The sequence below is a fragment of the Ostrea edulis genome, chromosome 10, assembly GCF_947568905.1.
Source record: "Ostrea edulis chromosome 10, xbOstEdul1.1, whole genome shotgun sequence".
NCBI classification, from domain to species: domain Eukaryota; kingdom Metazoa; phylum Mollusca; class Bivalvia; order Ostreida; family Ostreidae; genus Ostrea; species Ostrea edulis.
In genome coordinates this window covers 14,920,719-15,031,226 of record NC_079173.1, presented here as the reverse complement: position 1 = coordinate 15,031,226, position 110,508 = coordinate 14,920,719, and the positions used below count along the sequence as shown (strand labels likewise).

General features: G+C 35.2%; 2 protein-coding genes across 2 annotated transcripts in view; both read left to right on the top strand.

The window, feature by feature from the left end:
- LOC125666897 (uncharacterized) overlaps positions 1-12,009 on the top strand; it is a 15,025-nt gene extending 3,016 nt beyond the window's left edge. Inside the window, exons 3-15 of the mRNA XM_056152473.1 lie at positions 876-892; positions 988-1,090; positions 2,393-2,531; positions 3,282-3,328; positions 5,410-5,445; positions 5,594-5,647; positions 7,235-7,285; positions 7,422-7,475; positions 7,658-7,690; positions 9,458-9,502; positions 9,828-9,935; positions 10,777-10,880; positions 11,507-12,009. Coding sequence (XP_056008448.1) covers positions 876-892; positions 988-1,090; positions 2,393-2,531; positions 3,282-3,328; positions 5,410-5,445; positions 5,594-5,647; positions 7,235-7,285; positions 7,422-7,475; positions 7,658-7,690; positions 9,458-9,502; positions 9,828-9,935; positions 10,777-10,880; positions 11,507-11,716 — 1,001 coding nt within the window. The 3' untranslated portion in view covers positions 11,717-12,009. The remainder of the gene's footprint in view (positions 1-875; positions 893-987; positions 1,091-2,392; positions 2,532-3,281; positions 3,329-5,409; positions 5,446-5,593; positions 5,648-7,234; positions 7,286-7,421; positions 7,476-7,657; positions 7,691-9,457; positions 9,503-9,827; positions 9,936-10,776; positions 10,881-11,506) is intronic.
- A 20,830-nt stretch (positions 12,010-32,839) lies between these two features.
- On the top strand, positions 32,840-109,779 carry LOC125666393 (atrial natriuretic peptide receptor 1-like). The gene is made up of 19 exons (XM_048899562.2): positions 32,840-33,203; positions 50,467-50,627; positions 55,703-55,840; positions 56,910-57,045; positions 57,531-57,622; positions 87,969-88,037; positions 88,995-89,072; positions 90,531-90,638; positions 92,398-92,469; positions 94,237-94,384; positions 101,169-101,330; positions 101,585-101,753; positions 102,177-102,326; positions 103,795-103,918; positions 105,352-105,420; positions 105,519-105,693; positions 106,896-106,994; positions 107,337-107,428; positions 109,705-109,779. The coding sequence occupies exons 1-19, from the start codon at positions 32,840-32,842 to the stop codon at positions 109,777-109,779; spliced, it is 2,481 nt and encodes an 826-aa protein (XP_048755519.2).
- The last annotated feature ends 729 nt before the right edge of the window (positions 109,780-110,508 follow it).

Here is a 110,508-nt window from a genome sequence, read left to right as displayed (position 1 = left end):
TATCATATTTCATCGTCTTTACAACCTGTAGAACTGTCTAATCGTAATATTATTTATACCGGATTTATAGGTTATTTTGATGACTAAGTCAGACGTAGAGGGAATATTGAATGTAAAGTTCGTACTTTGTTTGGTGTCATTTGTCTTTTAACATCTGTTAAATACATCATAGAAACTGTACTAAATGATCAAAGCCACGTGACTAATAAAAGCACACTTGAGCGTGGCCATGGTTGGGGCATACTGTCGCAAAAACACATAATTTTCGCATGTATTGATTGATGTTTTTCGCCACACTCAACAATTTTTCAGTTATCTGGTGGCGCCCAAATTTTTTCATTGATGGAAGAGGGAGCCCAGATACGAAGAGACCACCGACCTTCCGAAAGTAAACTGGCAAACTTTCTCACTTACCGTTTTTCGCATGTAATGAATACATTTATTTCAATGAAACATTTATCGCAGATTCCGTTCACGTTTGACACGAGACGATAGGGTACGCTACATAATCTTAAATGAAAAGCAAGAGACGTGAAATAAAACACGGTATTTCTGCATCCTTGTTGCCGTGTTGACTATATGAATGTTACACACTTCTAACTAAGGGGGCTGGGAGTGTTCCCTATCTCAAATCAACCTTGGAAAATCATCCTACGCAATTTTGAAATTGTAATACATATGCCTTTAGGTTTCAACAAATGTTGAAACAATGAATTGACATGTCACAACTAGAAATCCCCCAATAGCCCAAAACGCTTGTTGTATGTTTTGAATCTCTCTAACCTCATCAATCTATACCCTCATCAAAACTAATCGTGCAATTAATCATGATAGGATATATTCATATAAATGCCCTGTTGTTTTGTGATTTACAGAATACACTTTTAAACAGGTAAGTGAAACAGTTTTATATAATTATATATTATTATATGAGACTTTTAAGTGAACATTTTGCAAAAACATTGTGAATAGAACACTGTTTTCTAGAGGGTTCGGACCGCCACTTCAACTGTCGACATGAAGTTTCTGGTATTGGCAATATGTTGCGGAATATGTAGTGCTGAATTGATCGATAAAGACACTACCAAAAGTAATTGGTTTTTATTATTAATTCATTCATCTTTTCATATGGATGTGGAATTTTTGAATTAGCTGTTTTGAATTAAAGTAATTCCACCCTCCTGTGATGTCATCAGATTTTGCAAAATCAATGATTTATTTAGATTTATGCATGATAGGAACATAAATTTTGTTGGAGTCTTTTCTGATACATGTAGTTATTGTAAAAATTCTTGTCAAAAAATAAACCATTTTAAAAGTCTTAAGTTATAGATAAATAATCAAAGATACGTTTCAAAATATTGAATCCAAGGGCAATAACTCTGTTTCTATTGATTTCTTTATCAAGTCAAATTATGCGATAGATTTCCTTTATTTTTTATAGATATTTTATATATTTTGGTGAAGAAACAGTTTCATGAAATTGTTATGAATGCTACTATATGGTCATTACCAGTTTGTATGTAATTTTGATAACGCTGTTTAAGGAAAATTGCAATTTTCTGACGGTGATATATGAATCTTTTTATGTACGTCTCGTATCTTAAAAAGTGTGATGACCTATGTATTTTATTTGATAATTTGTTAGTTTTAACTGTAATGAATGGAAATAAATACATTTTTCAAACTTGTATCAGATAAAACTGCGAGTATGGAGTTACCTTAAGAAACACTCTGTACAGATTAAAACAGGTCTTTGTATGAAAAGGTGAAGATAACAAACAATGTTTATCTCATTACTCCTATGAAGACGACAAAAATTAGGACTATTGCAAACATGAACCCCTAGATACACTAGAGGGGAGATCAGGTGCCTAGGAGGAGTAATCATTCCTTGTCCATCGGTCTCAGTTTTTAAGTTGAGGCAAGCTACTGACAAATAAGTTGATGCTGCAGGGTTCCAACAGTCTCATTTAAAATCAGTATTTCGCAAATTCTATGGTCGGTACAACGATCTAATTCTCACATACAACCTCTCATTGGGTCAAATCCTGTCTAAACAAATTGTTGGGCCTTTCTTTACACAATAATTTTGACTACGAATTACTCCGTTTACCCTATCAAAATTTAAGGTCCTCGGTGGGTTTGACGGATCGAAAGGGATGCTTCTTCGAGGCACCTGACCCCACCTCTAGGGGTCCATGTATACCCTCTGCTCTTGGTTTTGTATTATTTATGGGTTCATTATCTTCACATTTTCATGTTCGATATATTTTGAATAAACCTCTCGAATAGTTGACATATCCTGCATATTTTCGCGAACTTTTTGTTATGTTCTTATTCCTTGACTGTCCTGTTTAAGTTTCATTTTACAATCCACTTTCCTTTTTAGGCGTAGACCTAACTGTGAGGACCGATCTCTCAGTTTTAATCAACAGTCAGTATGAAAATTACAGCGTTATTGCCCTGCAACTGCTTACAACGTGCAATGACTCCGTCAACGCTGCCGTGGCATTCTGTGACAGCAACTGGTATCTCTCTCTCTCTGTCTGCCTGTCTCTCTCTCTCTCTCTCTCTCTCTCTGTCTGTCTCTCTCTCTCTCTGTCTGTCTCTCTCTGTGTGTGTGTGTACGCGCACTGAAATTGTAATGAACTCACAACGAACAAAATCTCCTAGGAGCTTGTGACCAGCGCGCTAGACCTGCTAGGCAAATAATAAACTTTGCTTTCGATGACGATGAAATCTCGCGTCACACGCTACATGATCTAATGCGCTGGTTACACAAACTGCTAGGAGATTTGGTTCCGCAGGCCGTGAGTTCAACCCCGGATAGGGGCGGAAGAGGGTATCCATATGTAGTGAATTTCTGTGATATATATATATATATATATATATATATATATATATATATATATAACGGAACGGAATACAGTCATGTGACGTCAAGAGGATCGTTGCATATTTTACATAGTTCAAAGATTGCAATTTTAAACTGCCCCAAGTGACGAAATATATAATTATATTTCTCTGTGTGTTAGTGTGTGTATATAAGATAAAGAATAAATACAATACATATGTATAATAATAGTAAAAAAAATCACAACGATAATTCTGTGTATGTACTTTCTGTATCAATGCAGAGAATCGGAACTACTTTAGGTCATTACATGTAAGTTGGCGTAGCTCGTAATGGTATCAACAGAATCTGCAAAATGTTCTTCTCCTTTGGCATAATTTCAAAGTGAACTAACATTTGTTGTTATTTTTTCTTTTCCAAACAGTGAGAGCAGTGGAGGCGGCGGCGGTGGAAACCCGCTACAAGCATTGCGTAAGTTGTACATAGTAAATATTCATTTAGTAAGTAGTACATAGAATGAATATTCATTTAGTAAGTGGTACATAGAATGAATATTCATTTAGTAAGTAGTACATAGAATGAATATTCATTTAGTAAGTAGTACATAGAATGAATATTCATTTAGTAAGTAGTACATAGAATGAATATTCATTTAGTAAGTGATACATGGATTGAATATTCATTCAGTATGTGGTACAATGAATAAGCATTTTGTTTGTAAGTTGTATATAGAAATAATATTCATTCAGTAAGTGATACATAGAATTAATATTTATTGATTACATGAAATGCATATTCATTCAGTAAATGGTAAATTGATTATTCATTCAGTATGTAGTGCATAGAATGAATATTTATTCAATACATGTAAGTGGTACCTATAATTAATATCATTCAGTATGTGGTACGTAGAATGAATATCTATTCAATAAGTGATACATAGATTTAATATTATTCTGTATGTGGTACGTAGAATTAAAATCATTCAGTGTGTGGTAGAATTAATATCATTCAGTATGTGGTAAATAGAAAGAATAAATATAGGATGGATATCAATTGAGTAAGTGGTACAATAAACATTTACTGGTTTACAATAGTGCAGTCACATCCTTTAATTTAAATCGCCACAGTGGTCTAGAGGTAGAACGTTCGCCCCGCAGTCTTTAAAATAGGTAGTGACAGTTCCATCGCCAAACGTTCGGCATCAGGTGTGAATGTCACGGGTCCTCGGAGATGATCTTAAAAAAGGATGTCCCGTGTCACAGTAGGTGTGGCACGTTAAAGAGCCCTCTCTGCTAAAAGGCTGTAAGCGCCGAGCATAGACCTAAATTTGCAGCCCTTCGCTGGTATTGGTGACGTCTATATATGAGTGAAAAATTCCCGAGAGGGACGTTATACAAGAAACAATCAATCAAAAATCCTTAAAGTTAACGTGTTTATTTCACATGGTTTAATGATAGTAAAGAAAGATGATTACATTCAATATACGTAACGGTGTTTCAGATTTAAATCTCTGTTAATTCTTTAACTTTAAAAAATACTAGTTCATGTATTACTGAATTTTTTTGAGAAATATCTTTATATATTTCAAATTCATAACATTACGAAAGTAAATTGATGGACCACCGGAAAAAAACCTGGAAAAAAATAACTATCAGATTGTCAAAGCAACATTTTAAAAACCTATGTTTGTTTTGATAAAAGATCTTAAAATGCATTTTACTTATTCTTTTAAATAATCAATTTGCAATTAATTATAAAGTATAAACTGTAGTATTACGAACAATTCTTTCCCTTGCATCTATCTGTAATTAACATGATGAGAAAAGACAATCAGATCTTCTTTATTTCATGAAATAGTGATTTTTAAAGTTAATATTGAATTGAACAAGTAATTACAATTTCAATTTTTAAAAAAGTCGGAGAGGGGGTCTCTACATGTATGGTACATGTATATCAAATGGTTAATGAACAGCGATAAACTTCTTGGTGTATAATTATGGCGGTGATAGATTAAATGGTTTATCATTGTAACAGTGGTAAATTCTATTGAAGATTTCTGATTATCTGTAATGGTAGAAATGTACATATGTCTGTGACTGTCCAATGATTTTAAAATTTCTGTAAATCCTTTACTGGGTTATTTGATATTCAACAAACTGTTGCTGATTTATACGTTATAACCTATATTATACTGAATTCCAAATGCCGGAAACGCTGTTGAAAACCCTATCAGATGCCTACAGTTTCTTCTGAAATTGAATATTTTATCAAATAGAGTGGTGAAGATAGTAAGAAGTTAAACAAAAACATCGTCGACATCCCCCTTTTCCTGTAACAGTTTTGTTTTGCTCTATCTATTTACATCAATACTAAACGTGTGTTTGAATTTCCCATACATTTTAAAAGTTCTCAGTTACTAGACTGAATTTAATATTAAATGTCTTTTGTCATCAGAACATTCACTACTGATAAAGAGTATGCATGTTGGGTGGTACATTATGGAATACAATTCCAAAGCTTTTATTTTATATTTCATACAATATCTGTAGAAGCAGGAGTGGATTCACATTTCAACAAATTCAAAGGTACGTGTTTGTCTATATCTGCCATAACAAAATGAGTAAATATGATATACCGTTAAGATATGCGTATCTGTGCCGCTCGATAGTCATGATTTGATTGACTTTACACATGTATTGTGTGTTATTCACTCATTATATATCAATCTTTAAGGTGGAGTTAATGCGGCTGGATCAAAAATCAAGGATGGGATGAAGTCTTTCACAAGTAAGTTAAACCTTCACCAGTAAGTCTAGCCTTCACCAGTAACTCAAACCTTCACCAGTAAGTCTAACCTTCCCCAGTAAGTCAAACTTATACAGTAACTCATACCTTCCCCAGTAAGTCCAACCTTCACCAGTACCCCATACCTTCCCCAGTAAGTCTAACCTTCATCAGTAACTCATACCTTCACCAGTAAGTCTAACCTTCACCAGTAAGTCTAACCTTCAACAGTAACTCATACCTTCCCCAGTAAGTCTAACCTTCACCAGTAAGTCAAACTTATACAGTAACTCATACCTTCCCCAGTAAGTCCAACCTTCACCAGTACCTCATACCTTCCCCAGTAAGTCTAACCTTCATCAGTAACTCATACCTTCACCAGTAAGTCATACCTTCACCAGTAAGTCAAACCTTCACCAGGAAGTCAAACTTACACTAGTAACTCATACCTTCCCCAGTAAGTCCAACCTTCATCAGTAACTCATACCTTCACCAGTAACCCAAACCTTCCCCAGTAAGTCTAACCTTCACCAGTAAATCAAACCTTCACCAGTAAGTCTAACCTTCATCAGTAACTCATACCTTCACCAGTAACTCATACCTTCCCCAGTAAGTCTAACCTTCACCAGTAACTCAAACCTACACCAGTAACTCATACCTTCCCCAGTAAGTCTAACCTTCAACAGTAACTCATACCTTCACCAGTAAATCAAACCTTCAACAGTAAGTCAAACTTTCACCATTAACTCATACCTATACATTAACTCAAACCTTCACCAATGGGTCAAACCTTCACCAGTGGGTCAATACTTCACGAGTTAATCATACCTTCACCAGTAACTCATACCTTTATTAGTGTAACCCAAACCTTCATAAATAAGAAGAACCTTTGTCAGGAAGTTCTTTTCTGGTAAATTTCTCGAATTGATGCTTGGGAATCTTTGCATCGAATCATATCATATGGAAGCAGATCTCCTATATTTTACGTTTATGAATGAAAACGAGTTCCTGTATACCAGTTCACTGATCAGGATGATTGATTGATTGATGCTTTCCGCCACACTCAACACTTTTTCAGTTATATGGTGGCGCCCAGTGTTTATCAGGAAGGTCTATGACAAAATCCATGTGACATGATTAGGAGTGCTATCTTTTTGCAAATAGAAGAAATTCATTACTTTCCCTTCCATAAATTCTTTAAAAGGATTGTATAATTATTCAAAACATTTCTAAAAAAAATAAATAAAAAACATATATGGCACTCAAAAACTCTATCTATCTATCTCTCGGCTTCTTTCTAATTATCCCGTGGGGATCCGGGTTAGAATAGGTCCTCAGTACCCCTTGCTTGTCGTAAGAGGCGACTAAATGAGGCCACAAAAAACCAAGGACCCGTGTCACAGCAGGTGTGGCACGATAAAGATCCCCCCTGCTCAATGGCCATGAGCGCCAAGCATAGGCCAAAATTTTGCAGCCCTTCACCGGCAGTGGTGACGTCTCCATATGAGTGAAATATTCTCGAGAGGGACGTAAAACAATATTCAATCAATCAATCTTTTCCAATTACATATATTATCATTTTTATTTCAGATATGGTAAAGAAACTGTCCAAGCTGGAAAACGCAGGCGAAAAATTCAAACGTGAGTGTACAGCCACATGATACAAATGTTAATGTCTTGGATTAAAACCTTCAAAATTAAAGTTTCAAAGTAAGTGGTAGAATGTGCTGTAATTTAATGTTGTGTAACTGCTTCATGAATGCATTTGAAATTTCAGAGACGTTTTCAAACTTGGGCAATAAAATCAAAAACGGAGTCTCGGGCGTCTCTAGTAAGTCGTAAGCGAGAAAAATCTATACTTAATCAATTCTTTTTTCAACTTCTATATTGATAATTTTGGCAATCCTTCTTTTAAGAACCCACTTGATAGGTTCATTGGGAGAGCTTTATTGCCTCTTTGTACATTGTATGAGAAAGAAAATGTTTAATACGTGTATAATTTACCATTTTCAGGCAAAGCTTTGAACGAATTGAAAAAATTAACAGGTAACGACCACTCAAATTAATCCCTAATTATTAGATAACGTGGCTAGATAACTGATTTTACATCAAAATGTGTATGTTCTCCTATAAAAAAGACATGCTACTAAAATCTAAAGCTAAGTGATAGTCTTTGATATTCAAATTATGGCAAGCTATATTCATATCCTGTTTGATTTTTCTGATCAAGGTTTGTTTGCCCTATGTCTCTTTGTCTGTCGTCAAGCATTCATTTCGTAAATCTCGAACTTGGCACACAGCCTCATTAAGGGATAAGATTGTATATTGTGGAATTAGGGAAAACTAGCATGAAATGCATTTTTAAATCATCGCAACAACTGTTTGAGAAAAGCTGCAAAGGTCAAAGTTTTTATTTTTTGGTCCTGTTCAATTTGCACTAAGCAGGAGCCTTGAGTCTAAATTGATCCATGTGTATATAACTGCTTAGAAATTTATGGTGGGGAAATCTAAATATCATATTTCTCTCTAGAACAATTGCTATCATGTGTTAAAATAAATATGCAAATAATGCACGGATCCATAGAATGCCAGGTGTCCACAAACACCACGTTATATTTGTCAAAAATACATACCTAATTATTATGAATTTTTACTAACATATCATCTATAGCATCCTACTAATAAAAATTGTTCGGGTACATGTAGACGTAGATACCCATCCCATCTGCAATAGAAAAAAATACTGGAATGCAAGTATAGACATATCATATGTAATCATATGCATGTATAAATTCATTCCTTTTCCCATGGGACATGTTTTAGTGACCAGAATGATTTTCCAGAATCTGGAGAAACAAAGTCCAAGACCTGGAAAGGTATAGTTCAGGGCCCAAAATATATAGTTCTGGGCCCGGAAAGATATAGTCCAGGGCCCGGAAAGATGTCCAAGGTTCGGAAAGATATCGTCCAGAGCCCTGAAAGATATAGTTCAGGGCCCGGAAAGATATATTTCTGGGCCCGGAGTGATATAATCCAGGACCCGGAGAGATATAATCCAGGGTCTGGAAAGATATCGTCCAAGGCCCGGATATATTTAGTCCAAGGTTCGGAAAGATATAGTCCAGAGCCCTGAAAGATATAGTCCAGGGCCCGGAAAGATATAGTTCAGGGCCCGGAAAGATATAGTCCAGGGCCTGGAAAGATATAGTTCAGAGCCCGGAAAGATATAGTTCAAGAACTGGAGAGATATAGTCCAGGGCCCGGAAAGATATATTTCAGGGCCCGGAACGATATATTTCTGGGCCCAGAGAGATTTAGTCCAGGACCCGGAGTGATATTGTCCAGGGCCCGGAAACATATAGTTCAGGGCCTGGAGATATAGAATCCAGTGTCTGGAAAGATACCGTCCAAGGTCCCGAAAAATATATAGTCCAGGACCCGGAAATATATTGTCCAAGGTCTTGAACGATATGGTTTTGGGCTCGGAAAGATATGGTCTAGGTCAAGGGGGTTCTTATTTTTATACTAAAATATGGTAGCAGTAAGTAATTAACGATGAATGATATAGACTACATGTGCATTGTCTCAAGAGCAACATTTTCCAAGCGCAATCAACAAGCACTTTTATATACTATAAAATGTAGTTTCTTTTACAAGCACTTTTATATACTATAAAATGTAGTTTGTTTTAATCATGTTTTCTACCCCAATTAGGAGACGACATGCTTTGACATATGTAAGGCGATGAGGCTTTTTTAAATTACATATAAATGTCCATTTTTGTATGCTTCCATGTTGAGCACCTTTTTCCAGGTACAATTGGAGGGCATGTGAAGAAGTGGGCGGGAGGAGCGAAAAGTGAGTCATGGTTCTCTCTCTCTCTCTCTCTCTCTCTCTCTCTCTCCATGATTAATGAAAAGGTAAGGCAAACTCAGAACTGCGTACATGTAATAAAAATCTGTTTAATTTGCATGCACTTGTTATGGAGGATTTGAGAACCCAAAATACGCTTTGATATATATTTCTTGCCTCTAGAAGTTTGAAGTATGATTTCCTGCAAGAATAAACTTCTCGCCTTGAAATATCAGTATTTTAACTCGGTGCCACGGAACTCTGACCCAACAAGTATAGGAACTTTTAAACTACATTTACTAGTATTAATGGAGGTGTTTTTGTTTCCTAGAGTGGTTTGAGGATACATTTGGAAGAAGACGGAGGCGTGCCGCCGCTTTATCCTGCGAACTCTGTAACAGGATTTCTGCCGCCAAAGAAGACAAACTCTTGGAAACCGGTAAAGATATTTTAAATAATGAAAGTCAGATTACTAATGTTATAAGTTACACAGTTAGTAAGTGAATCTATCACGTTGAAGACCTCTAACTGTATATGTGGGGGTCTATACCATACAACTTATCGCTTCGCCAATTTTGTCACGGCTGTAAGTCGAACCCGAGAATAAATTTCTCGCTCAATACGGGTTTTTCTGGCATGATACGGTTTTTTTTCACGGCGTCATGTGACCAAGATCTGACCAATTAGATTTCAACAATTTTGTCTGAGGCGTGATAATACAAATACCTCGGGCCCGCATTCTTTCGTAACAAATATTAATAAGTATATATACCTGAGCAGTCATTTTGCTATAACCATAATTGCATTATAAGCCATCGATAAATCCTCTTATAATCAGTACTAAAGAACTTTAAATTCTGAAAATTAAATCTGACTGTCAATCACGTATATTTCGCCAGACTTTAATGTTGCATATTTAGGAGGGACTTACAGTCGCCAATATTGATCGTGAATTTGTTCATCATAACATTTACATATTTTTGCACAATCATTCACGGGAACCTTTTTTGTGCATGAAGACAACAACGAAAATTTGAGTCCTCGCGAATAAGAATGTATTCACGGTATGAATTGTGCTACTGTAGTGGCTTTAATTCGGATTTTCCGTCTCCCTGATTTACACCTAGAAAATAGTATTAAGTTGAGAAAGTTAACGGTTATCAAAAGTGAATCGACATTTTGGTGCTCCGATGAAATGGAGAACATTTAGAATTACCACGCATGCAGACACGACTGAAAATATACTTATCAGTCTATTCTATTATTACTATATTCTTTAGTTTGTGGAACTGAAGCTACAACCAAAATATATCTCTATACAACAATGCTGGATAAAATGGCTGCCATGATGTCATCCATGAGTGAATCTACTCTTGTCCTCGAAGTAAGTATCGTAAAACCATCTATTGATATTTTCGTCCTTTAATCATTATTTCATTAACGACAATTTCTGTTGCTTCTGTGGTCGGGCAAACTAATTCCTTGATGAAAAGTGCATAACTTTAACAGCACTTTGATTTTTAAAAAAAGTAATTTCTACCAATTTTTTTTTATCTTTCTAAGGTTCGGTTCAAGTCTAAAAAGTAGCATATTTCTGATATTTGGTAATTTTATTTCAATTTCTTTTTGAAATGTATTTGTCTAAAATATCTTTTTCCCCCAAATGACCTGTTTCATATAGGTTTTGGCTGCGGATTTAAAAAACATATGAACAATTTTATAATATTAAATCAGAGTATCTACACGAGTCATCTTGGTAGGTTAATTAAAAATGCATGATATGCGAAAAACAAATTTCATGCCCACTAGAGGGTACTAAGCTCCATGTCTTGGATACCAATAATCGAACAGCTTTGTTCATGGACCCCCATCCTAGGCCTTCGCTATGGGTCCATCGGGGCAACTAGCCCCTCTGTCACCGAAACTCCCCTAATTACGCCACTGTTGACAATAAGATCATATTAATAATATTTTCTTTAGCGAGATACTGATCGCTAATCTTTGTTGTAGGTTGATACCGACAACACTAAGTCGAAGGTTGTGTCCTTTAGTCCTCTGACTGTGGAGAGTCCGTTCGTCTATGTCAAGTACACGGTGAACGGCACAACGACAACTGTACGCTCCATCGTCAATCCGCCGGATATGGTCAATTTAGCGTCTACCACTTCCATAGCCAATGTCGCTACGTCTGAAATTTACAAGAGCTATCTCACACCTTAATGCATGAATAGCAGTCTCTGAGCTTATGTGGTATTGGGACAATGGAAATGGTAGTGATCTTTCTATAGAGTAATGATAATACCCCATAGCACAGATGTGTGTTAGTGGTAGAAAAAGATGGCCATGGAACTCGGTCTTTTACCAACGGACTGTGCAGATTTCAGGTCATTTATTACTATACAGTAAGACTTTCACAAGAAAATTTCTCGGCTCCTTTACATCCCGGAATACATAAAGCTCTGAGACTATCTGACAGTATCATATTAATGATTAATAAAACTATCTGCAGCTTACAACAGTGTTGTTTTGTGTATGGCTTTGTATGTAATACGACAATCGACGTGGTTAGAGCACAAACACTCTTGAAATCACTACTGGATTAAATGAGTTAGAAAAAGTTGATTATTATAAGTATCTGGGACTAATTTCTAATTATACTGGTAATTGCACTGTTCTTTGCATCAAATTATAGCGAAATATGTACTCTAAATGTCTTATTTGCAAACAAAACACCCTCTTCATCATTCCGAAAATGAAACATTTTTAAAAAAATATAAAACAAACATTCTCAGAGTATTGTATGGCAATACATAGTCCCCTACCGGTTCCAAAAATTACTGTACCATAACAATATTCAAAGTTCATTATGTAGGTTATGGTAAAAGGAAAAATTGGGGAACCAGGATAAGAATGGTTGGAAATCAACTACCATTCGAGTAGAGACTAGACCAGAAAAAAATGACAAATTTATAATTAGGTTTAGGTCTTTAACCAAAGCAATAAACTGTGACATGTAGGTGATCATGAATAATTTAGCTATATTGTTGTATTACTATGCTAGAAGTTTTAATGAGTGTAGTACTCTTATCTACAGAGATAAGAAACTTGGATGTAAACTAATAATTCATGCTATTTTTCAAAGTCCAAGGGTCATAACTTAATGAAAAATGAACGGACCAAGACGAAATTCGAACTTGATCTGTAACTTGTTATGGCAAAATAATGTACCAAATATCAAATGAATATCTGCAAGCGCAACCCAAAAAGTCAGGAAAACTGACAATTCATGTTATTTTTCTAAGTCCAAGGTCCATAACTTAATGAAAAATTAACGGACCAAGACGAAATTCGAACTTGATCTGTAACTTGTTATTGCAAAGCGATGTACCAAATATCAGATGAATATCCAGAATGGAATAACCAGTTGACAAATGCATATGATATAATGAATCAATTTGTTATTTATATTCTTAACTGTTCATGTCTGATATTTTTATTCAATTTGATTTTATTGTGTAGACAATGCAACATATGTGCTAGGACTAAATCGGGTTCAGGATTTGGGAGAACATCTCTTTGTCAATCTGTTACTGGTGTACATTTGGATAGGGTAGGAATTGACATAATAGGACCTCTTCCAGTTACAAGTGATAGTAATGAGTATATAATAAATCTGTGTGACTGTATTTTACGAAGTTGGTTGAAGCAGTTCCTGGTCATCAAGCTTTGACAGTAGGTGACAAGGTTTTCAATAAGTTCACATGCACATTTATCGTACTTAAGCAAAATACAATCAATCAATATTAGCATCCAGAGGAATCCCAAATATTCAAATAGAAAGTAGTTTCTGTATTTATAGGGCCTCGCATGAAATGCAGGAAGCCCTGTAGTAATCACATTGTCCGTCCGTCAACACTTTCTTTGTGACACGATAACTCAAACAGTTTTTATCGTACAGTTTTCAGATTTTGTACAGAAATAATGTACAATAAGAGGAAGACGCCTATATATTTTGGGATCATTTAACTTTGTCTGTCTGTATGGCATGATCTTTGTTATTATGAACACTTTCTTTGTGACACAATAACTCAAACAGTTTTCATTGTAAAGTTTTCAAATTTTGTACAGAAATATTTTACAATAAGAGGAAGATACCTATAGATTTTGGAGTCATGTCACTTTGTCTGTCTGTTTGAATGTCATCATCTTTCTTATTATGACCGTATTTATTTACCACTGTCTAAGGGAGATAAGTCAATTTGAATTATGATATGCATTATATTGATATATAGAAAATTTACAAGAAATAACTCTACAACATTGTATATATATATATATGTACGTGAAATGTTAGGACGCCTTTATGACGTCAAACCATTTCAAAACTATTTTAAAATGTAACGCCTGAGGATTATAAAATGAAAGCGCTTGCGTTAAATTTTTAACTTTGTGTACTGTTTATTCTATTTCTTTTAATATTTTATACCGGACACTGTGATTTTTTTTAAAAACACAATTTGGATATATTACACCAGTGACCGTGATGGCAGAACACAAAGGGACTCATAGGGAAAAGGATAATAATGAGTTACTTCACGATTTGTTGGATCGCATTGAATCCATTGAGAAAAAAGTGGACGAGATGAAAAATATCTTAATGGTGTGCGAGATTCCTGTAAGCAACAGCGATGAGGAAACCTACATAAAATCAGTGAATTCTAGTGTGGAAATTTCGAGGAATCACGCTGTATACCATACACCGACTGAATCAATTCAGCAGCAAGTGATGGCAATAACTTTGCTGAAAGAAGCTAACAAAATTAAACAGAAAATGAAGACCCAGTGGAATACAGCTTTAAATTTAAGAAAACAACTGTTCTGGAAACAGATAAACTGTGCAAAGGATGCTGATCAGTTTGAAAATTGGTTGAGTGAAGATACCCCTATCATACCAAGAAAATTCAGAATTCCAGAAATCCGAGGTGAACCAGAAAACCAAACGGATATAAGAGCTAACGTTGCCATCGAGAGAGTAAAAGGAGAAATACAACTTCTCCGAATGAGATCCTCCAACAACCAGCAGAAAGTCATGAACATCGACGAGAATATCAAAACAAAACTCGAGGATTTAACGTCAGGTAGAGTGTTAGAAATTCTGCAGGAAATGTGGAAATCCGACTGCGAAAAAGAAGAAAAGAAATCTATCGACAGGTGGCGATACAAAGAAATTTGGCAGTTAGATTACATAAGAAAGTATGGAAAAACCGTTATCAAGGAGAAAACAAACAAACGGAATACAAATAAAAGAAAACCCAACAGAAACAACGAACAAGTGGTCAATTATGCTGCAGCAACCAGGAAAAATGTCTCCTTCAAAACGGAGGGTAATAGGAAAAATCACAACACTAGTACAGAAAATACAAGGACAGGTCCTGTAACCAACCAACAACAAAAACAACCAGGACAATCAGGACGCAATCCGTATCAATCGAGGCCGACATCAGACTCAGATACCCAGAGAAAGACCAACAGAGGATTCAAAACGAAAAACCAAACTGTTTATAAAAACTATAAAAATTCGGGAACAACAAACGTGTTCAAACATAATGGCACCACGTATATTGGAAGAAAAAGCAGCCAGTATTTTTTAGGCGGAGGCAAACTGAACGGAAGCCAGAGATTCGAGAACATCAGACCAAAACCGTGGACCCAAAAGTAATCAACCTTTCTAGCAAACATTTGACAAAAGACGAAATAAATTTATTATCGAAAAGTTTAAAATTTACACCAACACCGAGAAATAATACCCAAGAATTAACTAAAGATATTAAAGAATACACCCGCAGATTGAGACTGGCCGAATTCTTTGGTGAGGAGGATGAACATGATGAAGAGAAAAATCTGGAAGAAAGCCTTCTCAGAAATAAATCAAAATTTAATCCAAGGAGAGGCCGAAATAATATGTTAGATACAGTTTGTGATGTTTTACTAAAAACTCCAACCATTGATGATAATTCAAACACCGGAAAAAACAATCTATCGAAAACTGAAATGAATGCTTTAAAATCATTGTCATTGGATGAAAACATTGTTATCAAAGAAGCTGACAAAGGGGGAGCAGTTGTAATAATGGACTCAGATTTCTACAAATCCAAAATATTAGATATGCTAAACAACGATGAGTTCTACTCGGAAATAAATGAAAGTCAAAATAAAAAGATTCTACAAAAAATTAGAAAAATTATACAAAAACATCCGTCATCACTTACTGAAAAAGAAGAGGATTTTATCACAAATTTTGATTTGAAAGAAAGCTGTTTCTATGGCTTACCCAAAGTCCACAAATCGGATGAAATAAAACACGCAATACAGCTTCAAAATTGTGAATACATCACTTGTCTTAGACCCAAGGATTTGAAATTCCGCCCAATTGTAGGGGGGCCATCCGCCCCAACACAAAGACTTAGTAACTTGCTGGACATTATATTAAAACCTCTGTGTAATGAAGTCAACAGTTTTGTCCGTGATGATTTAGATTTCTTACGACACTTACCTGATAAGGTAAACGAGAATGCAATATTAGTAACGTTTGATGTTGTTAATTTATATACTAATATTACTTGTCCACTAGGACTTCAAGCACTAGAATATTGGATAGATAAACACCCAGAACAAATAGATGAACGTTTTTCTAAAGACTTTATTTTAGAGGCAACAGCACTTGTACTACAAAACAATGTTTTCACATTCAACAACAAACACTATCTTCAAGATAAAGGTACCGCAATGGGAACCAAAATGGCTCCAACATATGCCACACTTACACTCGGCTATTTAGAGGAATTATTATACCAAAAAGTTAAAAAATCATTTGATGAACAATTCGGTCTATATATAAGACAAAACTGGAAAAGATACTTGGATGATTGCTTCATTATTTGGAACAAAGACATTACGGATTTGAATAAATTTAAGAACATTCTAAACGAATTGGATATCAATTTAAAATTCACAATGGATTACAGTACATCTTGTATACCATTCCTGGATGTTTCTGTTATCAAAAAGGAGGATAAAATAATTACAGATATTTTTTACAAACACACGGACACTCACCAGTATTTACACTTTTCGTCCTCGCATCCAAGACACACAAAACGTGCCATACCTTACAACCTCGCCAGAAGAATATGTACCATCGTTAGCGAAGAACCTACCAGAGAACAACGTTTAGGGGAATTAAATAGTTATTTACAAAAACAGAATTATCCAATCAAACTTATAAACGACGGAATCAAGAAAGCCAGAGAACTCAATAGAGAAAATCTTATCAATAAATCCAAAATCAATCCCACAACAAATTCACACATTTTACCGTTTGTTACAACATACAACCCAAGGAACTCTAATGTTACACCTATCGTTCGGCAACTCAACGACCTACTAAAAACAGATGAAAAAATGGGGAAAATTATGAAGAAATATACTTTTATCAACAGCAAGAGACAACCGAAAAATCTTAGGAGACTGTTATGTAAATCTAATTTTCAGGAAAAGTCCAACAAAAAAATTTTCACCGTTACCAAATGTGACGATCGGCGATGCGGAACGTGCCCATACTTAAGGGAAGGAAGTTCGTTCGAATTTAACAACAAGGAATTTACGGTAAATTCAGATATGACGTGCTCCACCAAAAATTTAATTTATGTTATAACATGTGCTGGCTGTGGAAAACATTATATCGGTGAAACTGGAACTACTCTGCGAACTCGTATACGAGTTCATAAACAACACATTTCAGCACCCGAATACAGAAAAATTAAAGTTAGTGAACATATAGATGTGTGTGGCCACGGACAATTCAATGTATTTCCGTTTTATAAACTGTATACAGAAAATACTATTTCCCGACGAGAAAAAGAAAGACACTTTATTAAGACTTTAAAACCGGCTCTCAATAGCTTACTGTAAAATATGTTTACTGTTATTATCTATGACGTCATAATATGCTTAACGTAAAATCCTTTTCCCTTCATTCGTTTATGACGTCGTTATGTACGTGAAATGTTAGGACGCCTTTATGACGTCAAACCATTTCAAAACTATTTTAAAATGTAACGCCTGAGGATTATAAAATGAAAGCGCTTGCGTTAAATTTTTAACTTTGTGTACTGTTTATTCTATTTCTTTTAATATATATATATATATATATATATATATATATATATATATATATATATATTGTTTTTAATGTGATATAAAAAATGCTTGATGGTACATGTATATTGAATTAAAACACGTCATTCCCAGTCAACAACTTTTGATTGGGATCGGAATACAAAATAAAATTTCTTATATCCGGTTGCAAATTGAAACTGCTTCAGGTATCACACCGGTAATTATTTTCATTATATATTACTATAGAGGGTAAAATATCATGAAAAATCAGTTTACAAAATTGGTGCCGAATAACGCAGTCAGACACGTTCTATGTTACCTATCTCGTCTGCCGATACCAGAAAAACAAAACCCTACGCGGCATTTTCGAAAAAAAAAAAATTGCCCGCAAACAGACTACCCTCAAATCCACGTGTTTTTCACATGTGTGTAAACAGCCGGAGTGCACCTCAGGAAGTAGCTTCAGCTACCAACAGCAAATAGTTCCTTTGTACACACTTGGTTATTTCTACAAATTACACAAAATGTCATAATCAGGGGTACAAAAATTAAGAGAAAAGAAGAAGAGGAAATGAGAAAAATTGCGCAAGGAAAAAATGTTTCTTTAAATATATAGAACTACAATTAACTAAGTTCATTTTGATTGGACAATAACCGGTGTGATACCTTCATGCTTCAAGTTATTGAATTATGTAGTAATTGCACGTTACACATTAGAGAACTGTCCCTTTTAAATAAATAAAGTCACAAAATAGATACAAAATGAGTGTACCTTATTCATTACTGTTACCGAGCTTTCGTCGGCGAAAATATGTTGAGGGTAAGGTCCACATTTTCTACGTGAGTATTTTGATATTTGGTTATGAATTTTTTGCGCATACATGGTATGTCTCGGCTAGGAATAATGAAAACTTTTTCACCTATGTATGTAAAGACATATTAATCTCTATTTTTAAAAATGTAGAACACTTTTATCAAATGACAATGTGTTTGAAAACGGTTAGAGCCCCGATGTCAGAATTTCCTTTTCCAAGATATCAATCTGTCAAATTCATAATCCTTTTCGAATAATATGTACCATGTTTTGTACCAGTTATCCATTTTGAATCCCCTATTACAATGGGATTTTGTTGCACTCTGTTGTGTTTGAGTGGATGAGTTTGTGTCAAACAGAAGTAATTTAAATTGCATAAGTCTCTCATAAATATGCTTTATGATTCCATTTTCACAAATTGGCATTCCAATGTATCTTTATATATTAATTCTAACTTATATACCAGCCACAAACATTGCTATATCAAATACAGATGTCACTTTCCTCTAATAACCCTCAGCGGGGCCCTTGCTGACCGTGTCAGTTTTCTAGTTTTCGTTGGATGAAAGGTGAAGATAACGAACAGTGATCAATCTCATAACTCCTATAAGCAATACAATATAGATAGCTGGGCAAACACGGACCCCTGGACACACCAGAGGTGGGATCAGGTGCCTAGGAGGAGTAAGCATCCCCTGTCGATCGCTTACACCTGCCGTGAGCCCTATATCCTGATCAGGTAAACGGAGTTATCCGTAGTCAAAATCAGTATGCCAAGAACAGCCTAACAATCGGTATGAAACATGATTATTTGAAGAATTTGCTGGAATAAGCGCCTAAAACCCCGAAAGAAGCCTACATTTACGTCAGATTCAATTACATCCATCCCAATACAATGGTTTAGTTTATTACATTCTATGCCGCACTGGATTCTGGGAGAGGAAGTGCCAACCATAGGGAATTCATACAAAGCACACGATTTAGAGGGTAGTTGACCAGTCTGTATTACGACGTATCCATTTTCCACACGTGACGTAACAACTAAAGGTAATATCATAAAAATGACCAGATTTTCGAGGGTTAATGGTCCCTCCATACCCATCACAAAGATAGGATTTAATTTTGTGCAACGCACAATTTTATTGCATAAGAATCAGTCGAGAGACGTAAATACCACATGCAAGTGATACTGGAATATTGCTACATAAATATGGGATATTAGTGATGAAGAAGCTGAAGTCATCCCGTTTGTCATAAAGCTGAGTTGTTAGTGTGTTATTAACATCTATATTCAACAAGATATATAAGTACGAAGCAGATGTGAAAGACTGGTTTCTTTTATTTCGACTTTACTGGGATATATCGAATCAACATATGAATGAAAATCAGATGAGACGCCGTCAATAAGATTAAATGTCGAGTTGAAGGCCACAACAAGAGATTATCTTTTGATGTTATGTTAAATGTTGAATTTCAAGTGCAAAAAGGTCAAATTTAACCTTAGTTGATTCTCACACGGATACGCATATTTTAGATCTTTGATTTTTAAGAAGAAAATGTCATGCCTAAAATTTCAGGAATGCACAACAATTGAAAATCTGTAGTAGCTCTTGCTTCGTTTAAGTTTTAATGGACTAACCACAACAACCTTTTCAATCATTAAAAGCATTCAAAACTATTAAAGGGAAATATTCTACAGGAATGCATGTTTTAAATTCTTTCCGTTTGTCTAAATTTGTCAATAAGAATACTGAGGCGCGCTTTGATTACTATATGTCAGCCATGTTTTAATCTGTATTTATCCGCCATGCTTTGATATCCATGATTCCACCATATTGTGATTTCTCGGCTTTAATATCTGTGTATGCTTTATTTCCTGTGATTCTGCAATGCTTCGATATCTATGAATCCCCCATGCTTTAATTTTTATGTGTCCGTCATGCTTTGATATCCATGAATCCGCCATGCTTTAATTTCTATATTTCCGTCATGCTTTGATATTCACGAGGCCGCCATGCTTTGATTTTTGTGTGTCCGCCATGCTTTGATCTCTATATGCCCGTCATGCTTTGATTTTTATGTGTCCGCCATGCTTTGATATGCATGAGGCCACCATGCTTTGATCTCTGCGTTTCTGCTTTGCAGGTGTTACATATTACCAGTATACGTAATTCTTCATGTTTTGACGAGAATCTCACTTCATGATAAGCATGGATGTCACTATGAAAATTTATATAACCCAATTAAGGGATCCCTCTCCAGCATATGGCAGCATGAAAAAGTGAAGAAAATGAACAGTGATTAATGTCAAAATTCCTAAATAGAATACAAAATAAAGAGTAGGACAAACACAGACCTCTGGACACACCGGAGGTGGGATCATGTGCCTGTCACACCCGGTATGAGCCCTATATTTTGATCAGGTAAATTAAGTGTGTAAGGAACGGCCAAACAGTTGGTATGAAAAACGTCAGAAAGCAAGTGACCCAATAACAGGTTGTATTGATAAATTAGATCGTTATAACTACCATATAATTTGCGAAATGCTGACTTTAAACGAGACTGCTGAAAGCCCTGTAGCATAACCTATTTGTCAGTAGCCTGTCTTGATTTAAAAATTGATAATACGCAGAACATATTCTTGTATATTAAATCAGTTGTGACATAAACACCACATGCAGTTGATAATAGAATATTACTACGTAAGTATGGGAAGTTGACGATGGGGAAGCTGATGTATGATTCTTGTGTTAAATGGCCTTGTCCAGGACTGGACTAGAGGGGCATTTCCTATGATAGGTGTTCAAGCCCGGGGCTGAACTACATTTAATAACCTTGTTTTAGGTGTTCTGGCCAAAGGCTGGAATACATGCATAATTCCCGTGTTAGGTGTTTAGGCTCAAGGCTGGAATACATGCACGACTCCCGTGTTAGGTGTTTAGGCTCAAGGCTGGACTACATGATTAATTATTATATTCAGCTCCAGGGCTAGACTAAGACTACATGTATAAACCTTGGGTTAAGTGTTCAGGCATAAGGCTAGACATCTCGTGGGAATCCAAGTTAGAATAGGTCCTCCATATCCCTTTCTTGTCGCAAAAGGCGACTAAATTGGTTAATCTTTCGGATTAGATCGCAAAAACCTAGGCTCTGTATCACAGTAGGTGTGACATGATGAAGATACCTCCCTACTCAAAGATCCTATGCGCCGAGCATAGGCCTAAATTTTGCAACATTTCACCGGCAATTGCGACGTCCCCATATGAGTGAAACATTTTTGAACGGGATTTTAAACAATATACAACCAACCAAGGCTAGACTACACATATAAACCTTTTGTTAGGTGTTAAGACGGCCCAGGGCTAGACTACATCTATGAACCTTTTCTTATGTTCAGGTCAGAACGGGGGTATGCACGTAGGTGATCCCATGTTAAGGGTTCAAACCAACGGGGCACTGTATGCATGATGAATATTTTAAGGATTCGATTGATTGATTGTATCTTGTTTAACGTACCTCTGAAGAATTAAGGATTCGAACCCAAGGTAGAGCTACATGTCCAGGGGTCCGTGTTTGCCCATCTCTCTATTTTGTATTGCTTATATGACTTATGAGATTGATCACTGTTCGTTATCTTCACCTTTCATGTATGATTACGGGTTCAAACCAAGGTCGTTGATACACTGTACAAGGTGGGTGCAAAAAGTCACACTGAGCCTCTGCCAACTTGAAATATGTCTGCATGCAACAACAAATTGCTCAACATGCAATTAGGTGAATGCTGTATCAATAGAGACTGTGAAACATTAAAAGTATCGTGTTTCTCCTCAACACACCAAACAACAGACATCAAATAATAGTGGTAAAAATATACATCATCCAAAATTTCAAAACAAGTCACAAAAACATAGCATTAACACTGGTTTCCACGATAATTCCTAAGTAGGTCGAACATTTAATAGTTTTTAATTCTAAAAATATATAAAATGCGGAAATTGCGCTGCTCAAAGTCAATCAATACGGTTTGGAATAACGCACTGTACACAAAGGATGAAAGTAAGTGTTCGGTTTCTATCGTCATACCTTACCGCAAGCCCTCCTCTAGTACATGTAAATAGCAGTCACAATATGCAAAGCATCCAAGGTTTTCAATTGTTTTGGTATTATGAATATGTTCTACATCGTCATTAAATGAGAAATTATGAAACAGAGTTAATCTTATATTCTTTGAATGCGTTGAGATGTGATATTTTTGCACGCAGTAATGCAAAACCTTATAAGGTACCAATTTTGATGCACCAGATGCTCATTTCGACTAATAATGTCTCTGCAGTGATGCTCAACCCGAAAACTGGTTGTTACGGTTCTTTGTTTTAAGGTCATTTCAAGGTAATGATTTTCTCATACCAGAGGACCATCAAAATCCATTAAAAATATTAACTATATATACTAATGGTTTATTTCAAATTTTGTCTTGATTTGCAACATCAGCATTGTTAACATTTTTTCTGCTTTTTGTAGAGTAAGACTTTTATATACTGGAAAATTAAATAAAATGATTTTAGAAATTTCAACATTTTGGTAATTATTTCAGTCATATTCTAGTGCTGAATGATATTTAAGACCTTTGAATATGATAACATTGGTGTAATAAGGTGCATCTAAAATTATCGAAGGGGGGGGGGGGGGGCAAGTTCAAAATAGTATGTGAGTTTTCTGTACTCTGTGACGTTTGCTAATTTAGACTTATTCCCGGATCCCATGGTTTTCAAACTCTTTCACTGTTGTGAGTTTTTAAAACTAAAGACAAAAGTCAGGGCGTTTATAAATTTTGATCGGGGGAATACTGAAAATGTAAACAGACTTTCTATATTAGAAATACGAACTGCAATGGTCATTCTTCACATAAGAGTTTTGTCAAACACCATCTAATGTCATATTTACACAACTTATCTGGTTGCTTCTATCAGATTGTTTTGTCTACAGAAAAGTCATTTCAAGATATATAGTTTTACATGGTTTAATGCCATATTATTTAAATGTTTTTAAATATATATCTGGAGATAGCTAGAGGCACACAAGAAATTCTAATTCAAATACATGGCATGTACCGTACCAAGGGTAAAGGAGGTGTATTATGAAAGATATATCAGTGTTCCAGGTAGCAATGCGTAAAATGCTTTGAGTTATGATATAAGAAACTCAAAAAGTGTAGTGTGGTTGAAGAGATAATTTATCTAGCCATACGAGTTGTATTGGACACCATGAATACACTGTGTATAGAAATAATAACCCATCCATTCCCCTTAAAGCCCATATTTGTCAATCTGTGACTTCTGGCTATTTCCAGTTTTCAAAGATAACCCGCGGGGAGAGAAAATGAGACCCGGGTATATCTTACTACAAATACTGCTGTGGACAGTACACTACGGAGCATGTCACGTGATGGTCGGGTCTTATGATTTGGGTACGGGCAGATCGATGACAGAAGTGGATCAAAGCTGGATGGGCCTACTATGAAGAAAAGGAATCTCAGAAACCCACTTTGATTTGTATTACGTACGCGAATGTTTTCATCACCCCCCGTAAAAAGCTTCAAACTCCTTCATTTTAAATCCCCTTCTGCAGAATTTATAAAGCTTTGTCGTTGAAATTGCAGAGATGGGGATCATTAATAAAATACCACTTTATGCGACGGACTAGTGTTTATTCAATTGAAGATTTCATAACTATTTGTCGATATTTGAGAGGTCATTGTTCAATTATTGATTAGGTATGCCACTTCTTATTGCAACTATGAGGTAAATGTAATGTAGAACCATATATGACCTTATTTTACATGCATGAATGACTTCAATCTCTATGTGTTGAAAAGGAAGTAATACAATTTTCTTTTGAAATTTTCTAAACCTTTGTAAGTGCTAATATCATTATTAACTGATGTTGTAACCAAGGTCACATAAAATCTATAGAATTGAAAAAACTTCCAATAAAACTGGACGCTAATAGAAATTATAGATTTTAATTACACGCATGAATCTTCATAGAATATATGAAGTAGTAAATTGTTTGATCTTAATTTGATAGAGTGTCATTAGATGAGGTACACTACAGCTTCATATCTATATAAAAAAGACACTTTATTGACGATGATGTTCGAATTCAGGAGGCTTTACCAGCATCAACAAAATTACTTTTTGAATTTAGTTTAAATCACACGTTATTGTAATTCGTCTATAGTGCTCAATAGCTTAAATGTTCATAATGATATTACACATATTAAACTATTTATCAAAGATAAAAGAAATGTATTTATTGTTTTTTTTTTGGTTATATCGCAGTTCAACACAAAATCACTTGAGATTGATATTGACCAATGAAGTTTTTATAGTGTAAATTGGTTTGTTCTTTCTTTAACAGATTGAATGCCGCTTTTTACAGAATGTTAACTATTTCAGATGTGGCATATCATCAGATCATCAGAAACAAGTATAGCTATTTTTATTATTATTGTACATTTATATAGCGCATTATCTTATTTGGACAATTACCATGAATCGCTTTACATGTAACACAATAAAAACAAGCTAAAACAAAGAACAATAAATACATGGAAAAAGGCATAAAATAATACTAAAACTGATTTTTTTTGACGTTTTTCGTTCATCCAACAGAATACATACTGAGTCCCATTTTTGCCGTAATGTTTCCTCTGTGATACATCTCAGCTACGACAATTGCGAAAACCCCAGTCATTTCCGAGTAACACTCAAAGTCAGCAATGTATCGAATGACTTCCACGTCGAATTCACCAACAGCAATTTCTTGCAGTTTCTGAAGTCCTAATTCAATCGCCGGTCCACTCAGATGCATTCCGAATGGCAATGACTGATATCCAATGAATGCGCCTACGGTTATCTTCGGGTTTCTCCGAATACACCAATGTGCTCTGCATTAGCACAATGGTGGAATGTGCTAGCATGCTTACAACGATATCATTGTATCTAATATAAGTACAGTAGAAGTTACACACTGTGGACAGTGCTCAAACATAACATATACTCACATTTTGATAGAGGATGTAGTGATTCCTTTGCCCATTCTTTAAAAACCTTTCTTATACTGTATGTTCTGAAGTATCAGTATCCATCGTCGCTCATTATGTAGTGAGAATATTCATTTTCTAAGTCCTGCGAACATCAAAGGTTACTTTTATTGAGACATTATATTAACGGTAACTAACAAATAAAAATGGGTCGTTATTCAATCTTTGATGGTTATGCGTCCAAGAAATTTATTAAACTGTTATTTTCCATTTGATGTTAATACTACTTTGGATATTAATCAAAAGATATTATTAATTGAAACATCAAGATATTTTATGATAGACACGCTCTTCAGAATCTAGGACTCGTTTAATTTGTTAAAAAACTTAAAAATGACTAGGTCAGTTGAGAATTTTTTAAAAGATGAAATCAAAAATAAATAAAATGAAACTAAATTAAATTAGATTGAAGGAAACATAGTTCTGTCTAGTTTAAAATGATCAATAATGAATATGAAACACAGATGATTTTAAATGTAAAATTGATATCACTTACAAATCTAAGTATTTAATTGGTATCAACAGGGGATGCTTACTCCTCCTAGGCACCTGATCCCACCTCTGGTGTGTCCAGGGGTCCGTGTTTGCCCAACTATCTATTTTGTATTGCTTATAGGAGTTATGAGATTGATCACTGTTCGTTATCTTCACCTTGCATGAATCAGTATCAATAATAAATCTGAGTACAATATTAGTATCGATTGTAAATCTGAAAAAAGAGTAAGTATAAATGTAAATGTGTATATAATTCGTACCAATTTAGATTTGGGTGCATGAAAGATGAAGATAACGAACAGTGATCGATCTCATAACTCCTATAGAGGTGAATATAACGAACAGTGATCAATTTCATAACTCATATAGAGGTGAAAATAACAAACAGTGATCAATCTCATAACTCCTATAAAGGTGAAAATAACGAACAGTGATCAATCTCATAACTCATATAAAGGTGAAAGTAACGAACAGTGATCAATCTCATAACTCCTATAAGCAATGCAAAATAGAGTGTTGGGCAAACACGAACCCATGGATATACCAGAAGTGGGATCAGGTGCGGAGGAGGAGTAAGCATCTCCTGTTGACCAGTCACACTGTCCGTGAGCCCTGTATCTTGAGGTAAATGGGGTATCAAATATAGTTTTCTCACATCGTTGAAACATTTAGACAGCTGCTTTTAACCGCTTTTACACTGGTGAGAAGAATACAAATATGTAGATCATACGAGCAATCATACAGACAGGTAAAGGAGTTATGCGAAGCCAACACTCTGAAAGTGAACAAGTTACACAAATCCAATGACAAGCACAGTAAACAGAAACTGGAGAAAAGGAGAGAAAGTTATAAGCCGAAACAAGCCCGAGTTAAGAAAAAGGACTATGATTACTCAGGGAAACAGAAATGTCCAGCTTGAGGTAAACCATGTGAAGGTCGTCGTGGTCGAAATCAGTTTAAAGCAAAATGCAAAAAGATACATTCAGTGAGTCAAGACCAAGATTTCGATGAGGATCATTTGCTGAAAGCTGTCAACACTGGTGGCAAGGGAGTGACCACAATCATGCAAGTCAATAACCGAGGACACTCGATTTCAGGAAGATAGTGCTGTAGATGTTAATACAATTTCTCAATATCACGTCATGTGGAACAATACAAACATGAAGCCACTGGGAGAAACCAGTCTGACTGCGACCAACCCATGTACAAATGAAGAACACCAACTTAGATTTATTGTTGTTCCAAATCAATTCACTTGCTTACTCGGACTCGATACTGTGCAGAGACTGAACATAAATACAATAAATGACGATAAATTTATTCAAAAACTTCTACGTGAGAAGAAAAAATCGCTCGCTGTGACCTTCAATTCGACTTTTAGATATATCGATGACGTCTTGTCTATTAACAATGATAGCTTTCATTCATATGTCGATTTGATATATCTCTGTGAGCTCGAAATAAAGGACACTACAAAGTCGTCCACTTCTGCTTCATACTTAGATATTTTATTGAAATTAGACATTAACGGCAAACTGACAACTCAACTGTATGACAAACGGGATGATTTCAGCTTCTCCATCGTCAACTTCCCACATTTATGTAGCAATATTCCATTATCACCTGCATATGGTATTTATATATCTCAACTAATTCGATATACAAGAGCTTGTTCTGGGTATAGTCAGTTTTTAAATTGAGGTAAGCTAGTGACAAACAAGTTGATGATACAGGGATTTCAACAGTCTCGATTGAAGTCAGCATTTCGCGAATTCTATGGTCGTTATAACGATCTAGTTCGTCAATACGACCTCGCATTGGGTCAAATGCTGTCTGACGTGTTTCATACCGATTGTTAAGCCGTTCTTGGCACACTGATTTTGACTGCGGATAAATCCGTTTACCTGATCAGGATATGGGGCTCACGGCGGTGTGACCGGTCAACAAGGGATGCTTATTCCTCCTAGGCATCTGATCCCACCTCTGGTGTGTCCAGGGGTCCGTGTTTGCCCAACTATCTATTTTGTATTGCTTGTAGGAGTTATGAGATTGATCACTGTTCGTTATTTTCACCTTGCATTCATAGCCAGTGTATCAAGCAGTGACCTTGGTGAATTGGAAACCGCACGTTTACATGTTGATCCAAATGTGCCGACCGAAGTTCTTCCTTGCAGGAAGATTCCCATCTGACTCCAAAATTCGGTGAAGGATGAACTAAAAAATCTAGAAGATAGAGGCATTCTAATTCCAATTACAGAACCAACACCTTGTGTCAGCCAAATGACCATTACCCGGAAAGTCAATGGGAAGCTAAGACTCTGTATTGACCCACATGCACTCAACATGGCATTGATGAGAGAGCATTATCGCTTACATGTTTTGGATGATGTTGTACCGCAGCTCAGCAAGGTGAGGACATTCACCAAACTGGATGTCAAAGAAACCTTTTGGCACGTCAAATTGAATGAAGAATTCAGAAAGCTGACAACAATGATAACCCATTTTGGAAGATACAGATGGACACGATTACCGTTTAGACTAAACGTGTCGAGTGAAATATTCCAAAGAAAGTTCGACTTAGTGTATGGAAACATGGATGGCGTTTTCAGCGTAGTGGATGACATTATCATAGCTGGTTTGGGGGGATCAACCAAGAAACCAAGCACGATCATGATCAGAAATTACAGAAAGTTTTTGAAAGACGTGAAGAGAGACACGTTATCTTGAACAAGGACAAACACGAAATTGGACTCAAGGATATATTATTTCATGGAAAAGTCATTACGAAGGATGGTGTGAAAATTGATGACACGAAAGTAAAAGCCATAAGTGACATGCAACTGCCGACTGACGTATCAGGAGTGAAAAGACTGTGGCATGGTTCAATACATGACAAAATTCCTTCCAGACCTTTCAATGACACTGGAACCACTCAGGGAACTGACCTGCAAGGATAAAGTATGGCAGTGGTCCAAAGACTGCGAATCAGTATTTCTGAAAATTAAGATGTTGAGAGAAACCCCTGTACTTGCTTACTTTGACCCAGAAAAGGAAGCAGTGATACAAATTGACAGTAGCAAAGATGGCATTTGTGCAGTTTTACTTCACGAGGGTAAACCTGTGGAGTATGCATCAATATCACTGACAGCGTCAGAGAGAAATTGGGCGCAGATCGATTAAGAATCTCTATCCGTGTTGCATGGTTTGGAACGTTTTGATCAGTATACTTACGGTCATAAAGTGACGATACAGAACGACCATAAACCGTGAGAAGCGATTCTCACGATCAGATGGAACCGTTATGATTTCGATTTCGTATAAGTCAAAGGAACTAACCTTACCATAGCGGATGCTCTGAGTCGTGCATACTTAAAGAGTGAAGAAGGCAATTTCAGTGAAAAACTGATAATCATATAATTGTCAACTGAGGAAATATATGACATTCCTGATGCTCGCCTTCTGGAAATCAAAGAAGCAATAGAGACGGATGAGGAATTGCAGACCTTCAAGGAAACGGTGATGAATGGGTGGGCAGAGCTAAAACAAGATGCCCCATTAGAAGTTCGCCAATATTTTGATTTCCGTGACACAATATCACATAGTAATGGGCTATTACTAAAAAGGGAAGCGGTGATAATTCCCAAGGCTTTGAGGAAAGAAATGAATACCAGACTTCATAAAGTCCATTTTGGACACGACAGCATGATGAGAATAGCTCGTGGTACCATATTTTGGCCTGGATTGAGGTCTAATGTTAAACAGATGGCTGATTGTTACGAAATTTGTCAAGAGAGAAAACCAATTAACTGCAAAGAACCTTTAATTCAGCATTGAACATGTGAATTCCCCTGGCAGAAGATTGGATTGGATCTATTTGAGATACATGAGAAACACTATTTGAATTCAGTGGACTATTTTTCCAATTTTATTGAGGTAGATTACCTATCAACAACGACAAGCGCACGAGTGATTACTAGGCTGAAGAAGCAATTCTCTAGATTTGGGATACCAAATGTTATAATTTCGGATGGTGGACACAGTTTAGATGTCAAGAATTTCAAAATGGTGTGGTGACCTGGAAGATTGACCATAAGTTTTCATCACCAATGCATCAGAAAGCAAAAGGAAAAGCTGAATCCGCGGTGAAGATCATCAAAATGTTGATGATAAAAACACAGGGGGATGGAACATACCGATATGAAGCATCACTTGAACAACGTTGTACCCCAAGGTAGGATACAGGTTTAAGTCCAGAACACATGATGTTCAACGGGGAAATACGTGCTACATTCCCTCAGTGATGTCGAATGAGCAATGGCAATACTTTTGAAATGGTGAAAGTCAAACGCAAATCCAAACAGATTTCCATAAAGAAATCGCACGACAGGAACGCACGGAATTTATCTGAAGTTGACGTTGGACAGTCTGTATATTTCCAATACCGAGAAGGATAGAATTGGAAACTCGGAAAAGTGACCCAAATACTTGGCCAGAGAACATACACGATATTAAACTGACGCACAAGGAGTTGAATATCGTAGGAACAGAATTCATATGCAACCTACCAAAGTAAACTTCCATAGTCGTGAACCCTCTCCAACGCGTTTAAGCTTGGATAATCCAGTTGACAGCCTACAGAGAAACTCTGTAACACTGTGACAAGTGTTAGTGAACCAAAAACATCAGTGGAAGTGACTCAACCGACGCCAAGAGAACCAATCCATGAAGGAAGACCCACTCATGAAAGCAAAAAAAAAAAAAAAAAAAACAAACAAAAAAAAAACCAAAAAAAAAACAAACAAAAACACAAAAAAAACAACAATAACGTACCTTAAAGACTGTGACTGGTTGAAATTGTGTACAGTGCATGCTACAAACAATGCAATGTACTGGAGATCTAGTCATTGATTTTTTCTAGTCGTAGTCAGCGTTATGTACAATGTAGATCTAGTTAATGGTGTCTGACGTGTTTCATACCGATTGTTCAGCCGTTCTTGGCACACTGATTTTGACTGCGGATAACTCCGTTTACCTGATCAGGATATGGGGCTCACGGCGGTGTGACCGGTCAACAGGGGATGCTTACTCCTCCTAGGCACCTGATCCCACCTCTGGTGTGTCCAGGGGTCCGTGTTTGCCCAACTATCTATTTTGTATTGCTTGTAGGAGTTATGAGATTGATCACTGTTCGTTATCTTCACCTTGCATTTGATTTTTGGTGACATTTTGTGCTGAATAGGTGCATTTATCATCTCATGTATGTTGATAAGTAAGTGAACTAGTTTGTGAAATACGCATGAACTTTAGGTCAAATTTTAACAAATTTTCTAAAGAAAAGGGGATGTTGATAAATGTGTATCTTACTCTATTGTAATGTTTGAATCGGTTTCGAAATGCTGTCGGGTTCGTTATTCAGTTGTATATACATATATGTATTGATTAGACGTGTGTGACGTAGTGCGTGTTATTATTAAATACAAATTTTGTCCTGATAACACGAATTAACAACATCATTCTACTCTTTCACCTTGCCTATCGTCCAAAGGCAGTCTTTTGGTTGCCCGCGAGAATGTGGCTGGGAGGCTCATTAGAGATTCCTCGGTTTGGACCTCCGTATGGGATGTTCTCACCAAGCAGAGAACTCCGGTGAGAGGAATGTTGGGCCCCCAGTCCACAGGAATCCTCTGTTTGAGGTTCCAATCTGATAAGAACATTGCCTCTGCAAAAGTTCCCTCTCCTCGAGATCTTGGCTTGGCTGGAGGAGAGGGAATTAGTGTATCGTCGTGGGAGGATAAGGATAATTTTCCTTGATCATTACCAGGACCGATAACTCTCAGTTTGATGATATCGGGTGGGTCTGACAGTCAACTGGGATTGGTAAATGCCATTCCTGGGAGACCCGGTTGGTTAACCCGTGGACAAAAGGGGTGCTTGGTCCCACCAGGATTGTGTTCGTAGGGTGTTGAAGCTGGCGAAAAATCTGGCTTCATAGGGAGAGGACTGGGAGTAATACCAATTAGATATTTTTTACTTGTCCCAGTCTCCACCCAGGGACCTGTTCCTGTGTCTCTGTACATTTTGGGTCTGGAACCGTGTTTGTGTGCTCTTCGATGAAAACGTGGGGTGTGGTAGTTGTGGAGTCTTCCCTGATACGATCTGTGCTGTACTACGGGATTGAAGTAAAACTTCCGGTGTGCTAAGAAATTTCTTGCGCATAGTGACAGTCCAGGCGCACTGTTAACGTCTGTAGACCGATTGCATTGTACAGGTAAGCTCGTGGAATTCATGCTATTCACTTAGTACCGTACATACATTAAAAAATTGTCAAATTTTCATCATCGCAAAAAGTTGCTATCTAAATCTTGGGTTATGTCCATTTTTCTTAAATTGGTATTTGTTTTGTTCTTATCCTGACATATAATGGGACACAAACTCTCTGAATCGTTCTTCTCTAACATTAAAAGATTTTCCATTTCATTGTAGATATTCTTGTCAACAAGAACCCAATTTATATGGACTTTAAAATGTCAAAGATGCCCTTTGAAATGTATGATAATGCTTGACTTCAGGTCATAAAAAGAAAAGAATCAAGTGTTTAATGGTAGGGTACCTTTAATCTTACGTCTTAGAAAATAGTTTTTGTCATAATATGCCATCAGTGACATAATTAGATGATGCAATTATATCAATAAGAAACCGTCTCTATAAAAGCCTTGATGACTGGTGGATCTTTCAGAAGTATCTCCGTTAAATGTTTGGAAACTCATCTGAATTTGTCATCATCACACACAATGTCTTAGTGACACGACAAAGCAGTATGTTGGCATTTTGTATCATTCCTTTATTGTTGACCACAGCAGTGTTATCCAAAACAAATAAACCGAAAATAATCATAGGCGTATTCATCGGCGACGAGTCATTACCATTCGGAATACATCAGAGTGGGTCAATCATTGAGTTAGGACTTCGGAAACTGAATGAACTGGTTGCAGATGAATTGGACGTGGAAATTATTCGATATATTTCTGGACTAGAATGCAGCAAAGAAGGACTTTATGCTACAGTTGTTTCTGAGATGCACCACAAAGGAAACATCACAGCAATAATTGGACCAAGTATGTATATCGTGGGTTGTATGGTAAATGATGCAATTAAGGACAATAAATACCATTATTCTTTCAGTGCTATGATTATAGATGTGTCTTCTGATTTTACCCAGGCTGTTTTCGTATTCTGTAAGAAATTCTACGCGGTCTAATATTCCTTATATCATTTTATATTGAAGGAGTACTTTAATTATACTTATAATTGTTTTACATATATATTTCTAATGAATTTGCAAAACAATATGAAAAGAAGCGAGAAAAAGAACGGAAGACGTTAGAAATAACTGTAATGATAGTTAGATAAATAAATAAACATGATTTAACTTCAGCTGTAACGCGAAATATAGTAGGGTTTTCTTTTGTTTTTCTGTAGCCTAGTTTAAACGATATAACAGGGCATTGTAATTTCAATCTTCAAAGGGAAACCTGAATAAAAATTAGATCACTGAAAAATTACATAAATGAGATTGATCACTGTTCGTTATCTTCACCTTGCATAAATAAAATTATTTAAAAAACATGCAATAGAAAGAAAGAATAAAAAGAAAGCATAACTAGATGTGATTTTTATAGAATCAAATTGTACGATTTTAGGTCAAACGATGTGATGGAAAATATATAATAGTTTAGGGCCAATATCTGCTTCTTCGTTTGAAGTTTATGAAATGCTTACTCCTACTAGACACCTGATCCCACCTCTCTATTTTGTGTTCCTTATAGGAGTTATGAGATTTATCACTGTTCGTCACGTAAATGACCATTAGCTATCACCAATATGAATTAATTTAAAGTATTTACTCACAGTAGTTCAATTCCATAATTATGTCATGTTCATTAAACATTCGTTACATCTAAATCATGCTCATTACACATTTAGTATATCATGTTCATTAAACATTCGTTACATCTAAATCATGCTCATTACACACTTAGTATGTCATGTTCATTAAACATTCGTTACATCTAAATCATACTCATTACACACTTAGTATGTCATGTTCATTAAACATTCGTTACATCTAAATCATGCTCATTACACGTTTAGTATATCATGTTCATTAAACATTCGTTACATCTAAATCATGCTCATTACACGTTTAGTATGTCATGTTCATTAAACATTCGTTACATCTAAATCATGCTCATTACACGTTTAGTATATCATGTTCATTAAACATTCGTTACATCTAAATCATACTCATTACACGTTTAGTATATCATGTTCATTAAACATTCGTTACATCTAAATCATACTCATTACACACTTAGTATGTCATGTTCATTAAACATTCGTTACATCTAAATCATGCTCATTACACGTTTAGTATATCATGTTCATTAAACATTCGTTACATTTAAATCATGCTCATTACACATTTAGTATGTCATGTTCATTAAACATTCGTTACATCTAAATCATGCTCATTACACGTTTAGTATATCATGTTCATTAAACATTCGTTACATCTAAATCATGCTCATTACACGTTTAGTATATCATGTTCATTAAACATTCGTTACATCTAAATCATACTCATTACACGTTTAGTATATCATGTTCATTAAACATTCGTTACATCTAAATCATACTCATTACACACTTAGTATGTCATGTTCATTAAACATTCGTTACATCTAAATCATGCTCATTACACGTTTAGTATATCATGTTCATTAAACATTCGTTACATTTAAATCATGCTCATTACACGTTTAGTATGTCATGTTCATTAAACATTCGTTACATCTAAATCATGCTCATTACACGTTTAGTATATCATGTTCATTAAACATTCGTTACATCTAAATCATGCTCATTACACATTTAGTATGTCATGTTCATTAAACATTCGTTACATCTAAATCATGCTCATTACACGTTTAGTATATCATGTTCATTAAACATTCGTTACATCTAAATCATACTCATTACACACTTAGTATGTCATGTTCATTAAACATTCGTTACATCTAAATCATGCTCATTACACGTTTAGTATATCATGTTCATTAAACATTCGTTACATCTAAATCATGCTCATTACACATTTAGTATGTCATGTTCATTAAACATTCGTTACATCTAAATCATGCTCATTACACGTTTAGTATATCATGTTCATTAAACATTCGTTACATCTAAATCATGCTCATTACACATTTAATATATCATGTTCATTACACTTTTGCTAAATTTATATCATGATCATTACATATTCGTTACATTTATATCATGTTCATTACATATTCGTTATATCAAAGGTGAAAATAACGAACGGTGATCAATCTTATAACTCCTACAAGCAATACAAAATAGAGAGTTGGGCAAACACAGACCCGTGGATATATCAGATGTGGGATCAAATGCCTAGGAGGAGTAAGCATCCCCTGTTGACCGGTCACACACGCCGTTAGCCCTGTATCTTTATCAGGTAAACCGAGTTATCCGCATATCGCGTTTATTACACAATCGTTATACTTATAATGTGTTTGTTACAGATTCGTTATAATAACTTCGGAATTGCCATTATACACCACGATTTGATTTTGGCGGGTATTGTGTTTCGATATACTGGTATTGTATATAGTGTCTGCAGTACATACGATTCTACAGAACAGTTACAGGGGTATTTTTGCGGTTTTGTGTTTCTGATCTAGTGATTTACAAACAATTCGTCGTTGAAATGTGGAGAACGTGTTTACCACGAAAATATGCCCCCGTGAAAAGAAATATTCTAATATGGTAACTGTTCCTGTACATTAATTTTCAGCACCTTTGTGGGTACTTTGGACTTGCAAAAATTCAAACATAAAAGTTTTAATAAATTCTCAGAAAATGCTTAGAAAATAAAATATTAGCAGTGGTAATAAAACGCAGACTAAATCTATAAAGCATTTCAACCCAACAAGTTTGCAAATGTAAATCAAAGCTTTACATGCAGAAATCATGTAAAAAGCACAATTAACTCGGACATTAATAGAATTATTTTGCTGTATTGTGTAATGAGTCACACGAACATTCATAAGTTAGTTTAGTGGGAGAAAAAATGCCACAAAAATCAACCTGTGTCTTCATATTTTATGTAAACCCAAAGATATTATTGCCCATCTAAGTTAATTACATAATTTGCAGCTTGCAGCATATCAGCAATGATTGTCGGAAAGATGGCGACAGAGTGGAACCACCCCATGTTTGGTACAGGAGGGCCTTACGTAGCATTACAAGATAAGGAGGTCTTCCAAACGTTAACGAGACTCTCCTATAGTTATTCTCAAGTCGGTGACTTTTACGTAAAGGTCCTTTCTTATTACAACTGGACGGATGTAAGTGTCATGTATCAAGGAGCTGGTACACGACTTCAAAGCTTTTATAATCTGAACAGATTTGTGTCCGAGAGTGTTCATGCAAAACTCTTAGAAGCGGGACTCAGATCTACAATGGTAATATATAACTCGGATTCCGAAAATGAATTGGTTGAGATCCTTCAGAAAGCAAGCAGAGTGTCAAGAGGTACGTAACAATAGTTAATGCCATAAACCTTCACATACCCAAATCAAGCACATCCATTTAATGCCATAAACCTTCACATACCCAAATCAAGGAGATCCATTTAATGCCATAAACCTTCACTAACTCAAATCAAGCACATCCATTTAATGCCATAAACCTTCACATACCCAAATCAAGGAGATCCATTTAATGCCATAAACCTTCACTAACTCAAATCAAGCACATCCATTTAATGCCATAAACCTACACTAACTCAAATCAAACATATTGTTTTCTAAAATTAATGTGGTCAAAAAGATACCGATTATAGTGGAAAAATTCAAGAGGAATTATCATATTTTATCTTGTTGATAATTCAACGTCTTTCACATTTCAACATGAGTAATGCTGAATACGTGCTGTGTTTTCCTAATACATGTGTGCATTTCAATTCTTTGAATCAAAACCCTATTCTAATTTCTACCTCAAATCTCTTGAAAATTGTTCTAAAATGTTGAATTGATAATTAGATATAGTTGTACACAAAATTCGCTAAATCTGTATCTTGAATCGTGTCTAAAGTATTATAATAAGAAATAGGAAATGTTGAATTGCAATGGTGAACTTTTGCGTTACCAATTCACAGTATAATTAATTACTGTAGCGTCAACATATGGGATCGCATTCTAAGTCATGAAAAATTTTCAATTTCAGCTTTTAATCAAATATAGAGTTAACCAAGGCGGCGATCTGTCTGAAGTATTTGATATTCAGAGAGGGTGCCGACAAGGAGACCCTTTATCACCTTATATATTTCTAATATCAATACAAATAAGAAAAAATTAAAACATTAAAGGCATTACTATTGGAAATGTCAAATATGGTATGGTGATTCTGTTATAAAATCGTCTTCAGCTTGCCCACTTTGAAGAGAAATGTACAAGTTGGAAAGAATTTTCATGATACGATTCTTTATGACATAATACTATCTTATTTGAAGTAGTATACAGAATGCTTACATTATATCTGGGTTTACAGATGTAAATGATGAAAATATCTGATTGATCTCGCGCAGGTCTTCTTGAACTGAATAATGAATGGTAATATATAAACATATATTTAAATTACAATGATGTAAAACTTATACGGTACAAATTTTGATGCACCAGATGCGCATTTCGACAAATAATGTCTCTTCAGTGATGCTCAACCGAAATGTTTGAAATTCGAAATAACAATGAAGTTTTAGAGCTATTATAGGGGAAAACAGTGTGCCAGAAAAGTGGAGTCAAACTCGTCTAAGGATAAGAGCTATGCGTGAGGGAGATAATCCTTAATTTTGAAATGAATTTTTAAATTTTATAACAGCAATTAATTATACATCCGTATTTTCAAGCTAGTAACGAAGTACTTAGCTACTGGGCTGTAGAGACCCTCGGGGAATAATACAATATGTAAAAATGGGTGTTTCGGTAGGTTAGGAGGTATTTCGATGTTCTCAGAGGGTATTTCGGTAAATCACGGGTTTTTCAGTAATTCTATTGATCACGCCTCAGACAATATTGTTGAAATCTAATTGGTCAGATCTTGGTCGCATGACGCCGTGAAAAAAACCCGTATCATGCGATAAAAATCTGTATTGAGCGAGTAATTTATTGTCGGGTTCGACTTGCAGCTGTGACAAAATTGACGAAGTGATACGATGTATGATATACACTGTAGACTCCCATATATACAGTTAGAGGTCTAAGACGTGATGAATTCGTTACACAGTTAGTTAGTGGCCTGATAGGGAGAAATACATCGTGTGAAAAGAAAATCCGTATCGGGCTCGGCGAATACGGGTTTTCTCTCCACGCCATGTATTTTTCCCTATCAGGTCACTAACTAACTGTGTAACGAATAGTACCGGTGCAGCGCGTAGTTAGCCTAAGTTATAAACGCCATGGTCTTACTTCCTAACAACGTGTACATTTAAGAAATAAGATATCATTGTTTAATGTTATTGGGATATGACATGAAGTTGGTCACGTGATCAAATCCTATAACACCCGAAGGGTGTTATAGTAGATTTGATTATGTACCAACTTTATTTCATATCCAAATAACACTCAAAAAATGGTATTTCATTTCTTATATTTATATTTTCTATTTTGATTTGTGTTCTTACCGAGCTTCCATGATTATGTAGCATATGACCGAAATAACGATCGTAGAACACAAAATATAGTTCGTTAGAGTTTTATCGAATAAAAAATTAGGAACAATATCAAAGAGAATATAAGACATTGATATTTAATTGAAAAGGTTAAAAAAAAAAGACGAAACGGGTGTAAAATAAAGGTTATTTAGAGCGTAAAGTTAACTGAAATAAAGACAAGAAGAGCGGAGTAAACTACGTCCGTGATGTGATTTGGTCGCGATCAGCGATGGAAAAACTGGCGTTGGTCTAGCCTACAAAGTTGAAAACGCAATTGTTGAACACAGATGTCGACAGAAATTCAAAGGATCTGAAAAAATTAATGGAGGATATGATGGGCCAAGTTAACGTTTAGCTCTTAGTCAGGTTTTTGGAAAGAAACAACGGCATGTTCATCGTTAGGACTCGCTGTGGTAGCCATGCAGGGGACGATTCGAGACAGTAGGACAGATTTAGACAAAGTGCAGGTAGGTTGCTTCTTTTATTTAAAACTTCATAGTTATTTCGGATTTCAAACATTTCGGTTGAGCATCACTGAAGAGACATTATTTGTCGAAATGTGCATCTGGTGCATCAAAATTAGTACCGTATAAGTTTTACATTATGACCCCTGGGTCGAGGCCTCTGCTGGTGGAATGTTAGTCCCCGAGGGTCTCTACAGTCCAGTAGCTAAGTACTTCGTTACTAGCTTGAAAATACGGATGTATATTTAATTGCTGTTATAAAGTTTAGAAATTCATTTCAAAATTAAGGATTATCTCCCTCATGCATAGCTCTTATCCATGAACGAATTTGGCTCCACTTTTTTGGCACGCTGTTTTTGGCTATATTTAGTTCTAAAACTTCATTGTTATTTCGGATTTCAAACATTTCGGTTGAGCATCACTGAAGAGACATTATTTGTCGAAATGCGCATCTGGTGCATCAAAATTGGTACCGTATAAGTTTTACATTAAGAGAAAATGAAAACGAACTGACGGAGTTTTTGTTCACTAGAGAGATTTCTGTTGTAGGATTTTAATGAAGACTTGCACCGATACCCTGACATGAACATAATTTTTCGAGCCTCGAAACCAGTCTCCCTTATGATCATGCCAATTTATAGCCGTGATGGCAGTTGCCAGGAAACAACAGGTTAACTTATCATCATAAAGTAAATAGGCTTATAACTCTACCTACATTTATTCGCTTCCAATATCATAGAACTTTATTTTATAAATTCGACATGCAGAAGTTGCAATTTAGGCATAAATGCAGACGGTATTTAAAACGTTTTAAAATGAAACAATAGAACGGTATCTTTAATGTTTCTGTTTTATAAAATGAAACAATAGAACGGAATGTTTAATGTTTCTGTTTTATAAATTGATGAAAATCTTGTTTGTTTACCAAATAAAGTCTGTATAAATATCCTGCTACGTTTGTTTCTGTATGATGTCATTGCAGTGACGGACCCAGGGTATACGAAAGGGTGTGTGTTAAAGTCAAGTATTAGCCAAAATACTCAGCCATTTTGGGTGCCAATCTGGAATTTTACTCACACTATTTCTATTATCTAAATTTGTGGCTAAAGGGGTTCTAAATCCCCCACTGCATTGCATAAGCAAGAAGCCAGGCGAAAGTACAAGAACTGACTTTTGAAGCGGTGATTGTATTCATATGCAAGAAAATATTGATCACGTGACCAACTTCATGTTACACGAAATTGAATCTCAATTTCATTAGTACTGCCATATAACTGCATTGGCAAATGTGAATATTGAAAAATAATGGTAAATAAAATTGCTTGATTGAAATTAAGTATTGTGATTTCCACTATAGATTTGATCCTTTTTTTTTTCTTTTTTTTCTTTTTGAATTAAGTTTTTTTTAAATGCACCCGTGAAAGTAGTTCTAGTAGTCACTTCAATTCATTATCACATCGCAATGATATATCGTATCATAATTCACATACTCCTAAGGGGCCTCCGTGGCCGAGTGGTAAGAGCATCGCACTCAAAATCTCACAGCCTCTCAACTTTGGATGGCGCGGGTTCGAATTCCGCTCGCACAGGTAAATGAGAACGTTTACCAGTTTACTTTTGGAAGGTCGGTGGTCTCTTCCCAGGTACTTTGTATCTGGGTTCTCTCTTCCACCAATAAACACTGTCGCCACCAGATAACTGAAAAAAATGTTTGAATGTGGCGGAAAACAGTAAAACAATCAAACCTAATCCAAAAATAAATCTAATTATAATCGCACTGTTTATTTTAAAAAAGCAATTAACGTTTATGACGGATATTCAAAATAATATTCAAAGTAATATTATTACCAAAGTAGTGTTTAAACAACGACCCCATGTAAACATTATTTACATTATTTACTCTGCAATTATTCGCTTTCCTCGCTTCATTTGGGTCGCTAGTGGTATGCACTGGTGGCTAAAACATATAAAACTAGGGGTCAAAATCGAAATAAATGTTGTCCATGATGAATAAATTAAGCCCCTAAAACCCAAGATTTTAAAAATATCTAACACTACTTTCACAATGAGTTGATGCGACATATGACGTCTAAGTATTAAGTGACTACCCAACTAATTAAATAAAGTTTTTGAAATCAGGGCTTAGATTTAGATCCGTATTGGGGTTAATTATCGCAATATTTCGGCGAACGATCTATTAGAATTAATTACTATAAGCATAAGGAAGACAAAATGCAAATAATTTTGTATACTTTTAAAAACATGAGATATGTCCTTTAATGAAACACATTGCTAGAAGTAACCAGTTGAATTTGATATTATCTACATCAGGGGAGCACTTAAAGGGGTTGACGAGAAATAGACAGAAATTTAGAAACCGAAAGGACTCATGGGGAAAGCATGGAAAAGTGCCAATTCATCCTGACAAGGGTTTAGCACCTTCCGGAGGACATGAAATTCATAAATTACTCAATCTGCATGCATTTTGCTACTAATTGTAGTTTGATTTGAAAGATATGGATTTTCATTTGCTTGCATTGATGTTTTTGATCATTAAAAGAGAAAGAACGAATGCTGTTCTTTCCCCGAAAGAAAATATGTAATGCTTATTTTCAATTCGATGGAAAATTTATGTTGTTATTTCAATTCTGATATTCATTATCTATTTCATTTGAAACACAGCATGGAATATTGCTACATAAATGAGGGATGTTGATGATAGAGAAGCTGAAATCGTCCCGTTTTCATGACCGCATGGAAGTTGACTGTTAGAACTGGTTTCTCGATAATAACTCTGAATTCGATTCAAACCAAATTGGACATATGGATACCTACAATGGGGAAGGCAACCCAAAACATTTTACATTATAAATAATAGGATTAATCATATGATAAAAATTCGGCATACTTTTCTGTTAATATACGGCCTAGATAAGCTTCAATACTAATTTGAAAACGCTAAAAATTTATCTTCCCGCTATCTATAGAGGCTGCCATGATGTGGAAGTCTTTTGTATTCAAGATCACAGAGATCAATAATTTTGACGTCACACAGTGAGTTCCGGTTTTGATGAGATTCTAAGATCATCAAAGATATGCATATGGTAGATTTTACACATAAATAGGTTGATGCCTTCCTGTCAAGTAGTTAATAACACTAATGATAAGGGGAGTTTTGTTTTCAAAATTCCTGACTCAACCATCTGAAAAGAAATGACTACATAAACTCTGGATCCATCATTTGCGTAATGACAAGTTGAGGTTCGAGATATTTGTATGAAGAAACACGTACTGTCTCTCTGGTTTGCGACTAGACTGAACGTCTTCTTTTTTTATTGCGAAAGATCAGTCTCAAATCTATACGGCTCCAGACTTAACTGACAAAAGACAACATTATTCTGTCATTGGTATTTGATTATTTATTGTGTTTCTTATGGAAATTGGTGATTTTCAAGAAAAAAAAAGTTTCAGCAAAGGGGTAACTTTGAGTGGCTGTAATACCTTAAATTCTGCACCAACACATTCCTTTCTAAGGTTTGCATTGTCTTTCCGATCGAGATAAAAAAAAGTTTGATACTTCTTAGGAGAGAATATCCTTCAATACTTCTAGAACTATTGAAAGTAGGGCTATCATATTCTATATTGATTTAAGACCTGTGATATAATTTGATCTTGTGACCTTGACGTACTCTCTTAAAGGTCTTACCTAATCAATATTTCCTAAAGTATTTAAGGTTAAGATTTTATATTTCGTATACAAATTCTTTGTGACAAGGCTTTGGTATGCTTCGTGATTTTGTGACCTTGAACAGTAAGTTTGACTTACTTAAAATTAAAAAAAACCTGACGTATTAAATATCCCCCGAACTATTTGAGTTAGAGCTTTCATATTTTGTGTATAAATTTCTGATGGCAAGGGTTTTCATATCATAACGTGACCTATATGCAAGGTGAAGATAACGAACAGTGATCAATCTCATAACTCCTACAAACAATACAAAATAGATAGTTGGGCAAACACAGACCCCTGGACACACCAGAGGTGGGATCAGGTGCCTAGGAGGAGTAAGCATTCCCTGTTGACCGGTCACACCCGCCATGCGCCCCATATCCTGATCAGGTAAACGGAGTTATACGCAGTCAAATCAGTGTGCCAAGAACGGCTTAACAATCTGTATGAAACACGTCAGACAGCATTTGACCCAATGATAGGTTGTATTGACGAACTAGATCGTTATAACGACCATTGAATTTGCGAAATGCTGACTTCAATCGAGACTGTTGAAATCCCTGTGCCATCAACTTGTTTGTCAGTAGCTTACCTCGATTTAAAAACTGACTATACCCAGAACAAGCTCTTGCATATCGAATCAGTTGAGATATATAAACACCATATGCAGGTGATAATGGAATATTGCTACATAAATGTGGGAAGTTGACGATGGAGAAGTTGAAATCATCCCGTTTGTCATACAGTTGAGTTGTCAGTTTGCCGTTAATGTCTACTTTCAATAAAATATCTAATTATGAAGCAGAAGTGGACGACTCTGTGGTGTCCTTTATTTCGAGCTCACAGGGATATATCAAATCGACATATGAATGAAAACTATCATTGTTAATATATATGTGTATGATCTTGTTACATTGGTTTTATCCAAAAACAATAAGATCATGTCAGTCATATTGGCATTGATGCTTCTTTGTGTTATGTGAATTCATTTCAGATATGTTTTGATACGTTGGTGCTAAGCTGAGACCACAAAACTGGGTCAACATTTTTCTTTAGGAAAAAGTGATAAAAATATTTCAAAAATCACAACAGCTGAACAATAACAAGGCCAAGGTGACTTAGGTCAGCGATGTGGCTCATGGGCCTCTTGTTTAAAGGGGAAAAATCCAGATACTTGAAAATATCTTTAACAACAGTACTTGATATGGGATTTATACATTATGTAAGGGGATCTTTCTGAGATGTTGGTACGAGGGTTCAGCTCAGTTGGCACAAAGGTTCAGTGTTTGTATACATACACGTACAAACAAAACCAAACAAAAACACTTTATTCTCAGAATGTATGGAACAAACAACTGACAATGCTGTGCTTCATTTATCACGTCGCATTACAAGAAGTGACACAAGGTGTGTTGTAAAATATCTTCATAATTTTGGCACACAAGAACTGAAATTTGAAAGAAAAATTATGTTTCAAATTCCGAAGATTTCTAAATTTTGTGGGACATATTGGACTTCTTTAGCTAGTTTTTGAATCTTTTAGTTCATCATTTTCTCTACTCATTCCGTTTAAACAGTCCATGAGAATTTATTCTCTTACGTAAATCTTATAATGGTCAATTGACACAATCATTTTATAGATCAAAACGGATGATATTGACGAGGAGATTCTATATTTAAACAAAATAACGGGTTGTTCTTCCAAATAATCAACATCTGGATTAGCGAGTCCGATGAAAATATCTAGCCAATATCTTGCGAACACCTTGTTGAGATACCCGGTAACTCTTCTGCCCACTCAGAACATTGTCTGAATATTCTATGTCCTTAGCGTTTAATTTATTTCTTTTACGTACATTGTAGGATAATATTTGATTTCCAATTCATCATCAACAATTTGAATTTAATGAACTGTTGTCTTTGATGCACACATTTTTCAAAAGCGAAACAATCATGTTGTTGGACATTCCTTACTTTAAACAGAATAGCCAATACACCCTTTGAACTTGACGACGCTCCGTGTTTTGTAGTGATTACGCGGACATGTGATACTAACAAAAACGGATCATACTAGTTTCTAACAAACATATATTCAATATCTATGATGAAAGGAACGCCATTTCTAAACGAAATATGAGAGAAAAGATTCAGTGAAAGTTATTCTAGGCTGTTGCATTTTATGGATAACCTTCCAATACCGATCACACAATTCTAGTTGAACCCTCTTCATCGTGTACATGTTTCCTCTTGGGTTTCTGTGTGTCCCTAAACAATTCAAAGGCTAAAATGAAGGATGTCTACATATCAGGTAGCCTCGTCTCAATGTATCCTAAGTGAAAGAAATTTTGTCGACAAATTAGCTTGTCTACGCCCCGTAAGTACAGTGTAAATTAAACATGATGAGTGTGGGTTTTATTGGCAGAAAAAAACCTTATCATAAATCTGCATTATGCCCCCTCTCTTACTGTCGTCTGCATCGATTATGAGATACAACTGCCCTTTGTGCTCTACTTGATTGACGTTAACAATAAATAATTTTCCAGAACATGAACTATGTATTGTTTGGACCTTATAAAGTCACCTGTGCGTTTATCCAAATGACCTATCATGCATTAACTATGTGCTTTTCATTAGATTCGATATCATGAAATAGTGACATTAGCAAAAGACAAATGTTTCTAATTCTGTTTCACAAAAAGCAATGCATTTTGGTGTATTTTAAGAATATTGGCCTTTTATAATTCTCCTTTGTTATGAAAACATTACACGTCTTTTTGAACGTCCGAATAATCGATGGTATTGTGCGATACAGTGATGAATCTGAAGAATTTATATCTTCCTATTTGCATGGGAAAAGTCGTTATAATTGGTCAGGGTTTGCAATACCCGCAGGAAATGTTTAAACTGCAGCTCCTCGTCATCTGTGAATATATTATAGGTCTCTGCTCTCATTTGAACTCGAATATTGCAATCAATGTGCAATCAATAAAATCAACGTGCTAAAAACGGCCTAACAATCGGTAACAATAGTAACAATAGGAGTATCAGACAACATTTGACCGAATGGTAGGTAATATTGGCAAACTAAATCATTATAACCACCATAGAAATGGCAAAATGCTGACTTTAAACGCTTCTGTTGAAACCGCTATAACATCAACTTATTTTTCAGTAGCCTGCCTCGGTATAAAAACTGATTATATGTAGAACAAGCTCTTGCGTATCAAATCAGTTGAGATATGTACACACCACATTTATATATAATGTAAATATGGAAGCAGTAACCAGTAGCGCTTTTACGATGCTCTTAATCAATACACGCAGCATAGCTGCCTTGATAAATGTAGACTAGGCTTCATCAAAAACATATACCGAAAATTCTGCAGGGTATTTGAAAATCTTCAACGATAGGGTAATTTTACTGTTGATATTTTTGTTAATATTTGAAAAATAATGAAATGTTAAAACAGACCGGTTCTAAGTATTGCTTTTATTGAACTAGGTAGTGTCATACTAGTTTTATTAATCAACATTATTCAATGGGATATTAAGAGTAAGTAATATAATCTGTTTACCTAACTAAAGTTCGATGCCCCATTTTATTAATTTCTAGAACTGGTGAAATAAGAAAGATACCTGTTAAACGACATATACTCTTATTCGCATTTAATTCTACTTTCATTTATGCTGATCAAAATATAGGGATCGCGGCGGGTGTGACCGGTCGTCAGGGATGCTTATTCCTTCTATGCACTTGATCTCACCTCTGGTATGTCCAGGGGTCCATGTTTGTCCAACTTTCTATTTTGTATTGCTTATAGGAGTTACGAGATTGATCATTGTTCGTTATCTTCACCTTTCATACTAATTCCATGCAAAAGTTTACAATTCATACCAATTGTATATTCAGATTTATAAGCCCAATTGACACTAATGTTATGCTCACATTAACAAATGGAGTCAATTTTATTCTCAGGTTTGTAAATGATATAAATTAGATACAGAAAAGCATCCGTAACATAAAAAGATGGCTGTGTTTCACATTTATCCTCAATCAAATCAAACAAAACAGAGGTCTTTGTTTTCTTCAGTCAGATGTAATGTAGACATGATATCGTTTTATGTGATTGCTTTCTGATTTCATCGAAAAGGTAAACTGACGTGGTAATTTATTATCATGTATTAAGACTTCTACATTATCTAGAGCTTTAGTACCGATCATAAAGTAACTTCATGTTTCAATCTTTTTTCATAAGTACGCAACGTATTATTAAGATCAAAATGTAAATTGAAAGCCTAATAGATTTCATCGACGCATAATTACTTGGGATATAAAGGGTGACATGGTTTTATTGGTGAGTCATCTTTAATCTATTGTTGTAGAGAAATATTTAGTGTTCGTAGGACATAAAAGAAAGATGAGCTCAGAATCATTATGATATAATGAGCAATGATGGATAAATGAGGGTTCATTCCTTATATCTTAAATGTCTTATAAGTCCTTTGTATAATCTCGTAATTTTCTACGTTCATAATATTAATGCATATTAAATCTCTAAAGCACTATAAATAGATAGAAAAAAGTGCGGTTTCAACCAACTTTAAAAGGAAATTTGTAAACATGTTGATAAAGCCTCGTAAAATCAAGCTTGATCGTCAATAAATGTTCTAATCGTCCATAATGTAAAACTTATACGGTATAAATATTACGTTGTAACCCACTACTTCATAAGAAACGGTATCCATCTAAGATCAAACGATTTTAATCACTAATTCATTTTTTCATGCGAAGATTCTTGCGTGTAAATAAGAACTTAAAGTTTCTATGAAAGGCGAAGATAACAAACTGCAATCAATCTTATAACTCCTTTAAGCAATACACTGTACAAAATAGAGATGTGGGCAAACACGGACCCCTGGACACACAAGAGGTGGGATCAGGTGCCTACAATGTAGTAAGAATACACAGCCCCTGTCGACCGGTCACATCCGCAGTTTTCGTGAATTTCATAAATTTTGCATGAGCTTGGATTTACAACATCAGTAAATATTGATTTTAAGACTTTCTAAAGGTTTAGAACATTTTAGAAAAAACTTTCATTGATTAATTTCTATTCTCACTACACATTGGGCTCACAGCGGGTGTGAGAACCCTCACTGCTATGGCCGTGAGCGCTAAATATAGGTCTAAATTTGTGGTACTTTATTTAAAGCAGGTGACGTCAAAATATGAGTGAAAATTCTTGACGATCCAAAAGCTGACCCATGTATCGCCATTGAGTTCGTATAATTTAGGTTTATTTAGTGTACCTCCACTAACCATGACACATGACTTCTATTGTGAAAGGTCAGAGATTGATCACTGTTTTGTGTCTTCATTTTTTCTAAAAAGACGCTAGACTTTAATTTTTAATGATGACCAATTGGCAGAGAAACATTATCACCTGCATATGAAATGCACCTTAACATTTCAGTTATACATGAGATTGGAAATTTCACGGAAAATATAATCGGTCGATAAATTTTGATAGCTCGCCACTACCGATAGAAACACAAAAGTCCATAATCGAAGAACTATTACGGGAAAATATTTTCTGTCTGTATATCAACTAGATTGACCCTTTGTCACAGAACACCATATTATGTAAAATGCTACGTGTTTTGTGTAGATTTTCATGTATTCTGTGAGATCCGTGACGGCCCATGCTTTGTTAACTGTGGAGTTTGAAATGTCATTTACGGCGTAGTGACACTTGCTGAACTAAACTGAAAAAAGACTTAAAGAATTAGAACAGATCACCAACACATAGTGAGAATGCAGGATACACTTTATTGGTTGACCGGTTTCGACCAGGGGGCGGTCGCCATCAGAACAAAATTATAAGAATTGTCTCTACTGAGGTAAAAATTGTGGATCACGTTACTATTAACAATAAATACAACAAAAAATGTGGAATGTTTACTTAGCAACGTAAACACATGTATATACAAATACGTTAAGAACTGAAAAAACTGAAAAAAGTTAAAATGTTGTGGAGAAAATAATATCCTTTATTATTACAGAAATGTATTATTTTCAAATGATGGAACAATTACTTAGTTAGAACTGACAATTGACAATGCATTTCTGAAAATATCTAAAGCCGTCTGCAAATTTTTCGTAATTGGTTATACTGCCATGCTAGAACTACTTTTAATTTTAACCCATAGGTATATTTGTGTACATTGATAATGACCGATGAAACTATATTGTGAATTCCAGTAAAGTTCCACACTGTTTATTCTTTACAAAAGCGAAAATAATCCATTCCAGTGCATGGCAGATGGCAATTAATATGAATCTGGTGGTGTTATTGCGGGAAGTCGATCAGGAAGATGACAGAATAATCAATTACTCACTTGTATTCCATTTTTGTAATCATGGGTAACATACAAATTACAACTACGAAATGCATTGGTGTTTCTTATCATTATCAATGCGGTATTGTGCCTCAAGCACCATTGCTTGTTTTCATTTTCTTGTCAGGATTACAATTAGGAACACTATCACGTGTTAAGGAACTGAAATTTTAATTAGAATACTTGCATATGAAATTCATCAACATAGTTATAGGTTTAAGGAGAAAGCTTATAAAAGATAGTAATGCATATATTTTGTTTTAATTTTGAACCAAATCAAGTTGTCTTCTAATTTAGGTGACGTACCAGTATATCTGTCGCAAACAGTAGTCACAGTAGTGATATGTTTTCATCGTACAGATGCCTGCATATTTATCATGGCAGGAAACTTCGGTCACCAAATATTGAATCCCTAATGCAATGTATAAGAAGGAACAGTTGTCACGTACATTGTACTATCTAATTTGATTAAACCAATGCTCAAACTCATATAAACAGCCTCCTCTAAAGTCAGTATTTCGCAATTTCTATGGTCGTTATGAAAAGATAGTTTGCCAATACGACCTGTCATTGCTTCAAATGCTGTCTGATGTCTTTAAGTCAATTGCTAGGCTGTTCATTACACGATGATTCTGACATCGGATTACCTCTTTAACTGATCGAGATATAGGGTTCACGGTAGGTGTAACCGGTCGACAGGGGAAGTGTTCGCCTACTAGGCATATTATCCCATGTCATTCATATTTCACTGTACACGATTCATTATTTGTATTCATTCCATGTGCTTTGGACTGTTAGTCATGCTAAAATGTTTGTAATTGCCAGATAAAATTAAAAATATATGTATATCTAAAGACGAAAATAATAGATATACTTGACAGTTTATCACATAAAACATTAATCGAGAGAGAGAGAGAGAGAGAGAGAGAGAGAGAGAGAGAATGTTAAATGTGTGAGTTTTCAGTAAAAATATCTTTTTCTATTTTCAGTGTTTCTCATTACGTGCGATAATTTTACCCTCAGGAAGTTGATGTTGATTGCGCACTCGATGGGTATGACAAATGGGGATTATGTGTTCCTGTATTTCTTTGCATTCAATGGATTCGCTAATGGCGAAGTAAACTGGAAAATGGGAGATGAAAATGACGAGGTTGTATAATATGCACGTGCTTATATTTTATGACTTTAGAATGGTGCACACATTTACTTGTATAAACAATGCAAATGAATTAACGTAAATGAACGGATGAAGAAAAGAAAATAAGGAGCAGTGATCAATTTCATAAATCTCAGAAAGTATGCAGAATAGAAGTATATCAAACATGAAACCCTATATACACTGGAGGTGGAATCATGTGTCCAGGAGGCGTACATATCCCTTGTTGTACATCCGTCGTGAGCCCTCTATCTTGATCAGGTAAACAGAGTAATCGGCAATCCAAATCAGTATCAAAAGAAAGGCTTAAAAAATGATATAAAACACGTCAGACAGCATTCGACTTAATGACAGATTATATTTGCAAATACGATCATTATGAAAACCATACAATTTGTGAAATGAAATTAAAAGAAAAAGAAGTGTTCAAAATCCCTAATACCAATTAATTTTGTCAGTAACATATTTTGACATACAAATTGATCATACGCAGAAAATATCCTCGTGTTTATGATAAGTTGAGATGCAAACAAACCATGTCCAGACATGGAGGTTATAAAACTTTTACCATATTCATACTCAAACTCAGCCATGTTTGTTTGGAGTACAACTCTGAACAAGCTCCAAGCATACTCGAAGCACCTAGATCATGTACTCCATTTGAGTAAGAGAATGATTTTATAAATGTTTAATAACCTTCACTTTTGAATATGACCACGAGTTAGAGCAAGGAGTTTGAGTTTGAGTATGAAAACGTGCTCAAAAAGTTTGATAACCCTCAGGTCTGGTGCCAATGAAAATTTTACATACATATTTGAAGTTGAGGATAAAAAAAAAACTGAAGTCATCTCGTTTATCATAAAGTTGAGCTGTCACTTCTCCATTAACATCTATGTTTAGTAAAATATTCAAGGATGAAGCGATGTGGAAGACTCTATATTCAACACCTTTGGATGAGTAAAAGAACTTTATACCCAAAGCATTTTAATCAATGCTTCACACTATCAGTAACATGATATATAAGACGTTGATTCCGTAGAGTAATAAATAGTTAATGACAATCAGAATAGCACATTCCGTAGGAAAACAATCTAACTGACGTCATAACAAATGATTTGCTAAATAACTTTTGTATATTTGAACTGCCTGATGAACCATGTAGACATAGAGAACGTGATAGCAGTAAACAATTGTTTTATGCAATGTGTCAATCTGATTTCAAGTTTTCAAGATGATGGAATATTCTCATAGAAATGAAAAGTAAATAAAAATGCAAACTAACACCAAGATTACACTACAAAATCCGACAACAAACAGAACGTGTATATTTTCAAATTAATGAGTGTAATAAGGAGCAATACAGAAGGTCGTTTTTATCGAGCGTCAAGACTGAACTGAAGTAATAAATCTTACGCTGGAGAAAGCCAAAACAAAGCCAATAAAAGTGCATATTCTGCTTATAATGATGGAAGAAATCATTGTAAATTTACTTTGACCGACATTAGTATTCTTAAATTAAGGAAATATTTTCGTTGGTCTAGGTAGAATAGAACTTAAATCTTTTGTTAATTGCTTTGGGAAGATTGATTTAATTTGGATCCGACTAGACCGTTGCTCTCTCAACAAATATGAGATCAAGGAATATTTGAAGAATATAATAATTTTAAGCAATTTAGGAACATATGCTTTAGAATAATTTTGTTCTATCAAAGATGCATGCATATACAAGTAACATGATACCATCAGATTTAGGACACACGGCAGATGTGACCAATCAACAAAGGATACGTATTATTCCTATGTACTTCATTTTACCTCTTGGATGTTTCCGGGAGTCCGCAGTTGTTCTAGTCAAAATATTCTTTATGAGATTTATGATATTGATCTACGTTTGGAATTTGTTCTTATTCATTCAAGAAAGTATCAATCATTTGCATTTTAAGGAATTTATTTGAATTGGAAATATAGGAAATACATTATAGCTCGGCTGTTTATTATTTTCTTTGCTATCATTTGTGATTTTAAGTGGATTAAAACACTTTGCTTTGGACTAGAATATCGCTCTCCCAATGAACGCTTTATGTCATTTGACTGCCGACAGTGTGAATGAAATTTATACATTGTGATATGGTAGATTTATGTTAAGTAGAAATAATAAATTTGTCTCATGTGGTATTGTCATAAATTGCGACATTTGAAAACATAAGATGCATTTGAATGGAAATTTATTTCACGGGTTTATATTGCAATTAAGACATGAGTTGAAAAAAAAAAGATTTATAGTTAATTGTTCGTGTTACCTGCTTAAACCGTATTTGCTCATAACTTGGTGATCTAGCCGTTACCTCGTAAAAAGCAACGTAGAACATGCTGCCCAAGAACAGTTTTGAGTCGAGTTTAAGGTACGAACACATTTAGGGGTTACGAAGTATGCTAAAATCACATGACATCATAGACATAGCTCCATAAGAAGCTCACTTATCGACGCTTTCTCGTACTGTGTACTGTCGTGATATAGGAAATTCAGGGTACGAATACATTTAGGGGTTACGAAGTATGCTAAAATCACATGACATCATAGACGTAGCTCCACAAGAAGCTCACTGATCGACGCTTTCTCGTATTGTGTACTGTGATGCTATAAGAAATTCACTTTGTGAATGTGAGCAAACTTCCCTCAATCTTTTTTTAAGAGAATGTGAAGTTTATTATATCTATCGACTGTCGCAGATATAAAAAGTTACCGAGAACAAAATATATGCTCATATGATTAATTTTAGAATCAGAGTTGAAGAGAAAAAAACCCCGAAAAAGCTATAAGCTGAAAAAAAGGCGAAGGTTGTAATTCGAAGAAATTATGATAAGCATATACTATTTTTGCGAATCCTGCTTATATAATCAGGGAATCACAGTAAAATGTGTTACAGTCCCTGAAACGGTCTACTTTCCCACTTGAACGGTGAAAGCACGGTGAGGGAACGGTGAACACACACTGAGGGAACGGTGAACGAACGGTGAGCGAACGGTGAACGACTGGTGAGCGAACGGTGAACGCACGCAGAGCGAACAGGGAACGTAATTTGGTGAACAATGAGCGCACGTTGAACACAAAGTGAACAGTGAGTGCACGGTGAACGCAACATGATATATTCATTCGGTTTATTTCGGATTTTCCCCTTGGATTGTACTTACTTTATAATCAGGTGGAGAATATATATATGAATACATGTTTCATCATTTTTGTGCAAATACTGAATGTATACTTCTCATGAAAATGATCGTAATTTTCACATCAATGCACGTAGCAATCATGCACAAACAAAGAAAATTTCATATGTAAAGTCCTTACAGTATTACATATACAGACACATGTATACATGAAAAATAGAAACATATATTTTATAATATTTAGAATTCTTGACTTTTTCATAGATCGTGAATATTAGTGCGTCATCTCGGTATACTATATGTAATTATATATTTTGACTTAAAATGCATATTATTATATTTCTTAATACAAGAGTATAATGATGCATGTGAATTAAAGATAGTTTAGTAATTAGAGACAAGAATTTACCAATTCACATGCATGACTTCAAAATTTACGAGCCCGGTCGTTTGGATTACACGCAATTAAAAAACAAATCCCCAAAAGGAGTCGAGATAAATGCATTGAACAACCAGCACGGGTAGAACAGGTACATCATGTACCTCGTGTTGACACCTGAACGCTTCTAAATAGTATAAAAGGTTTATTCCCACGTAGATTTAGCGTAATTCACTTTACTGTAAATACAGATATTATATATCGAACTGAGGAAATAATCTCCCAGAATTGATGTACGTACGTACAAAATAAATAGTGTGACCATGAATTTACATTTAGATTGTGCAATATTTGTATATTTTTGATGTGGATAAAACTGTCTATTGCACTGAACTATACGTATATCATATGTGGGGCAGAAACATACGAGAAATATTTCCTTTTTATATTAGAGACAAACGGTTCAAAACTTTTAGATTTGGGGAAAGGAGTAAACATATTTACTGACAATGTCTCTCATAGAGATAGGCGTAAATTTATCAGATATATTTGTCAAATCAATTTGACATTTGAACACGAATGTGCATTGAAACGTACAATGTAGCATATTTTTTTTTTAAGTAAGAGAGAGAGAGAGAGAGAGAGAGAGAGAGAGAGAGAGAGAGAGAGAGGGGGTAAGAAAAATGATCAACTTATATAGAATTCTTGTTGAGTGAGACAAAATAAAATACAATAAATTGTGCTTTTGTCCATTCTTGAAAATATTAAAATGATAATACGGGTGGGGGCGAGGTATTTATTAACTGAAACTGCCTCATTTTCGTACACGTACCAGCGCTCGTTGCTCGTTCTTCGCTATATTCACATGTATAAGGGTTAAATTCATAACTGAAGGCTCTTGCATCTTTCTCTCATTCAGAACTTCTCCAACTTTTTACCCAACCAACACTTGCGTTTTGTAATGATAATAACAATGATTTATTCTATTCTTTGATATTGATGAGTGATCCGCAGTTTTTCGTTAATATTCGCAGTTGATAATCCTGATATTTGTACTTTATAAATTAAATTTATGATATAATAAGAAGTTTACTTTTACTCTTATGCGCAAGTTCCTTTTTCCTTTTTGCCTTGTTATGAAAATCGATCATTTGACTTTGGTGTTCCGAAAGACAGTGAACGGTGAACGCAGGGTGAGCGCAAAACTGTAAACGGAGAGCGCACGGAAGGCGAACGGTGAACGCAGGGAGAACGCACGGTGAACGCACGGAGAGCGAACGGTGAATGCACGAAGAACGAACGGTGAGCGAACGGGAAAATGGTAAAGTAGAACGTTTCAGCGACTGTAATACTATTCATGTTTAATGTATGCTTTAATAATCTAATCTACTATGTTTCTTTAATTTATTTCATTGCATGTTTTTTTTTCTTTGCTGCGTAAAAGAAACACCAGAAAATCTTAATTAAGAATGCAAATATGAAATTGATAATTCCTACAAAAATACTGACTGTTTGATTTTAGATTGTGCGAAAAGTCTTCCAATCGCTGTTCCTCGTTGGTGTGTTTCAACCGGAAGCCGAAGAATATCAAGAATTCAAATCTCACAGTGCAAGACGATCTCTGGAAATGTACAACTACAGTTACGGCGTAGAGGAAGATGTAGGTGTTTTATCGTCACACACACACACACACACACACACACACACACACACACACACACACACACACACACTTTTTATATCTACATTTCGCTGTGTTTCAATATCATATCAATATGTGTACAGTTGTGAAAATCAAACTGTAAATTCATGTAAAAAACAAGAAACTGATCCAGTAATTAGATGAAAGGTGAAGATAACGAACGGTGATCAATCTCATAACTCCTATAAGCAATACAAAATAGATAGTTGGGCAAACACAGACCCTTAGACACACCAGAGTGGGACCAGGTGCATAGATGGAGTAAGCATCCCCTGTTGACCGGTCACACCTGCTGTGAGCCCTATATATTAATCAGGTAAACGGAGTTATCCGTAGTCAAAATCAGTGTGCCAGGAACGGTCTAACAATCGGTATGAAACACGTCAAACAGCATTTGACCCAATGATAGGCTGTATTGGCAAACTATATCGTTATAACGAACATAGAATTTGCAAAATACTGGCTTTAAACGAGACTGTTGAAAACTCTGCACCTTCAACTTGTTTGTCAGTAGCCTGACTCGATTTATAAACTGACCATACGCAGAAGAAGCTCTTGCGTATCGAATCAGTTAAGATAAAAAGCACAATGCTACATAAATATGGGAAGTTGACGATGGAGAAGTTGAAATCATCCCGTTTGTCATAAAGTTGAGTTGTTAGTTCGCCGTTAATATCTACTTTCAATAAAATATCTAAATATGAAGCAGACGTGGACCACTATGTGGCGTCTTTTATTTTGAGTTAACTGGGATATATCGGATCGACATATGAATGAAAGTCATTATTGTTAATAGATAAACGTAGTCAATATATCTGAATGTCGAATTGAAGGTCACAGCAAAGTATTTTTTCTTCTTACGTAGACGTTTTTGACTAAATTCTGCCTCATAGTATATATATGTTCTTTTTTCCATAAGGTTTATCTTTCTATAGAACAGGGAACATATTACATGTTTATTTTCTTCAACAGCTTAATGCGCAGCGGCATTAATTGTTATAAAGGAAATGCATGATTCATTACATAGATAAATCCATCCGCTTTCGCATTTTATACCGCCTTCACACTATATGGAGAGGTTTTAAAGGACATAATCCGTGATGGGAAAGACTTCAGAGACGGCAAAGAGATCACAAAAAGGCTATGGAACAAAACCTTTAATGGTAAGAACAAAACCTTTTGGTGGTAAATTCTCGTTTGTATTTAGTAGGACAAAAGATATCTATACAATGGGAAAATACATCAATTCTCATTAGGGCACAATGTACTGATGTTAGAGGGGTTTCAACAGTATCTTTTAAAGTCAGCATTTCTCAAATTCCATGGTAGTTACATATGTATATCGATCTAGGTTGTCAATACAATCTGTCATTGGGTCAGACCCTGTATGTGTTTCATACCAATTGTTAGGCCTTTCTATTTAGTGTTCATTGGGATATAATACTGAGAAAACAAGTATGTTTTAATTTGAAATCGGAGTCATTTTGACCTTCACCATGCATTTAACCAGTATAGGAAGATTAGTCTTCTATTTAATGTCAGTACGTAAAATTTCCATATCAATGACCCTTAACTTTCAGTTTCATTTTATGTTTTCAAAGTTATTTCAACGTTCAAAGTTATGCGCATACCTATTTTTTTATTGTAGGGGTATCCGGAAACATATTTATAAATGCCAATGGTGACGTTCACACTGACATGATGATTCTGGATATGAATCCAGAAACTGGCAAATTTGTTGTAGGTAGTATTCAAATGCGTTGAGATATGTAGTTTGATATCAATCTTGGAATTCCTAAACCCCCACATTATCATTTAAAGTAACTCGATCTTCGTGTGAAGTCAAACGACTTTGCAAAACCTTTGATTTATCTAAAATTATACATGATAGAAAATTATACCTTGTAAAAGAAAACAGTTTTATAAAATTGTTATGAATGTCGTTATATTGTTAAAACCCGTTTGTTGTGAAAGTGATGATTTATTCAAGAAAACACAGTTGCCCAACTTTGATATCTAGTTCTCATTATGTATGTCTCACATCTTAAAGAGTGTGATGACCTACATATCTATTTTGAAAATTTATTAGTTTTAAAAATAATGACTAGAAATAAATCCACTTTCTACCTTGTTTGATTATGTTACCAATGTATCATTTCTTGCGTTTAATACTGAAAAACAGGTAAATGCAAAATGATTGGAGTTACCAAAAAAGAAAGTAAACAAATTTAGTTAATCACGTACCTACGGGTTGATTCACGACAGGTCGACCGTTTTGATAAACATGACATTGACGTTTCCATTAATCCCCCCAAATCTAGTAATATTGGTTTTTTTTTCGTCGATCTTACTTTTCGTTACTGACTTAAATAATTATCAACAATAGATAAGAAAGAAGAGAAAAGTTTGAAAAATGTATGTCGATTATAGAGACGTTAGTTAATAGATGAAACAGAATCTAGTGATCAAGCGATCAATTATTTAAAAACAAATACATGTACACAATATCGCTTTACAGTTGAGATAAGATATAAAATCATTTATTAAACATGAAGTATTGCTAAATCAGGATTACACGAAATGGTACGTCAGCTCTAACTATACGGAATTTTGAATGCGCTATAATCAGTACACATGTGCAGTATTTCACTTGTACACTGTATGGATCGACATATTTTATATTTACAGCGTGTTGGATATGGAGCTTTTGGTGAATTTCATCTCAGTAATTCCAACACAATTCATTGGCCAAATAACAGAGGACCCCCTACAAACAGACCACCATGTGGATTTACTGGGGATGCACCAGAGTGTTTCAATATGGATGGTAAATCATAGATTCATAGTCCAAAATACAAAATAAAAGAGTGAAAAGGTTAAAAAAACAAAACAAACAGTGATCTAACTCCCATGCTAATACAAAATACAAATTCTCCCTTTGCCCGATCGAGACACAGGGCTCACGGCGAATATGACCGGTCAAAACTGAATGCTTACTTCCCCTAGTTATCTTATCCCACTTCTACTTTGTTAATGGGTCTGTGTTTGCCCTATTCGTAATTTTGAATTCTTTATAGGAGTTATGAAATTGAACAATGTTCGTTATCGTCACCTAAGATATAAAGGGGGGGGGGGGCATAAATATCTTGTTCGCATTAACACTATTCAAATACACATATGTTTGAACATGTTATAAATTAACCATATGAACATATGCATTATTAGATTATACATGTACATGTACATGCATAAACATCTTATACACTACAAGATAAATAAATTTATTTACAGCTTATGCGCTAGCCAAATATACATATTGAACGCTAGTCATGAGATTGGTCACTGCTTGTTAGCTGTACTTTTCATTTACATATTGCAAACGACATAGACACATGAAAAAGTGAAGATAAAGAACACTAATCAATCTCGTAATTCTGATAAGAAATACATTATAAAGCGTAATGCATAGAACTACCACTATATTCCATTATTACCAATATTTTGTTCATGAAAAGTGAAGATGACGAAGAGCTATCAATCTCACAACTTCTATGAGGAATACAAAATATAGAATTGGAGAAACATGAACCCATGGATATACAGAGGTGGGATTTCCCTCCCGATCGGTCTCAACCGTCGTGATGCCTACACTCTTTATATATCGATCAAGTAAACAGAGTAATCCGCAGTAAAAACCCGTGTTCCAAGAACAATAATCGGTGTGAAACACGTCAGACAGCATTGGACCTAATGATAGATTGTATTGGAAAACTAGATCGTTATAAAAACTGATCATACACAGAACAAGCTCTTGTGTATCGAATCAGATGAGAGATATAAACACCACACGCAGGTGATAATAAAATACTGCCACATAAATATGGAAGGAAGTTGATGATAAAGAAGCTTAAATCATCCTGTTTAACATAAAGTTGTGTCTTATTCCGAGTTCACAGGGATATATCAAATCGACGTATAAATGAAAATGATTCCTGTTAAACTGTCGTCGATATATGTAAATGTCAAATTGAAGACCATAACAATATATTCTTTGTTCTACTGTAAAAGGTTTTAATGAATTCTGCTTCATAGAAATATAAAATCAGGTCAGTTAGCATAATTCGTACCCATCGGAATACAACCAGAGTGTTGGAAAATCTGATCACCAAAGACTACGAAGATATTGTCAATGAGGAACTCCAGTATATTTTTTTCAACTTCAGAGTATTTGTGCGTGGAATCAGAGCGATGTTTAACAAAGTAATTTTGGATGACTGATAACTAGATATGTATGTTGGTTTTTTTCATTTTTGTTGACGAGAATCTGTATATTATGTCAAAATGTCTAGTCTTTGATTTATTGAATGATCGTGGAAAGTGGAAAGTGTTGAACTGTTACACGCTTTGATGTTCTTGAATTGGGAAAAGAATATGATTTCAAATGATTTAATTTGATATATGCCAGTGAACTAAAAAAAACAAAGTTCCATAGAGGTGTTCAGACTGCTTAGTTTCATTAAACATGGATGTCACAGGTAAATTAACAACTCAATTGTATGACATGCGGGATGACTTCAGCTTCTCCACCGTCAAATTCCTATATACATGTATCAACTTTCTATTATTACCTGCATATATTTCAATCGACTCTATATGAAAGCGTTTCAGTTTTTAAATTGACGTAGCCTACTAACAAATAAGCTTATGTTACAGGGATTTCAGGAGTCTGTTTTAAAATTGACATTGTGGAAGTGTTACAGTCCCTGAAACATACTACTTCACCATTTTCCCGTGCGTGCAACGTCCGCTCTCAGTTTACAGGTTTGCGTTCACCGTTCACAAAGCGTTCACCGTTTACTGACATTCGGAACACCAAAGTGAAAAAAATATATTATCACAACAAAAGTGAACTAGTTCTAATTGTAACGGGGACCGTTACAGATGTTCCCCAAACCTCCCCCAATTAAAAAGTGATGTCCTTGTGAATCTATAGCAAAAAATCATTTCATTTTAGCCTTTAATTACATGTAGTACGTTCAATATGGTCATTTCAGTACCAAGAAATAAAAGAAAGCGTTGCACGTGCATACACGCGCACGCGTGTATGATTCCCAATTTTTGTTGATGTCGTTCAACAGGCATTTGTATCATATACCCACAGTATGAATTTCATAACGTTTCCACCAAATATAAGGAAGTTATAGCGATTTTAAAATCGTCCAATCAGAAATCAGCACACGTACATGCACGTGCTGAGCAGTAATTCTAACCACAGCAATTTGTAAGGAGTACCAAGATACATCTAAACCCCTAATATGAATAGAATTTGATGAAAAACAAAAACGTTATCGTCCTTTAAAAATTGAATATTTAAAAAACGTTGCACGCGCATGCGCGTGTGCGTTGGCATTTTTTGTTCCACCCACATATAGATACACATATTGTCTACGTATGCTGTGAATATCATCTCATTCGCTTCATAAATAAGATAGTTACAAACGTTTTAGCATTATCCAATCAAAATGAAGCGCACGTGCATGCGCGTGCAAATTGGTAATTTTGACCATGTAAATCAGTTAAGGGTCTCAATATCTACCTATGATATGAATTTCAAGCCATTTCAATGAACAACAAAAAAGTTAGACTGATTCCAAAGTTAGCGTACAAATTTTGTAATGCGCGTGCACGCGCATGCGTGCGCGTGCTGGCAAAATAACTATTATTTTTCATATGTACAAATGATATACTATCATCCTATTTAGGTTTTATATCGCTTCCTTCAATATTCTGATTTTCCATTTTTTGTACCAAAATTGCAATGCACGTGCGCGCGCGTGCATGCACGTGCAAACAAAATGACTATCACTATGCACATCTACAAACGCTATAGTCTCATCCTGGAAAGTTTCATATCGATCCCTTTTGTAGTTCCTGAGAACACTACCGGACAAAAAAGTACCGGAGAAAAAGAATAATAATAATAATAACTAGATTCGATCTCGTTGCGAGCAACGAGTGGGTCTTCCGTCCAAATTTAGATGTGATTAGATAAGAATTTGACTGACATTTTCGTTCATAAATAATGATACAAATATATTGTCTAGACGTACAATTTAGCTTTGGTAATGTTTTACAAATATTGATCATTTAAATGTTATAAATTAAAGACTCTCTCTACCTCTCGGCAACTAATTAAAGGGGTCAGCTTTTTTTCGAGAAAAAAGTTAATAATGTTATTTACTGTGATACAGATTCGACTGATCAGGCGAGTCATGCCGCCCGGAGGCCTATTTTTTTTTTTATATCATTCTAGATATATCTCGCAAAACTGAACAAATTTTGTTCTACATGTCCTATGGAAATTTTCTTAAGAAAAAAGTTATTGATTGCGACATTTATCAGACTGTTAAGGCGAGTCATAAGGCCCATGGGCCTTTTTCTTGATATCGTTTGAAAGATCTTGCAAACCTGAACAACTTTTGGTCTACATGTTTTATCAAAAGTTTCTCCAGAAAAAAGCTATTGATTGTGACACTAATCAAACTCTTCAGGCGAGCCATGAGGCCCGTTCGCCTTTTTCATGATGTTGTTTGAAACATCTTGCAAAACTGAACAACTTTTGCTCTAGATGTCTCATTAAAAGTTTCTTGACTAAAATGTTATAGATTACAACAATAACCCAACTGTTCAGGTGAGCCATGAGACCCGCAGACCTTATTCTTAACATCGTTAGTAACGCTTGCGAATCTCAACAACTTTTGTTCTACATGTCTTATCAAAAGTTTCTCGAGAAAAAAGTTATTAATGTTATTAATTGTGATACAAATTCGACTGTTCAGGCGAGCCATGACGCCCGCAGGCCTATTTTTTGATATCATTAGATAGATCTTGCAAAACTGAACAACTTTTATTCTACATGTTTCATCAAAGTTTCGTGAGGAAAAAGTTAATCATTGTAACAGAAATTTAATGGTTCAGGCGAGCCATGAAGCCCATGGGCCCATTTCTTGATACGGCACGAAAGATCTCAATAAACTGTACAACTTTTGTTATATATGTCTAAAAAAAATATTTACGAGTATAACGTTATGCGACATTTATCACTGTTAAGGCGAGTCATAAGGCCCGTGGGCCTTTTTCTTGATATCGTTTGAAAGATCTTGCAAAACTGAACAACTTTTGTTCTACATGTCTTATCAAAAGATTCTCGACAAAAAAGTTAGTAATTGTGACACTGATCAAACTGTTCAGGCGAGCCATGAGGCCCGTTGGCCTTTTTCATGATGTTGTTCGAAAGATCTTGCAAAACTGAACAACTTTTCTTCAAGATGTCTTATTAAAAGTTTCTTGACAAAAATGTTATAGATTGCAACAATAACCCAAATGTTCAGGTGAGCCATGAGACCCGCAGGCCTATTTATTAACATCGTTAGTTAACCCTTGCGAAACTGAACAACTTTTGTTCTACATGTCTTGTCAAAAGTTTCTCGAGAAAAAATTTATTAATGTTATTAATTGTGATACAAATTCGACTGTTCAGGCGAGCCATGACGCCCTGAGGCCTAGTTTTTTATATCATTAGATAGATCTTGCAAATCGGAACAACTTTTATTCTACATGTCTTATCAAAAGTTTCGTGAGAAAAAAGTTAATCATTATAACAGAAATTCAATGGTTAAGGCGAGCCATGAGGCCTATGGGCCCATTTCTTGATATGACACGAAAGATCTCAATAAACTGTACAACTTTTGTTATATATGTCTAAGCAAAATATTTACGAGTAAATAGTTATGATTTAAAACGTGGAGAAAAATGAGACACTTTTTAAAACTCCATTTTCGACCCCTACCGAGCTTCCATACTAGGCACTTCCGGAAATTTTTAAAACCCAGGTGCACAACTACAACATGTCGTCTAACATCACTGAAAATTTCAGCACTCTAGCTTTTATCGTTTTTGAGTTTTTGTCTGGACAAAATGGTCATCTGAAAATCGATAAAAGGGGGATAACTTCCAACCGGAAGTGATTTTTCAAAAATTGAAACGGCGGTACAAACTTCAAATGGCAACGCATCAATCCTGAAAATTTGAAGCAAATTGATCCAGCCATCTCCGAGAAATCTTCTGCACAAAAATCGGTAAGGAGAAAAAAAAAGAATAATAATAATAACTAGTGATCCTAATTGTTCGCGAACAATTAGAGGGCTTTCCACCTACAATGATTTAAAAAAAGATATTTAAAAATATTTAAGATGATGTACGAATCTCAAAATGACCAAGAAAATTTAAATTAATAATTTTCACGTTGACCTTGACCTTTGACCTTGACCTCATTTTGAAGGTCAAAGGTCCTTGCTCTTAATGCAGGTGATCCCATGTCTCTATCTATATTAATGTAAAAGCTATAAGCTTAAAAAATGGTAATCAAGACATTCAGGGGCAATAATTTGTTTAGGGGTTTTCGGTTACTTTCGGTTAGTTTCTCAATGCTAAAACTACTTTGAAAGACCTTGAAAATGGAAAAAAAATAATTTTGATGATGACCTTGACCTTTGACCTTGACCTCATTTTGAAGGTCAAAGGTCATCGGTTCTAATGCAAGTGGTCCCATGTCTCTATCTATATTAATATAAAAGTTATAGGCTTAGATAATGATATTGGAGACTTTCAGGGGCAATAACTATGCTTAAGGGTTTTTGTATAACTTTGATTATTTTTTCTTTGCAAGAGGGTTTTACTGTGAATTCATTAGCGAAGGTTTCGTGTCTCTATAACTTTCCGTTAAGTAGGAGTAGCGATAACAAGGTTTTCGACGCGAGTCTCCGAAATTCACGGGAGGGTCAAAATTCAAAGTTGTAATGCATACTATCAAAACCAATCAAGAAGTCAATACTTATCCATATAATATTTCAACGCTATCTTAAGCAGGAAAGAGGGTATAAAAAGTGCTATTTTTTCTCTTTTCTGATGACCTTGACCTTTGACCTTGACCTAATTTTCAAGGTCGAAGGTCAACGATCCTATTCCAGTTGGTCCCATGTCTCTACAACAAACCGTTCTCAAGCTCGACATGTTTTACGAATAAATCGCAAAACATAAAGAGGCATTAACTCCCTTTAGGGGACACCGAATCCCTTCATTTTAAATTCTTCGCTTCTACTAATTACCCTCTATGTTTTAGAAAAGGTTTCATCCTCCTATCATTTATGGTTACAAAGTAGAAGTGCTAACAATGATTTCTGCGAAAGGTCAAATAACTCCGTAAGGGGTCAAAGTTCAATTACGCAGGGTGAACTGTATTCGTTTCTCAAAAAGTACTATATGATGGACTATAAAGTTTTTCGATAAGTCTTAAGACGAAATTTTTTTTTGACGGCAGGAAAATAATAATAATAAACAGAACAATAACAATAGGACTTTCCACTGAAAGGTGGAAAGCCCTAACTAGATGCGATCTCGTTGCGAGCAACGAGTGGGTCTTCCGTCCAATTTTAGATGTGATGAGATAAGAATTTGACTGAGATTTTCATTCATAAATAATGATACAAATATATTGTCTAGACGTACAATTTAGCTTTGGTAATGTTTTACAAATATTGATCATTTAAATGTTATAAATTAAAGACTCTCTCTACCTCTCGGCAACTAATTAAAGGGGTCAGCCTTTTTTTCGACAAAAAAGTTAATAATGTTATTTACAGCGATACAAATTCGAGACTGATCAGGTGAGTCATGTCGCCCGGAGGCCTCTTTTTTTTTTTTATATCATTCTAGATATATCTCGCAAAACTGAACAAATTTTGTTCTACATGTCCTATTAAAATTTTCTTGAGAAAAAAGTTATTGATTGTGACATTTATCAGACTGTTAAGGCGAGTCATAAGGCCCATGGGCCTTTTTCTTGATATCGTGTAAAATCTTGCAAAACTGAACAACTTTTGTTCTACATGTCTTATCAAAAGTTTTTCGAGAAAAAAGTTATTGATTGTGACACTAATCAAACTGTTCAGGCGAGCCATGAGGCCCGTTCGCCTTTTTCATGATGTTGTTTGAAACATCTTGCAAAACTGAACAACTTTTGCTCTAGATGTCTCATTTAAAGTTTCTTGACTAAAATGTTATAGCTTGCAACAATAACCCAACTGTTCAGGTGAGCCATGAGACCCACAGGCCTTATTCTTAACATCGTTAGTTAACGCTTGCAAATCTGAACAACTTTTGTTCTACATGTCTTATAAAAGTTTCTCGAGAAAAAAGTTATTAATGTTATTAACTGTGATACAAATTCGACTGTTCAGGCGAGCCATGACGCCCGTAGGCCTATTTTTTGATATCATTAGATATATCTTGCAAAACTGAACAACTTTTACTCTACGTGTTTCATCAAAGTTTGGTGAGGAAAAAGTTAATCATTGTAACCGAAACTCAATGGTACAGGCGAGCCATGAGGCCCATTGGCCCATTTCTTGATATGGCACGAAAGATCTCAATAAACTGTACAACTTTTGTTATATATATCTAAACAAAATATTTACGAGTATAAAGTTATGCGACATTTATCACTGTTAAGGTGAGTTTTAAGGCCCGTGGGCCTTTTTCTTGATATCGTTTGAAAGATCTTGCAAAACTGAACAACTTTTGTTCTACATGTCTTATCAAAAGATTCTCGAGAAAAAAGTTAGTAATTGTGACACTGATCAAACTGTTCAGGCGAGCCATGAGGCCCGTTCGCCTTTTTCATGATGTTGTTCGAAAGATCTTGCAAAACTGAACAACTTTTGTTCTAGATGTCTTATTAAAAGTTTCTTGACAAAAATGTTATAGATTGCAACAATAATCCAACTGTTCAGGCGAGCCATGAGACCCGCAGGCCTATTTCTTAACATCGTTAGTTAACGCTTGCGAAACTGAACAACTTTTGTTCTACATGTCTTATCAAAAGTTTCTCGAGAAAAAAGTTATCAATGTTATTAATTGCGATACAAATTCGACTGTTCAGGCGAGCCATGACGCCCGGAAGCCTTTTTAAAGATATCTTTAAATAGATCTTGCAAAACTGAACCACTTTTATTCTACATGTCTTACCAAAAGTTTCGTGAGAAAAAAGTTAATCATTGTAACAGAAATTGAATGGTTCATGCGAGCCATGAGGCCCATGGGCCTATTTCTTGATATGACACGAAAGATCTCAACAAACTATACAACTTTTGTTATATATATCTAAACAAAATATTTACGAGTAAAAAGTTCTGATTTAAAACGTGAAAAAAAATTGAACACTTTTTTAAACTCCATTTTCGACCCCTACCGAGCTTCCATACTAGGCACTTCCATAAATTTTGAAAACCCAGGTGCACAACTACAACATGTCGTCTAACATCACTGAAAATTTCAGCACTCTAGCTTTTATCGTTTTTGAGTTTTTGTCTGGACAAAATGGTCATCTGAAAATCGATAAAAGGGGGATAATTTCCAACCGGAAGTGATTTTTCAAAAATTGAAACGGCGGTACAAACTTCAAATGGCAACGCATCAATCCTGAAAATTTGAAGCAAATCAATCCAGCCATCTCCGAGAAATCTTCTGCACAAAAATCGGTAAGGAGAAAAAAAAAGAATAATAATAATAATAAGAAAAGTGAAAAATCAACAATAGAATAATAGAAGGGTCTTCCGCTGAAGACGGAAGACCCTAATAATAAGAAAAGTGAAAAATCAACAATAGAATAATAGAAGGGTCTTCCGCTGAAGACGGAAGACCCTAATAATAATAACTAGACACTCATTACTAGTAATGAGTAGGTCTTCCGTTAGACCACTTCCGGTAAAGAGCTTTCTATTCCTACGAAAACAATTTAAATGTATCAGAAAATGTGCCTTAACATTGAATGAGAAATATATCATACAATTTTTTTTACTCCTTTCTTGTAACTTCCGGTGACGACCTGAAGTACTATTCAGATGCGTTTTCCTATAAATGACAGCGACTCTTTACTGTCTATATTCCCTGAAAATTTTACGTCTCTATCTCAAAGAGTTCTCAACAAAAAGAAGTAGACTAAAGAAAGAAAAAGTATTAAGTTACTACCGACCGGAAGTCAATTTTGAAAAATTAAATCATCAAAACTTTAGAAGTTGATACTTTTATTAAGACATGTGAAAATCATATGAAAGACTTCAAATATAAGCGAGATTTATGGGGACAAAAAGACGAAAAGTGAAAAGGTATTTTATAAAGAAAGCGGAAGTAGTCGTTTTGACTACCGACAGACTCAATATTCTTTTGACACTTTGAAAGAGAGTTAATAAACTAGTATAGGTTTCAATTTTAAGGAAAAAGTTTGAAATTTGCGATTCTTTCCATCACTTTCGGTGACGACAGGAAGTGACGGTCGACATGTTCAACCCCCTACTGCACGTTTACAAACGGAGATTGATCATCCCTGAATATTTGATGAACCTATATTTTACATTTTCCAAGAAAAATGCTGGACAAAATTTCTTTTGAGATACAGAAAATTGGCCATATTATCCGACCGGAAGTGAATTTTGTAAAAACAAAAATAGTTATAGCAAGGTCATTTCATAAGACATTATTCCTGAAAATTTCAAGAAAGTCTATCCATCCAACTCTGAGAAATCACTCGAAGAAATCGGAAAATCGACATTTTTTAAATACTTCCGGTATAGACCGGAAGTGACGGACGAAAAAATTGAATGTATGTGTACAATGGACTAATGTTAGTTGATCAACTCTACAAGTTTCAAGCGTCTATCTATATTCATTATTGAGAAACTGAAAAAACAATGTTTGAATATGTCCACCCCATATCTCACGACCGGAAGTGAATTTCACAAAACTATTTAAATTTACTCTAGACATTTATAGTGTCTATAACATATGTAAAATTCAAATCATTAACTTGTTTTATGACCGAGATTTATGGCACTGAAAAATGAGAGAATGAATAGTCTTTCTTTGATATAACCGGAAGTTGGAGATTCAACTTCCGGTGGGGTCAATAGTTTTTGAGAATTAAAACGAGACTTAATAAACCGATATAGGTTTCAATTTCAAAGAAAAAAGTTTGAAATTTGTGATTTATTAATCACTTCCGGTGACGACCGGAAGTGACAGCCGACATTCTAAACCCACTAATTTACGCCTACAAAGTAAGATCTATTCACTCTGAAAATTTGGTAACTCTATCTTTTACCGTTTCTGAGAAAAACGCTTGACAACGAAAACAGCTCATAAGCCGTATTTACCGACCGGAAGTGAATTTTACAAAAATATTTGACGTTACTCTAGACATTTATAGTGACTATAATATATGTAAAACTCAACTCATTAACTGGTTTCATGACCGAGATTTATGGCACTGAAAAATGAGAGAATTAATAGTTTTTCTTTGATATAACCGGAAGTTGGAGATTGAACTTTCGGTGGGATCAACATCTTTTGAGAATTAGAACGAGACCTAGTAAACCGATATAGGTTTCAATTTGAAAGAAAAAAGTTTGAAATTGATGATTTATTTAATCACTTCCGGTGACGACCGGAAGTGACGGCGACAAAAAATATTACGTGCATGCACCATAGAGAAAATAGATCTATCATCCCTGAAAGTTTCATTCGATTATCTTTAGTGGTTTTCAAGTTTACCCCCGGACAAAGTTTCTTTCAAAAACCGGAAAATCGGACGTATCTGACGAACGGAAGTGAATTTTGAAAAAATGAAAAAAATGCCTCGAGGTACCATCGTTCCCTATAACCTGTGAAAGTTTCAGTAAAATCCATCCAACGGTCTCGGAGACGAAAGGGAAAAAATAATAATAATAATAACTAGATTCGATCTCGTTGCGAGCAACGAGTGGGTCTTCCGTCCAAATTTAGATGTGATTAGATAAGAATTTGACTGACATTTTCGTTCATAAATAATGATACAAATATATTGTCTAGACGTACAATTTAGCTTTGGTAATGTTTTACAAATATTGATCATTTAAATGTTATAAATTAAAGACTCTGTCTACCTCTCGGCAACTAATTAAAGGGGTCAGCTTTTTTTCGAGAAAAAAGTTAATAATGTTATTTTATGCGATACAGATTCAACTGATCAGGCGAGTCATGCCGCCCGGAGGCCTATTTTTTTTATATCATTCTAGATATATCTCGCAAAACTGAACAAATTTTGTTCTACATGTCCTATGGAAATTTTCTTAAGAAAAAAGTTATTAATTGCGACATTTATCAGACTGTTAAGGCGAGTCATAAGGCCCATGGGCCTTTTTCTTGATATCGTTTGAAAGATCTTGCAAACCTGAACAACTTTTGGTCTACATGTTTTATCAAAAGTTTCTCCAGAAAAAAGCTATTGATTGTGACACTAATCAAACTGTTCAGGCGAGCCATGAGGCCCGTTCGCCTTTTTCATGATGTTGTTTGAAACATCTTGCAAAACTGAACAACTTTTGCTCTAGATGTCTCATTAAAAGTTTCTTGACTAAAATGTTATAGATTACAACAATAACCCAACTGTTCAGGTGAGCCATGTGACCCGCAGGCCTTATTCTTAACATCGTTAGTAACGCTTGCGAATCTCAACAACTTTTGTTCTACATGTCTTATCAAAAGTTTCTCGAGAAAAGAGTTATTAATGTTATTAATTGTGATACAAATTCGACTCTTCAGGCGAGCCATGACGCCCGCAGGCCTATTTTTTGATATCATTAGATAGATCTTGCAAAACTGAACAACTTTTATTCTACATGTTTCATCAAAGTTTCGTGAGGAAAAAGTTAATCATTGTAACAGAAATTCAATGGTTCAGGCGAGCCATGAAGCCCATGGACCCATTTCTTGATACGGCACGAAAGATCTCAATAAACTGTACAACTTTTGTTATATATGTCTAAAAAAAATATTTACGAGTATAACGTTATGCGACATTTATCACTGTTAAGGCGAGTCATAAGGCCCGTGGGCCTTTTTCTTGATATCGTTTGAAAGATCTTGCAAAACTGAACAACTTTTGTTCTACATGTCTTGTCAAAAGTTTCTCGAGAAAAAAGTTATTAATGTTATTAATTGTGATACAAATTCGACTGTTCAGGCGAGCCATGACGCCCTGAGGCCTAGTTTTTGATATCATTAGATAGATCTTGCAAACCTGAACAACTTTTATTCTACATGTCTTATCAAAAGTTTCGTGAGAAAAAAGTTAATCATTGTAACAGAAATTCAATGGTTCAGGCGAGCCATGAGGCCTATGGGCCCATTTCTTGATATGACACGAAAGATCTCAATAAACTGTACAACTTTTGTTATATATGTCTAAGCAAAATATTTACGAGTAAATAGTTATGATTTAAAACGTGGAGAAAAATGGGACACTTTTTAAAACTCCATTTTCGACCCCTACCGAGCTTCCATACTAGGCACTTCCGGAAATTTTGAAAACCCAGGTGCACAACTACAACATGTCGTCTAACATCACTGAAAATTTCAGCACTCTAGCTTTTATCGTTTTTGAGTTTTTGTCTGGACAAAATGGTCATCTGAAAATCGATAAAAGGGGGATAACTTCCAACCGGAAGTGATTTTTCAAAAATTGAAACGGCGGTACAAACTTCAAATGGCAACGCATCAATCCTGAAAATTTGAAGCAAATTGATCCAGCCATCTCCGAGAAATCTTCTGCACAAAAATCGGTAAGGAGAAAAAAAAAGAATAATAATAATAACTAGATGGGATCTCGTTGCGAGCAACGAGTGGGTCTTCCGTCCAATTTTAGATGTGATGAGATAAGAATTTGACTTAGATTTTCGTTTATAAATAATGATACAAATATATTATCTAGACGTACAATTTAGTTTCGGTAATGTTTTACAAATATTGATCATTTAAATGTTATAAATTAAAGACTCTCTGCCCCTCTCGGCCACTAATTAAAGGGGTCAGACTTTTTTCGAGAAAAAAGTTAATAATGTTATTTACTGCAATACAAATTCGACTGATCAGGCGAGTCATGTCGCCCGGAGACCTATTTTTTGATATCATTTTAGATATATCTCGCAAAATTGAACAAATTTTGTTCTACATATCTTATCAAAACTTTCTTGAGAAAAAAATTATTGATTGCGACATTTATCAGACTGTTAAGGTGAGCCATAAGGCCCGTGGGTCTTTTTCTTGATATCGTTTGAAAGGTCTTGCAAAACTGAACAACTTTTGTTCTACATGTCTTATCAAAAGTTTCTCCAGAAAAAAGCTATTGATTGTGACACTAATCAAACTCTTCAGGCGAGCCATGAAGCCCGTTCGCTTTTTCATGATGTTGTTCGAAAGATCTTGCAAAACTGAACAACTTTTGTTCTAAATGTGTTATTAAAAGTTTCTTGACAAAAATGTTATAGCTTGCAACAATAACCCAACTGTTCAGGTGAGCCATGAGACCCACAGGCCTATTTCTTAAGATCGTTAGTTAATGCTTGCGAAACTGAACAACTTTTGTTCTATATGTCTTATCAAAAGTTTCTCGAGAAAAAAGTTATTGATTGTGAAACTAATCAAACTCTCCAGGCAAGCCATGAGGCCCGTTCGCCTTCTTCATGATGTTGTTTGAAAAATCTTGCAAAACTGAACAACTTTTGTTCTAGATGTCTTATTAAAAGTTTTTTGACAAAAATGTTATAGCTTGCAACAATAACCCAATTGTTCAGGTGAGCCATGAGACCCGCAGGCCTATTTCTTAACATCGTTAGTTAACGCTTACGAAACTGAACAACTTTTGTTCTACATGTCTTGTCAAAAGTTTCTCGAGAAAAAAGTTATCAATGTTATTAATTGCGATACAAATTCGACTGTTCAGGCGAGCCATGACGCCTGCAGGCCTATTTTTTGTTATCATTAGATATATCTTGCAAAACTGAACAACTTTTATTCTACATGTTTTATCAAAGTTTCGTGAGGAAAAAGTTAATCATTGTAACAGAAATTCAATGGTTCAGGCGAGCCATGAGGCCAATTGGCCCATTTCTTGATACGACACGAAAGATCTCAATAAACTGTACAACTTTTGTTATATATGTCTAAACAAAATGTTCACGAGTATAAAGTTATGCGACATTTATCATTGTTAAGGCGAGTCATAAGGCCCGTGGGCCTTTTTCTTGATATTGTTTAAAAGATCTTGCAAAACTGAACAACTTTTGTTCTACATGTCTTATCAAAAGATTCTCGAGAAAAAAGTTAGTAATTGTGACACTGATCAAACTGTTCAGGCGAGCCATGAGGCCCGTTGGCCTTTTTCATGATGTTGTTCGAAAGATCTTGCAAAACTGAACAACTTTTGTTCTAGATGTCTTATTAAAAGTTTCTTGACAAAAATGTTATAGATTGCAATATTAACCCAACTGTTCTGGTGAGCCATGAGACCCGCAGGCCTATTTCTTAACATCGTTAGTTAACGCTTGTGAAACTGAACAACTTTTGTTCTACATGTCTTGTCAAAAATTTCTCGAGAAAAAAGTTATCAATGTTATTAATTGCGATGCAAATTCGACTGTTCAGGCGAGCCATGACGCCCAGGAGCCTTTTTTAAGATATTAATAAATAGATCTTGCGAAACTGAACAACTTTTATTCTACATGTCTTATCAAAAGTTTCGTGAGAAAAAAGTTAATCATTGTAACAGAAATTCAATGGTTCAGGCGAGCCATGAGGCCCATGGGCCTATTTCGTGATATGACACGAAAGATCTCAATAAACTGTACAACTTTTGTTATATATATCTAAACAAAATATTTACGAGTAAAAAGTTATGATTTAAAACGTGGAAAAAAATTGGACACTTTTTTAAACTCCATTTTCAACCCCTACCGAGCTTCCATACTAGGCACTTCCGGAAATTTTGAAAACCCAGGTGCACAACTACAACATGTCGTTTAACATCACTGAAAATTTCAGCACTCTAGCTTTTATGGTTTTTGAGTTTTTGTCTGGACAAAATGGTCATCTGAAAATCGATAAAAGGGGGATAACTTCCAACCGGAAGTGATTTTTCAAAAATTGAAACGGCGGTATAAACTTTAAATGACAACGCATCAATCCTGAAAATTTGAAGCAAATTGATCCAGCCATCTCCGAGAAATCTTCTGCACAAAAATCGGTAAGGAGAAAAAAAAAAGAATAATAACTAGATTCGATCTCGTTGCGAGCAACGAGTGGGTCTTCCGTCCAAATTTAGATGTGATTAGATAAGAATTTGACTGACATTTTCGTTCATAAATAATGATACAAATATATTGTCTAGACGTACAATTTAGCTTTGGTAATGTTTTACAAATATTGATCATTTAAATGTTATAAATTAAAGACTCTCTCTACCTCTCGGCAACTAATTAAAGGGGTCAGCTTTTTTTCGAGAAAAAAGTTAATAATGTTATTTACTGCGATACAGATTCAACTGATCAGGCGAGTTATGCCGCCGGAAGGCCTATTTTTTTTTATATATCATTCTAGATATATCTCGCAAAACTGAACAAATTTTGTTCTACATGTCCTATGGAAATTTTCTTAAGAAAAAAGTTATTGATTGTGACATTTATCAGACTGTTAAGGCGAGTCATAAGGCCCGTGGGCCTTTTTCTTGATATCGTTTGAAAGATCTTGCAAACCTGAACAACTTTTGGTCTACATGTCTTATCAAAAGTTTCTCCAGAAAAAAGCTATTGATTGTGACACTAATCAAACTCTTCAGGCGAGCCATGAGGCCCGTTCGCCTTTTTCATGATGTTGTTTGAAACATCTTGCAAAACTGAACTTTTGCTCTAGATGTCTCATTAAAAGTTTCTTGACTAAAATGTTATAGATTGCAACAATAACCCAACTGTTCAGGTGAGCCATGAGACCCACAGGCCTTATTCTTAACATCGTTAGTAACGCTTGCGAATCTGAACAACTTTTGTTCTACATGTCTTATCAAAAGTTTCTCGAGAAAAAAGTTATTAATGTTATTAATTGTGATACAAATTCGACTGTTCAGGCGAGCCATGACGCCCGCAGGCCTATTTTTTGATATCATTAGATAGATCTTGCAAAACTGAACAACTTTTATTCTACATGTTATATCAAAGTTTCGTGAGGAAAAAGTTAATCATTGTAACAGAAATTCAATGGTTCAGGCAAGCCATGAGGCCCATGGGCCCATTTCTTGATACGGCACGAAAGATCTCAATAAACTGTACAACTTTTGTTATATATGTCTAAAAAAAAAATATTTACGAGTATAACGTTATGCGACATTTATCACTGTTAAGGCGAGTCATAAGGCCCGTGGGCCTTTTTCTTGATATCGTTTGAAAGATCTTGCAAAACTGAACAACTTTTGTTCTACATGTCTTATCAAAAGATTCTCGAGAAAAAAGTTAGTAATTGTGACACTGATCAAACTGTTCAGGCGAGCCATGAGGCCCGTTCGCCTTTTTCATGATGTTGTTCGAAAGATCTTGTAAAACTGAACAACTTTTGTTCAAGATGTCTTATTAAAAGTTTCTTGACAAAAATGTTATAGATTGCAACAATAACCCAACTGTTCAGGTGAGCCATGAGACCCGCAAGCCTATTTATTAACATCGTTAGTTAACCCTTGCGAAACTGAACAACTTTTGTTCTACATGTCTTGTCAAAAGTTTCTCGAGAAAAAAGTTATTAATGTTATTAATTGTGATACAAATTCGACTGTTCAGGCGAACCATGACGCCCTGAGGCCTATTTTTTGATATCATTAGATAGATCTTGCAAACTTGAACAACTTTTATTCTACATGTCTTATCAAAAGTTTCGTGAGAAAAAAGTTAATCATTGTAACAGAAATTCAATGGTTCAGGCGATCCATGAGGCCTATGGGCCCATTTCTTGATATGACACGAAAGATCTCAATAAACTGTACAACTTTTGTTATATATGTCTAAGCAAAATATTTACGAGTAAATAGTTATGATTTAAAACGTGGAGAAAAATGAGACACTTTTTTAAACCCCATTTTCGACCCCTACCGAGCTTTCATACTAGGCACTTCCGGAAATTTTGAAAACCCAGGTGCACAACTACAACATGTCGTCTAACATCACTGAAAATTTCAGCACTTTAGCTTTCATCGTTTTTGAGTTTTTGTCTGGACAAAATGGTCATCTGAAAATCGATAAAAGGGGGATAACTTCCAACCGGAAGTGATTTTTCAAAAATTGAAACGGCGGTACAAACTTCAAATGGCAACGCATCAATCCTGAAAATTTGAAGCAAATCGATCCAGCCATCTCCGAGAAATCTTCTGCACAAAAATCGGTAAGGAGAAAAAAAAAGAATAATAATAATAATAATAAGAAGAAAAGTGAAAAATCAACAATAGAATAATAGAAGGGTCTTCCGCTGAAGACGGAAGACCCTAATAATAATAAGAAAAGTGAAAAATCAACAATAGAATAATAGAAGGGTCTTCCGCTGAAGACGGAAGACCCTAATAATAATAATAAACAGTAGAATCACTAGAAGGTCTTCCGTTGGAAACGGAAGACCTTAATAAGAAACAGAGTAAAAACAATATGTTCCCAAACTTTGTTTGGGGAACATAAAAATGAACATGTGCATAAGAGTGAAAGTAAACTTTCTTATTATATCAGAAATTTAATTTATAAAGTACAAATGTTAGGATTATCAACTGCGAAAATTCAAGGAAAAGTACAGATCACTCATCAATGAAAGGTGAAAATAACAAACAGTGATCAATCTCATAACTCCTATAAGTAAAAAAAAATATCAAAGAATAGAATAGATCATTTTTATTATTACGAAATATAACTATCGTTTGATTAAAAAAATGGGAGAAGTTCTGAATGAGAGAAAAATGTAAGAGCATGGTACATGTATAAAAATGAGGCAGTTTCAGTTGATAAATACCTCACCCCGCTGAAGTATCATTTTAGCATTTTCAATTTTGTGCAGAACCACAATTTAATATATTTCATTTTGTTTCACTTGACAAGAATTTTAGACAAATAAGTTTTTTCCTTAACCCGATGCTACATTTTTGCACATTTGTGCCCGAATATCAAACTGATTTGACAAGTATTTCTGTTTATTTCACGCTTATATCTATGAAAAAATGTCAATAAATGTATTTACTCCTCTCCCCAAATTTCGGTTGTCAACACGAGGTGTCTACGCTACCCGTGTTGTTTGTTTAATGCATTTATCTTAACTCCTTTCGTGGATGTTTTCTAAATGCATGTAATCCGAACGACCGCACCCGTAAATTTTGAAGTCATGCATGTACACCTGTAAATTCTTGGCGCTAATTACCAGACTATCTTCATTTCACATGCATTGTTCATACTCTTGTATTAAGAAATTAAATACTATAAAAGTCAAAATGTAATACCTGTATTTTGTATTGCTTGTAGGAGTTATGAGATTGATCACTGTTCGTTATCTTCACCTTGCATTGATCACTGTTCGTTATCTTCACCTTGCATGTAGTTTACACTATGACACACCAATATTCATAATTTATGAAAACGTGAAGAATTGTAAATATTATAGAGAATACGTTTCTACTTTTCATGAACATGTATCTGTACATGTAATACTGTAAACAATGTATATAGAAGTTTACTTTTGCTTGTGCATGATTGCTGCTTGCATTTATATGAAATTTACGATCATTTCATGAGAAATATACATCCAGTACTTGTACAAAAATGAACAAACAGATGTGTCGATATAATACATTTCCTACCTAATCATAAAATAAATAAAATCCAAGTGAAAAATCCGAAATATACCGAATAAATAGACCATTTTGCGTTCACCGTGCGTTCACCGTTTACCAAATTGCGTTCACCGTTCGTTCTGCGTGCGTTCACTGCTCAAGTGGAAAAGCAGAATGCTTCAGAGACTGTATACTCCTCATAACGATCTCGTTGATAGATACAACCTGTCATGAATTTGTATGCTGTCTGGCGTGTTTCATATCAATTTCATACTAATTGTCGGGTCGTTCTTTTACATACTGATTTTGCTACAGTACTAAGTGAAGTCTAACATTTTTCTTTCTTTGTTTACAGACAATCCATGGGTACAAGTATTTTCCATTGCATTTTCGACAATAATTCTGATCTTTGGCATCACAGTGCTGACAGTGTATAGGTAAGATAATATCCACACTTTATATACAAATTGTATGACAGAACGCAGCATACTGGTTGTGGTAGTTTAGTGGTAGAGCATTCTCTTTATAACCGGGAGATCGTGAATCTGAGCTCCACTCGTGCCAAGTCTAAGAGGTAAACATAGGTAGTGATTGCTCCTTCAACAAACGCTCGATATCTAGAAGTGAGAAAAGTGAATATTTGGGATAGGATATGAAAAACAGATGTTCCGATTTCCGCGACAGGCGTTGACACGTTAAAAAACCCGTCATTAACATTGCCCTGAACACTAAACACGAGTCTAAATCTGTGGTACTTCGCATGCAGGTTATGACTTCTCAATATGAGCGAGGCATTATCAAACAATATAACACAGACATTCAATCAGTATGACATAATTTGAATTGAGATCTTATTTCAATTTAATTGTATGTCAGTCCTAACCTTTTCTTTGAAAGAACATGTGCATCTTTTTTGTATTTTTATACACAACTATTACAATATTAATTTTTGTAATTATCAAAATATCAGTTTGCATTGTAAACGGCATTTTGGGCATTTAAACGTATCTGATTAAGTTCCATCCTGTTCACTTTCATGTACATGTTTGCTGCATATTATTGTTGTAGTACTTTTTATATCCATTCTAAAGCCTTTGGTTGCTAGATACAGCATACGAGTCCAAAATGGCGGAACATTGGTAAATCATTCTTGTCAGTTTGCCTTAAATTGACAAAATATTGTTTTCAAAACTTATCTGACAAACAAGATGATAGTACAGGGGTTTCAACAGTCCCATTCAAAGTTAACATTTTGCAGTTCTATGATCGTTATTATTTCATACCGATTGTTAGGCTATTCTCTGCACCGTGGGTTCGAATTCCACTAGCGACAGTAAGTGCAAAAGTTTCCCAGTTTACTTGCGTGAGGTCGGTGGTACAGTGTATCTGGGTTATCTCTTCCACCAATAAAGATAACTGATAAATTGTTGAGTATGGCGGAAAACAGCAAACAATCAATAAATCAATCTGCACACTGATTTTGACGACGGGAAACTCCGTTTACCTAATCAAGACATAGGGCTCACGGTGGGTGTGACCAGCCGACAGGGGATGCTTACTTTTCCTACGCATCTGATTCCACCTCTGGTATACGCAATGTCTGTGGTTGCCCAATTCTCAATTTTTATTGCTTATAGGATTGATTGATTGTATCGTGTTTGACGTCCCTCTCGATAATTTTCCACTCATATGGAGACGTCACCAATACCGGTGAAGAGCTTCAAATTTAGGCCAAAGCTCGACGTTTATGGTCATTGAGCAGTGATCGTTCTTTAGCGTGCCACACCTACTGTGTCACGGAACATCTATTTTGAAAGTAATCTCCGAGGACCCGTGACATTCACACCTGATGCCGAGCGTTTGGCTATAGAACTGTCATTACCTGTTTTAAATACTTAGATCTGTCGTTGTCAGGATTCGAACCCCGACCTTCCGCATCCTAAGCAAACGCTCTCCCTCTAGACCACCACGGCGGTTATTGCTTATAAGAATTATGAGATTGATCACTAAGACCATCTTAGTAATATTGATATGCATTTATCCATATGTCTTGTTATTGAGTCATGGTATATTAGTGTGACTAATCGTAGTCCTGTTGCTCTTGAAAATAATATGTTAATGGTTGTTTTCTTAATATTCTTATATAGAACGTAGATTCCCTACTATCGTGCTCATAAAGAGGTTGCAATTTTTAGAATCATGTTCTTTTAACAACCACCAGGGCGAATGTAACTCAGACTCACATATGTATCTTTGATTTTTGTATCTTAAATTTGGAATAATGGGTTCAGAATCTGAATTGTGATATCAAAATGGTAACATAAGGAGACACCTTGCATTTCACTGAAAATATAATAAAAATGATAAGAAACTTGGAATTTAATTCTTAACACGATAAAATAATTTACATTTCGCTGATGACATAATAATACACTTTAAATTCAAATCAAAACATGATAAGCACCTTTGATTTAACATACACGCTTCATATTCAACATGTTGTTGTTTTGCATCACGCAGGGAATAAATACACTATTACCGGTCATTGAGAGTGTCATAGTCGATACACGCCATCATTCATTATAACTGCAAAATATTGCCCATATGTTGGTGTTGAGTGTTTTATTGTTTAGGTCCATGATAATACGAAGATCTCTTCCAACACTGAAAACATTTGGATGGTCAATTTAATACCATTTTGGTCAAACAATGCAAATCTGCGTATGTAATAACGTTTGACAAGGTCATGACTGGTTTCAATATTTTAAATTATTTAATCGTATAATACCCAGCAGTGTAAAGGGTGAAAAAGCAATACATATCTATATTGTAAACGTATGATATTTGGCGAAAAAAGATTAGGGGAAGGAAAAACAGCACAATTTTTTAGTTATCTTTAGTTGCAAAATGCGATAAGTTAAATTCAAACTTAATAACTAAATATTTCATTTTTATTCTTCGGTTTTGAATGATTCAAATTGACATACACTTTTATTGATAGCTAACGACGAGAGTAAATTTGATGAAATTTTCATAAATGATACAGGATTCGAAGCTGATCTTTTGCATACAGTACTAGCAACGTTATTCTTGACATTCCTACTGTATCGTGTTCTATCGTGCGTGTATCTTATCGTATCGTGCGTGTATCCTATCGTATAATGTGTGTATCCTATCGTATCGTGTTTTGCGTTTATCAGGTTTTCCGTTTTCTATCATGTTTTGCGTTTATCAGGTCTATCGTGTATCGTGTTTTGTGTGTATCAAGTTTTCTGTTTATCGTGAAAATCGTTTATCGTGTATCTTCGGAAACTATCGGAATTGTGTATCAAATGTAATGAAAAGGTACGATACTTTTCGAAAGCTTTATTCGTTTAGTATATTTGAAGGAGAACATAAAGCTGTAGATTTTAAGCCAGAAGAAGAGTTATTTGTCTGTCCAGAGAGGGTGAAAATTTATCACGATTCAATTCTAAGTAGTATGAAAAGTTGGCAGTGGTTTGTCGAGCAAACCGGGAACAGTAAATCTGAAAGCTCCTTCATCTGAAATTCATAAACATTTGCTTGTCTAGAAACAATTATTTGTAATCAACACTAACAGAGAAATATGAAGTTCCGATTTAAAAGGAAAAATTAGTAAATTACATTGTTCATTACATATATTTTAATAAAGGCTCTTTTTCTTCCGATTTTTTTGTTCACCTGTGTACTATTTATATACCCAATACTGAACTTGTGCGCGTCTGTGTATCACCCGTGTTTTGACAGCAAACATTCTCAGGGACATTGTATTTCACATACTTAGAAGATTAAGTTTTAAAAGGGTGCAATGGTGTTGCATCTCCAAAAAGTCTGCCCAACTGTGCATAACTCGGCTGTTATCGTTGTTATTTTTTTTACTTGTACATGTACCAATAGTCGTACGGGTAGATACTGGAAACTAATGCCGGTTTTGATGATTATTTGAATTTTGTTTACATACTAAACACCAAATTCTTTAAGCGTTTCAAAATTGTGAATTTAAAAAAGCCGTGTTTTGTTTATCTTTTCTCTCCATATCTTATTTATTTTTGTTATTAAGATATCATTTCAAATACATATGTTCCAATTACTTATGATTATCAATTATCACTTATAGTGTAGAAATATCTAACGTATGAAGAGTTGGTATAATGTAGTGGATCTTTGATGCAAGGTGAAGATAACGAACAGTGATCAATCTCATAACTCCTACAAGCAATACAAAATAGATAGTTGGGCAAACACGGACCCCTGGACACATCAGAGGTTATATCAGGTGCCTAGGAGGAGTAAGCATCCCCTGTTGACCGGTCACACCCGCTGTGAGCCCCATATCCTGATCAGGTACACGGAATTATCCGCAGTCAAATCAGTGTGTCAAGAACGGCTTAACAATCGGTATGAAACACGTCAGACAGCATTTGACCCAATGCGAGGTTGTATTGACGAACTAGATAGTTGATGAAAATAAGTGTAATTGTGGAATGACCGGTGAACATAAAGCTTGATGCAAAATAATCCCCTGCTTGCTACACACAAAATATTACTTGTTTTTATTTCACATTCAAGATAATAGACATTAGAATAAGAGAACTACTGAAACATGATATGACTACATTATATTACATTTATTTAGTTCCCTGTATAATTTACATATTAAACATTAGGTGACAGCACAATTTTAGAATCATTGGCTGGGAAAATTCATATAGATATCAAATAATTAATTAAATTAATGAATTAAATACCGTATATAGTTTAGTTTTCTGATTGTAGCTCTGGTGGCGTAAAAAAAATTACATATATTTTTAAAAAAAAAAGTACGACTGTGTATTAAAGAAATTATACGTTTAAGGTATGTAATGAATATTGAAATCTTTCAGTATTATTACCAACATAATGTAATTATGTTGTCGGTATCAAAATTTCGTTCTGTCTAAATTGCTTCTAAATTTACAACATTTCTATCAGGTTTTCCGTTTACCGTGAAAATCGTTTATCGTGTTTTGCGTTTATCAGGTCCATCGTGAAGATCGTTTATCAGGTTTTGAGTTTATCAGGTTTATCGTGTGTCCTATTGTATCGTGCATGTGTCCTATCGTATCGTGCGTGTATCGTGGTATATCGTTTATCATGACAAGAATAATGTTGCGGGTACTGTATTTAGACTCTTTTGAAGAATTATTTGCACTTGGTAAAAATAAGAGAAATCTAATTTTCTAAAAATGTATGCGGTAAATGATTCATTTTCTTTCAAATGTCATAAAGAGAAAGTGTATGTAACTTTCTACCGAGAAATTTGTATGAAAATATAATTTTTTGTAATGACTATTTTCGATATAACCTGCTCTTCTCATAGATTTCAATGTGGTATTCTAAGTGAAATAAATCGAGCAGTAACCACAATTCCGAAAAATCCTGTAGGGGATGACCTTGATTTGATGAGTTGTTCAACATAATACTATGAATGCAAAAATTTCAACATCCATTTACTAGACAATTGCCTGGTCGTTGTAACGATCTAGTTTGCAAATACAATCTATCATTGGGTCAAATGCTGCCTGACTTGTTTCATATCGATTGTTAGGCCGTTCTTGGCATATTGATTTTGACTACGGATAACTCTGTTTACCTGATCAAGATATTGGGTTCACGGCGGGTGTGACCGGTCGACAGGGGATACTTACGACTCCTAGGCACCTGGTCCCTCATCTGGTATATCCAGGGGTCAGTGTTTGTCAAACTCTCTATTTGGTATTGCTTATAGGAGTTATGAGATTGATTACTGCTCGTTATCGTTACCTTTCACATGGAATATGATCGTTATACATTGAATACCTTAATTAATGCACACCAAATAAGATGTTTTTACAATTATATATATATCGTTTTCGAATTAGTACATGTATTGAGTTAACAGTTTAGTCAAACCGTGTACTCGTTATTTTTCTATCCCCCACTAGAAAGATGAAAAGAGACGCTGAGTTGTTCAGCAACTGGTGGAAGATTCCATGGAAAGACATCACGTGGTGTTCCTTTTGTCAGAGTAAATTCTCCGCTTTGTGTACTTCCGAAGGAAAGGTTTGTTCTTATGGATACAAAACTAATCAAGCTTCAAGTTTTTATTTCTCATTCGCTGTTTACACAACACAAAAAACATACTCCTCCTAGGCACCTGATCCCACCTCTGGTGTGTCCAGGAGTCCGTGTTTGCCCAACTATCTATTTTGTATTGCTTGTAGGAGTTATGAGATTGATCACTGTTCGTTATCTTCACCTTGCATCAAGCATGCATTTAAAAACAGTATTTACACTTTCGGAAGTATTTCATATAAATGTATATCACAATCTTGATAATGATGTACAATAATAGACTATATATACCTTTAACCCGGAGGGTTTACCCTCTCAATAATTAATTGTATTTACATAATTCAAAAATAATTTTCATTTTTGTATGCAATTAAAAGATTATGAAATTTGATAACATTAGGTCTAGCATGAAATATTTTTGGTATATATTGTAGCTTGAGATCATTCAAATCAGGACAAATAAGAATATAATGCATCTCATCTCCAATATCAGAGCTGAAAATATTACGTTTTCATTGATTTCGATTCATATCACTCCTCCTTCCCATTTGTAATTTTTGATTTGTAGTTTAAAAGCTGGTTAATATTTGTTGCTTATGTATTGAAATATTTGGAAATGCACATTCTTGACATCTAAAAGTAAGATTTGTAAGCCTTTAGAAGATTCCTAACATTTAGAAACCCAGTCTTGAATAAACTGATCTTTCAACCTTTGTTTAACATTACAGATAATCCAGTAAGTATAGATGCTGTGAACAATATTTAATATATTAAAAATTCCACAACCATTTTGATAGATGTCCCTTATGAAATTTACCCACAAGAAATTTACATATAATATATCAACATTTTTCATTCTCCCCATGCATCATACGTGTTTCATGCCTATTGTTAGACCGTTCGTGGCACACTGATTCTAATTACGGATAACTCCGTTTACATGCACCTGATCAAGATGTAGGGCTCACGGCGGGTGTGACCAGTCGACAGGGAATGCTTACTCCTCCTAGGCACCTGTTTCCATCTCTGGTGTGTCCAGGGGTCTATGTTTGCCCAACTCTCTATTTTGTATTGCTTGAGGGATTTATGAGATTGATTACTGTTCATTATTTTCACCTTTCATCAATGATTACCAGAAGTTTCCAGGTATTACAATATAATAAAAAAGTATCAAGATATGTTTGTAATTCATTTTGTGATTCAGCAACAAGTATCGTGCGTCAGAATACAATCTTACAAGTATTTTGACATATAAGTTCAATTTGATTTCCGTTTCATTTGTAAAGTATGGATGCCATTTGTAGAAAGGGATTCTTCTAAATCAATTACAAATAGCGCAAACAGAACAGGCGATATATTTTTACTCTGTCTCATGCCAACATTACATGCATTATGAAAGGTGCATGAAGATAACGAACAGTGATCAATCTCATAACTGCTATGGACAATGCAAAATAGATAGTTGGGCAAACACGGACCCCTGGACACATCAGAGGTGGGAGCTGATGCTCAGGAAGGGTAAGCATCCCCTGTCGACCTGTCACACCCTCTGTGAGCCCCACCTCTCGGTCAGACAAACGGAGTTATCCTTAGTCAAATTTAGTGTGCCAAGAATGGTCCAGCAATCGGAAAGAAACACTTCATTCAGCATTTGACTCAATGAGAGGTTGTTTTGACAATTATTGGATTTGATCCGAGATTTACTTTCATTCTATTTAAAATTACTTTGAAACATTCCATGATATTCTTTACTTTAACATTTTCATTCACAGTACAATCCTCCTTGCATCGCCTTCAAATCAATAAAATCACAATAAAGTTTCTGTTTGCCCATTTGATATAGGTCTATTAAACAATATAAAGTAAAAATGTGATCAAGAATAGAAATTTTGCTCTAAATCCAGCTTGATTTTCAGATAAAACGTCATGCATATCAGAGAAGGCATACAACCTTTTCGAGAAAATTGATGTAAATAATTTCCGGAGACAACTTCTTGAAGTAATAGATCTGTAATTAGATGGAAAAGTATGAAGTCCCTTGGTTTTATATATTGGTACAATTGTACCTATCAATACCAGTTTTTATTATTTATACATCCAATACGTCATCATCTATATTTACGTCACTTGTTTGTAACTCAACAAGGGCCACCATGGTCGAATGGTTAGCGCATCGCGCTCATAATCACACGACCTCTCACCTCCGGTGCGGGTTCGAATCCCGCTCGCGCCAGTAAAGTGAGACAGTTCCCCAGTTTACTTGCTGAAGGTCGGTGGTCTCATCCCAGGTACATTTTATCTGAGATCTCTCTTCCACCAATAAAAACCGGGCGCCACCATATAACTGAGTGGCGGAAAACATTAATCAATCTAACTCAACATCAAGTTGAACATCATCCTCATAATGAATTATATTTATGCCATTAAAATGCCAATGACCTTAAAAACGGATCTCCGTGTCACAGTGGGTGTGGCACGCTAAAAAGCCTTCACTGCTCAATGGCCATAAGTGCCGAACATAGGCCTAAATTGGAAGCCCTTCACTTGGTGACGTCTCCATATGAGTGAAAAATACTCGAGTGAGACGTTAAGCAAGATGCAAGGTGAAGATAACGAACAGTGATCAATCTCAGAACTCCTATAAACAATACAAAATATATAGTTGGGCAAACACGGACCCATGGACACAGCAGAGGTGGGATCAGGTGCCTAGAAAGAGTAAGCATTCTCTGTTGACCGGTCACATCGCCGTGAGCCCTATATCCTGATCAAGTAAACGGAATTATCTGCAGTCAAAATTAGTGTGCCAAGAAAGACTTAACAATCGGTATGAAACACGACAGACAGCATTTGACCCAATGATAGGTTGTATTGACGAACTAGGTCGTTATAACGACCATAGAATTTGCGAATAAATCAATAAATTAGTTCAATTTTAAAAGTCCATTAACATACTTCATCTAAAATCATTTCGATTTCCGCAATTTTTTACGAGCATTAAAACAATCAGAATTAAACCAAATTTTATTATGAATACTGTTGTTTTTGTTCAGTGTGTTGATATTGTTTATATTTTGTGTACCAAATGTGTTCTTGAAAATTCTACTGTACGTTTAAAGAGACACTCAACGTCTTCTCTGTTAACACTATTTATATCTGAGTTAAATCGTTATCAATTAAATCAATACACTGTCTGTCTAAATTTCTACAATACGTTTCACTAATTTCCCCAATGACCATGTTTTATCTTTATAGTTTGACTCATGTCATCGGACTATGTTTGTAATTTGATTCAGGTTATCAGACAGTATACGTATATTATGAGTATTTTTGGTTTTCATTCTCAGTGTTCATGATATCGGCATATTTATATCAAAATATAAACAACTAAAATCCTTAACTTGCAATTTATCAACACATTTTAGAGAATCAAATGTTACAATGAAGTAATCAACTATACTTGATTTGTTGTAAATAATCATTACAATGTAATACTTATACAGTACCAAATTTGATGCACCAGATGCGAATTTTGACAAATAATGTCTCTTCAATGATGCTCAACAGAAATGATTGAAATCCGAAATAACAATGAAGTTTTAGATCCAATTTAGTCCATTTCAGTACGCTAAAGGACTGCAACATTCCTTAAAGACTTCACAATCTGTTTTTGCTTGCAACTGTTTTTATTCTTCTTCAAATTCAATTGACCGTTGTTGATAGATATTTATATACATGCATATATGTATATGTCCCGTGGGGATCCGATTTAGAATAGATCCTCAGTACCCCCTTGCTTGTCTTAAGATGTGACTAAATGGGGCGGTCCTTTCATCGGATGAGATCGCAAAAACCGAGGACCCGTGTTGCAGCAGGTGTGGCATGATAAAGATCCCATCCTGCTCAAAGACCATAATCACCGAACATAAACCTAATTTTGCAGCCTTTCACCGGTAATGGTGACGTCCCAAAATGAGTGAAAAATTCTCGAGCGGGAAGTTAAGCAATGAACAACCTCTCTCTCTCTCTCTCTCTCTCTCTCTCTCTCTCTCTCTCTCTCTCTAACTTTGATTTTAACGCATTACAAGTAAACCCTCACGCATGCACCCACAAACAGAGATAGAGAAAGAGAGAGAATGAATATACATATATCAATGATTTTTCCTGTAAAGTTCTGCATTGTAAATCTCACAATTTTAGTTGAAGCCTATGTCGGATGGTGGAAGTCTATGTAGCAGACCAATGGACAACAGAGTAGCTTCGTACAAGGTTAGTTTTCATTTCCTTCAACATCTCAAGAATACCAACGGACTGTTTATTGTTCTAATGATAAAAGTTAGGATCTGAAGTAGATAATATACTGTTTATGAATGGTGAAGATAACGAACCCGATAAGGAACAGTGATCAATCTCATACTCTTATAACAATACAAAATAGAGAGTTTGGTTAACACGGACCCCTGGGTATATCAGAGGTGAGATCAGGTGCTTAGAAGGAGTAAGCATCCTGTCGTGAACCCTATGTCTTGATCAGGTAAATATAGTTATCTGTAGTCAAATTAATGTGCCAAGAACGGTCTCACAATCGGTATGAAACACGTCATACAGCATTTGAGCTAATGATATGTTGTATTTGCACACTATGTCGTTATAAACCATTTTGATTTGAAATCCATCAGCGAAATATGAATCAAGAATCGTATCCATATAAAACCTTTATATATTGCATTATTTTCGAAACCATATTAGACCACTATCAGCATTGAACGGTTTGAAATGATTTGAAGTAAAAATTATTTTGGGTTTATTGGTCTGTCATCAACAATTCTTTGTTGAGTATCACTACGGCTGATGTTTGTTATAATCATCATGATCAAACTATGCAAGATATTTATGAAATGTACAAAATGCACATTTATACACCTGAAACCACTTCTGGTATATCCAGGGGCCCTTGTTAGCCCAGTTCTATTTTGTATTGTGTATATGAGTTATGAGATTGATCAGTTTATATCTTCACCTTTCATGCAAAAAAAAAAAACTGTTAGTGTGAAGCATTCTACAAAAGTGTGTGGGTGTGAAGCTATTCCAATATTGAAAAACACACTGCAATATTGTGACAAAGTGTTAAAACAATTTACCTACATAATTCATGCACACCTACAGTGTGATGATTTTCCGACATATATTTATCTCCCAATTAAAACCTATGATGGTTTATTGCAGGGGTCCAACGTTCATCTTTTCGAATTCACGAAAAAATCGTTCTCAACCAATCGAACACTATTTCTGGAATTATTACAGGTAATTATATACGATGGGAACTGATGCATCCCATATTCTCTTTATCTATATTTTTCTTTCTCTCACCCCCCTCTCTCTCCACGTTAATTTTACACGTATAAAAGAGAGTTTCTTTTCACAATAAATTTACTGTCTGTCATTGAAAGCTTATAAACTGATAATGGAATGTGAATATTGAATCATGCATTTACTTGTATCGTTTAGTAAGTAATGACCTACATTTATTTCAATGCAATACATGTATAGCTAAATGTATATCATGTTAATTATCTTGAATTGGTGTATCTAGTGTAATATTTGTCAAAATATGTTTTCACGTGTGGTTCAATCTTATGAAATCAGATTTTATATACATTACATGTAACTTACAACTCTTTTTTTTACTTCTTAAATGAGCAAAAAAATAATTACATGTATCAGGCACGTAGCGACAATGGGTCTACCCCTTTTATTATTTTTACGTGCAAATGTCTATCTACAAATAGGTTTCTTATCCCCTTAAGAACAGCATTGTTGTGAATGGTAGTGGAAATGTAAAATTTAACCGATGAATGGAACTGAAAGATCAACCTTTGCCGCTTTCTGTCTGGTGCTTTGGATTTATTTGTTTTCAAATTTGCTTGTCAAAATTTTCAGGCAATGTTATGAAGTCAACTCATTTCTTTTCTGCCACAACCTCGTAAGCATCCGGGATCCGGGTTAAGAGAGGTCCTCAGTACCCCTTGCTTGTCGTAAGAGGCGACTACATGGGGCTGTACTTCGGGTAAGACCGCAAAAACCGAGACCCGTGTCACAGCAGATGTGGCACGATAACGATCCCCCCTGCTTAAAGGTCGTAAGTGCCGAGTATAGACCTAAATTTTGCAGCCCTTCACCGGCAGTAGTGACGTCTCCATATGACTGAAAAATTCTCGAGAGGGACGTTACCCAATATAAAATCATTCAACCAATCGTTTCTGCCCCGACCCCCTTTTAAAACCGATGCTACATGCCTGATTATAACACATGCATTTATTGTGCTTTCAATTCTAGGTGTCTGTTGTTTTTAATGAGATTGCTACTTAAATTCTTGGTATTAATTGCATTATAACTTAGACAGAAATAAAGGTTAAATACGTCTATAAACCTCCCTCCCCAACTCTACGATTTGACGAAGTGCATAGATCAACAATTGTAAAACCTTGTTTTTGTCAAAAAGAATTTGGTGACGTTTACCTTACTATACATTGCATGTATTTGTTGATATAATTTTGATGTAAAAGCTTAGGTTCGGAATGGAAAGGGTGCCCCAACTTCCGGTGTAAACTGCAAAAATGTAAAAAAAAAAAAAAAAAAAAAAAAAAAAAAAAATCACAAAGTATGTCAACATAACTAAAATACATCTACAAGTACTTATATCATTTTAGTTTAGAAATGTAGATTGTGTCAACATGACTAACATCATGGATTTGTATTTAGTTGAGAGACGTAAATTGTACCAACTTGACAAAATTCATTGGACTCACTGAGAGCGCCTCTAATCAGCCGTATGCCGTTACTGAATTCTGCTCACGTGGTGATTTGAGGGTAAGTTAACATTTTCATAAAGTTTGCAAAAGGATTTATATGCGATATATTTTAATCTCTGGTGGGTTTAGTTTGATAAGAATATTCTTAATAGAAATATATCTATATACATAAACTGGATTTATACATTTCCATTCAATCTGCGCTGGCTTTCAGTGCAGGTATCGTCAACAATACACAATCTTGGTATTTGCCTTTCGCGCGCTGACGGGTATGTTTCCGAATATCTAGAAGAACTCATAGGCGTGTATTCCCAAATTCGACCAGCAACATCTGAAACGTCACTGATGCTCATTATGCCAAAAATTCGTACAAAAGTATTTTGGAGAACGCACGTTTAGTTGGACTGCAGCTAGTCTGTGGAATGAACTACCGCAACATATTAAAGCTGCCAAAACATTGATGTTTTTAAACAAAAACTGTTAAAACCCCACTTTTAAAGAATTGCTTTCCCTGACTTTTAAGCTTCTTACACAGTACAGGTTTTTGTCAGTGACCTTTTCAATGTATATTTCTACGGTAGACCTTCTTAATGTTTTATTTCGTTGATTCCTAATATTTTGCAGAATGCTCGACATAAAAAAACGTCGGCTATTGATCTTAATTCTAGTGTTTTATTTTGGTAATTTGACAGATATAAGATAGTATGTCATACGGTCATTTAATTTCATTTAATTGTGTAATATTGCTTTATTTCTATTTCTACCCTTGTAAAGCACCTTAGAGTAATTTGTTTATATAAGGCGCTATACGATTTTATTATCATTATTATAAATTTTTATGTCTATTTATCTTCCAGAGTGGTACTTGCATTTTCTTCACATAAGTTAGGTAGTATAACATAGCAAATCCATTCAATAACATTATAATTAGTAGGGACAACTTATAATATAGCGTCATTGGTTTTAAGGAAAAAAAACCCGAATCTATTCAGTACATAAAACGTAGTTTAGGGTAAGCTGAAACAAGATGTGGAGATGTTTTACTCATATCATAAATATATATTGTACTTGCACTTTCGTTGTTATGTTGGATTATTGCATGGGGAAAATCTGACGTCAATCTTTTTCTCCTTGTATTTATATAATCTTTAGAATCTTTTTACCTAAAACCTTTGTTCGTTTACACTGTACATAATTTAGCCAGAACCATTGAAAATGAATTTGAAACTATTTGCCTTGTTTGTGCGGAAATATGCTGTTGTGGCGGTTGCATCTACCAGCGATTTACATCTTACACCGTATGAATTTTTTGATGTTTTCCGCCACACTCAACAATTTTTCAGTTATATAGTGGCGCCCAGTTTTTGTTGGTGGAAGAGAGAACCCAGATACAATGCACCTGGGAAGAGACCACCGACCTTTCGAAAGTAAACTGGGAAACTTTCTCACTTACCGGCGCGAGCAGGATTCGAACCCGAGCCGACAGAGGTGAGAGGCCGAGTGATTTTGAGCGCGATCTTCTAACCACTCGGCCATGGAGGCCCTTTAAAAATTGAATAACAATATTGACCGAAAATTCTAACGCGTTCTAAAGATCGCATGACATCATTGCATTTCTATTGCAACTTGGAACAAAGGTGAAATAATTGAGACAATTTATTGTCATGTATTATAAGGACGATTTAAAGAAAACTGATTAGCGTACCTACATGTATCTATCATTTTCATATCCGAGTTTAAAGGACTGGTGGAACATGAAATCTATAAAATGTATGTGGTGTAATTTATATATTCTATACATAACTTTTCTCTTACAGGATATTCTAGCAAGGGACTCATTCAAATTGAACAAGGAATTTAGAATATCCTTAATACGTGACATAATTCAGGTAGGCTTACATCAAAACGTTCTTTTGCATGTATGTGACATATTCGTATGGCATATTCAAATTGTAACGCGGTCACGTAATAAGCACGGAAATTTCCCCCACGCGTATAGTTATAGATCTTTAATAGCATACATATTATATTCAGTTACCGTATAATCCCCCACGCGTAATGTTGGACGTGGAAAAACACGTAGTTAACCCCCAGCGTAAATAACCACTTTTGTACTCTATGAAAATGGTATATTTCAAGATGTAAAAAAGTTGTTTTCGTACCAAGCTAAGAATTTAAGAATTTCATTACCCCCCGACAAAAACCCCAAACAAATGTACCATGTACTAACTTTAAAGTAGCGGAAATGCACAGCACATTCAACCATTTCCTATCTTGGATGACATTGTTCTTCAGTTTGAATTGATGAGAGAAACTTATTAGTAAACTCCTCGTGATATCTGACATCTCATAAGTCTGGAATAATCGATATTATACAGCTTATTTTATCAACATATAGGGTTCACGGCAGATGGGCCCGGTCGATAGGGAATGCTTACCCCTCATAGGCACTATATCTCACCTCTAGTATATCTAGGAGTTTGTGTTTACCCTTCTATTAATTTTGTATTCTTTGTGGGAATAATGAGATTGATCACTATTCATTATCTTCACCTTTTCAAAATTACCACATATATTTTTCTCTGTTTATTTCATATGATTTCATTGTCCATCATTGGGTCAAATGCTTCTGATGTGTTTCATACCGATTGTTAAACCACTTTTGGTAAACTGATTTCGACTGCGGATGGTTCCGTTTGTCTGATCGGGATATGGGACTCGTGGCGGGTGTTGCCGGTCGGCGGGGAATGCTTGCTCCTTCTAAACACCTGTTCCCATATCTGGTATATCCAGGGATCTGTTTGTCCAACTCTCTGTTTTGTATTGCTTATATGAGTTATGAGATTGATCACTGTTCGTTACCTTAACCTTTGATTTATGGTACTTTTGTTTTCAATGTACTACAAATCGGATATAAATTGTCAGATTTGTGACGTAAATGTAATTTTTTTTAACTTGAATGAGGCCGAAATCTCGGAATAGTATTGAAAAGTATTTGCCGAAGAAATATATAATATTCACGCACTTGTTCCAAATTCTGTGTAATTGCATAGTAGTTATGCATTTGAATGATGGCCTCATTCTTTAAATTAAACAATTTGAATTCAAAATGCATGCATTACATGGATATATTGCAGCAACTGTCGGAGAAAATTAAGCAAATTTAAGAAATTTCTCCCCTACCTTTTAAATAAATTAAAGACTAGACTTTTTGACATCATAGACAGTTGCTTCTTCAATAAAAACGGAAAACGGAAATATTCATATCTATTGATCAGTCATTCAAAAACATACTTTGTTAAACACCACTCTGATTCCACTCACACCTCTGGTGTGTCCAGTGTTTGCCCAACTATCTATTTTGTATTGCTTATATGAGTTATGAGATTGATCACTGTTCGTTATCTTAGCCTTTCATTTATGGTAGTTTTGTTTTCAACGTATTGAGAAGTATTTGCCGGAGAAATATATACTGTTCAAGCACTTGTTCCAAGTTCTGTGTGATTGCATATTATTTATACATTTGAATTATGGCCTCATTCTTTAAATTAAACAATTTGAATTCAGAATGCATGCATTACATGGATATATTGTAGCAATTGTCTGAAAAGATTAAGCAAATTTAAGAAAAATCTCTTTTACTTGTTCGCTTGTAGGCAATGGAATATATACACACTTCTAGCATCCAGTATCATGGGAATCTTACCAGCAGAAACTGTGTCATTGACAGCAGATTCGTTCTTAAAGTTACAGATTTTGGAATACAATCCTTGAGGGATTTTGAAGTCGATGAATGCAGTGAAAGTAAGTCTCTTAATCATGAATAGTTGATTGAATTTTTCCTTATCTATCATTTTTGACTACATATTACTCCGTTTATCTGATCAAGACATAAGGGTCACGGCCGTGTGACCGGTCAAAATCGGATGCTTACTCCTCCTATGCACCTTTTCCCAACTCTGGTTTGTCCAGGGATCCGTGTTTGCCAAACTCTATATTTTGCATTGCTTATAGGAGTTATGAGATTGATAGCTTGTAGGAGTTATGAGATTACAGGGGTTTCAACAGTCTCGATTGAAGTCAGCATTTCGCAAGCTCTATGGTCGTTATAACGATCTAGTTCGCCAATACAACCTCGCATTGGGTCAAATGCTGTCTGACATGTTTCATACTGATTGTTAAGCCGTTCTTGACACACTGATTTTGACTGAGGATAACTCCGTTTACCTGATCAGGATATGGGGCTCACGGCGGGTGTGACCGGTCAACAGGGGATGCTTACTCCTCCTAGGCACCTGATTCCACCTCTGGTGTGTCCAGGGGTCCGTGTTTGCCCAACAGTCTATTTTGTATTGCTTATAGGATTTGTGAGATTGATCACTGTTCGTTATCTTCACCTTGCATTGATAGCTTATAGGAGTTATGAGATTGATAGCTTCTTCGTTATCTTCGCCTTTTTTCATTTATTTGTTTGATTCGATATATCCCTGTAAGATCGAAATAAAAGACACCACAGAGTCGTCCACTTCTGCTTCATACTTAGATATTTTATTGAAAGTAGACATTAACGGCATACTGACAACTCAACTGTATGACAAACGGGATGACTTCAGCTTCTCCATCGTCAACTTCCCATATTTATGTAGCAATACTCCATTATTATCTGCATATGGTGTTTATATATCTCGACTGATTCATTACGGAAGAGCTTGTTCTCAGTATGGTCAGTTTTCAAATCGAAGTAAGCTACTAACAAACAAGTTGATGGTACAGGGGTTTCAACAGTCTCGATTGAATTCAGGATTTTGTAAATTCTATGGTCGGTATAATGATCTACATTGCGAATACAACCTATCATTGGGTCAAATGCTGTCTGACGGGATTCATATCGATTGTTAGACCATTCTTAGCACACTGATTTTGACTACGGATAACTCCGTTTACCTGATCAGGATATAGGGCTCACGTTGCATGTGACCGGTCTACAGGAGATGCTTACTCCTCCTAAGCTCCTGGCGGTCGTTTCACTAAACGGCCGTAGATCGTAAACGTAGAGTTAAATATGAACGTACCACATACGACCGTTTCACTAAAAGTTACGATTTGCGATTTACGATCAGTATTGATCGTAACCATACGAGTGGTCTAGGGCTATCGTACGTGCTCCTACATGCACGTAGATGAGGAATATGGCCGCCATGCTGGCCCCGCCTAAGATAATTTAGTGGTAGTATTTACCTGACTAAGTTTGTTTATGCTTGATAGGAAGAAATCAATGACAATGACTTGCAGTCTGCTTTTGCACAAATATATTGTACAGTCTGAGCCCGAATCTTAAATCAATTAGAGGTGTCCTTCTTTGTTACGCACAACCACAGAAATGTCAGTCTCACAGGGGTCAAGTCCGTTTTGGGTCCGGCCTCTGTGATACCACAAATATAGTAAATTCATAGTATCACAGAGTTCGGGTCCAAAACGGGTCTAGTCCCTATGACCAGTCTGCTGAAATAAATGTAAAGGCGATGCATTCATGTTTTAAAAAGTGAGGAATGGGTATTCAATATATGCAAGGTGAAGATAACGAACAGTGATCAACCTCATAACTCCTACAAGCAATACAAAATAGATAGTTGGGCAAACACGGACCCCTGGACACACCAGAGGTGGGATCAGGTGCCTAGGAGGAGTAAGCATCCCCTGTTACTTTCCACGTAAGAATAACGAGAACAGTTGCTAGAAAAGTAATATGGGGAGGGGACGGGTATTGCTACATTGTGCCTGCATCACCGTCAGATTACATGTATAGTTAACATTTTATTGAAAGTAGACATTAACGGCAAACTAACAACTCAACTGTATGACAAACGGGATGATTTCAGCTTCTCCATCGTCAACTTCCCACATTTATGTAGCAATATTCCATTATCACCTGCATATGGTGTTTATATATCGCAACTGATTCGATATGCAAGAGCTTGTTCTGGGTATAGTCAGTTTTTAAATCGAGGTAAACTACTGACAAACAAGTTGATGGTACAGGGATTTCAACAGTCTCGATTGAAGTCAGCATTTCGCAAATTCTATGGTCGTTATAACGATCTACTTCGTCAATACAACCTCGCATTGGGTCAAATGCTGTCTGACGTGTTTCATACCGATTGTTAAGCCGTTCTTGGCACACTGATTTTGACAGCGGATAACTCCGTTTACCTGATCAGGATATGGGGCTCACGGCGGGTGTGACCGGTCAACAGGGGATGCTTACTCCTCCTAGGCACCTGATCCCACCTCTGGTGTGTCCAGGGGTCCGTGTTTGCCCAACTATCTATTTTGTATTGCTTGTAGGAGTTATGAGATTGATCACTGTTCGTTATCTTCACCTTGCATTAGGCAGATTCAAGACATTACACTTCTTATATAGATATGTTCAGAAATTAAGTTTCTTTAGTAAAAATCCGAAAGGTTGCAATTCGACGGACTCAGCTATTTGTTTCCCGTTAGATCAATACCTTTGATGCAACTGACTAACTACATAATACATGGACATTCGAATGATAAACATTACACATTTTAAGGAAAATGTGATAATAACATGATTTGGTAATGGGAGAGAGGTTAAAATCGCAATTTTGCAAGTGGAAGATTTCTGTAGTTTTACGAAGGTCGTTAGAAATTATAAATACAAACAAGACATATATGTATACACAGACAAGGGAGGGGTAATTATCGGACTCTTGGGGTTTCGACCCCTTGTTATAAAGTGCAATTCCGTGGGGATCCGGGTTAGAATAGGTCCTCAGTACCTCTTGCTTATCGTAGGAGGCGACTAAATGGGGCGGTCGTTCGGATGAGACTGCAAACACTGAGGTCCAGTGTCACAGCAGGTGTGGCACGACAAAGATGCCTCCCTGCCCAATGGCCATAAGCGTCGAGTATAGACTTACATTTTGTAGCCCTTCACCGGCAATGGTGATGTCTCCATATTAGTGAAAATTTACGAGATCGACGTTAAACAATATAAAAATAAATCATCATAAAGTGTAATATCAATAATAATTTTTGATAAATGATCTGTATTATACATCATCACGTAAAGGCGGAAGTTAGCATATATATGCTTACATTTCTAAACGGAATATATATATATATATATATATATATATATATATGACAAAATCATGGGGAAAATAAATTTCAAGTCATTTTAGGGACATATTGGGCCCATGATTTGTTTGAAATTGATACAAATAAGTGAATAGATATGTCATTAGTGTTACAGCGTATTTTACAACAATGATTAAACGCCGGAGTACGTACATATCCATGGTTTGATGCAGGATAAAATTTCCTATACTTGTGTGCAATTTTATTTTCATTTTATTATTTCCTTTTATCAATATAATTTCATTTTCTTATTAATGTTTTTAATCCGTTGAACGTAGTTTACTTATTGATGGAAATTTAGCTCACATGAGCAGATCGATACCCAGATAGCAAGATGTTGTAGGGCTTTTGTTGGACCAACAATACTCTATATGTTGGGCCACTGCATTTATTCAACATTGGGTCAACGGCCCTTAATCAAAACAACTTGTTGGTTCATTGTTGGGCCAATGTAAGAGACAATATTGGGCCCCCGTTGGGCCACTGTATTCTTTTAATATTTGGCCAACGGCAATTTGGTATAGTTGTGCCAATGTAAACATATAACATTGGGCCCACATCGATTTGTTCATTGACTCTTAATCAGACCCATTACTCAGTAGTGGGCTCATTAATGGACCAATGTTATAAACAATAATGGGTTCCGTTTGCTCATTTCTGGCTTGGCTATTGGTCCTTAAAATGGGAAATATCAACTTAAAATGTTGTAAATAAGACAAGTTAGTCCGCTTCATTGGCCAATGTCGTATTTCCACAGACTGGATCTCTGTTGGCGTATTAATGACTGTTCATTCCTTTATTACTTTTGAAAAAAAAATAGCAAAACAAACCAAATGTTTATTACAATATGCTAGATTATATAAGCACGAGACAGTAATATCAACAAAGTAGCCATTACATACAACTACAACCATACAAGGAGTAACTGAGCCAAAAGAAAATAGAAAATTTAAAGATGTTTTATTAGTCCATTTAAAAAAAATATTGAGCATTTTCCATCTGTTCTGATGTATTATGTCGTCCAATCTCCTCCCTACTTAAGTTGTTTTTACTACACTATATAAAAAACAAAACAAAGAAAAAACAACAAAACAAAATTTTTTCCATCTGTTCTGATGAATCCTGTCGGCTGATCTCCTCCCTGCCAAAGTTGTTTTTATTTGATTATAATTTTTTTTTAAAAAAAAGCACTTTCATTCTCTGTTCTGATTTATCCTCTCGTCTGATCTCCCTGCTTAAGTTCTTTTGATCCATTAAAAAAAGAAATTAAGCACTTTCCATCGGTTCTGATGAATCCTCTCGCCCGATCTCCTCCCTGTTTTTCTTTTCAGCTCTTTTTTCTCTCCCCATCTCTGTCCTTGGCATATATCAACCACTTTTTAGTTGTATTTTCAATGTCCTTGTTTGAGGAGTCTGCTGTGGCTCTATTTTTTCGAACACTCTCTACAATTGTAGATATTGGTACTTAAATACTTCGGTTACTTTTTTCAGTATAGAGACAACATAAATGAATATGTTCATGTATCATAAGCTATCACAAGTAAATTTTTCCTACCGATATTTTTCTCAGCAAATAAATGAATTCATTTGAGTTTTAATACGACTGTATCATAACAGATGTATACAACAAGAGATCAAACAAGAATAACAGGTGAATGAGGAGTTTTCTTCATTCTTGCTAAGCATGTTTGAGAATGATAAGAATTACTGGTAGATTACAATATAACCTTCTATATCTACTGAAGAATTGATACTTACTTTCAATAACTGTCTTTAAATACAATCCTTGGAAGGGAAGTGTTCCCCCTTTCCAATCCAGTTTTATTTCATGGCAACAGAGTTGGATCATGAGCGTTTTTAATATTCTTTTCACACATGTTTCTGTGGTGTCTCCCCCAATAGTAGCCAAGTGGAGAACCTATGGGCCGGTACAAACATATTTAGTGTAGATCTATATAGTTATCATTTTTAAGTATTTCCTTCTTTACAGAAAGATAGACAAAATCATTACTAGTATAAATATTTGAACTACATCAGATAATAAAATCTTTCCATTAGAAGACTTCGCCCATTTTTAATTTTCATACCCTCGCAGGACAGAATATTTATTTTCATAACGGCCACTGGGCAGAGACAGGTTGAGGTTATTTTCATTCTTTCCTGGAAACTATTTTGTGTGTATGGGGGGGGGGGGGTAAGTTCTAGCTACCACTGATGGTCAGATTATTTATTTTCTTCCCAGGGGGTGGAAGACAGATTATTGATTGAATTTTCAAAGGACAGATTATTTCCAAAATCTGAACCCTCCTCTCCTATACACACCCACTAGATCACTACAGTATAATACATGCGAATTATTGATACAATGAGCAAATTCAAAATGAATCATATATTTTGTTACAACCAATTTAGATTTTAGGTATTCTGATACTTTGTCAACATGGTCAACACGTGTTTGACCCCTACCCCTCTTCCCAATGTTGTCTTTCACCAATTAAATTGTACAAGACAGCGTATAAACTTGAAACTGGTATAATTTGATAAAAACTGTCAAATCAAACAATATAATACTTACAAACTGGAAGCAGTTACGTATGGTATCGGTCTCATGATCACAAGAAAATGGCGCGGACGTTTTATAACCCGGATGCTGACTACCCATGAGGCTTAGTCAGAAAAGATGTGTTGGGCCAACTTAGGGCCGATGCCAATCACCCGATAAATGTTCTCTCTCATTACAACAGTTTTATGATATTACGCCAACAGTTACCCCAACATTGGGCCCACAATACATCGCCAACTGTCAATATTCAATGTTAGACCACCGTTCGCCCAACACAAATAATGCAACCATAAGGTGAGATTGGGCCAACGATGTCCTGTTATCTGGGTACATGGCATTTATAATTCTAAAATGTAAATCTTTTATGTTATTTCTTATATCACCCCCCCCCCCATTTTAGTTACATGAAAATAAAATAAAAATGATTCTATCAATTGTTTAAACATTCTAGGAATTTTCTTTACGTTACACTAGAGATCGGGCTCAAAATTTCCATTATTTTTGTTGACAACTTGCATGGGTTAATGCAGACGATAAGGATATGTTTAAAACCATGAGGAAATAATTAATGGATATTTCTTTCCATGGTAGAATTAATTTTAAATATACCTCCATAGAGAAAAGAGTTCTAAAAAGTTAGACGTAAATCGCAATCGTAAGTGTTACGACTACGCTAGGTTTCGTGAAACGCTCGTATACGTGCGAATGATCTTTAACGGTTAGTGAAACGGCCGCCTGATCCCACCTCTGGAGTGTCCAGGAGGCCGTGTTTGTGTTACTATTTATTTTGTATTACTTATAGGAGTTATGAGATTGATCACTGTTCATTATCTTTACCTTTCATGTATTCGGTTTTCTTAGAGTGTCTTTGGGCTGCCCCTGAACTTCTTCGAAAGTCGGTAACGAAGACCGACATAACTGGGATGCAGTGTGCTGACATCTACAGCTTTGGTATAATACTGTATGAAGTTCTTTCTCGGAAGGAACCTTTTGAAGATGATCGAGACATTTTAACATTGGATGGTAATTAGTTTAGGCATTTTATACTTAGGCAATATTGATATATATCCTGAAAACAGCCCCAAATAAAAATCATTAATGCAGTAGTAGCTAATGCTCATCTCTATGCTTCCCAGGATCAATAGTAATGAAAATAATGTATTTTTCATATCATATTTTCTTTTTAAATTTAATCATAAACAAAACTATGATATCTATAAATTGCGATGAAATCAAGTTTCCCATGATAACCTGTGTCACTGTAATGTGTTAAACAGAGGTCATAACGAAACTGAAGCATGTCAACCATAGACCATTCCGGCCACGTCTAGACTTCGTAAAAATCAACAAAGACATAGATAGACTGATGAAGATGTGCTGGGAAGAAGACCCTAAATTACGACCGAGTTTCCAAGCCATACGGAAAGAATCTAGAAAACTACGATGGTAATAGTGGACAGACTGGTCGATACAATAGACTCGTTTGGTTATTCCAATTTATTTCTTATTTTGTTTGCATTGAATTTTGTGGGGCAAATTATCAATTTGTTTCAATTTTATTGGAATGTAATTTCGCGGATTTTGGTTGTGTACATTTAGACAGTATATGGATTACGGATTCCGTTATGTTTTGACATTCATGGTAAAGGGGTATCCACAAAAATGAGTCCCGATTAGATATGTAATGATCCCACAGTCTGACGAATTGCACAATGTAAAGAAGTTGGAAATCAAGATATGAAATCGGTGTACACATACACCAGGTTAAAGACTACAAACAGTAAATCGAGTTCGTACAGAGAGATTGAGGGGTAACACGTTATAGCGTTTCGTCCATCATCATCATCATCTTCTTTGTTGTCTCTATAGGGATAGATCTGGTGACAAATTACTTGATACACTACTATCTCGTATGGAGAAATACGCTGATAACCTGGAAGGCTTGGTTGAAGAGAGGACACAGAACCTGATTGAAGAGAAGAGGAAATCAGAGGAGCTACTCTGTGAAGTTTTGCCGAGGTATAGCGTTGTAAATATCGGTATTAAGCTTCTCCTTCTTACAGGAATTGGTTCAGTGGAACAAATATATTTTTTGATCGAAAGTTATACATGTAAGTGTGTCGAGGACCTGTTTACATTTCCTCGTTTCTAATCTTTTCACGAATCAATTTCTATCAAATTTGGCATAAATCATCTTTATTAAGCTTTGAATTCTGACTACATATGTATCTCACTCGAACAGGCAGCTCTCATGCGGAACTTTGTGCATACGCTTTTCATCCTTTCTAGTCTGTATTGTTTTTTCAAGAATCAATTTTAATCAAAATTGGCACAAAGCCACCGTAGGTAGATGGATACACTTTCCATGAATGAGAGGTGATGTTATCAGTTGGACAAGATTAATAATTTACTATTTTTCAATACTCTCTGGACCAGAAACCAAAAACACTGCATTAACGTTTCCTCGTATCTTCATATATTGAATACTAGTATCTTGTACTTGTATTAACCCTTACGTCACACAACGACAATGTCTGACTGAGCAGGTATGGGGAGACATATCAGTAGAAGTGTAAATGACCCTTACAGAGAGTACATATTAAGTGCAATAAAGTCACATTGCCCTTGATAATCTAAAACGACATTCATCAGAAATTTTAACAAATTGCACATTTGATGGATAAAATGGAGGGGTGTTGGCTAAACTGACATATGATCTGAACTTTCGAGAAGTGGTTATGTTGCTCACATTCATTTTGCTGTCGTGCCTTTAATTCTAATCCCGAAATAATGAATTCAAAACTTCGTAAAGTACATTACACTAAATATATGAAATGGGGGTTAATAATTTTCCAGTATCTCTTTGTGAAACCAATTTAGGTGAGAATTTCCAAATATTCAACTTCCAAGATCAAAGCTTAACAGAGTTACCGATGGTGTCATAAGAAGGGTCAACAGAAATGTTGACACTCCAGTAGTTAAAAACAGTAATCCCAGACATTTGGTGTATGCTTGTTACAGAAATAACAGGGGGGTTTGCAGTTCTGGATTTATTTCTAGAATTTTGGGATTAGAAAAGCATTTGTAAATTACAGTTCACATTAAATGCTGTCGACAGCTTATTAATAGCATAATTTATTTCAGAGTATATATGTTGAGCTACTGATGGTAGGATATGGATGATATACAATAATATCGATATGGATGATATATAATAGAAATATATGTAGTCACACTCATTATAACTACATGAATATATGTATCATGATAGGGAGACTGAATTCAAGTATTGTTTCAGAATCCAGTTTCAGTTTTCCATAGAGGTAACACATACTTGATGAATATTAAAGCAGCTGATTTTTGGATCATTGGTTCGTAGATCAAAAATAAGACAAATCAATCAATGCATATGTTGACGACATTTGATGTAAAACAGAAATTTGGTTTCATCTGTGTCTTTATATATTAATTTATTTTATTTTTTCAGAAGTGTCGTCAACACATTGATGAGTGGCAGAGTGGTGGAACCGGAAGCTTACACGTGTGTTACGATTTATTTCAGTGATATCGTTGGGTTTACGGAAATTTCATCAGAGAGTTCTCCAATGCAGGTATTTTCCCTTATTAAACAACTGGATTTCAGCTATTGCAATGGTTCCCAAACGCTAATTAAAATGTATAAAAATGTGCCTCTGTGATTAAAGTTATATCTACTACCTAGTCGATGTGACTTGATGTATTCCAAATGTTCGAGTTCTGTGTTTCAACTTTCTACAGTTTACAAGTTTAGATGCTATACATGTATATGAAAATGTTGAATTTGTTCAACAACTTGCATGACTTCAAGACTGTAACTTGAAATTCATTATCTAAGAGATATGAAGTGTGTATGCTTGGTGGTGAATGTTAACGGTGCATGAAATATTTTCTTGAAAGAGGACTTGTTTTGCTACATAACAATAAATTCATTTGATTAATAAGAAATATGTCAATGTAGAATTTATAACCAGTACGAGTTCTTTAATTTTTGGTGGGTTCTCAAACTCTAGTTTTTTTTAAATGTATGCATCTGATTTTGAAGGGGCGTGGGAAAAGATCGGTTGAGAACACCATATGATAAAGAACCACATGTTATGGAGCCGGTTTTTCTCATTGCTCGTTTGAAGTTTTTGGTAGACGTATTGACTTCAGCGAATGTCAACATTATCAATATATTCATTTGCATGCAGTGGACACAAATGCTTTCGATGTTCTGTTTGAAGTATACTTTGGGGACAAATGAACGATACGTCTAATCGAAATCGTTCCACGTGTCTCAAATTATGTTACCAAATCAACAACCTTGCCAAGTTGATGACACAAATTTGATAATGTAAGAAGTAGGTCTACTTAAAGGGATTAAGGAATATTTCAATATTTTTCAAACATTTCAATATTTCATTACAGTAGAACACAAACCTACAGGGTCAGCAAAAATAGTATCTTATAACAAATCTTCGTTATATATTATAAAATTGTCCTTATTTTCCTATCAGAATAGATATAACTTCGCAATAAGCATGAATTGGGTATAACGGTGTTCTTTATAACCATATTCGTTATAAGCGTTTACGGTATAAGCGTCAATTCGTTATAACCGTGTTCTTAACATACAAGTTTTAGCGTATAAAGATTGAAAACAATAATTTGCTATTATTTAAAGCATATAGAAGAATTGTTCTACTTCTCAAAGGAAATTTAGGTATTATTCTGATTTTTTATGGTATCCTTTTACAAATTACAACATACAACACTGAAGTTGAGTAAGTTTGTTGTCTTATTTCTTTTCATGCAATGTTGTCAATCAATATTGTTAATTTCATAGTGTTGGAATATGAGCCATGTGCTGTAAGACAAATGATACTAGTTTGCCTTAGGTGGCAAACCAATTATCATTCGTCACCTCTTTTCTTCCTGTAGTATCCATGCGAAAATGTAGTGAAAATCCATATTTTTTATGTGAAATAATTGATGATTCGTAATTTTCGCTGGATTTTTTTTCCAGATAGTTGACCTGTTAAATGATCTGTACACGTGTTTCGACAAAATCATCGGCAATTTCGATGTTTATAAGGTAATATTTAAGCACATGCTGTGAAAGATGTATTTTTATTTATTTTCTTTTATCGATAAACACTGTTACTAAAATTAACCTATCAATCAATGTTGTAGGTTGAGACTATTGGTGATGCATACATGGTTGTTTCTGGTCTGCCTGTGAGGAATGGAGATCAACATGTTGTAGAAATAGCAAAGATGTCATGTTCTATTCTACAGAAAGTGAATGTTTTCAAAATTAGACATAAACCAAACACGCCACTGTCGGCACGGATCGGCATCCATTCTGGTATATACACGGCATATGTTTTATGATCATCTAAGAGATACACTTCTTTTAAACAACATCCTGATTTTACGCACAATTACTCTGAAATTCAAACAAAGATATGCTGGAGTTCCTCATTGATAATATCTTCGCAGTCTTTAGTGATCAGGTCTTCCAACAATATGCTGGAATTCCCAAATGGCACAAATTGCGCTTCTTTGTTGGCTGACCTGTGTTTATATATTTATGAAGCAGAATTTATTCGAAAACTTCTATGTGGGAAGAAAAACATTCATGCTGTGGCCTTCAATGCGATATTTAAATGCATCTGTATATCGACGTTTTATCTATTAACAATAATATTTTTCATTCAAATCGAACGAATGGGCCTCCGTGGCCAAGTAGTTAGAGCATCACGCTCAAAATGACACGGCCTTTCACGTCTGTCGGTGCGAGTTCGAATCCCGCTCGCGCCGGTAATTGAGAAAGTTTCCCAGTTTATTTTCGGAAGGTCGGTGATCTCTTCCCAGGTACATTGTATCTGGGTTCTCTCTTCCACCAAAAAACAAAAACAAAAAAAAAACACTGGGTGCCACCAGATAACTGTAAAATTGTTGAGTGTGGCGGAAAATATCAACCAATCAATCAATCAGCATTCCTATCGATTCAATATATCCCTGTGAACTTGAAATAAGAAAAAACCACAGGGTCATCCATTTCTGTGTAATACCTATATATTTAATTGAAAATAGATATTAACGACAAACTATCAACTCAGCTGCTCCGCTGTTCTGTTCTCAATTCCTTTGTCTTTTAAAACAGTATTGCAACCAGAACTCATTTAGCTTTGTTTCAACCATGATTTGTCAAATAAAATCAATGTTGCATTTTCCATATTCCTGCACGGAATTTTGTATTCAGCAACATTTAATTTTTCTAATGTAATTTAGTCGTAAATTTAATTCAACGTATGATTTATCTTGCGGTGGGTTTAACAAATCGATAGGAGATACTTATTCCTCCTAGGCACATGATCCCACCTCTGGTATATCCAGGGGTCAATGTTTGCCCAACTCTCTATTTTGCATTCCTTGTAGGGGTTATGAGATTGATCGCTGTTCGTTATCTTCACATTTCTTAATCATTAGAGATTTGGACAAACACTAGATATACGAAAGGTGAGATTATGTGTCTAGAAGGAGTATATCTAACAATTTTTCCAGGACCGGTTTGCGCTGGTGTGGTTGGTCGTAAGATGCCACGGTACTGCCTGTTTGGTGACACAGTAAATACAGCGTCACGCATGGAGTCGAACGGACAGGGTAAGAAAATATCTTTCATGTTGCAACGTAAGGAAATATAGAATAGTTGATGGAGTTTAATTCAGTTTGAATCAGTTTAGATGACATATATTATCGAATATCAGAACATTTCTCCATAGTAACCATAACATAAGTAGATCAAGACATTATCATTGTGTAGACTGTGTTATCGGATCCTGAGGAAAACTCATTTTGTTCCTAAACTAACATTTAATTGATACAAAGGACAAAATTAAGATTTTTCAATACTACAATATTCAACTACACATATCGTTTAGTGTTGATTCCTTACCATGTTATAATGGAGTTATTTTTCCTTAATGTGGACTTTCATTCTTAAAGCTATGAAAATCCACTGCAGTGAAAGTACGCGTAATCTACTTGTTGGACACCATGAATTTGTAATGCAAGACAGGGGAAATCTACAAATCAAGGTAAGGAGGAGGGGCTCACTATAGCGTGACAAAAGAGAGGAAATCTTTAGATCTAGGTAAGAAGGGTTTCACTATAGTATGACAAGATAGATGAAATATACAGACCAAGGTAAGGAGGAGGGGGTTACTATAGTGTAACAAGAGAGAGAGAGTGTGCAAATCAAAGTAAAGAGGAGGGATTCATTATAGTGTGACACGAGAGAATCTTTAGATCAAGGTAAGGAGGAAGGATTCACTATAGTGTGACAAGAGAGAGGGAATGTACAAATTAAGGTAAATGGAGGGGTGTACTACAGTGTGACAAGACAGAGAGAATCTACAGATCAAGGTAAGGAGGAGGGGTTGACTACAGTGTGATAAGAGAGAGGGAATATACAAATCAAGGTGAGCAGGAGAGAATCATAGTGTACCAAGAAAGAGACAGAGGGAATCTACAAATCAAGGTAAGGTGGGGATCATTATAGTTTGACAAGAGAGAGGAAATCTACGATCAAGGTAAATGGAAGGGTTTACTATATGGCATATATTTTAATGGTACCGTTTTATTTTTTGATTACTATTAGACTGTTACTAATTAGAGATAGTACAATCATTTATCCTAGCATTGATTACAATGATTTCCTTCAAGATTCACGATGTAGATATCGTTTTTGAGATTCTGCTATATACATATAAGATTCTAAAGTGCGATTGTCGCTCCAAAGTGCCATGGTCACGTCAAAGTGCGATGGTCTGCGACAAAATGCGATAGTTTGTTAACGTTACGGACCCCAAAGTGCGATGGTCACGCCAAAGTTCTATGGTGCGGAGTTCAGTAACGTTTGTTACGTCACGTCATTCTTAACGTCTTTCAAAATAAAATTGAAGAAATGCAACAGACAACAGCAACGGCAAGATTTACACTGTAACATTTGTTGTCGAACTATCTACTTCACCCAAACATTCTTTTATTCATGATAATTTATAACTTTAACGTACTACACGCATTAAATTCCTGGGAGTATGCTATAATGCAAAACGTTCTATACGATTTCCCGTTAGAGAATTTTGTGTTTAATAACTAGATGGTAATGAAATAAGTTCTTATTCTTTTTTTTTGTGCACGGGTTTTGCACTGATATTTTGGTGAAACAACACACGGTTAGTTCAGTCTACCAAAACACCGTGTCTTTTACAAATCAACGGATTTCGTCGTATCAAACCATCGCACATTAGAGCATGAGTGTGGACCATCGCACTTTGGCCTGTCACACCATCGGGGTTTGGCACAGACCATCGCACTTTGGCGTGACCATCGTCTTTTGGAGTCCCATCGCACTTTGGAGTCCTACATACATACTTAAAAGGTGCTATATTGATTTTCATTTTAATCATTATCAAAATGTGACGTTATCGTACAGTGATCAATACCATAGCCAATACGGAATACAAAAGTAAAAGTTGGGCAGACACGGTTTGTCTACCTCAATTTAAAAACCAATCATAAATAGACCAATATCTTGCGTATCGAATCCGAATCAAATGAGAGGCATTAACACCATATGCAGGTGATGATGAAATATTGTTACGTAAACGCGAAGATAACATTGATTAATCTCATAGCTCCCACAAGGAATACAAAATGAAGAGTTGGGCAGACATGAACCACTGGATATACCCGCCCTGAGCCCTATATCTTGATTAAGTAAACGGAGTTTTCCGTAGCCAAATGAGTGTACCACAAAGGGCCTAAAATCGGTACGAAACACGTCAGACAGCATTTCACCCCAAAATAGGTTTTATTTGAAAACCAGATCGTTATAACATCCATAAAATTTGAGAAATGCTGACTTTTAACGAGACTGTTGAAACCCAATCAACTCGTTTGTCAGTAGCCTGCTTCGATTTCAAACTAGTCAAAAACAGAACAAGCTGTTGCGTATCGAATCACTTGAGAGATATAAGCACCATATACAGATGTTAACATTAAACAAGACTGTTGAAACCTCTGTACCATGAACTTGTTTGTCAGTAGCTAAACTGACCATGCGCAGAACAAGTTTTGGTTATCGAATCAGTTGAGAGATATAAACACCATGTGTAGGTGATAATGGAATATTGCTACATGAATATGGAAATTGACGATGCAGAAGCTGAAATCACCTGTTTGTGTTGATAGTGTGCCGTCAACTTTATGAGTATTGCTATTATTATCAGCATTTAATTTATGACCTTAAAGAAGAACCCCGTCTGATTGTTACATAGATTTGCAGTTAATTTCCTCATTTAAATTTCAGGGGAAAGGAGTTATGAGGACGTACTGGCTTTGCTGTGAAATAGAGGATGTGTCAGATAATGTCACGAATGTTTAAATTTTGTCAATATGCATAAGTATCCGTATTTACCACAAATGGCTTTATAGCATTGATTAATAATACCCTTTTCCTAATTGTAAGAGGCGACTAAATAGGCAAACGTATTTGATATAGGCAAAGGATCATAGCACTCCTAATTCCAACTTGTTTTGCTATTCTATTTTTACGTTGTGATGTATATTTATGCATAGTAGAACGTCATCAGTTATAGGTGAAGACATTTTAAACAGATTCCACATCTTACGCTATGCAGTGTAGTTTGTTATATATATATATATATATATATATATATATATATATATATATATATATAGACCTAAAATGTCATATAAAGGAATGAATAACATAAAATCCGTAGCACAAAATGCATGAATACTTGTGTATGCAGTCATAAAACATACAACCAATACATGAAACAAACACATCCATGTATATTGACACCCCACGTGATAGATACACATACAGAAACTATATAAAACACGTACACACACAAAGAAACAGATGTTAAAAACTGTAAAACACATAGCGCTAGTATAGTTGGGGAAATTGAAATCAAAACAAGTAATTTATCGGTTTAAATTGACAAAAATTGAATGAGGCAGGTAAGGCTGTATTCTACACGGAATACATTTACAATTTAAATCACCGCATCAATTCAAGATTAAATACGAAAATTGACTGTTTGATGCGAAATCATTCAGCTAGGAGTTGAAGAGCACTGCTGCC

Bases quoted from the DNA above. Each gene is read 5' to 3' on its own strand.
- LOC125666393 (XM_048899562.2), top strand. From the start codon at position 32,840: ATGTTTGGAAACTCATCTGAATTTGTCATCATCACACACAATGTCTTA. The intron at 33,204-50,466 runs GTATGTATATCG...TTCTATTTTCAG, and splicing joins CACAGCAATAATTGGACCAA to TGTTTCTCATTACGTGCGAT. The intron at 107,429-109,704 runs GTAAGGAGGAGG...TTTAAATTTCAG, and splicing joins GGGGAAATCTACAAATCAAG to GGGAAAGGAGTTATGAGGAC.